We start from the raw sequence: 142,858 nt of genomic DNA on the forward strand, positions 1-142,858 counted from the left end.
CCCCCCCACCCCCCCCCCCCCCCACCCCCCCCCCCCCCCACCCCCCCCCCCCCCCACCCCCCCCCCCCCCCACCCCCCCCCCCCCCCACCCCCCCCCCCCCCCACCCCCCCCCCCCCCCACCCCCCCCCCCCCCCACCCCCCCCCCCCCCCACCCCCCCCCCCCCCCACCCCCCCCCCCCCCCACCCCCCCCCCCCCCCACCCCCCCCCCCCCCCACCCCCCCCCCCCCCCACCCCCCCCCCCCCCCACCCCCCCCCCCCCCCACCCCCCCCCCCCCCCACCCCCCCCCCCCCCCACCCCCCCCCCCCCCCACCCCCCCCCCCCCCCACCCCCCCCCCCCCCCACCCCCCCCCCCCCCCACCCCCCCCCCCCCCCACCCCCCCCCCCCCCCACCCCCCCCCCCCCCCACCCCCCCCCCCCCCCACCCCCCCCCCCCCCCACCCCCCCCCCCCCCCACCCCCCCCCCCCCCCACCCCCCCCCCCCCCCACCCCCCCCCCCCCCCACCCCCCCCCCCCCCCACCCCCCCCCCCCCCCACCCCCCCCCCCCCCCACCCCCCCCCCCCCCCACCCCCCCCCCCCCCCACCCCCCCCCCCCCCCACCCCCCCCCCCCCCCACCCCCCCCCCCCCCCACCCCCCCCCCCCCCCACCCCCCCCCCCCCCCACCCCCCCCCCCCCCCACCCCCCCCCCCCCCCACCCCCCCCCCCCCCCACCCCCCCCCCCCCCCACCCCCCCCCCCCCCCACCCCCCCCCCCCCCCACCCCCCCCCCCCCCCACCCCCCCCCCCCCCCACCCCCCCCCCCCCCCACCCCCCCCCCCCCCCACCCCCCCCCCCCCCCACCCCCCCCCCCCCCCACCCCCCCCCCCCCCCACCCCCCCCCCCCCCCACCCCCCCCCCCCCCCACCCCCCCCCCCCCCCACCCCCCCCCCCCCCCACCCCCCCCCCCCCCCACCCCCCCCCCCCCCCACCCCCCCCCCCCCCCACCCCCCCCCCCCCCCACCCCCCCCCCCCCCCACCCCCCCCCCCCCCCACCCCCCCCCCCCCCCACCCCCCCCCCCCCCCACCCCCCCCCCCCCCCACCCCCCCCCCCCCCCACCCCCCCCCCCCCCCACCCCCCCCCCCCCCCACCCCCCCCCCCCCCCACCCCCCCCCCCCCCCACCCCCCCCCCCCCCCACCCCCCCCCCCCCCCACCCCCCCCCCCCCCCACCCCCCCCCCCCCCCACCCCCCCCCCCCCCCACCCCCCCCCCCCCCCACCCCCCCCCCCCCCCACCCCCCCCCCCCCCCACCCCCCCCCCCCCCCACCCCCCCCCCCCCCCACCCCCCCCCCCCCCCACCCCCCCCCCCCCCCACCCCCCCCCCCCCCCACCCCCCCCCCCCCCCACCCCCCCCCCCCCCCACCCCCCCCCCCCCCCACCCCCCCCCCCCCCCACCCCCCCCCCCCCCCACCCCCCCCCCCCCCCACCCCCCCCCCCCCCCACCCCCCCCCCCCCCCACCCCCCCCCCCCCCCACCCCCCCCCCCCCCCACCCCCCCCCCCCCCCACCCATCTCCAGATGTTCAGGAACTACAATTCCCATCAGCCCCTACCAGCATGGCCAATTGGCCATGCTGACAGAGGCTGATGGGAATTGTAGTTCCTGAACATCTGGAGAGCCGCAGGTTCCCTACCCCTGCCCTAAACCAAACTGCACCAAACTTTGGGGGTCCCATCAGGACAGTTTCCAGATGATACCCTGACATTTTGGTGCTGATACATCCAAAAATGCGCCCCCTTCAGGAACATCCCAGAAATTTGCCCAAGAATCTTTGTTCTGCATTGAGTTTTCTGTATTACTGTCAATGGGGGTTGCAGGCTGGGGGGGCACATTTCAGAAGGCACAGTCTCAAAACTTTCATGGTCTCATCAGGAGACTTCCCTGATGATACCCCCCAGGTTTGGTGCAGTTTGGTTCAGGGGGGCCAAAGTTATGGACCCTCAAAACTGTAGCCCCCATCTCCTATTATCTCCCATTGGAAACAATGGGGGATGGGGCACCCACTTTGGGAGTCCATAACTTTGTACTCCTTGAACCAAACCTCACCAAACCTGGAGAGTAGCATAAGGACAGTCTCCTGATGATATGCTGCAATTTTGGTGCTGATATGTCTAAACATGCACGCCCTGCAGGCACCAATGTCCTGGTGCAAAAAAAAGTTCAGTCGTGGTGGAGTGGCCGCCCATGGGGGGGGGGGCATCCAACTCAGGTTTTGCCCAGGGCTACAGTTTGCCCAGGGCTGCCTCGTTACGCCCCTGCTGGGAATCAAACCCGGTTCCTCCAGATTAGATACACGAGCTCTTAACCTCCTATGCCACTGCCAGAATGGTATAGCAGTTAAGAGCAGTGGACTCCAGTCTGGAGAACCAGGTTCAATTCTCTGCTCCTCCACATAAAACTTGCTGGGCGACCTCGTGCCAGTCCTCTCCAAACCCTCTCAGCCCCACCTGCCTCACAAGGTGTCTGTTGTGGGGACAGGAACACTTTGAGACTCCTTAAAGAAAAGCAGGGTTTGAAAACAAACTCTTCTCCATTTTCTTTCAGTCTTCATCTGCAGGGCTGGGATCCTGTCCTCCCTTCCTACTAGCAGGATGGCAGAGTTTGCTTTTTTACTGATTCCTTCTGTGTTTTGATGTGTGTGCTATTCCAAAGACCCCAGAAGGGAAGTGCTATTTTTTCTGTTCACGCGGTCTGTGATCCGAGACCATCTCTGCTTGGGAGCATTTTCTACCAGTCCACTCATACGTCATGAACTACAGGTTTCTTAATCCAGGGAGGCTAATTGTAATGAATCCTGAGATTCTTCCCATGGTGAGAGAAACACAGCTGGTCCTAGTTTTTGTTCCAATGCAAACCATACGGACAGAAATCGCAGCATTGTTTAATTTGTAATAATGCATGATAATTTTAAACAGTTCATTTTTACACTCTTTCATAGCTAGCATTAATGTCAGACCTGTGGAAGATTACAGTATCCTTCCTGTTCTAAATCAATGATTTAAATAGATACAAAATATCTATTTTGGGTGGGTGGGTGGCATTTCTAATGACCTCCCAGTAATCTTGGGTATTTCCAGGTATTATCCAATCCAGAATTGGCAACCCTACTTATAATCCTTACTAAGGGAGGTAAATTTTCCACCTTATCAATTCCCAGGATGCCATTCCTAGGAGGAAGGGGAGGGAATGGACAGCTCTGCTTTTGCTTTGCAGGCGTTAATCAGATCCGTGCCCTTGAGTCTGTGTGCTGAGAACGGGCTGGACTTTTCTGTATCTGCTGGTTCACATGGGGGGTGGGGATTGCATGAACATGTTATCAACAGTTTTGGCACCAAAGGGCCAGAACTGTCTTTTCTATTGCTCTGCTCTGCTGTCCTGAATAAAGTTCTTGAAATGATCAAGTGCGTTGTTCTGTGAACTGAGAGTCTGACACTCGCCAACAAACACACACAAGAAAATTACGCAAGAACCGAATAATATCATTGAGAAGTCAGTTGCACATCAAAAAGCTGGAAGCCTGTTAATTAAAACATTTGATGAGTACTAGCAGGACTATGTTTTGGATTATCTTCAGATAAATAAATGTCATTCCTTTCTTCAAACATCAAGAGTGCTTGTTTCTTTCTTGCATTAAGTTCCCAATCAAAATGAACCTCTGAAGATACACCCAACACATTCCTTACCCATTTATTTGTACTATACGTTGTTCCTGAACTGGCCCACCGTCTGCTGCATCAACACAATATCATCCCTCCCCTATCCCTTAAGTTCCTGAAGGCTGAGACCTCTGACCTTGTGCAGAGTTAGGAGGCTCATGCCTGCTAAAGTGAACCCTGTCACAAGTGATGTGTGGCACCTTTATGACAAATGAGTTCTTATTCTAGCATAATTGTGTCATGACAGTTAGATCATGGTGATCATATCCTATCCAGCAGAGGTATGAGTCAGCATGAAAGGAATGATCTGACAGCTAGAGAACCGGTTCTAACCAGTTTCAAGTGACCTTTACAATGATTGGTTGAGCCATGTATATAAGCAACTGTATTGTACTGTGTCTGTGATCCTTAGGGAAACAAGTGCATGGCGAAGCATTTTGTTGGACTGTTTAATATTCCTGCTTATTCTATGTTGTATATAGTTTCTTGTACATAGAGCAACTCAATGGTAAACGCCTTCTTTTGAATGAAACAGCTGTGTGGTGTTTTTCTTCATGAAGGTGGGAGTGTGCTGTACAAGACCACTTGTTCTACTCTGAGTAGCACCGCTCAATTCTGCTATCAAATTGTTCATGGACAACATGCCACTTTTTCCTATCCAATTTTTATAGTTACAAGTCAGGACATGTGAGCCTCACAGGGAGGGGACGGACACTCATCCTTGCCCCCTCCGTAGAGCCCAGTGTGGCTGCAGGCCTCCTAAGCCACTGCAACTGAGCCTGCAGGGGCTCCCAGACTCCGCCACCACCGGCTCCCAGAAGGAACATAAGTCCATTGTCTGCATGTGTTTTACACTTTTTAACACTTCCCCAAATGTTTGGGGGGTTTTGCAGATTTTTCTGGAAACCTGGGGAGTCTCCCAAATTTACAGAGCTACCTGTTCATAGTCAGGTGGGCTTTCACCAGGTGTGGGTAAATGGAGGATCCAGTCTCTTACACACTGTGTCCAGTGGAGACTTCTCTCTGTGATACACCGCTGGTACCGCTGTCCTGGTAACATAAAGTGATTTCGAGGGTGTTCCCAAGTGATTTCAGCTTGTGGCAGCAAAACAAAAGGAAAGGTATGAGAGACCGGAGATTCTTTGAGAGCAAGTGAATTTCTTTATTCGCAAATGGTTCCTCGAAAGCAGCTCAGCAAAAGGCGCTGCGGAGCTCAGTGCAAATTATTTTATACACTCTATTAAGGGGAGGGGGCAAGGGCAGGAGAGGAGAGGAGGCAGGTAAGGGGGCAGGTCCCTTACCTTATAACAATAACAAACATCAACCCATTAAAAGAAAGATAAAGTTTCACATTCATGAATGGAGCTCTGTAGTCTTGCGATTCGACGTCTCCTCGTGGGGTCGCATAGGCGAGGAGCAGAGAGCGTCCCATTCATAAAACTAGGCGATTGATAACACACCCAAGAGTCCTGTAATCAGTGGGGGTTGCACGTCGTCCTGCCCGGAGACTCCCGCCTCTCATTCTTAAAACAAAGGAAGTTCAAATAGTCCAATGGTGGGGCAGGGATGTTCTCCAATGGCTGGAACTCCTGGACTTGCTGTCATCAGGTTTTAGTTTGCAAATCCAAGGGCTTTTGTCCTCTGCTGATGGGATCTTCTGGGTGTTGGCTTTTGCCACATTCCAGGACTACCTTCCTTGAGTCCTAATGGGAGTTTTGTACGATGGTTTTATTTATGATTTTATGTTGTACACCACCCAGAGCCCTTCGGGGATGGGGCGGTATATTAAATTAAATAAATAGTAATAATAATAATAACTACTATTGGCTACTATAAAATACATTTTTCCTACCTGCAACAACAATTCTTAAAAATGATTACAGACATTATTAAAGTCAACCCAATATTAATGTCACATAAAAGAATCTACCAAGTAATAAAAGTATCTATGTATGTCGAAACAAAAATAAAGAAAAGGATTGTTTGAGCAACGTTTATGTCCAATGAGGGGTTATTTGTCACTAACACACATACCCTTTTATTTTTCTGGCTCCATGGAGGGTGTAGTATGGTGCAAAGAGGTTCATTTATCTAACTTTATCAGAAAACATAATTTTCCAATTTTCCCAGTGGTAACACCGCTGAAGATGCCAGCCACAGATGCAAGTAAAACGTTAGGAACAAGATCTACCAGACCAGGGCCACACAGCCCAGAAAACCCACCACAACCAGTTGAATCCGGCCGTGAAAGCCTTCGACAATACATTGGATCCTCAGGAGTTCATATGATTTCTGTATTAGAATGAAACGAAACCATCAAGATGTTACAACGGAGTAACGAATTCAAAATAAATAAGCTCAAAGAAGCTCAAGCCAATACAGAATAAAATCAGAGAGATCTTTATTCGGCCAACTGCAGGCAAGACAATATCAGGGGAGCCACACCTAAAATGGTGGTGCGTTCTCACTTTTATAGTATTAATGACAAGCTATATCAAAATGGCAGCAAAGAATACACCCCAAAATGCCCACATCATCAATCAATCACAAAAAGGTGGAGATTTTCCCTGTTCCCACAGCCCTTTGGGGTTGTCCAAGATCCTCATTGGAAGATGTCAGTATTTCACTCTCTTTGACGCTATGTGAATCAAAACCCTTGTTTCTCTTTTGTATCATAGAGCATACTTAGCCGTTGCTTCTAGTCCCTTAGACAAACAGCCTGAGCTTTCGAGCTGTTGTAGGCCTTCTTATTGTTCTCCTCAGGAAAGAGAGCAACTTTTTTTGAGTGTATCTCTTTGGTGTACAACAGGATCTTAAAAACAGTTTAGCTTTGCACCATTTTGTATAATTTTTTTTGAACAATTGGACATTTTAGGGAGTTATTCAGGGCCAAGCTTTCAGCAATAGAAAAAAGAAGAATAGGTTTTAAGGCCCGCAATGATTTCCTTTGGTCAGCAGCTTCTTTATGGTTGCCGCTTAATCTCCTTCCATTATATAGGAAAAAATAATGGAAGGAAGGAAGACATAATCTTTCTGGTTGAATCTGAAACCCTCTTTCTCTTTCTCTGACTTTCTACCACTTGCTCTGACTTTCTACTTCTTTTTCTTCTGCACCTACAATGAAAGAAAGCTGTGGTGGTGAACCTTTGGCACTCCAGATGTTATGGACTACAATTCCCATCAGCCTCTGCCAATTGGCCATGCTGGCATGGGGCTGATGGGAATTGTAGTCCATAACATCTGGAGTGCCAAAGGTTCACCACCACTGATAAAGAGCAAGCATGTCTTAGTCTACAGCAGAGGTGTCCACCTCTAGTGGTTCAGATGTTCATGAACTACAATTCCCATCAGCCAATTGGCCATGCCAGCAGGGGCTGACGGGAATTGAAGCCCACGTGCATCTGAAGCGCCAGAGTTGGACACCCCTGGTCTACAGGCAGCATGGAAACAATCACGGCTCCCACATTTCCTGGCGCCAAAACCTGCTTGCAAAACACGGATCCTGGTGGATCCTCATGATTTTTCCTCTCGGTCACCCCCCCCTTAATGTTTCTCTTTCTCCTTCCTATATTAAGATATTTGCAGGTCAATCTCGTTGCGTTCTCCAGAGGCCGTGTTAATGGATTACAGTTTCATCATCCCCCCTGCCAGCATGATGCTGGCAGGGGATGATGGGAACCGTAGTCCATAACATCTGGAGGGCCGCGAGTTTGACACCTGTGCTATAAGACAAAGGCATCTTACTCCTTTCTCCAAACACCCCCCCATCAGCCGGCAGGGCGCATGCGCAAACGGTTGCCCGCAGTTCAATCGGACCCATTTAGGTGCGGGACAGCCGCAGTTCAATCAGCCGGCAGGACGCATGCGCAAACGGTTGCCTGCAGTTCAGTCGGACCCATTTAGGTGCGGGACAGCCGGGTCCTCCGGCGAAAAGTTTCCCCCGCGGTTTGGTGCGGAGGATGCAAAATGTCCGGGTTCAGCCCCGAGCTCATCGAGTATCTGGAGGGGAAAATCTCCTTCGAGGAGTTTGAGAGGCGCCGGGAGGAGCGGAAAAGCCGCGAGAAGAAGGTGAGGCTTCGCCGGGGCTTCGGCGTTGCCGGGCAACCCGGTCGGTGGCCGGAAAGGCCTGCTGTTTTTAAGCGCGCGCCGGTTTCGTCTTCCCGCGCTGCAGTTCTGTGGGGAGCTTCGAATCCCCCTCGCTTTTCAAAAGCTACAGGGGTGAAGGGGCCGGGTGGGGTGTATCCCAGGTCGGCCCATCTTGTCTATTGGAAGGGGCATCGTCAGGATAGTTACACTAGAGCAGTGGTGGCAAACCTTTGGCACTCCAGATGTTATGGATTACAATTCCCATAAGCCCCTGCCAGCATGGCCAATTGGCAGAGGCTGATGGGAATTGTAGTCCATAACATCTGGAGTGCCAAAGGTTCGCCACCACGGCACTAGAGTAAAGCCAGTGGATTTTTGTAGTGTCGCTAAAAAACAGTGTCTGTACACATGCTAGTGCTCTGAAATGATTTGGTTTGGGATAACGACTCTGGCATGAACAGGGACATCAGGGAGGTGCAATACCATTAACTCTACCCTCCAGAGAAGCACTACCCTCCAGGGAAACCAATCTCTGTTTTCTGGAGATGAGCTGTAATTCCCGGGGATTCCCAGGTTCCTCCCTCAGTGGCACGCCCATTAAATATAATGGAAGGAAGGAATGCCAATTGATCTGCATTGGCTCATTGTAGTGTGTTACAGCACATGAAAGTTGTCATGCAGTGCAGAATAGATTTCATAGGAAGGTCTCCAGTTCAAGATACACTGCTCTGGGACTGGCATGACAGCTTCTAGGAATAGTAGAAGTGTTCTGTGACGGGAATGATGGCCTTAGATTGGAATATGCTGTCTCCTCTAGAGGAGTTTTAGTTGTTGGATGCCGCCTGCTGTTTGAAATGTTAATTTATGATTGAGTGCTGTGTTTTAATGTATATTTTTATTAACTGTATGATGTTTGTTTATTATTTGTTTGATGTGAACCACCCTGAGCCCTCCGGGGAGTGCGGTATATAAGTTTAATAATAAATAAATAAATAAATAAAATGGAAGTTATGCTCTGAGATTGGAATGACAGAACCCAGAGAGGAATGACAGCTGCTGGGAATAGCAGAAGTTCTCTCCCACTCCCAGGAGAGTTGCTGCTGGTCATAGTGGAGTGGTTTGACTCAATATAACACAGCTTCACATGAATCGTATTTTAGTTGTCATTTTGCAGGACTTGTGCAAAAAGAATTGGTTACTTAAGAGTTCAGTTTTATGGGTAACATTTATCCAAAAAAGGGGTGAGTGAAGATCCACAGTGAACTTCCCACTTATTATATTATCTGTAGAAGAATAATTTATTGCAGTCAAAGACCAAAATTTACAACTGGATACAAAATAAAGCTTAAAAGTTAGACCTGATTATACCTATGTATAAATAGCAAATTAAAACTGATCTTTTCATTACACTTTTGCTGATTTATTTATTTATTTATTTTTTCAGGATGGAGAAAATGCGCTCACGGAGGAAAGTGTCGATGATCCAGATGGTCCGTCTACTTCTGGGCAAGGGTCGAATGTTGCAACTGAGGGTCACAGTGAAGTCGAAGGTATGTGTTACCAACTATTTAACTGAAGAAACATAAATGCGCCAGGGTCACTCATGAAAAAATAAATTATGTATCATTGTTTGCCTTGTTTCAAGAATGTCTGCGGAATGTGCACTGTAGAAATGGAAATCATTTGTGGGATTTTCATCCCCCGCCCCAGAAGTAATCCAGATGCAATAGGAGAAGATGGTATCCACTTAATACATTTGGTTTTAGGTATCCTCATTCTGACCTGGATAGGCCAGGCTGGCCTGATCTCATCTGATCTCAGCAGCTAAGCAGGGTTGGCTCTGGTTAGAAGTGCTTGGAGGGGAGACCCCCAAGGAAGTCCAGGGTTGTTATGCAAAGGAAGGTAGTGGCAAACCACCTCTGGTCATCTCTTGCCTTGAAAACTCTATGGGGTCGCAACAAACTGGCTGTGGCTTTCTGCCAACCCCAGCCGCCTCCCTGCTGTCTTTACCATCAACCACCTGTAGTCCCTTTAGCATAGCAGCCTGAGAAGTGAGGCGCATTATAGGTGCTGTCTTCAGTTTGTCCTTCAGCTCCTGGAGGGTGCATCAATACTAGCCAATGTCTATTGTGCTGCTGTCAGTTGTGCTACTGTGGACCAAGTGCAGGATTGCTCTCTGTGAACTTTCATAACATTTATTTTAATGTTAGGAAGGAAATGGTTAGGTTTTGTTATCTTCCTCCTGGAAGGGCTCACATCTTCCCTGGAGGCACTCTACCGGCCTGGTCCTCCTTCCACTTTGCTTCTCCAAGGTTTTGGACCACCTGGCACTCCCAAAACATTCACCGTTTTCAGGGCTAAATTGGGGTGGGGAATTTCTGGCAGACCAATTTTGGGAATTATCTTCAGCTCAGAGGAAAGGCTGCATTGACTGCGTCACTGCAGCTGAAAATAATCCATGGGATCAGACTGGGGGCTGAACTGCAAGAGATTCTTTTCTGCAGAATTATAAACAAAATATAGACAGTTGCTGTTCCATGGTTTCAGAATTCCCAAATTTCGTTATTGGTCACAAACTTTACTGAAACTGACACTGTTGTAAATCTGTATCGTTCTTTTTTCAGAGGAGACATCAGATGGGGTCAGTAAATCGGTTCATCGAGTTTTTGCTTCCATGATGGGGGAAAATGAAGAGGAGGAAGAGGAAGAAGAGGAGGAGGATGAAGAAACTTCTGAACCACCTACAGCAGGAGACGTTTTTGCCCTGGAGATGGTGCTTAATAGAGAAACTAAGAAAATGATGAAGGCAAGTATTCCAAACCGTAAAAGCTCCCAAGGGCATTTGCTGAGTCTACTGAAAAACAGTGGACATGTTTAATGCTTGGAGCTTCGTGGAAAAGGTCCTCTGGTCCCGCAACAGGTATCTTTGTGATGAGCTGGGCCTCTTCTCATATATCTGACTCAAATACTACAACTGGATTATGAATCAGACTTTTAATTTAAGCCTTTGTGCATTGGCTAGATAGTGGCTAGATAGTGGCAATAGTTTCATGGGGAACGTAGATTACTCTCTGTTCCTACATACATCTGGAGCTGGATGGTGGCTAGAATAACAAGTGTTAATTTCCATCTGGACACGCTCTATATTTCCTCCTCTTCCTTCTTCACTCTAAAATGTTGCTAGAATGTTACTGTGATTATAAATCTCTGCCAAGGAGTCTAGTTAAGGAAAAAGTTGCTTTTCTGAGGATGAAATGATGTAATTTATCAGTTCCACGAATATCTTTGGTTCAAGCATCATTCTTATTAATAAAAGACTAGTTTATATTTTATTGGAAGTGAATAATATAACCTGGAGCGTAAAGCAACAATAACTTTATAACAGTCAAGTTCATCAAGTGATGCCTCTTCTGAAAGGCGATAATCTATATATATAAAAAGCTAACAGTGTTTTTGTGGATGACAGTATACCTCAGTAACTGCTGGGCCAATTCCTTTGAAAATTCCCAGCCACTATAGTCAGCCAGGCGAGAGTGTTTTTAGATGTTCACATACCTGAAATTTCACACCTGGCCCAGGTAAAACGCCTTTTTCCTGGCGCTCTATGGTGAAGGACATGCAGCTGCCTGTGTGTAACTGTCACCCTTAGAATGTTCGTGCTGCTTAGAATGTTCGCTCAGATGGCCAGATATGAGCAGTGAAAACAGTACATAGGCAGTAACTCGAGTGGAAGTGGAACACATACACACACATACACACGAGGGAGAGGGGAGGGAGGGAGGGAGAGGGAGGGGTGGCATGCAAGGGAAGAGAGGGAGGGAGAGGAAAGGGACGGAGGGGGAGGCATACAAGGGAAGAGAAGTGAGAGAGGGGAGTCAGTGAGGGGTGGCATGGAAGGGAGGGGAGGCAGGGGCCCCAGCACCTTTCCATCCCCCACCCCTCAAGGAATGCGGGCACACACATCAATGACATTGCACAGTATCAGTCTGCGTGTTTGCATGAGCACGTACTGTTGGCCTCTGTAATTGATTTGCTGCTACTGTTCCTTTCCCATTTCACCACAATAAGCCACAGCAACGCGTGGCCGGGCCCCGCTAGTTGTAATATAAATTAAAACAAGCCCCTTCTCCCTCCCAAAAAAAGAGATAACTTTTTTCAGCACTAGTGTTGATTTTTTATGGTTTATGCACATGTCCAGTTCAGTTGGCCACAGCCAGTTTTTCCATTCAGTCTTGCACTGTTTCCTGCTTTATTACAGCCTCCATGCCCTGTGGCTTGTGTTCACGCTGGTCCCGTGATCCCCCATCTAGCCGATTTTGGATGATTCAAGGGGGCTTCTCCTGATTTTCTCACCAGTGGAAAAATTGGTTGGATGCAAACCCTGCTCGTGTTAATGGCCTTCGCTTGCTGGGGCTTATTCCAAGACATTTTCTTAGGATTGTCGCTTGAAAGAAAACAAGCAGCTCTTCTGCTAAAGAGTTCTTTTAATCGAGCCACCGCCCTAAAATAGTTCTTTTTCCTAGGAAAAAAGGCCCCGCAGCAAACTGCCCCGAGCTTTGAGGGGCCTCATGGGAGAAGCCAACATTAGGTTTGCTCGAGGAGAACACGGAGAGGCCATTCTGATGTGCATGGAGATCATCAGGCAAGGTTTGTTTTTGAATTGCCACTGGCCGGAAGAGGGACACATGAAATGTGTATGTGTTGTATGTGTAAGGTTGCTGCTTAACCTTAGAGGATTTCCTCTGCCAAGGCTGGCGCGCAGCCCAGATTTGGGGGGTGTTTTCGGTATCTGTAGGTTCCAGCTTCTGTATCTTCTGTTTCTCCTGCATGTCTGTGTGAAACTGTTTCGATGTGGTTTTCGGCTGGGAACTACAGGTGTGTTTATCTAACTTTGATGGGAACTGGGAGGGGAGCCCGTAAAAGCGGCTGCTCGAGTGCTGGGAGGCCAGTTCCCGCATTGCTTGTGATTGACTTAGAATGCCAGATCAATAAAGAACTCAAATGTTACTTTTGGCCTGGACTTTGCAAGTTCCTTACAGTATGCAAGTGTTTTGTTCTCAAAAGTGAACTATATTTAAACATATTTCTCTCCTTTTCCTTCTTTGTATGTGAAGCGACCGTTAAGTCTTTGACCTTGGAAAGCTGATAGCATTTATTTACTTGATTCTATTGACTGAAAATTTATGGAGCCTCTTGGTTGTGTGTAGAGTGCAACTGGAGATGCTTTGGGCCTTCTGTGTGTTTGTGCCTGTATACACAAGTGACAGGATATGGGCTAGGAAGCCCAGATGTGTATGTCCAAATGCCCTCACAGTTCAATGAATTCTGCTTAAGCGGATGGCTGATCTTCTTAATGATCTCTTTGTTAGCTTTGGCTGGAATCATGAGTCGCTTTGGACATCTATTTGTGGCAGGATAAATGTGGCTGAAACGTTTTAATAAACAAATAGTGCTTTATTATACAGGTCCTACAAGTCATACGTTGCTGGATATAAAAGCACTGGTGGTGGACTGTTCATTTATTTTTATTTGTTTGCTTCATTTTTTTCCCCAGCCATGGACTGAAACAAAAACATGGATGATTAAAGTGGATTCAATGCAAGTGCTTTTTGTTTTGCTTTATTTTGATCAGCTCCTCTTGCGTACGAGCCATTCTCAACGCTCGCCATGATTTACGAAGATCAAGGAGACATGGAGAAATCTTTGCAGTTTGAACTGATCGCTGCTCACTTAAACCCCAGCGACACAGAGGAGTGGGTGCGGCTAGCGGAAATGTCACTGGAACAGGACAATATTAAGCAGGCCATTTTCTGCTACGCAAAAGGTAAGCAGGCGGATTCAACATTTGCTCGTCTGAAGGCTAACAAAGAGTCCGTAATGGGCATGATGTAAAGCCACTGGCAGCAGCGTTCAAGCAACTGAGCAAATTTGCTCTTATTTCAACCTTTCTTTTTGTAAGCAGCAGCTTTCCTGTGAAATTCTGAGGGCAAAAGAGAAGCAATATCAGAGTCAAGCAATGCTCTGTACGGTTCGGGGGGAGGGGGCGGGGGGGGCAGGAGTGACACGAATTCATTCATACATAAGAGTGAATTTCCCTGCTGGAATTAATTTCCTCTTTTCTCCATGGAGGTCGGTCCAATGCTGACTAGTGTGAAAAATTAGTCAGCCCTAATTGTCTGTCCCTGATACTTAGCATTCTAAGGTATACTGCAGCTGAACATGGAAGGTCTGTACAATATGCATGCTCAGGTGTCTGATTTCCTTCCTTTTGCCGTTGGTAAGAATTCAGGTGAGTGTGAAAAATGAGAAAGAAAATCCATGTAATCCCTTTATACTGGGACTGATCCAAATGATTGAAAACTTCGGGGTTTGTGAGAACTTTTCCTCAGGCAAATGTTGGGAACTTGGCTGGTGTTTGTATGAGTACAAAGTCCGTAATAACATTCTGTCTGTTTTGCTCAGCCCTGAAATACGACCCTACCAACGTGCGCTACCTGTGGGAGAGGTCAAGCCTGTATGAGCAGCTGGGGGAACATAAGCTGGCCATGGATGGCTACAGGCGCATTTTGAATCTTCTGACCCCTTTTGATGGTGACCGCTTTATGCATTTGGCAAGGGATATGGCAAAGTAAGCGTTTAGGGAAACATTGAGTGGGCGTCTCTCTCGTTTCAGACTGGGTTTGTTTTTCTTTGCCTTGCAGGCAACATTGTATTGGGTGCTAAGAGTGGGATGTGGGGGCAGAGCTGTGGCTCAGTGGTCGAGGATCTGCTTTGTGGTGTAGTGGAGAGCCAACGTGGTGTCGTGGTTAAGAGTAGGCGCACTCTAATCTGGAGAACCGGGTTTGATTCCCCTCTCCTCCACATGAGTGGCAGACTCTTACCTGGTGAATCAGATTTGTTTTCCCACTCCAGCTGGGTGACTTTGGGCCAGTCACAGTTACGTCCAAACTCTCTCAGTCCCACCTACCTCTCAAGGGGTCTGTTGTGGGGAAAGGAAGGGAAAGGAGTTTTTAAACCTCTCTTGAGACTCCTTACGCCAGTGGTGGCGAACCTATGATGTAAAAAACCTCCCACTGAGACCCTGGAAAGCTGCTGCCAGTCTGAGTAGGCAATACTGACCTTAAGGGACCAGTGGTGGGAAGGGGCTATGGCTCAGTGTCGGAGCCTGTGCTTTGCATGCAGAAGTCCCGGGTTCAGTCTTCAGCATCTCCAGGCAGTTGGTGAAACCCCAGGAGCGGCTGCCAGTTTGAGCAGACAATACTGGTCCTGATGAGTCTGTGTACGGTAGCTTCATTCGTGAGATGACATTTTGTCAGTTCAAAGCAGCAGGATGAAGATTGCCCGCAGGAAGCAGCAGTGGTGTAGGAGGTTAAGAGCTCGTGTATCTAATCTGGAGGAACCGGGTTTGATTCCCCGCTCTGCCGCCTGAGCTGTGGAGGCTTATCTGGGGAATTCAGATTAGCCTGTGCACTCCCACACATGCCAGCTGGGTGACCTTGGGCTAGTCACAGCTTCTCAGAGCTCTCTCAGCCCCACCCACCTCACAGGGTGTTCGTTGAGGGGGGGAAGGGCAAGGAGATTGTGAGCCCCTTTGAGTCTCCTGCAGGAGAGAAAGGGGGGATATAAATCCAAACTCCTCCTCTTCTTCTTCTTTCTTCTTCTTTCTTCTTCTTCACTACAGTGAGGTAAAAGGTTTTCTCTTGGTGTTATGGTGACATTCTGACAGCCACTGGAGCAAAGAGTGTGGTGTAAGTGTTTGAGATTGAGGTGGTAATCACAGAGACGGGGCAGCAGTGAGGACAAACGTTTCCACCTTGGAGGCCATCTTGAGATGGGGGGGGGGGGCGGCCACAGAATTAGCATATTAGCAAAATTAATATTTACAGATACTTTGCATGAAACCACGATGAGTAGGTTTGGGGAGTTCTCTTTTGCAGCAGCAGCAGTCTAAATGACACAGGTTGATCAACCACAAATACCTTCTTAACGTGAGACCTCTGTAGGTCTTCATGGATTTAATTTAACTTCTAACCATGGACTGACATCAATGTTCGCTGCTGGTTTCTCTAGGAGTTACTATGAGGCCAATGATATCGCAGCTGCAATTGAGATCATGGAGGAAGCTTTCAGCAAACACCAAAACCTTGTGTCTGTGGAGGATGTTAATATAGCTGCCGAACTGTATATTTCTAACAAGCAGTATGACAAAGCATTGGCGGTAAGCACACGATGTACTACACAGCTTAGCCATTCTAGACCCATTGGGAGGATGGTCGGGGATGAATTTAGTTTTTATTTTGCACTCTGTCTTACGATACTCCAGAATGGTGTACTAATCATATATCTAGTAGCCAGGTGTGATCTAATCTGCGGATGCTTAAATCCACAGATTGGGACCAGACTGACAAAACAAATAGCTCTGCAAACTTGGAGGACCCCCACCCTCAAAGTTTGCAGAGAAATCTGAAATCCTTAAAAGATTACATTGGGTGGTTGTGGGGAGGGGTGATGGCTAGGAACTACAGCAGGCATTGGTGGGAGGAGAGAAGGATAAGAGGCGGAAGGGATCTTCCACAAATATCACGGTCTCCACTTGCATATTATACTAGCAGTATATAAATACAATAAAACCTGTTTAATACTGAAACCTCACTTCCCTTACTGGCTCGGCTGCTAACTGTTTAAGACAGTAAAAAGGCTTTGCCGAGCTTCCAGAAGATCACTTAAGCTTTGGTGATTTTTCAGGATAAAGGGAGTTCCACAGTTGTGTAGTTGTCTGTCTTTCTGCCTTTGGTGTCAAATCTTTTTATGCGAATGGTATTTTTAATAGGGTATTCTTACTGTGCTATCCTAATGAGAGCTACGCCTTTGTAAAGCCATTGACTTCAGTAGGCTTAGATAAGACTGCTTAGCATGCCCCTGTTAATCACTTTAGGAGACATTCTTGTCATTTGGATGTGGGTGGTCTTCTAAGAGTCGAATCAGACACTGAAGGGATCTACGGTATCATTCTCTTACCTCAGAATATATCTGGGTGGAGGACTGGGTCTGTTCAGTGCTGCCAAGTCAGTGCCAACTCGTCGTGACTCTAGGAACTGACAATCCCTAAAACATCCAGTTGTTAACAGCTTTTCTCAGGTTTTGCAAACAAAGGGCCGTAGCTTCCTTTGTTGAGTCAGTGCATCTCATGAGTCAGTCCATCTTGTGTTTGTTCTTCTTTTCCTGCCGCCTTCCACTTTTCCTAGTGTTATTGTCTTTTCCAGTGAGTCTTGTCTTATCATCATGTCTCAAAGTATGATAGCCTTAGTTTAGTCATTTTAGCTTCTAGGGACAGCTGAGGTTTGATCTTGAACCCACTTATTTGTCTTTTGGGGGATCCATGGTATCCATAATGCTCTCCTCCATCACCACATTTCAAAGGAATCTACGTTCTTCCTATCAGCTTTCTTCATGGATCAACTTTCAATGAATACTGTGGCATGAATTATCTTGATCTCAGTTGCCAGTAACACATCCTTACACTTAAGGGAAAGGGATTGCCTAACCAAAAGGGTTTCCAGATCTTGAGATCCTTTCAAACAGTAATCTCCCATATGCTTTTTGAGGTGATACAGTCCTATGAGAGGACTGTACTATGTACTTCTTGAATTTTTGAATTAGCTCCAAGGTTTTTGTTCTCTTTTGCCCTCTCACGTCAGCCTCATGCAACTGTCTTGTGTCTTTTTTTAGGTTATTACAGACTTCTCAGGGATTGTGCTTGAGAAGAAAGAGGAAGAAAGTGAGTCACCTGTAGAGAATAAAGGTACTGTATTAAACTGTGTCTGTAAACGTAATCTCTGAATTGCTCTGATGTTTAAAGAGATGTGATTAAATTTTCCTTGCTATTTATTGTATTTGTTCCCATTTAAAACTGGAAGAGAAGTGGCAACTCTTTTATGCGTTGCTATATGACTTCTATAGCAGTTAAATAGCTTTAAATGCGCTATGCTGTTTGTGGCCACTAAAATAATAGATAGTGATCCCACCCCCAGACATTACAAAATTTTGCTTCTGAGGATAAGCAGACACATCCAGTAATAGCGGAGGGCAAAGTGGAGCTTTACAGTGTGTGTTTGCGTGCGTGTGCGTGTGTGTTCTGGCATCTTTGGATGTGTGGTTACTGAACAGACTTGGCAGTGCATAACTCCAGTATTGGTCCAGCAGTTACTTAACAGATCCTTCTTTCTTTAGGGGAGCAGGCCAGTTATTTCAGCTCGGTTATTTTTCAATCTGTTTTTAACAAGCATGTTAGCAGAATGAACATTCATAAATGCATCGTGAGGTTTTATGGCGTTTGTGCTCCTTGTGCCCTAGTCTTCTGTTAAGATTGTGTTTCTGTTTCATTTGCTTATTGATAAAGACTCCTCTGTGGTGCTAGAAGAAAGCAGCTAAAACAGAGCAATTGCTTAAGCCACTCTGGGTTTATGTAAGCATTCAGAGTCTCTTTCTGTCTGTCTGTCTCTCTCCTTTTGTCTTTCTCTTTGTTCCCAAATGCAAGATCCAGAGGAAATGGAGCAGGGGCAAGGATCAGCAACCGACCCCCAAGACTCTGCACGTAAAACCAATTCTGCTTGTGAGTGAGTCACTCTACTCAAAACTGGGTTAAATCAGCAGTTTGAAAGAGTGGGATTATTAATTCCTGGGTATAAAGATAGTAATGGCCCCTGCTATGGAAAGGTGGTGTGAACTGGACAGCAAGTCCACATTCTCCCTGTGGTCCAATTAATGGGCAGATCTTTATGGACCAGTTTAAAAACAGCTTTTGTTCATTCAAATCTGGGATTATTTTAGTTGGAATGGGAACTGGTCCATCTTGTAATTTAGCCAGTCCAGTCCAGTCCAGAACCTTTAATAGGCATATCATCAAGAAAATGTCAAACATTTCCAGATACATTAAAAAATCACTCATTGTTACATTGTTACCTAGACACCGCCCAGAGCCCCTAGAGGATGGGGCGGTATAAAAGTTTAATAAATAAATAAAATAAATAAAAAATAAATTGTAAAACACACCTTAAAAATATGGCAACTGCTTCTGAAATTTCTACATTGGAACTATTCAGGAGCTTAAACATTTTTCTTTTATCGGAGAATAGTGTGAATCCTGTTGGTAACAGTGCCCACAAATCAGTTCTAAAGTTGTTAAACTTTGAACAATACAGCAAAATATGAGAAATTGAGTCCAATGTATAGGGACAGTACTGGCAGCGACGTTCGTTGTATGGAATATTGAGAAAGCGCCCTTGGAGGTAAACAGAGGGGAAAGAGTTGCATCTTGCTCTGGTTATGGCCCATCTACTCTTGTAATCAACTGGTTGTTCCAAATATACAGCCCAGCTTGTTTTCTGGGGAATGATCCCAAGGTATAGCGGGGAGTAAGAGCTTTGCGCTGTGCTCAAAAGAGATCGATATTCCAGATCATATAGTCTGGTCTTTAGACGGCAATAGATCTCTGTGGCGGTAAGCATATTTTGTAGTTTAGCATTAGGAAGCAGCATGGTATAGTCACGTGGTTAAGAGCATCAGATGAAGGGCTGAGAGAGACTGCTTGAAATCCCTGCTCTGCTGTTGACGCTTACTGGGTAACCTTGGGCTGCTCACATGCTCTCAACTTAACCTCACCCACAAGGTGGCTATTGGAGGATAAAATAGAGGAGAGAAGAATTATTTTGTAAAGCTGCTTTGGGTCCCCAGTTGGGAAGAGAAGTGGGATATAAATCTATCAGGTGGTTCAGTTTTCCTCTGGGTAAGTTTTTAGCTTTCTTCTTAGTGTTTCAGTTCACATTGAACATGACAGAGGCAAATATATCAAGCAATCCGTCAGTGGGGGATTCCACACAGCATAAATACAATGTCTTTAGAATGGTATAAAAAGATCCGTTTTGGGATTTTGTGTTTCCATTGTGCAGGAGAACCCAAGCATTGCAAGCCAAAACAGATCAATAGTCCTAAAAACGTTATATTTGTGCTGTGCGAAATCCACCAGTGTTCATAGGGGAAAAATTTTGCAATGCATTTGTTTGAAAAAGGTTGCTTGGGGGAAGAGTTGAAGGCAGGCAGAGGCATTTCTGCCCATGTGCTTCTTGTAGTGGACTTTGAAGTACAGTTGAGAAACAACACAGGGGATGTGCAAGATAAGACTTTTACTCCAGTAGTATACATGATAACAAGAAAAAAAATCAGAGAAGACAAAGATGAAAGTCAGCTGCAAAGAGAGAGACCAGAATGTTGGTCTCGATTCAGTGTTGTGGCTCGATTCAAATCCAGGAGCACTTTAGAGACCAATAAGATTTTCAAGATCTGCACTGGTGAGAGTCAAAGGCTCTTTCCGCACATGCAGAATAATGCACTTTCAAAGTGCTTTCAGTGCTCTTTGAAGCTGTGCGGAATGGCAAAATCCACTTGCAAACAGTTGTGAAAGTGGTTTGAAAACGCATTATTTTGCGAGTGCGGAAGGGGCCAAAGATACCTGATGAAGAGAGCTTGGATTCTCAGAAGCTCTTATCCCAGATACACTGCTGATCTCTCAAAGTGCTTCTGGATTCGAATGTGGCACTTCTGCGGCAGACCCACACAGCTCCCCTCGGAAACCAGATTGACCTAGTTGCTGACATGACGTCTTGGTTTTCTTCCAGCTTCAGAAAAGGTTACCTGTTCTATTCCGGAGGGAGTTCCCATTGATATTACAGTGAAGCTGATGGTTTGCTTGGTGCATTTGAACATCTTGGAGCCTCTCAACGTAAGTACAGAACCAGACCACGGAATGCGTGGACAGCTTTCCTGGGTTGGCCTCTGGGATCCAAAGAGGGCTTTTGAAACTCCCCTCCATTTCAACTCTTTGTCATGCAAGGCAAGGAAGCTGCTGGTTGAAAGAAAAACGAGTCCAACTCCATTCACCTTTTTTCAGATCCTGGCCCTGACTAATAACAATATTCTCCCATTAGACCAGGAGTGTAAAATATGCAACCCAGGGGCTGGCTCCAGCTCTGTGAGGGGGTTTATCAGGCCTGTGAGCCAGCTGAGGCAGCCCCCCCCCCCTCGTTCCTGATCTGGGCGAGCCCAGGAATGGGGGATGGGGGGGGGGATTCCTCAGCCGGCTCACCGGCCTGATAAGCCCCCTCAAGCTGAGGTAGCCACCCCCAGTGCCAATCTAATGTTATATCCGGCCCTTGTAACAAATGAGTTTGATGCCCTTGTTTTAGACCTTAAATATTAGGACCCCCTGATTTGTCATAGAGTGGCTAAGAGAAACAGTAAATGGCTAGTGGGTAGGTCTTCACTACTGCACTATGCTCCCATCTTGTTCTCAAAGCTAACCCGCGGAAATAGCTGTCAAGGGAGCGTTGTGTGGTTTCCAGGCTGTATGGCTGTGTTGTAGTAGCATTTTCTCCTGACGTTTCGCCTGCATCTGTGGCTGGCATCTTCAGAGGATCGGATGGTAGTGAAGCAAATGGAGTGTATATACCTGTGGAATGTCCAGGGCGGGAGAAAGAACCATTTGCCAGTTAACAAATGTAAAGGGTGCAGTTAGCAAGCTTGATTTGCATGTGTTGGGTGTGATCCACCCATTTAGCATGTGAGTAACCATGAAGATAGCATAATCAATTAGTGAGGGCATCTGCATTGTGGTAGCCTGGCCTTTTGATCCCTTTGATTGATTGCTGCCTAGAGTGGTGTTCTGGGTGGTGTTCACTAGCTCTTTGACTGCTTTCTGCCTGGAGACATCCTGTGTCTGGGTGGTGTTCATTAGTCACTGTCTTGATTCTGGTGTTTTTCAGTACTGGTAGCCAAATTTTGTTCATTTTCATGGTTTCTTCCTTTCTGTTGAAATTGTCCATGTGTTTGTGGATTTCAATGGCTTCTCTTTGTAGTCTGACTTAGTGGTTGTCAGAGTGGTCCAGAATTTCTGTGTTTTCCAATAACATTCTGTATCCAGCTTGGTTTATCACGTGTTCTCCTATTGCTGTTTCTCCCCGGCTGAATTACTCTGCAGTGCCTTTCATGTTCTTTGATTCGTGTCTGGATGCTGCGTTTGGTGGTCTCTACGTAGACTTGTCCACAGCTGCATGGTACGCGGTAGACACCTGCAGAAATTAGAGGATCCCTCTTCTCCTTTGCTGAAAGTAGAATTTGTTGAATTTTCTTAGTGGGTCTGCAGATTGTTTTAAGGTTATGTTTCTTCATCAGTTTCCCTATATGATCAATGATTCCCTTGATGTATGGTAAGAACACTTTCCCTCTGGGTGGCTGTTTATCTTCTTTCCTGTGGTTTGTTCTTGGTCTTTCAGCTCTTCTGATGTCTGTAGTAGAGTAACCATTAGCCTGTGGAGCCCAGTTTAGGTGATTAGGTGAAGGCCCTATGGGCCCAAATGCATATGGTCTTGGTGGTTTTTATAGTGCAACCAAATGAGCAGTATAGTGGTTGAGTGGTGGACTCTAATCTGGAGAACTGGGTTTGATTCCCCACTCCTCCACATGAAGCCTGCTGTGTGACGTTGGGCCAGTGCTAGTTCTCTCTGACCGCTGTCAACCCCACCTACCGCACAAAGTGTCTGTTGTGGGGAGATGAAGGGAAAGGAGTTTGTAAGCCCCTTTGAGGATCCTCTGAAGATGACAGCCACAGATGAAGGCAAAACGTCAGGAGAGAATGCTACTAGAACACGGTCATACAGCCCGGAAACCACACAGCACCCAAAGCTATTCGGCCAGCCAGCAAGCAGCACAAAACATGGCAACATTTAAGACTAATCCAATTTGGCCATCTAAGGAGCGTTAGAAGCTCAGTTAAATGGTTCTTTCTATTATGAACTAGGTAAGAGTTAAACATTGTTATGTTTCTACGGCCAGCTTCTACTGACCACTCTTGTGGAACAAAACCCTGAGGACATGGGAGACTTGTACCTTGATGTGGCAGAAGCGTTCCTTGATGTTGGGGAATACAATTCCGCCCTCCCGCTCTTGAGTTCCCTGGTGTGCTCGGAAAGATACAACCTAGCGGTTGTCTGGCTCCGCCATGCAGGTAAATGCCGTGATTCAAACTAGTGCATTCTGCTGAATCCTTCTGAGATGATGTTTTAATGATGCAGTCTATTAAAATGTGGAAGATTGGGGATCCTGCTATGTCAATGTTTTTCGGGTGGGGACACAGAAAGCTTGATGGTTTGTAAATCGTGATAGGTAATATATTTCAGAGTGTCTGTTGTAGCTGGTTTTGCATCTCATAAAAACTAGAGACAGAATACTTCAGGGGGGTCACTGACATATTATCCTGAAATGGAAGGACGACTTGCTAGATGGCACCCTTGCCTGGTACTGGTCCTTGTAGTCCTGTTCAGGACTGTTGTGGAGCTTTTAGTAAGGATACAGCAGCATTGAGTGCATCAGGGACATGACAGCTGTGCAGGGGCGTAATGAGGCAAACTGGAGCCCTGGGCAAAACCTGCGTTGGATGCGCCCCCCCCCCACCATGGGCGGCCACTCCACCACGACCAAATTTATTTTTGCACCAGGACATTGTTGCCTGCAGGGGGTGCATTTTTAGACATATCAGCACCAAAATGTCAGCGTATTATCAGGAGACTGTCTTTATGCTACTACCCAAGTTTGGTGAGGGTTGGTTCAAGGAGTCCAAAGTTATGGACTCCCAAAGGGGGTGTCCCATCCCCCATTGTTTCCAATGGGAGTTAATAGGAGATGGGGGCTACAGTTTTGAGGGTCCATAACTTTGGCCCAACTGAACCAAACTGCACCAAACTTGGGGGGTAGCATAAGGACAGTCTCCTGATGATAAGTGGAAAATTTGGTGCCACTAGCCTAAAAACTGCGCCCCCTGCAGGCCACAAATGGAAAACCACTAAAAATACCCAAAAACGAACCCTGCATGTTGATGCCCCCCACAAGGTGATGCCCTGGGCAGCTGCCCACCTTGCCCAATGGGCATTACGCCCCTGCAGCTGTGATAAGAGCCACTGCGAGTAGCAGAGTGCTGGACTAGATGGACTCTGGTCTGATCCAGCAGGCTAGTTCTTATGTTCTTATGTTCTTATGATGTGAGGGCTCGTTAGCCCTACATCCACGGGTCACATTTGAGGAGGCTGCCTCTGTGGGATGTGTGCATCCTAGATGTGAGTCCCCAAACTTGCTAGATGGCACCCTTGCCTGGTACTGGTCCTTGTAGTCCTGTTCAGGACTGTTGTGGAGCTTTTAGTAAGGATACAGCAGCATTGAGTGCAATGTTCTTCCTTCCCGGACCTCCCAGTTCAAGGCTCGCAATTGACGGCACAGCACAAAGCCATTTTATGAATGCAAGGAGCTTCATTTTGGATTTGAGAGAGCCAGCGTGGTCTAGTGGTTAAGAACAGGTGGGTTGAATCTGGAGAACCGGGTTTGATTCCCCATTCCTCCACTGAAGTGGCAGAGGCTTACCTGGCGAACCGTATTTGTTTCCGCACTCCTACATTCCTGTGATCTTGGGCTAGTCACAGATCTTCAGAGCTCTCTCAGCCCCACCTGCCTCACAAGGTGTCTGTTGTGGGGAGAGGAAAGGAAAGGAGCTTGTAAGCCACCTTGGGTCTCCTTACAGAAGCGAAAGGTGGGGTATAAATCCAAACTCTTCTTCTTCCTCTATAGTAAAGGTCAGTCTGACTATAATATATCATTAAAAGGAAGAACATTGCTTCATTAGAAATGTGGTTTTGGAGCAGAGTTTTGTGGATACCACAGACTGTCCCAATGACGAAGGAGTGGGTTCTAGGTCAAATCGAGCTTGAATTCTCCCTGGAAGCTAGAAAGGCTAAACCAGTGGTGGCGAACCTTTGGCACTCCAGATGTTATGGACCACAATTCCCATCAGCCCCTTCCAGCATGGCCGATTGGCTAAGAAGACATGGCCGATTGGCATAAGAAGACATGGCCGATTGGCCATGCTGGCAGGGGCTGATGGGAATTGTGGTCCATAACATCTGGAGTGCCAAAGGTTCGCCACCACGGGGCTAAACTGAGGTTGTTGCACTTTGGTGTCATCATAAGAAGACAAGTCACTGGCAAAGCAGTAATTCTAGGAAGGGTTGAGGGCAGCGGGAGAAGAGGACCAGCCAACATGAGTTGCAGCTCCTCAGTCAAGGAAGTCGTGGCCTTCTGTTTGCGAGACCTGAACAAGGTTGTCAACGACGGGTCACTTCAGGGGTCATGAATTCATAGGTATTCTGCAAATCAGAAGCAACTGGACTGCACAGAACACACAAAAAATGGGAAAAGTTGGGTAGAGCCAGGGAGGAGCTGGACCCACTTTGCCCGCCTTTCTCCACAGAGTGCTTAAAGGCGTTGGGCTACATCGATCACGCGGCAGAGAGCTATGCCAAAGTGGTGGACCTGGCCCCTCTGCACCTGGATGCCCGGATCTCACTTTCTACCCTTCAGCAGCAGTTGGGCCGGCCTGAGAAAGCCCTGGAGGCTCTTGAGCCCATGTACGACCCAGACACGCTGGCGCAGGATGCAAACGCCGCACAGCAGGTGAGCCACGACTCTTTGCGGCGTGCGATTCTGTTCGTTGATGATTGCCATACCGTTGACTGAGCCCCGTGAGTCTCACAGCACACTTCTTCCTTTCTATCTGGCTCTTCGGAGCAAGGATGCACACAACGGTTGGTGTCAGGTGGCTCCCTTGTCTTGGCGAGCCATTTGGGTGCAGTGGTTCCATCTAGGGCAGTGGTGGCAAACCTATGGCACGGGTGCCAGAAGTGGCACTTAGAGCCCTCTCTGTGGGCACACATAGAGCCCCCCACACACAACTAGGCTGGCGTGGGCCGCTGGGCTCGATTATTAGCATTAAACCTAAGACCTAGTTTTGGGGAAGCAGTGTAGGTAACCCTGTTAAGTGCTGTTAAACCCCACTGATTTTCATGTGAAGAACTAAAGCACAATCCTTTACCTGGGAGGAGGCTCAGTTGCTGGCAATGGGGCTTGCTTCTGAGTAAACCCTCCTAGGGTCGTGATTCACCCGTTGGAAGAGTTGCACGGTTGCTTCAAAGCAAAGCCACCGACTACCACCAAGCTTACTCCTGAGTAACACACACCTCGGAGCCAAACGTTTTTTTAAACTAAAACCTCAGTATTCAGGTTCAATTGCCGTGTTGGCACTTTGCGATAAATAAGTGGGTTTTGGGTTACAATTTGGGAACTCGGTCTCGAAAAGGTTCGCCATCACTGATCTAGGAGTTGAGTGTTTGTTTCTCAGCTGCCGCAAGGGGCTTTCTTTTGGGGAGTGTTCAGTGGCTCCGAGAGAATCCCCTTTTACTCGGGGACTATGAACACGGTGTGGAGATGGATATAGCTACCACGCCGGATGATGGGGTGCCATTCTCGACACATTCTCTCTCCATGAAGATAGTTTCAGAGAGTAGCGGTGTCAGTCTGCAGTAGGACAGATTCAAGTCCTGGAGCACTTTAGAGACAAGCAAGATTTTTAGGGTATTAACTTTTGGGGGTTACACCCTGAAAATCGCGTTGGTCTGTAAAACTCTCCTTGACTCAAGTCGAAATGTTTCCCCTCCCCGATTCCCTCATCATAGTGGACCTCTTTCTGGCATTTGTTTTTTTTTACATAAGCCTTTATTGGCATAGTCAGAAAAAAGTTACATGAATCGGGAACAATTGCATGGATACATGATAGATAAAAGGCCCCACGGGGAGCACAACAAATATGTTCCACTGGGAACTCTCAACTATCTCCACAATGAAATTGGCGACCTCTTCACAAAGACCGGGGTCCGAGTTGTTTAACATTAGAGATAACCTAGTCAGATCAGGCAGCCCAGATTGAAAGAAAAAATGTAGGTTGGTATATTTAGATCTGATGTTATCAAATCTGGTGCAGCACAAGAGTCGGTGAGTCAGGGTTTCAACCACATTAAGTTTGCAAAACTTTCATAACCTTGCGGATTTATCTAAATTGCTGAACCTACCCTTTAATAGGGCAGAGAGCACAACGTTAAAACGCGCAATGGTGAGGGCTCTCCTTGCGCGTGGATTCGTTAAGGTATGGAGGTAATAGGCTATATGTCTCTGCTCAAATGGAATTAGGAGTTGTGTTGGAGAGCAGGTTCGTTTGGCTGCTAGATGCAAATTTGCAAATTCTAGATCTAAAAGCCGATCTCTGAGCCTATTGTACGCTTCTGAGTAGGACATTAGGTAGAGTGATTCAATAGGCAGGCCGATGGAAATAATCTTTCTCTCGATGAGAGAAAACCAGGGGTTAGCCTGCATGTCCTGTAGTGTCAATGAGACAAGGGAGCGTTCGGATGGCAGGTAGTGAAGGCGGAGCCAAAATCTAAAGGTTCTAAGCCAAGCTTTATGTTCTTTTCTGGCATTTTTAAAGCCAATGGCCTCTTTAATGTTTGTGAAGTGCGTATGAGAGCCTTCATGGTGTAGTGGTTAAAGCTTCGGACTAGGGCTGGGCAACCCAGGTTCGAATCTTCACTCTGCCATGGAAGCCTGCGGGACGAGCTTGGGCCCAGCTGGATGGGAGACCACCAAGGAAAGCACAGCATTGCTACATGGAGGAAGGCAACGGCAAACCACCCCTTAATGTCCCTGGCCTTGGAAACCCCACAAACGTTGCCATTGATGACTAAAAACAACAACCATAGCAGCAGTGGCCGTGTCTGTCGGAGCCAACTTGGCAGCAACCCAGTTGGGGTTTCAAGGCTAGAGTTGAGCAAAGATGGTTTGCCATCGCCTGCCTCTGCTCAGCTATCTTGGACTTCCTTGGTGGTCTCCCATCCAAGCACTAGTCAGGGCTGACCCTGCTTAATTTCTGAGATCTGACGAGATCAGACTAGCCTGGCCCATCCAGGTCAGGCCGATGATGTTGTAAGTCCACCCAGATTGTGGATCTTACGTGTGTTCTCTCCCTCTGCCTGTCAGGAGTTGAAGTTGCTGCTCCACCGATCCACGCTGTTGCACTCTCAGGGCAACGTGTTTGGCTACGTAGATTCTCTGCTCACGATGCTGGCGATGCTGCTCAAGGTAGGGCACATCCTTGCTTTTCCTTCCTGTCGTGCTGCCTGCCTGCTTGGCACCCAGCTGCACGATTGCGCCTGCATGATCATCGGACAGTGATCAGAAGGGGCTCCCGCTTGATGAACAGAAAAGGGCAGGGTTCGCTCCAGTGTCCACGCTGCCTGCTTACAGCTGCTAGCCTATTTTGACAGTGTTGAGCTGCTGATGCTTTAGTGTGTGGGAACCAGTATGGTGTAGTGGTTAAGATTGGTGGACTTTAATATGGAGAACTGGGTTTGATTCCCTACTCCTCCACACGAGCGGCGGACTCTAACCTCTAGTGCCGTGGTGGCGAACCTTTGGCACTCCAGATGTTATGGACTACAATTCCCATCAGCCCCTTCCAGCATGGCCAATTGGCCATGCTGGCAGGGGCTGATGGGAATTGTAGTCCATAACATCTGGAGTGCCAAAGGTTCGCCACCACTGCTCTAGTGATTCAGGTTTCTCTCCCCACTACTTCACATGAAGCCATTTGGGTGACCTTCGGCCAGTCACAGTTCTCTGAGAACTCTCTGAGCCCCGCTTACCTCACAAAGGTGTCTGTTGTGAGGAGAAGGGAAAAGACTTTGTAAGCCACTTTGTGTAAGGCTGAACACACTCAGACAAAGCTAGCTTTAGAAAAGGAACTTTATTGAATTATGTGGCCCTAACTACAGAGTGCTGGAACTGAGGATTCGTGTCCTCAGTTCCAGTATTTATTTTATTTCTGAACTCAGCAACAACCAATCATCTTTCTCCACTCCCCCCCCCCCTCGGCCAGCCTCTGGCCTCTCATTGGCCGTGAAGCTCCGGTGGGATGTAGCTTCTCAGTTTGCTTTCCCGCTCAGTTTGCTTTCCTGGTGGGAGCCTGTGCAGGCTGGGAGTTGCAGTCCTGACACTTTGAGCCTCCTTAAAGGTTGAGAAAAGCAGGGTATAAATGCATTTTTTTTCTTTTTCTGAGTCCTGCTGGGTGATATTGGTCCAGTCACAGTTCTCTCAGAACTCTCTCAGCCTCACCTATCTCACAAGGTGTCTGTTGTGGAGAGGGGAAGAAAAGGAGTTTGTAAGCCGCTTTGAGACTCCTTAAAGGCAAACAAAAGCCTGGTATAAATCCAAACTCTTCTTCTTAAGGCAGTGGTGGCGAACCTTTGGCACTCCAGATGTTTTGGACTACAATTCCCATCTGCCCCAATTGGCCATGCTGGACGGGGCTGATGAGAATTGTAGGCCATAATATCTGGAGTGCCAAAGGTTCACCACCACGGTCTTAAGGCAATGGAAGCCAATTCTGGCAGCGTTGCTTGGTATTTCTCTATTAAATGAAAGAACGGTCTTCAGCAGCCAAAACAATAAAAACTGCTCTGCTCTGTCACCCATGTTTGACTTTGGGACATTTCATCAAATTGAAAAGGCCAGCTTTCCACGGAATTGGCTACAGCATGGTATCCCTAGCCTCAAATGAGTTTCAGCACCTGTGGCTGTCTTGACTGCTTTGCAGGTAGCGATGAACCGAGCTCAGGTGTGTTTAATATCCAGTTCCAAGTCTGGAGAAAGGCACCTCTATCTTATTAAAGTATCGAGGGATAAAATCTCAGACAGCAATGACCAAGAAACGACCAACTGTGACGCTAAAGGTGAGTTGGGTGTCAGTATGTGCACTCGCCGGTTTGTGTCGGAGAAGCACTGGGTTTTGCCTTTCCTGAGAAAGCAGCCCCCCTCTTGTATGTGAGGCAGGACAGCCTCTGTCTTTACTTTATGGGTCTGTGTTAAGAAACCCTGCATTGTGTTCTAGCGATATTTATGGTGCTGACCAGCGTGCTGCCAAAGGACGACTGGTGGAACCTCCTTTTGAAGGCCATCTACGCACTCTGCGACCTCTCTCGCTACAAGGAGGCAGAACTCCTTGTAGACTCTTCTCTGGAATACTATTCCTTCTATGACGACCGGCAGAAGCGCAAAGAACTGGAGTACTTTGGCCTTTCGGCTGCGATTCTGGACAAGAATTTTAGAAAAGCGTACAATTATATCAGGTGAGTCCTCTGGCGCGGATCAGCTGAGCTGAGACTAAACTAAGCAAATCTCTTTTAGAACGGGGGTCCCCAACATGGTGCCCCCCAGCCACTTTTTCTGGAGCCCGCTAAGGGTATTTGGCAGTGGGTGGGGCTTTTGCCAGAAATATTGGCTACTGAATATTGGTTTGGCTATGCGGATTTTTAAAAATTCTGCTTTTGCAGTGGCTGCCACAACACCTCTGTGTACCTGAAGAAAAACTGTGGGAGCCAAACTGCAAGTGGCCCTGCCTCCCAGGGCAGCTGTTTTGCGGTTGCATCACCCTCGTTGTGTCTGCATTCCCCAGGTCCCTGCAAGCTCAAAAAATGGTGGGAAAGACTCTTGCTGTCCATCTCATTTAGCTTGCATTCTGATCCTGAGAATATTTCGTTCGGCATCACTGGAGTTGTCTCTTTTTCTGTTTGTGATGAATTGATGGGCTGTAGTTCTAAGACAGTGATGGCGAACCTTTTTGAGACCGAGTGCCCAAACTGCAACCCAAAATCCACTTATTTATCGCAAAGTGCCAACACGGCATTTTAACCTGAACACTGAGGTTTTACTTTAGAAAAAATGGTTGGCTCCGAGGCGTGCGTTACTCAGGAGTAAGCTTGGTGGTAGTTGGTGGCTTTGCTTTGAAGCAACTGTGCAACTCTTCCAACGGGTGAATCACGACCCTAGGAGGGTTTACTCAGAAGCAAGCCACATTGCCAGCAACCAAGCTTACTCCCAGGTAAAGGATCACACTTTAGTTTTTTGCATGAAAATCAGTAGGGTTTAACAGTGCTTAACAGGGTTACCTACGCTGCTTCCCCAAAACTAGGTCTTAGGTTTAATGCTAATAATCGATCCCAGCGGCCCAGGCCAGCCTAGATGGGTGTGTGTCGGGGGGGGGGGAGATTCCTCCCCCCCCACGATGAACTCTGTGTGTGCCCACAGAGATGGCTCTGAGTGCCACCTCTGGCACCCGTGCCATAGGTTCGCCATCACTGTTCTAAGAAGTAACTTGCAGTTAATTTACAGTAGGGAGGGCTCCGGGAACGAGGGAGTTCCTTCTGATGTCTCTGTGTTCACAGCCGTTGCTGCTAGTAGCCCCTTTTGACCATTTTGTGGCCTGCATTTTTCTTGTGCCAAAAGCATCCAGGATGTGAGACAGCACGCAACCGGGCTGCACGGGCTGAGGTGGCTGTGTTTTGATGGCATGTACATACGTTTCTCAGAAAGCGTTGGATTATGGGGGTGTGATGACTTAAAGGGTTAAGCGTGTGTGCCATAACAAGCTTCAACACAAGCACTTCTCCTTTTACTGCTGAGCTGCTGCCTCTGCCTTTATCTTCTTCGTGCAGCTGGTTCATCCTGTAGCTCATCTTGAGGGCTCTCCCAGCTGCGTGTATCTGGAAGGGCTTGGAGCTGGCTCTGTTGCTTGCATCTCAACGTTAACCGTGGCAAAATTCAAACTGCTGCTCTGCACTCAGGTGTGTGATAGTGTAGTTGCTGCATTTCTTCCCTATTTTCAAAGATCAAGAACCGTGTGACTTGAGCAGTTGGCTTATCTGCTGAATGAGCCGCACACATTCCAGTCCACGTCTGAGGCAGGTCCTTCTCTTTGAGGAGTGTGGAATGATACATTGGTTTGTTATCTGGAAAAAAACAAAAACAAATGCCTGCTTCTTCCTCTCAGGATCATGGTTATGGAACATGTCAACAAACCTCAGCTCTGGAATATCTTCAACCAGATCACTATGCACTCGCAAGATGTCCGGCACCATCGCTTCTGCCTGCGACTAATGCTGAAAAACCCTGACAACCACGCGCTGTGTGTCTTAAACGGCCACAACGCTTTTGTGTCTGGCAGTTTCAAGCATGCTCTTGGTAAGCTCATGGCTAGAATTCACAAAAACTTGGGCGTGCAACCTGGGGACGTGTTTGATTTTGTTTTTCCCCAGGGTCAACTCTGGCAGGTATTTGGATGAGAGACCCCCAAGGAATATGAGGCTCATGATGGGGGGCAGATGATTACAAACCAACTCTGTTAGTCTCTTGCCTTCAAAACCCCACCGGGAGGCACCATGAATTAGATGTGACTTGATGTCAAAAAATTAAAATATTGTGTGATTTCCCCTTCCCTCATGTTGTTCTGTGTAAGTAGATTGGCGGTCCCCAGCTTTTTCGATCTTGTGGGCACCTTTGGAAATGGGCTGAGGTGGCTGTGTTTTGATGGCATGTACATACGTGGTGGGCACATGTGTGGTGGGCACAGCCATGTACATGCGTGGTTGGCACAGGTGGCTGTGTTTTGATGGCATGTACATGCGTGGTGGGCACAGCTTGAAAATGACTGCCATAAGGGGTAGTCTCAACTGCCTAATGTCAGGAAATGAGGTCACACATAACTCTAGCATTTACTCCTCATCATTTCTGGCAAAAGCTCTATTTAACAGAATGCCTTCTGCATATCGTTTGGAAATATTTTCTTGCATGTAGCTTATCTTCAGTCATACAGTGAAGAAGAGTTTGGATTATTCACTGCCTTTTTCTCCTGTAAGGAGGTTCAAAGCAGCTTAAAAACCCCTTTTCCATCCTCTCCCCACAACAGACACCCTGTGAGGTAGGTGGGGCTGAGAGAGTTCTGAGAGAACTATGACGGACTCAGGGTTGCCCAACAGGAATGTAGGAGAACCCGGTTCTCCAGATTAGAGTCCACCTACTCTTAATGCTGGCTCTGAAGATCCTGGCACTGTGGCGGTGGCTACTATGGAAGCAGGTTTTTTTTTAAAAAAAATCTGCCTTACCAATGAGCTCTCCAGTGGCCAATCAGAAGCCTTTCTGGCCAAAAAGTCCCACCTGGTCCCACCCACTTTCTAAAAATATTTAATGGGCTCCAGCAAGGGTGTTGGCAGGTGCCACGAGACACACGAACACTCTGCTGGGGACCTCTGACGTAGATGATAGCTGGGTTGTCGGAAATTCTTCTGAAAATCATACGTGTGCTGATGTGAGTGGGGAAACCTAGCATCTGAGATGCAAGAAGCCGTTTAAAAACAGGCGATGAACACACCTGGTAGGAAGACAGAAAGTGGCATCAGTGAGCCAGTCAGGTTAGTGGGCAGCAGTAATGGGGACAATAGCTGGACAGTTGTGCGGGGTCCCAATCCTTGAGTGAGTGCTGGGCTGCGCATGCTGGCTCTCTCACTGCGTCAGGTCCTCAGTGGCGGAAACTACAGCAAGAAAGACACAGCTTGTGGATAAACGGGATGATGGTGATGTTATCCTTCACGGCACAGGTGTCAAACTCGCGGCCCTCCAGATGTTATGGAGGCCCAGCATGGTTCTGGCAGGGGATGATAGGAACTGTAGTCCATAACATCTGGAGGGCCGCAAGTTTGACACCTATGCTTCACAGTGTTCCAGTGTTCACCTTTTAGCAATTTGGAGCAGTGTTGCTTAACTTGTTTCTTCTCGTTATTGATGGGAAATGTTATTGGTTTGTTGGTTTAATTTATTTATTTATTTATTTATCAGTCTTATAAACCGCCCAACCCCCGAAGGGCTCTGCATCCTCTTCCCACAGGGAATTTAATGCCCTGCATCCTCTTCCCACAGGGAATTTGAGGGACTCACAAAGATTTAAAATACTATAAATGTCAAAAAACATTTGAACGGAAAATCCCGGCCTGACGTCACTGTCTGTTTCCACCTAGGACAATACGTACAAGCTTTCCGTACGAATCCCGAGGAGCCGCTCTACTGCCTCTGCATTGGGCTGACTTTCATCCACATGGCATCTCAGAAGTATGTGCTCAAGAGGCATGCGCTCATCGTTCAGGTCAGTTGGTGCACATGCATGGAACAAGCTCTGGGGGTGTTGGAAGTATGAGGGATCAGGCATCAAGAATTAGTTTAGTTCTAAATCATTAAAGTTGATGAAGAAGAGAAGAAGAGGAGTTTGGATGTATATCCCCCCTTTCTCTCCTGCAGGAGACTCAAAGGGGCTGACAATCTCCTTGCCCTTCCCCCCTCACAACAAACACCCTGTGAGGTGGGCGGGGCTGAGAGAGCTCAGAAGAACTGTGACTAGCCCAAGGTCACCCAGCTGGCGTGTGTGAATTCCCCAGAGAAGCCTCCACAGCTCAGGCGGCAGAGCTGGGAATCAAACCCGGTTCCTCCAGATTAGATACACGAGCTCTTAACCTCCTACGCCACTGCTGCTGCTGAGGTTGCAACTCTAATGCAAATTTTAAAAGAATCGAAAATATGTGGATGAGAACATTAGTCCACTTAATAAAGAACTAGCCAGTGACATTTCATATTTACTCAGATCGCTGTCATTTTATGAATTAAAGTTAAAAGCAGAAACCAAGGGGATCTTTTCTCCTCTGCCAATAGACTTTGGCTGCCCAGAGGTCTGTCTGTCTAACCCAGTAATTGCATCAGAAATGCTATTGCTAAATTCAGACTTCTGTTTTTTTATGAAGTTCATTTATCTTATGAGTTTCCTGGTCTTAACTAAATGTCAAAGCAGATTTTTTTTCCCTTTTGTGAAATTATATGAAATGTGAATGTTTTGTCTATTTACTTCATTGCCACATGTGTCTCGCCACCTGTGGATGAAAAAAAATTCCATTCAATGGGACCCTCTGGGGCAAGGGCTTCTACCTCTACTATACTGGGGACTGTCCCCTGCCAAATGTGTGTGTTTGGGGGAGGTGGGGGGGGCGTGTTCTGTGCCATCAAGTCCCTTCTGGTTAAAGGCAGTGCTATGAATTAATGACCTCCCACATATCTAGTCATCCCTGCTCAGGTCCAATCGTGAATTATGACGCAGATGTCACAGAAAAACTTTGGTGGCTTCTTGGCTTTTGAGAGATGCCAGAGCAGGAGGAGGTAATGGGGGGGGGGGGGCAGGATGAGATCGGGGCACAGAGGAGGAAGAAAAGAGCAGGTGAGCAGGGCTGGGAGAAGAAAGAAAAGAGCCAGTGGTGGGGAGAGTTAGTGAAGACCGGAAGACGACAGGATTCTAAAGCAGGGAAATTAGAAAGGCAGGTGATGGCTCGTGGTGGGGAAAAGAGAGAAGTAAGGTGGGAGCCGGAGCCAGAATTGGGGTGGGGCCGGGGTTGTAGGAGTTTGCCTTTCTTGTGAAGATTTGCCAGTCCCCCTCCGTTGATTGGGTTTGATTTGTGCTGTGTAATCTGCTTTAAATCTCAGTGAGAAAGGGGGGCTGTGAATAATGTAACCAAATAGATATATTGAAACTCTGTTAAGGACGAAGGCTACAGTCCTATCTGCATTTCCTCAGGCATTTGCTCCACTGTGTCAGGCTCTCGAACGTGGAAATAACAGAGACCGTAGGAAAGTCCTAAAGCAGTTTATTTCTACAACGCGTAGAAAGCTGAAATCTAAGCTCTCCCGCTTAGATCCAGAGATTATATCCTTTAATCCCCCCCCCCCATTTGATCCACGCCAAATGTGCTTCACAAAGTGTATAACATTTGCACTACAGAGCTTCAAGGGACCTGGGAACGTTCGCCCCTTCTCGCAGGAGGGCTGGTGCCAGGGAATCTTCAGGAAGGGGAGAGGGAAACCGGAAAGCATTTACAGGAAACATTTGCAATCCCCACACAGCAAGACATCTAAGCACTGACAGGCATGGACCTGACACACTGAACTCTCCGATCCTTGCTGTTGTTTAAAAGAGCAGCAGAGTACTGTCAGAAGTTAGGTGCTTTTACATTTTGGGGTATCTGATTTAGCCCTTGAAGGTTAAGATTTTAAAAGATAGGGAAAGGAGGAGAGGCAGAAACACACCTGCCTTGGCTGAGGGAAAAGAGCAGGTGATTAATCTAGTGTATTGGGGAGGGGACTTTCCCTGCAGACCCCAGGATAAATTGTAGAAACTAGAAAACTCAAAATTTGAGGAGAACGTTGAGAGGGTCACCCAGGGGAAAACAGCCCACCCTTTTTAAGGATTTCCCTTGCTTGGGGAAAGACTAGAAGAGCAGCCAAAATGGGGTGGGCTATAACACAATGTGTCGATTTCACCCTGTACGTGAAGCAAAAATGGGTCCAGCGGGGATTATGCTGTGATTTATTTCAGGAAAAAAAACATTATAGGGGACAAAAGATTATAGGGGACAAAAAAACACAGAGCAGGTAACTTCATTAAGGTGGAGGGATACCAGGACAATGGAAAGCAACGTTTTACTCATTTCCCCCCCTTCTCTGAATCATTTAATGGCAGTTCCCCCAGTTTCAAAGGGGGTGGGATGAGCTTTCCTTAGCTATAGTCAGCTTATTAACTTATAGCAGTGGCGTAGTTGTTACGAGCAGGTGTACTCTAATTTGGAGGATCCGGGTTTGATTCCCTGCTCTGCTGCTTGAGCTGTAGAGGCTTATCTGGGGAATTCAGATTAGCCTGTGCGCTCCAACACATGCCAGCTGGGTAACCTTGGGCTGGTCACAGTTCTTCTGAGCTCTCTCAGCCCCACCTACCTCACAGGGTGTGTGTTGTGAGGGGGGAAGGGAAAGGAAGTTGTAAGGCCCTTTGAGTCTCCTGCAGGAGAGAAAGGGGGAATAAATCCAACTCTTCTTTTATAACACACACACACACACACCCCAAATTAAAAAAACCCTCAGAAAGAGAGACACATCAGGTATCTTTTCTATCTTCTGTGCACTCTTGGGCTCCATCCTAAACTAAATAGTGCATTGAAATGATTGCATTGGTCAGTAGACTATTTCATACACCCTTCTGACCGGCTGATGCTGCATTGTTCCAAACTGGTGTAAGAAATTTCCTTGTTGATTAAGTGGGCAGAAGGGGCAGTTACTATAGAGGATCCTTTCTGTCTTTTAAATGGCTCTCGTAATCCCCAGGTTGGTCTCTGCGCTGTTCTTTTTCCATGCAGGGCTTCTCCTTCCTCCACCGCTACCTCCATCTCCGTGGTTCTTGCCAAGAATCTTTGTACAATTTAGGCCGTGCTCTTCACCAGCTGGGTTTGGTACATCTGGCCATTCACTACTACCAAAAGGCCCTGGAGATCCCCCCACTGATCTTGGAGGTATTTGGCACCAGTAGTTTGCATCTGTGAGCAATAATCAGTAGACCAAAAAATTAAAATCAGTATTGGTTTGTTTTATTGTTTGAAAATCCTTACAACGTTAAAGAAACTGCAGCATATGTTATAGTTACAGTGGAATCTCAGTTTTCATCAGTAGAAGAAGAAGAAGAAGAGTTTGGATTTATATCCCCCCTTTCTCTCCTGCAGGAGACTCAAAGGGGCTGACAATCTCCTTGCCCTTCCCCCCTCACAACAAACACCCTGTGAGGTAGGTGGGGCTGAGAGAGCTCCGAGAAGCTGTGACTAGCCCAAGGTCACCCAGCTGGCGTGTGTGGGAGTGCACAGGCTAATCTGAATTCCCCAGAGAAGCCTCCACAGCTCAGGCGGCAGAGCTGGGAATCAAACCCGGTTCCTCCAGATTAGATACACGAGCTCTTAACCTCCTACACCACTGCTGCAGGAACCGACAAAAACCGAGGCACCATAGGGCCACCTACCTTGCAGTCCTGGGTCGCCCTCTAGTGACGCGATTTTGATGGACAGCAGGCAATGGAAATCAACAAAAACCAAGGTGATCAACGAAATCCGAGTCAACTTTTTCTCCCAGGCAATCGACAAAAACCGAAACAAAAAGCGTGGGCGATGAAAACTGAGGTTCCACTGTACTAGGTCTGGAAGGGTATATATAGTATATATGTTGGGGGACAGCTCATCCCCCCGCCCCGCCCCCTCCAAACCAGTGTTATTAACACCACAGGGCTGGATACTTTGGACAGTATATTTACCCAAACATCACTTCCTGTGTAGGCTGCTCTAAATGCATCTCACGATCTGACCCTCAAGGCCGTTTCCGCATGGCCACGATGGGGGTTGGGTCGGCGTACATGACGCCGACCCAACCCCCCTGGGACCGTTCACACAAATGGTCCCAGTTGCAGTGGGGAAGACGGCACTGCGGAGCACCGTCGTCCGATCGACCTACCTTCTCTGCGACTGTCTGGTTGGAGAGCAGGTAGGGCGATTGGGCAAAGGGGGGAGGGATGGCGCCTTCCAGCCGCTGCCGTTCGCACGGCAGCGGCTGGAAGCCGCCGTTTCCCCAAAACCTCGCTGGGGAAGCGAGGTGGGAAAACGGCGGCTTCGCGCCGCTCGGGAGGAGTGAGGGCGGCGCGGCTGTGCAGTAGCTGTGCCCCCCATGCGAACAGCTCCCTGGGGACGGCGTTTTTGCCGTCCCCAGGGTGCTGTTTATGGCCCGTGCGGAAATTGTGTGTATTTTATGCTAAGAAAAAAATCATGGGATTGCTGAACATATAAAAACTACCATCAAAATAATCTGCCATCTGACCTGGATAGCCCAGGCTAGCCTGATCTTGCCAGATCTCAGAAGCTAAGCAGGGTCGAACTTGGCAAGTATTTGGATGGGAGACCTCCTGGGAATTCCAGGATCCAGGCAATGGCAAACCATCTCCCAGCGTCTCTTGCAAGTCACTGTGACTCGATGACAAAAAAATGAACGTGTGGGGGGAGTTCTTTCTTTCAAAGCCAGCCTGTTGCTTTCCATTCTTTCAAAGCCAGGCTGTTCTTTGGGGTCTTAAGGAAAGGGTTCCTGAGGCCTTACTGGGCCTCACCCACTCCTCTATGTCTGTATTCAGGAACCATGCAATGCAGCTGAACAAATTTGCTGCAACTTTTCCTATCTGTCATAATTATTTTTCAAAGCCCCCCTGTGCAGACAGTGCCTCAAGAGAAGTTTGGGAGAGGGGGGAAGTAGTCCTTGAAAGCCATTGGAGAAAGTATCATTGATGTGTCAGACTTCAAGTATAAAATGATTGCTTTGCTCGTCCATATGCATTTGGTGTGTCTGGGGGTACAAAAGACAAACTGGAATACCTCTTATTTTTTCTTGCTCAGAGACTGATGAGCTTTTTTCTCTCCTACCAGGGAATAGAGGCCGACCAGACGGACTTGCGAAGGGATATCGCCTTCAACTTATCACTCATCTATCAGACCAGTGGAAATCTTAGAATGGCTCGGAAGCTGCTGTACACACATGGGGCTGTGTGACAGAATTGCGGGCAGTGAAAACTAATGCATGAGGAATAAGGCCTCTTGCTTTAAGTGGAACAGGCACACATATCTGCGGAGTCGAGAAGAAGAGTCCAGATTTGTGGAATTTCAGCCCTCAGTGTTGTAATATATATTTGGATTGTCAGGTATTGATACTTTTCCTCACTTGGCTGAGTGGCGACTTCAAGCAACCTGGCTTTACTTTTATCCCCACTGGGAAGGACGCAATGCGACTCTAAGAAGGCATTTGAAATGTGCAATATTTGCTGTTTTACAAAAAAAAATGGCATAAACAGCATAAAAAACGGCATAAACGTCATTCTTGTTAATAGGATTCAGACTTTTTTCTAGCAAATTTTTCCAAGGGTCCAATTCTAACCAGCTTGTGAGCATCAGATTGTTTCGGGGCTGAACATACTGGAGAAGAGCCGATTATCCTCTGACTTATCCCTCCATGGGTCTCTCACAGAGACGTTGTTTCTAGTGACTAGTATTGGAGTAGATGCAGCTAGTTTCAGCCTCGCCGAAAAGCAGCCATCTAGTGGAGTAGGTCCAGGGTAAACTGAACAAAGCAGTTGGGGGTGGGTGTCTGTTGTTCTTGTTTCATGAACATAAATGCCATCTTTTGGATTACTGGATTGAGCCATGGTGTGCCTTGTCTTAATTTCACCTGCCTTTATTGACAGTGTCAGCATTTTCTCTTTTTATCTGGAAGTTTACAGTCAGCATTTTCTCTTTTTATCTGGAAGTTTACAGTCAGCATTTTCTCTTTTTATCTGGAAGTTTACAGTCAGCATTTTCTCTTTTTATCTGGAAGTTTACAGTCAGAAAGGTGTCCCAACTGAATCCACCCCATTCTCCATTAAATTTCACGAACACGCCTGCAATCAAAATACTGCTCGGCTGGCTCGTGCTTTTGTTCGCCTGTCCATGGAAAGAAGAAGAAGACGACTTGTTCCCTCACGGCCCTTGATTGCCTGCAGACCCCATTCTTCACAAGCGCTAGTTTTTTCCCACCATTGGGAATGCCAGATTGTTCAAAATGTCATGGGCTGTGAGGAGGTTTATCAGGGACAGTTAAACAGGCACGAAGGTGGTAGACTAGGGATGGCCATGCTGGCAGGGGCTGATGGCAGTTGTAGTCCATGAACATCTGGAGCACCATAGGTTGGCCACCCCTGTGGTAGACACTCAAGATAAGGGATTGCAAAACAGTGCACGGAAGGTTCAAGAAAAAACATTTTTGTTGTATGCACTGATAATGTTTGAAATAGTTAAACTGTTAAACTGGCAAGCAGGCACCAAAGTAGTAGACTAGGGGTGGCCAACCGATGGTGGCCATGCTGGCAGGGGATGATGGGAATTGTAGTCCATGAACATCTGGCGCACCATAGGTTGGCCACCCCTGTGGTAGACACAGGGGTTGCAAAAATGGAAGGTTCAAGAAAAAACATCTTTGTTTCTTGTATGCACTGGTAAGGCTTGAAATAGTGCAGACAGGTGAGGAAGAAAAATCTCGGGGTTGTTGGGAACAGTTTGTTGAAAAGACACAGCAGTGATTTAAAGAGATTTAAGATTTTAAGAGTTTTATGGGGGAGATTCTCAAGAAAGGGACTGAGAATAAACCTGCCAGGACAGTCGTGTTTTTCTGCAAGTCCCTGGTGCGGCCTTATTTGGAAACTTGTGTACATTACCTTTTGTCATACCCCGCTCCCCCAGCCAATCTTTATTGTTCTGCATCATAAAGCCCCCAGGCCTACTCGGGATGCTGCCGTTTCAGCATCTATGCCAGGGGTCTGCAACCTGCGGTTCTCCAGATGTTCATGGACTACAAATCCCATCAGCCCCTGCCAGCATGGCCATGCTGGCAAGGGCTGATGGGATTTGTATGAGCCGCATGGGATTTGTATGCCCTTTCCTGCATTTGAACCATAATATTGTGAGGTGAAGTTACATTCTTCGAATAGATTGCTGTTTACAGGACAGATTTTAGAATGAGCTAACCTGTGCAGTTTATAGACCCATGCTGCCTACGTTTCTCTGTGCGGCAACAGGTTGGTGGCGTTGTGGTAGTCTGTCAGGATGTCAACTGTTGATCAAAGTGCCTCCCCCAGCAGTCTGCACTGCCTTAACTGGACAGAGCTGAGCATCTCCCTGGGAGCAGCAGTGGTGTAGGAGGTTAAGAGCTCGTGTATCTAATCTGGAGGAACCAGGTTTGATTCCCCGCTCTGCCGCCTGAGCTGTGGAGGCTTATCTGGGGAATTCAGATTAGCCTGTACTCTCCCACACATGCCAGCTGGGTGACCTTGGGCTAGTCACAGCTTCTCGGAGCTCTCTCAGCCCCACCTACCTCACAGGGTGTTTGTTGCGAGGGGGGAAGGGCAAGGAGATTGTCAGCCCCTTTGAGTCTCCTGCAGGAGAGAAAGGGGGGGATATAAATCCAAACTCTTCTTCTTCTTCTTACGGGGCACTGGTGGTGTTGAAATGGAAACGAGAAGGGCTAGAGCTCCGCTGGCGGAAAAGCCAGAAGGGCCTAAGAAGAGCCCTGCTCAGCCAGACCAAGGCTCATCACGTCTTGCAGTCTGCCCACACAGTGGCCCACCAGGGGCTTCTACCAAGATGACTGCAGCAGGTTTATCCCTGCTCAACTGCCAAGCTCCGACGAGATTCGGTTAGTCAGGGCTATTTAATCACTTAGCTTAATAATATGGCTTAATTAGGTAAACACACACACACAATGATAGAGCGAGTCTTAAGAAGTGACCGGCCCCTGACGCTGGATGCCACAGAAGCCAGGTTGATAAGAGTTTACATCGGTGTTTGCTAAGAACATCTTTCCCCACTTTCCCCTTCCTCAGGCGACTTGTCAATCGTCCTGAAATTTTTTGTATAATCAAAATGAACTGCGGCGGGGGGGGGGGGGGGGCTGTTGCAACTAAAGGAGATCAAGGGAAATTGGCTTTCCCCCCTCTCTTCTGCAGTCACAAGTCTTGAAACAGTCTGCCACTTGAGCTGTGGAGGGTAATCTGGGGAGCTACATTAGCCTGTGCACTCCCGCACATGCCAGCTGGGTGACCTTGGGCTACTCACAGTTCTTCCAAGCTCTCTCAGCCCCACCCACCTCACAGGTTGTTTGTTGGGGGGGGGGGGGGAAGGAGATTGCAAGCTCTTTGAGAAATACAAACTCTTCTTCTTCTACTGGCCAATGGAGGAAAATGATTATGAGAATTCATAAATTGGACACAGTCATTAATATAAAAATTAAAGAGACAAGGGGGCTAATAAGCAGAGTCTGTAAGGAAACCTCCACTCCCTGCTCTTTATTCTAGTTGTAAGATCTGTATGGAGTTCTCTCAAGGGTCTGAACAACCTTCTGTCAATGTTTGTATTGTCCAATTTTGCCCAAAGTTTTAATCTGGCCATTGAATCAAAGGCAGTGGAGAGGTCAACAAAAGAGTAATGCTCTCCTGGTGTGTAATGTGTGAAGTATCTGATTTGCTGTAGATCGTGGATTGGGAAGGTTGGAAGTGTGGACACTAGATACTATTTTAGGTCTAAACTCCATACTGGGATGAAGGACAACCCGATCAGCATGAAATGTAATGAAAAGGAACCTGAAGGAAGTGCGCTCAGTTCTGCTGACCTTGCTGATGTCACAGAAACCAAAAAGGCTGCCTTATATGACAAAAATAACAAATTACACAGAACTAATGGGCCAAAGGCTTTATTCTTAAGTTGTATTAACAGGCTCCATTGGGGAACTAGTTATTTCAGTGGTGGAAATAAATTAAGTCCTTCCAGGAACTTTTTTTGTGTTTGGTAAAAGAGTTAATTGACAAGTGAAAATCTGAGATAACTGCTACGTGCAGCTGAACTGAGCTAGTGGATAAACCCGGATCCTTCAGGTGCAGAAGAAGATACTTAAATCTGTCAGGAAGCAGGTGCACCTCAGGTGGGATCCGATGTACTGATGTCCACTTTATTCAGATACTAGGGACAACCATGGAAGACACATCATCATTGTTGTAAAAATATTTTAATCAGTTGTAAACTACAAAATTAATCAAATATACACATACACGTCTGTTGTGGAGATACTCAGATATATCAAATGTACATGCTTGTAATGCAGTGGTCTAGAATGACGGATGTAAAAAAGACAAAACACAACTTCACCCATGATTTGCACTCCGACCCTCACGCTGGATCGGTCAAACAGTGTCGCCTGCTAATGCTGGAACCTTCTGCTTGCACAAGAGAATGAGTCCATCAAAATGTACTTCTGGCTCCCTTGGGCCAATTGGGATTTTTTAACAAAGGCTGAAGCATGTATTTTCTAGCTTTGCGAACTGGCGAACTGTCACACCAATTTAAATTAAATAGAGAATGAAAGATGATTAAATCAAGTGTTTATGGAAAGGTGATGCATGATATCCTGGGTCAGTATCTGGCTGTGATTCATGCCTCTTCTGCCCAGTTTGTTGCCTTACCTGATAATGAACAAGCATTGCTCTATACATGAACTCCGGGGGAATGTAACAGTGCATGTTGAAGAGCCTAACTTCAGTAGGGAACCTAACTTCTAAATTTGCCATCGTTGTGCCGAAGGAAGCATTTTTGACAGGTGCTGGACCCCACTCCCCTTTCTCTCCTTACTCGGAATTATCCCCAGAGTAGCCTTGGTCTGATATCAAATACGAGAACTTGCATGGAAAAGAGCTAGCGTTCGAAATAGGGACATCTGAGAAACCGCCACTGGGACTTTGCACTCCCTGCCCTGTCGACATGATGGTTTTAGGCTGTAGTGAGGGGGACTCTGAGGGCTGCACTCACCCTGTGTGACAAAGAAAGCCCTTCTAAGATCATTACATTCACGTCCAGTGCGGTGGAGGACTGGGCTGGGAAGAAAGGTAGGTGGAATCTCCACACAGGGACTTTATACTCTGCAGAAGTTTTTTAATGCATTCTGATGTTGAACCGATTTTTAATGGATGCAGCCTGAAGCCCGAGGCCCAGTTTTCCCCTTAAGAAAGACCAAGCTGAGCTCGCACGGGGCCATCTCGGCTGATGACAGGTCGTAAACAGCCATGCTGTTGCCACCTTCTCCCAGGGACATCACCACCCCCACCACTGGGACGCAGAAGCACCCTTGGCTTGAGAAGGCGCATTCCCAGGCCGGACACTGTCACCTCTGGCTAACCGGGAACCTCCCCGGTCCAAGGCCCTTGGTTGATTCAGCTCAGATACTTCCGAGCAATGAACTTCAGGTGCTGCTTGGTCTCCCAGCGCTTCAGGCAGGCCTGGCTGGGGAGCTTCATGGGACTCTCCTGTTGAGAGAGGAGGATTCATCAGAAGCATGCCCTCTCAGAGAAGTGGCATCCTCACAGGAATGCATACAAACAGCCTGTGCTTATATGACCATCTGGTAGCCTGAATAACTCAGATCTGTGGTGGCGAACCTTTGGCACTCCAGATGTTATGGACTACAATTCCCATCAACCCTGCCAGCATGGCCAATTCCCATCAGCTCCTGCCAGTGTAACCCCCATGCTCAGAATGGGTTGACCCAGTAAGGGATGGAGACTCAAAGCAGCAAGAGGCTGCAGCAGACCTCATGTAGTTGGAGGAGACGAGGCTACCAGACTCGGGACTTTGGATGTATAAGCCCTTAACACCTTGCTAAGGTAACTGCAATATTGTTGGGAACTACTGGGAAGGTAGTTGTTTATTTTTGCTATGTTGTAAATGTTGGAGTTTATTGTTTCAGGGTTTCTTTTGTGGTTGTAATGGGTGAGAGTTCTCCTGGAAACCTTCATCATGTTGAATCCTGTTCATCAAGCCCTTGGAGTCTTCAGGAGCCAACCCACTTGCAAAGAAGAATTGGACTTGGCAGTATCAGTAGACTGTAACTATAAGGACTTGAAAATGCAAACCTGAACAGGACCTTGAAATGTGATGTTAAATGTTGATGTTAGATGTTATGTGTTAAGAAAGTAAACCATTTTGTTTTTAAAAATTGTTGTTGCAAACTCATTCCAGGTTCTGCCCCACAGAACCCACAGTTAGAGGTTACACCAGCTGATGGGAATTGTAGTCCATAACATCTGGAGTGCCAAAGGTTCGCCACCACTGACTCAGATTATCAGGGCCAGTACCGGGGTGGGAAACCACCAAGCCAAGTCCTAGGGTTGCTATGCAGAGGCAGGTAGTGGCAAACCACCACCACTGACCCGGATGGCCTAGGCTAGCCTGTTCTCACCAGGTCTCCCAAGCTAAGCAGGGTCAATCAAGCAGGGTCAATCAAGCCCTGATTAGTAGCACTCGGGTGGGAGACAACAAAGGAAGTCCAGGATTGCTGCGCAGAGGAAGACAAGGCCAAACCTTATGAAAGGTCGCCGTGAGTCAGTTGCAACCTGACAAGCCCTGCATTATAACCATCCAGCCACAGCTATAACAAGCGCACACAGGCCGGGTGACTGGAAGTCTAGATGTCTTATTCAGATGGAAATGTTTAGACTCTAGCAGAGGCTGCAAGTTTCCAATAACCTTTTTTTTCTTTCAAAATATCTCTGCTCAAGAGGAAAGTGCTCTTTTGGGCAGGGAAGGGATTACGAGAACGTCAGTTGACAGAAATCCCTTCAAATTGCCATGCAAGCGATTCAAACAGTTACAATCTGTGTTGTGAAATCTGTGCCACTCATCCACAAAAAAGTGAAGTCTCCCATATTGAGGTGTAGCAAGGGACTGGTTGACAAAAAGTAGCAAGAAAAATTCTCAGCCTGCCATAACAACAGAAGTTGGCCCTTTTTTAGTTCGTCACAGGCATAAAGTTACCCTTCACAGCCGGCATTAAATCTGAATGTATGGCCAGTGTGCCTCATTCACTCCTGAAAGGACTTAGCGCTCACTGCACCGGCACATGCTGTTCTCAGGCGATTCTATCCCCTTACTGACCTCTTCTTCATAACCTTGTTCCCCAGGAATCCTCTGCTGCCGGTTTTTTGCAAGCTCCCGCTGCAGACTGTCAAACTTTGACTTGAACCAATGATGAGCTTCCTCCAGATTAGCTGTTATCTGTGGGGGCAGTGGGGGAGTAAAGAGAGAAAAAAAGGACACATAAGGACCGGCATTCCATTTCCAGGCTCTGACATTCCTCTGAAAGCCAATCTTTCGGATCCACAAAAGGTTTTTAAACCCATTAAAACAGTGCTCTCCTAAGCCAAGTTACAGCCTTGTCAGTTCACAGAAGTCAACGAGCTCAGAAAACCCTTGCCTGAAAGCCCAGCTCCTCCCGCCCCCTCCATGAAGATCTTCCCTTCTTATTTCAAAGGGATGCTAAAAGAATAGGCCTTTAGTTCCAACAAGCATCTTTTGGTCAGCAGTCAGGGGAACAGAATTCAAACAAATTTTGGCCATCAAAATGAATGGATTCTTGTGTTAGCAACATACTACCATGCCCCAGTTATAATCATTTTTTGGTCTCAGACTCAACAACCACTGCATTTTCTTAAGATGAAGGACACCTCTTGTAATACTGTGAGACTGACAGCTGCTTTGCACGGCTTGCCTATATACATCCATGCCCTACGAGGAGAGACTTAGGCAGATTCCGCATGGGCCAAAAGGTGTGAAAATGGTGTAAAATGGTTTTAAACAGCGTAAAAGGGTTTACACCGTTTTCGCGCCACAGTTTTGTGCCCAGGTGGAATCTGCCTTAGGGAGCTGGGGATGTTTAGTCTGGAGAAGTGAAGGTTAAGGAGGGACATGATAGCTATGTTTAAATATTTGAAGGGATGCCATGTCGAAGAGGGAGCAAGCTTGTTTTCTGCTGCCTCAGAGACTAGGACACGGAGTAATGGATTCAAGGTGCAGGAAAAGAGATTCCACCTAAACATTAGGAAGAAGTTTCCGACCATCAGGGCTGTTCGACAGTGGAATTCACTGCCTTGGAGACTGGTGGAGTCTCCTTTGGAGGTTTTTAAACAGAGGCTGGATGATCATATGTCAGGAGTGCTTTGATTGTGTGTTCCTGCATGGCAGGGGGTTGGACTTGATGGCCCTGGTGGTCTCTTCCAACTCTATGATTCTATTGATTAGTTGCAAAGGAAAGCAGTCTGGGAGGGTCCCTCAGAGCTGAAAAGCCAGGCCCAAGCTGCCTTCCCCCACTCCCTACTCCAGCAGGCACCCAACTGCGCAAGCTACAACATGGAACAGGGACATACACAGCACGATCCGTCCTGACGAAAATCAGGTGGTATCGTCCAGGGCATCTAACCCACAGGTGAATTAGCTAACATCTCTTGCTAATGTGAAACTCTATTGAGTTTCTGGATGAGTCACAGATACTTTCCAGTCTCAAGAATGCAAACTTCACTACATGAGCAAACACTTGCAAAGTTCATGCAGTCGATGTACAAAAGCCCAGAACAACCTTGATACGGTTGTTCCCAGAGTGTTCCAGTTGTACCGGTAGCGTCGGAGGCATGGCTCTCTCAGCGTGGTGAGTTGTGCCTTGGGCAGGCAAAATCCCAGGAGTGCTGCCCTTTTGGGCAATTCTTGAATTGCGTGGAAGTCAATCCCGTTTACATCAGTGATTGTCAAACATTTTGAAGCTGGATTCAGCTCTAAACTTACTGTATTCAAATCCAGTTGTTTTACTGTATTACTGTATTCAAATCCAGTTGTTTCTCAGACACGATTTTCAGTGTATGAAAAACAGATATTTCATCAGTATTTGGGGGGACACTCTCCCTTCCCCCTGCAATGCAAAGGAACTCTAAGCTAGACCCCTCCCCTCCCCACCATGAAATGCAGGAAAATTCACACCCATTAACACTGAACACGTTTATTTTTCATGTGAAATATACAGCGTTCTTTAGCAACAGGCTGAATTCCATGGTCATTTTGCCCTTTAAGCTGCAGCGAGCCTACAGGTGCCGTCCCCATTTTCAGAAAGCTCTCCTCCCAGACCACCGGGTTCTTCTTCCCTCCAGGGCTCACAGACTAGGAACAAGAGAGTCATGACGCACAACCTCAGAGCCATCAATGGCTATCAAAAACCACTTCCACAACTCAAGTTATGCTTCCCGAAGCCAGGTAATAAGCACCTCTGTACTCTTGCCGTTTTCCCCTCGGCTCGCACACTGACCTGTTCTGACTCGATGCTGGCTTCTTTCAGTTTCTTTTCAGTATCCCGTTTGCATTTCTTCAAGCATGTGACAGTCTCTTCCAGAGTCTTAAGTATGCAAAAAAAATACATTGAAAAATAAAATTACTCATCCTTCTGTGAACAATTCCTAAGTCGACCAAGAAACTGTCAAAAGAGTAGAAACCATCTGATGTGTATTGGCTAGAGAGAGAATCATTACAAGATATCATTGCTATTTAACCCAACTTTTCCCCTGTAACATCTGACGTCTGATTTCATCCATCTAATTTCTTCCACATTTGCTCAAAATGTCCCAATATTCAGCCATTTTTGGGGAAAGTAAGACAATGTCAGGTAGATGTGTTTGCTGTATTTTAAAACCTGCTGAAAGCCCTGTTAGCAGCTTCCCTTCAAGTCTAGCACAACCTTAGAGGCCAACAAGTTATTCAGGGTATAACCTTTCAAGAGTCAGCGCCTGGTCAGATACTGAGCTTTGATTCTTGACAGCTCATATGCCCCAAAACCCGTATCGGTCTCTCAGGTGAATCGAGCTCTTCTACTGAAGATTAACACAGCTGCTGCCTGAAACAATCTTCCCTGAATCAGCATCTGGAAATGGCTTGGAGTTGCAGCTAGGGTGTGGACTACAGAAGAGAGGCACATGCTCTTCCTACCGTTAAAGACTGGCCTACCAAAAACTAGTATATGGCAAAAATGTTAATGGGCTGGTGTAATGTGTTGACCTAAGTGCCTTCAAGCTGCTGTGCCGGAAATTGGCTGTTAGCAATTTTGTATGTATTCAGTGCAGCTGCAGGTTTATGTTATGCTCCCCCCCCCCCCCCACCCCCCCCCCCCCCCCCCCACGCCCGCCCCCCCCTGCCCCCCCCCCCCGCCCCCCCGCACACCCCCCCGCACCCCCCCCCCCCCCCCCCCCCCCCCCCCCCCACCCCCCCACCCCCCCACCCCCCCCCCCCCCCACCCCCCCCCCCCCCCACCCCCCCCCCCCCCCACCCCCCCCCCCCCCCACCCCCCCCCCCCCCCACCCCCCCCCCCCCCCACCCCCCCCCCCCCCCACCCCCCCCCCCCCCCACCCCCCCCCCCCCCCACCCCCCCCCCCCCCCACCCCCCCCCCCCCCCACCCCCCCCCCCCCCCACCCCCCCCCCCCCCCACCCCCCCCCCCCCCCACCCCCCCCCCCCCCCACCCCCCCCCCCCCCCACCCCCCCCCCCCCCCACCCCCCCCCCCCCCCACCCCCCCCCCCCCCCACCCCCCCCCCCCCCCACCCCCCCCCCCCCCCACCCCCCCCCCCCCCCACCCCCCCCCCCCCCCACCCCCCCCCCCCCCCACCCCCCCCCCCCCCCACCCCCCCCCCCCCCCACCCCCCCCCCCCCCCACCCCCCCCCCCCCCCACCCCCCCCCCCCCCCACCCCCCCCCCCCCCCACCCCCCCCCCCCCCCACCCCCCCCCCCCCCCACCCCCCCCCCCCCCCACCCCCCCCCCCCCCCACCCCCCCCCCCCCCCACCCCCCCCCCCCCCCACCCCCCCCCCCCCCCACCCCCCCCCCCCCCCACCCCCCCCCCCCCCCACCCCCCCCCCCCCCCACCCCCCCCCCCCCCCACCCCCCCCCCCCCCCACCCCCCCCCCCCCCCACCCCCCCCCCCCCCCACCCCCCCCCCCCCCCACCCCCCCCCCCCCCCACCCCCCCCCCCCCCCACCCCCCCCCCCCCCCACCCCCCCCCCCCCCCACCCCCCCCCCCCCCCACCCCCCCCCCCCCCCACCCCCCCCCCCCCCCACCCCCCCCCCCCCCCACCCCCCCCCCCCCCCACCCCCCCCCCCCCCCACCCCCCCCCCCCCCCACCCCCCCCCCCCCCCACCCCCCCCCCCCCCCACCCCCCCCCCCCCCCACCCCCCCCCCCCCCCACCCCCCCCCCCCCCCACCCCCCCCCCCCCCCACCCCCCCCCCCCCCCACCCCCCCCCCCCCCCACCCCCCCCCCCCCCCACCCCCCCCCCCCCCCACCCCCCCCCCCCCCCACCCCCCCCCCCCCCCACCCCCCCCCCCCCCCACCCCCCCCCCCCCCCACCCCCCCCCCCCCCCACCCCCCCCCCCCCCCACCCCCCCCCCCCCCCACCCCCCCCCCCCCCCACCCCCCCCCCCCCCCACCCCCCCCCCCCCCCACCCCCCCCCCCCCCCACCCCCCCCCCCCCCCACCCCCCCCCCCCCCCACCCCCCCCCCCCCCCACCCCCCCCCCCCCCCACCCCCCCCCCCCCCCACCCCCCCCCCCCCCCACCCCCCCCCCCCCCCACCCCCCCCCCCCCCCACCCCCCCCCCCCCCCACCCCCCCCCCCCCCCACCCCCCCCCCCCCCCACCCCCCCCCCCCCCCACCCCCCCCCCCCCCCACCCCCCCCCCCCCCCACCCCCCCCCCCCCCCACCCCCCCCCCCCCCCACCCCCCCCCCCCCCCACCCCCCCCCCCCCCCACCCCCCCCCCCCCCCACCCCCCCCCCCCCCCACCCCCCCCCCCCCCCACCCCCCCCCCCCCCCACCCCCCCCCCCCCCCACCCCCCCCCCCCCCCACCCCCCCCCCCCCCCACCCCCCCCCCCCCCCACCCCCCCCCCCCCCCACCCCCCCCCCCCCCCACCCCCCCCCCCCCCCACCCCCCCCCCCCCCCACCCCCCCCCCCCCCCACCCCCCCCCCCCCCCACCCCCCCCCCCCCCCACCCCCCCCCCCCCCCACCCCCCCCCCCCCCCACCCCCCCCCCCCCCCACCCCCCCCCCCCCCCACCCCCCCCCCCCCCCACCCCCCCCCCCCCCCACCCCCCCCCCCCCCCACCCCCCCCCCCCCCCACCCCCCCCCCCCCCCACCCCCCCCCCCCCCCACCCCCCCCCCCCCCCACCCCCCCCCCCCCCCACCCCCCCCCCCCCCCACCCCCCCCCCCCCCCACCCCCCCCCCCCCCCACCCCCCCCCCCCCCCACCCCCCCCCCCCCCCACCCCCCCCCCCCCCCACCCCCCCCCCCCCCCACCCCCCCCCCCCCCCACCCCCCCCCCCCCCCACCCCCCCCCCCCCCCACCCCCCCCCCCCCCCACCCCCCCCCCCCCCCACCCCCCCCCCCCCCCACCCCCCCCCCCCCCCACCCCCCCCCCCCCCCACCCCCCCCCCCCCCCACCCCCCCCCCCCCCCACCCCCCCCCCCCCCCACCCCCCCCCCCCCCCACCCCCCCCCCCCCCCACCCCCCCCCCCCCCCACCCCCCCCCCCCCCCACCCCCCCCCCCCCCCACCCCCCCCCCCCCCCACCCCCCCCCCCCCCCACCCCCCCCCCCCCCCACCCCCCCCCCCCCCCACCCCCCCCCCCCCCCACCCCCCCCCCCCCCCACCCCCCCCCCCCCCCACCCCCCCCCCCCCCCACCCCCCCCCCCCCCCACCCCCCCCCCCCCCCACCCCCCCCCCCCCCCACCCCCCCCCCCCCCCACCCCCCCCCCCCCCCACCCCCCCCCCCCCCCACCCCCCCCCCCCCCCACCCCCCCCCCCCCCCACCCCCCCCCCCCCCCACCCCCCCCCCCCCCCACCCCCCCCCCCCCCCACCCCCCCCCCCCCCCACCCCCCCCCCCCCCCACCCCCCCCCCCCCCCACCCCCCCCCCCCCCCACCCCCCCCCCCCCCCACCCCCCCCCCCCCCCACCCCCCCCCCCCCCCACCCCCCCCCCCCCCCACCCCCCCCCCCCCCCACCCCCCCCCCCCCCCACCCCCCCCCCCCCCCACCCCCCCCCCCCCCCACCCCCCCCCCCCCCCACCCCCCCCCCCCCCCACCCCCCCCCCCCCCCACCCCCCCCCCCCCCCACCCCCCCCCCCCCCCACCCCCCCCCCCCCCCACCCCCCCCCCCCCCCACCCCCCCCCCCCCCCACCCCCCCCCCCCCCCACCCCCCCCCCCCCCCACCCCCCCCCCCCCCCACCCCCCCCCCCCCCCACCCCCCCCCCCCCCCACCCCCCCCCCCCCCCACCCCCCCCCCCCCCCACCCCCCCCCCCCCCCACCCCCCCCCCCCCCCACCCCCCCCCCCCCCCACCCCCCCCCCCCCCCACCCCCCCCCCCCCCCACCCCCCCCCCCCCCCACCCCCCCCCCCCCCCACCCCCCCCCCCCCCCACCCCCCCCCCCCCCCACCCCCCCCCCCCCCCACCCCCCCCCCCCCCCACCCCCCCCCCCCCCCACCCCCCCCCCCCCCCACCCCCCCCCCCCCCCACCCCCCCCCCCCCCCACCCCCCCCCCCCCCCACCCCCCCCCCCCCCCACCCCCCCCCCCCCCCACCCCCCCCCCCCCCCACCCCCCCCCCCCCCCACCCCCCCCCCCCCCCACCCCCCCCCCCCCCCACCCCCCCCCCCCCCCACCCCCCCCCCCCCCCACCCCCCCCCCCCCCCACCCCCCCCCCCCCCCACCCCCCCCCCCCCCCACCCCCCCCCCCCCCCACCCCCCCCCCCCCCCACCCCCCCCCCCCCCCACCCCCCCCCCCCCCCACCCCCCCCCCCCCCCACCCCCCCCCCCCCCCACCCCCCCCCCCCCCCACCCCCCCCCCCCCCCACCCCCCCCCCCCCCCACCCCCCCCCCCCCCCACCCCCCCCCCCCCCCACCCCCCCCCCCCCCCACCCCCCCCCCCCCCCACCCCCCCCCCCCCCCACCCCCCCCCCCCCCCACCCCCCCCCCCCCCCACCCCCCCCCCCCCCCACCCCCCCCCCCCCCCACCCCCCCCCCCCCCCACCCCCCCCCCCCCCCACCCCCCCCCCCCCCCACCCCCCCCCCCCCCCACCCCCCCCCCCCCCCACCCCCCCCCCCCCCCACCCCCCCCCCCCCCCACCCCCCCCCCCCCCCACCCCCCCCCCCCCCCACCCCCCCCCCCCCCCACCCCCCCCCCCCCCCACCCCCCCCCCCCCCCACCCCCCCCCCCCCCCACCCCCCCCCCCCCCCACCCCCCCCCCCCCCCACCCCCCCCCCCCCCCACCCCCCCCCCCCCCCACCCCCCCCCCCCCCCACCCCCCCCCCCCCCCACCCCCCCCCCCCCCCACCCCCCCCCCCCCCCACCCCCCCCCCCCCCCACCCCCCCCCCCCCCCACCCCCCCCCCCCCCCACCCCCCCCCCCCCCCACCCCCCCCCCCCCCCACCCCCCCCCCCCCCCACCCCCCCCCCCCCCCACCCCCCCCCCCCCCCACCCCCCCCCCCCCCCACCCCCCCCCCCCCCCACCCCCCCCCCCCCCCACCCCCCCCCCCCCCCACCCCCCCCCCCCCCCACCCCCCCCCCCCCCCACCCCCCCCCCCCCCCACCCCCCCCCCCCCCCACCCCCCCCCCCCCCCACCCCCCCCCCCCCCCACCCCCCCCCCCCCCCACCCCCCCCCCCCCCCACCCCCCCCCCCCCCCACCCCCCCCCCCCCCCACCCCCCCCCCCCCCCACCCCCCCCCCCCCCCACCCCCCCCCCCCCCCACCCCCCCCCCCCCCCACCCCCCCCCCCCCCCACCCCCCCCCCCCCCCACCCCCCCCCCCCCCCACCCCCCCCCCCCCCCACCCCCCCCCCCCCCCACCCCCCCCCCCCCCCACCCCCCCCCCCCCCCACCCCCCCCCCCCCCCACCCCCCCCCCCCCCCACCCCCCCCCCCCCCCACCCCCCCCCCCCCCCACCCCCCCCCCCCCCCACCCCCCCCCCCCCCCACCCCCCCCCCCCCCCACCCCCCCCCCCCCCCACCCCCCCCCCCCCCCACCCCCCCCCCCCCCCACCCCCCCCCCCCCCCACCCCCCCCCCCCCCCACCCCCCCCCCCCCCCACCCCCCCCCCCCCCCACCCCCCCCCCCCCCCACCCCCCCCCCCCCCCACCCCCCCCCCCCCCCACCCCCCCCCCCCCCCACCCCCCCCCCCCCCCACCCCCCCCCCCCCCCACCCCCCCCCCCCCCCACCCCCCCCCCCCCCCACCCCCCCCCCCCCCCACCCCCCCCCCCCCCCACCCCCCCCCCCCCCCACCCCCCCCCCCCCCCACCCCCCCCCCCCCCCACCCCCCCCCCCCCCCACCCCCCCCCCCCCCCACCCCCCCCCCCCCCCACCCCCCCCCCCCCCCACCCCCCCCCCCCCCCACCCCCCCCCCCCCCCACCCCCCCCCCCCCCCACCCCCCCCCCCCCCCACCCCCCCCCCCCCCCACCCCCCCCCCCCCCCACCCCCCCCCCCCCCCACCCCCCCCCCCCCCCACCCCCCCCCCCCCCCACCCCCCCCCCCCCCCACCCCCCCCCCCCCCCACCCCCCCCCCCCCCCACCCCCCCCCCCCCCCACCCCCCCCCCCCCCCACCCCCCCCCCCCCCCACCCCCCCCCCCCCCCACCCCCCCCCCCCCCCACCCCCCCCCCCCCCCACCCCCCCCCCCCCCCACCCCCCCCCCCCCCCACCCCCCCCCCCCCCCACCCCCCCCCCCCCCCACCCCCCCCCCCCCCCACCCCCCCCCCCCCCCACCCCCCCCCCCCCCCACCCCCCCCCCCCCCCACCCCCCCCCCCCCCCACCCCCCCCCCCCCCCACCCCCCCCCCCCCCCACCCCCCCCCCCCCCCACCCCCCCCCCCCCCCACCCCCCCCCCCCCCCACCCCCCCCCCCCCCCACCCCCCCCCCCCCCCACCCCCCCCCCCCCCCACCCCCCCCCCCCCCCACCCCCCCCCCCCCCCACCCCCCCCCCCCCCCACCCCCCCCCCCCCCCACCCCCCCCCCCCCCCACCCCCCCCCCCCCCCACCCCCCCCCCCCCCCACCCCCCCCCCCCCCCACCCCCCCCCCCCCCCACCCCCCCCCCCCCCCACCCCCCCCCCCCCCCACCCCCCCCCCCCCCCACCCCCCCCCCCCCCCACCCCCCCCCCCCCCCACCCCCCCCCCCCCCCACCCCCCCCCCCCCCCACCCCCCCCCCCCCCCACCCCCCCCCCCCCCCACCCCCCCCCCCCCCCACCCCCCCCCCCCCCCACCCCCCCCCCCCCCCACCCCCCCCCCCCCCCACCCCCCCCCCCCCCCACCCCCCCCCCCCCCCACCCCCCCCCCCCCCCACCCCCCCCCCCCCCCACCCCCCCCCCCCCCCACCCCCCCCCCCCCCCACCCCCCCCCCCCCCCACCCCCCCCCCCCCCCACCCCCCCCCCCCCCCACCCCCCCCCCCCCCCACCCCCCCCCCCCCCCACCCCCCCCCCCCCCCACCCCCCCCCCCCCCCACCCCCCCCCCCCCCCACCCCCCCCCCCCCCCACCCCCCCCCCCCCCCACCCCCCCCCCCCCCCACCCCCCCCCCCCCCCACCCCCCCCCCCCCCCACCCCCCCCCCCCCCCACCCCCCCCCCCCCCCACCCCCCCCCCCCCCCACCCCCCCCCCCCCCCACCCCCCCCCCCCCCCACCCCCCCCCCCCCCCACCCCCCCCCCCCCCCACCCCCCCCCCCCCCCACCCCCCCCCCCCCCCACCCCCCCCCCCCCCCACCCCCCCCCCCCCCCACCCCCCCCCCCCCCCACCCCCCCCCCCCCCCACCCCCCCCCCCCCCCACCCCCCCCCCCCCCCACCCCCCCCCCCCCCCACCCCCCCCCCCCCCCACCCCCCCCCCCCCCCACCCCCCCCCCCCCCCACCCCCCCCCCCCCCCACCCCCCCCCCCCCCCACCCCCCCCCCCCCCCACCCCCCCCCCCCCCCACCCCCCCCCCCCCCCACCCCCCCCCCCCCCCACCCCCCCCCCCCCCCACCCCCCCCCCCCCCCACCCCCCCCCCCCCCCACCCCCCCCCCCCCCCACCCCCCCCCCCCCCCACCCCCCCCCCCCCCCACCCCCCCCCCCCCCCACCCCCCCCCCCCCCCACCCCCCCCCCCCCCCACCCCCCCCCCCCCCCACCCCCCCCCCCCCCCACCCCCCCCCCCCCCCACCCCCCCCCCCCCCCACCCCCCCCCCCCCCCACCCCCCCCCCCCCCCACCCCCCCCCCCCCCCACCCCCCCCCCCCCCCACCCCCCCCCCCCCCCACCCCCCCCCCCCCCCACCCCCCCCCCCCCCCACCCCCCCCCCCCCCCACCCCCCCCCCCCCCCACCCCCCCCCCCCCCCACCCCCCCCCCCCCCCACCCCCCCCCCCCCCCACCCCCCCCCCCCCCCACCCCCCCCCCCCCCCACCCCCCCCCCCCCCCACCCCCCCCCCCCCCCACCCCCCCCCCCCCCCACCCCCCCCCCCCCCCACCCCCCCCCCCCCCCACCCCCCCCCCCCCCCACCCCCCCCCCCCCCCACCCCCCCCCCCCCCCACCCCCCCCCCCCCCCACCCCCCCCCCCCCCCACCCCCCCCCCCCCCCACCCCCCCCCCCCCCCACCCCCCCCCCCCCCCACCCCCCCCCCCCCCCACCCCCCCCCCCCCCCACCCCCCCCCCCCCCCACCCCCCCCCCCCCCCACCCCCCCCCCCCCCCACCCCCCCCCCCCCCCACCCCCCCCCCCCCCCACCCCCCCCCCCCCCCACCCCCCCCCCCCCCCACCCCCCCCCCCCCCCACCCCCCCCCCCCCCCACCCCCCCCCCCCCCCACCCCCCCCCCCCCCCACCCCCCCCCCCCCCCACCCCCCCCCCCCCCCACCCCCCCCCCCCCCCACCCCCCCCCCCCCCCACCCCCCCCCCCCCCCACCCCCCCCCCCCCCCACCCCCCCCCCCCCCCACCCCCCCCCCCCCCCACCCCCCCCCCCCCCCACCCCCCCCCCCCCCCACCCCCCCCCCCCCCCACCCCCCCCCCCCCCCACCCCCCCCCCCCCCCACCCCCCCCCCCCCCCACCCCCCCCCCCCCCCACCCCCCCCCCCCCCCACCCCCCCCCCCCCCCACCCCCCCCCCCCCCCACCCCCCCCCCCCCCCACCCCCCCCCCCCCCCACCCCCCCCCCCCCCCACCCCCCCCCCCCCCCACCCCCCCCCCCCCCCACCCCCCCCCCCCCCCACCCCCCCCCCCCCCCACCCCCCCCCCCCCCCACCCCCCCCCCCCCCCACCCCCCCCCCCCCCCACCCCCCCCCCCCCCCACCCCCCCCCCCCCCCACCCCCCCCCCCCCCCACCCCCCCCCCCCCCCACCCCCCCCCCCCCCCACCCCCCCCCCCCCCCACCCCCCCCCCCCCCCACCCCCCCCCCCCCCCACCCCCCCCCCCCCCCACCCCCCCCCCCCCCCACCCCCCCCCCCCCCCACCCCCCCCCCCCCCCACCCCCCCCCCCCCCCACCCCCCCCCCCCCCCACCCCCCCCCCCCCCCACCCCCCCCCCCCCCCACCCCCCCCCCCCCCCACCCCCCCCCCCCCCCACCCCCCCCCCCCCCCACCCCCCCCCCCCCCCACCCCCCCCCCCCCCCACCCCCCCCCCCCCCCACCCCCCCCCCCCCCCACCCCCCCCCCCCCCCACCCCCCCCCCCCCCCACCCCCCCCCCCCCCCACCCCCCCCCCCCCCCACCCCCCCCCCCCCCCACCCCCCCCCCCCCCCACCCCCCCCCCCCCCCACCCCCCCCCCCCCCCACCCCCCCCCCCCCCCACCCCCCCCCCCCCCCACCCCCCCCCCCCCCCACCCCCCCCCCCCCCCACCCCCCCCCCCCCCCACCCCCCCCCCCCCCCACCCCCCCCCCCCCCCACCCCCCCCCCCCCCCACCCCCCCCCCCCCCCACCCCCCCCCCCCCCCACCCCCCCCCCCCCCCACCCCCCCCCCCCCCCACCCCCCCCCCCCCCCACCCCCCCCCCCCCCCACCCCCCCCCCCCCCCACCCCCCCCCCCCCCCACCCCCCCCCCCCCCCACCCCCCCCCCCCCCCACCCCCCCCCCCCCCCACCCCCCCCCCCCCCCACCCCCCCCCCCCCCCACCCCCCCCCCCCCCCACCCCCCCCCCCCCCCACCCCCCCCCCCCCCCACCCCCCCCCCCCCCCACCCCCCCCCCCCCCCACCCCCCCCCCCCCCCACCCCCCCCCCCCCCCACCCCCCCCCCCCCCCACCCCCCCCCCCCCCCACCCCCCCCCCCCCCCACCCCCCCCCCCCCCCACCCCCCCCCCCCCCCACCCCCCCCCCCCCCCACCCCCCCCCCCCCCCACCCCCCCCCCCCCCCACCCCCCCCCCCCCCCACCCCCCCCCCCCCCCACCCCCCCCCCCCCCCACCCCCCCCCCCCCCCACCCCCCCCCCCCCCCACCCCCCCCCCCCCCCACCCCCCCCCCCCCCCACCCCCCCCCCCCCCCACCCCCCCCCCCCCCCACCCCCCCCCCCCCCCACCCCCCCCCCCCCCCACCCCCCCCCCCCCCCACCCCCCCCCCCCCCCACCCCCCCCCCCCCCCACCCCCCCCCCCCCCCACCCCCCCCCCCCCCCACCCCCCCCCCCCCCCACCCCCCCCCCCCCCCACCCCCCCCCCCCCCCACCCCCCCCCCCCCCCACCCCCCCCCCCCCCCACCCCCCCCCCCCCCCACCCCCCCCCCCCCCCACCCCCCCCCCCCCCCACCCCCCCCCCCCCCCACCCCCCCCCCCCCCCACCCCCCCCCCCCCCCACCCCCCCCCCCCCCCACCCCCCCCCCCCCCCACCCCCCCCCCCCCCCACCCCCCCCCCCCCCCACCCCCCCCCCCCCCCACCCCCCCCCCCCCCCACCCCCCCCCCCCCCCACCCCCCCCCCCCCCCACCCCCCCCCCCCCCCACCCCCCCCCCCCCCCACCCCCCCCCCCCCCCACCCCCCCCCCCCCCCACCCCCCCCCCCCCCCACCCCCCCCCCCCCCCACCCCCCCCCCCCCCCACCCCCCCCCCCCCCCACCCCCCCCCCCCCCCACCCCCCCCCCCCCCCACCCCCCCCCCCCCCCACCCCCCCCCCCCCCCAATGGCTGCCGGCTTCTGCGGGGCTTTCAAAAGCGCCTCCCCCCTGCCTAGCTGGGGAGCGAGGCGTCTTTGAAAGCCCCGCAGAAGCTGGTTGCCTTGGCTGCCGGCTTCTGCGGGGCTTTCAAAAGTGCCTCCCCCCTGCCTTGCTGGGGAGCGAGGTGCCTTTGAAAGCCCCGCAGAAGCCGGTTGCCTTGGCTGCCAGCTTCTGTGGGGCTTTCAAAAGCGCCTCCCCCCCTGCCTTGCTGGGGAGCGAGGCGCCTTTGAAAGCCCCGCAGAAGCCGGTTGCCTTGGTGCCGGCTTCTGCGGGGCTTTCAAAAGCACCTCACCCCCCTGCCTTTCGGCCCGGCCCTCCACAATATTTTCTGTTTCTTATGCGGCCCCATGGAAAAAATAATTGCCCACCCCTGTCCTAAAGGTTGCCAACGACACCTGTTCAGTCCTTTCCTGAAAGAGCTGAAGCTCCTCAGGACTCTGCAACAAGTCTCTGCAGAGGGTCAAAACACAAGCCCAAGTTCAAAACTTTTAGAGGCAAAATCTAAAATGCATGTGTCAATTAAGGCAGATGCAGGAAAAGTTCTAAAAATGGCAAAAAGGGAACAGAAACAAAACAATACAAATATTTCTGTGCAAGCAAGGTTCCATGCAAAGAGTTTTCAGACCTGGGCCTATTTCAAAGCCAGCGTGGATAATGCTTCAGTATCTGGGAAACCCAGATTCATAAGAACATAAGAACAAGCCAGCTGGATCAGATCAGAGTCCATCTAGTCCAGCTCTCTGCTACTCGCAGTGGCCCACCAGGTGCCTTTGGGAGCTCACATGCAGGATGTGAAAGCAATGGCCTTCTGCGGCTGCTGCTCCCGAGCACCTGGTCTGTTAAGGCATTTGCAATCTCAGATTAAAGAGGATCAAGATTGGTAGCCATAAACCGACTTCTCCTCCATAAATCTGTCCAAGCCCCTTTTAAAGCTATCCAGGTGAGTGGCCATCACCACCTCCTGTGGCAGCATATCCCAAACACCAATCACACGTTGCGTGAAGAAGTGTTTCCTTTTATTAGTCCTAATTCTTCCCCCCAGCATTTTCAATAAATGCCCCCTGGTTCTAGTATTGTGAGAAAGAGAGAAAAATTTCTGTCAACATTTTCTACCCCATGCATAATTTTATAGACTTCAATCATATCCCCCTCAGACGTCTCTTCTCCAAAGAGTCCCAAACACTGCAGCCTCTCCTCATAAGGAAGGTGCTCCAGTCCCTCAATCATCCTCGTTGCCCTTCTCTGCACTTTTTCTATCTCTTCTATATCCTTTTTGAGATGTGGCGACCAGAACTGAACACAGGACTCCAAGTGTGGTCGCACCACGGCTTTATATAAGGGCAAACCCTGTTTGTGCCCTGGGAGCTTGCTGCCTGATCCTGAGACAGTCACATACTCTCAGTCTAACCTACCTCTCAGGGTTGCTGTAAAAATAAAACAGAAAAGAGGACAATGATATAAGCTGCTTTGTGTTCCCGTTGGGAAGAAAGGTAAGGTATAAATGAATTAAACATATAAATAGAAGGCTTCATGGCTTCTACGGAGAGTGTTGGCTGAGGCCAACCTATGGTGCTCGAGATGTTCATGGACTAAAATTCCCATTAGCCCCTGCCAGCATGACTAACTGGTCATGCTGGCAGGGGCTGGTGGGAATTGTAGTCCATGAACATCTCGAGCACCATAGGTTGGCCACCCCTGACTCAGACAGCATCAACAACCCAACTCACAAGTCTGCTTCATTTCCCCCTCCTATTTTTGCTTCTGCTCTTACTAACCAAAGAGTCAACTATATGTGTTTCACCAGAACAGAAACCCTGTATTTTGAATGGCTGGCACGCTGGTCTTTTTTAGCCAATGAGAGAACATGTTAACCCAGCCATTCAGAGAGGGAACGTTAAGCAGGAGCAGCAGTGGCGTAGGAGGTTAAGAGCTCGTGTATCTAATCTGGAGGAACCGGGTTTGATTCCCTGCTCTGCCACCTGAGCTGTGGAGGCTTATCTGGGGAATTCAGATTAGCCTGTGCACTGCCACACACGCCAGCTGGGTCACCTTGGGCTAGTCACAGCTTCTCGGAGCTCTCTCAGCCCCACCTACCTCACAGGGTGTTTGTTGTGAGGGGGGAAGGGCAAGGAGATCGTAAGCCCCTTTGAGTCTCCTGCAGGAGAGAAAGGGGGGATATAAATCCAAACTCCTCCTCCTCCTCCTCTTCTTCTTCTTCTTAGCAGCCATTAATGAGAAGGTGGCTACCCAAGCATCTGAATGACATCGCTGTCCTTTTGATGGGTCATTCGCATCTATCAAGGAGGGACCAAGCCGACAGTGGAAAGCAGCAGAAAATAAAGCAATGTTTTCTGGAGCTAACCTGCATGGTTTCCTGACACAGGCTGTGATGGAGGCGCCCTCCCCTTCCCCCCTCCCTTTCATTCCACCCCTCCCTCCCTCCCATCCCCACCCCCATACCCCTTCCCTTCCATGCCACCTCTCCCTCCCCCCCTCTTTGGCACTGACCCCCTTCCCCTCCCCTCCCTTGCATGCCACCCCTCCCTCCCTCTCCTTCCCTTGCATGCCACTCCTCCCTCCCCTCCCCCTTCCTCCACTAGGGTGGGTGGGCCATGTCTAGATGCCGGCCCCTCCCTCGCCTCCCTTGTGGGAGGGGAGTTGTGGGCCACAACTCGATGATGGGGGCCCTTCCCTTCCCCTCTGTAGGGACTACCTAAATTGCCCCCTCCTGATTTTTAGATGTTCCTGGGGAGGGGCGCTGTCTCGCCAGCGGCACAAGAGAGAGAGGAGAAAGAGAGCCCCTCGGCGGAGAGGGCAGCGGGGTTCTGACCTGCACTCCACGAGTTGCTGGTACTCGGCTTCTTTGCTCTCCAGCTCTTCTCGCAGGCGCTCTAGCTTGCTCTGCAGGAGGCTGTTGCTCTCCAGCGTCTGCTCCAGATTTTGGGCCAGCTTCTTCTTGTCCCCTTTGGTGACTTCCAGGATTTTACGAAGCGGGTCCGTCTTTGGGCAGGGAGGAAAGAATGAGGCAGGGACGGTTTCAATAAAAAGGTTGAGCAGGGGGCCTTATTTAAACCTTTTGCTTCTTTGCTTCACATCAGGAGGAGAGAAAACAACCCACCCTAAATAGGAAATGGTCTTATGGGTGTACTTGCTAGTCACAAGCTTGGGATCTGTTCAATATACAATGAATGCAAAGTACTACTCCTCAGCTAAGGAGGAGACAACATTGGGTGTTGTGAGTTTTCCAGGCTGTGGCCATGGTCTGGTTGTTTTTGCTCCAAACGTTTCGCCTGCAAAAACTACCAGACCACAGCCACACAGCCTGGAAAACCCACAACAGCCAGTTAATTTTGGCCACGAAAGCCTTTGACCAATACTCAGGAGACAAAACTCCTGCAGCGCTCATTTGCACTGAATGGCTGGCAAGCTGTATAAGGCTGGACACACTCAGACAAAGTCGACTTTGGAACAAAGGAACGAACTTTATTGATTTGAGTTGCCCTATGCTACAGGGTGCTGGAACTGAGGGTTCTTGCCCTCAGTTCCAGTATATATAGGGGTTGTTGGGGGCGGTCCCTCCCAGTGGCGGGAACAGGAATAACTGGGGAAACAGAAACTTACTGGGAAATGGAAACTTACTGGCAGGGCCGCGACCCTGACAAGCTGGCCTTTTTCAGCCATGAGAAGAAGAAGAAGAAGAAGAGGAGGAGGAGGAGGAGGAGGAGGAGGAGGAGGAGGAGAAGGAGAAGGAGAAGAGGAGGAGGAGGAGGAGGAGGAGAAGGAGGAGGAGTTTGGATTTATATCCCCCCTTTCTCTCCTGTAGGAGACTCAAAGGGGCTGACAATCTCCTTGCCCTTCCCCCCTCACAACAAACACCCTGTGAGGTGGGTGGAGCTGAGAGAGCTCCGAGAAGCTGTGACTAGCCCAAGGTCACCCAGCTGGCGTGTGTGGCAGTGCACAGGCTAATCTGAATTCCCCAGATAAGCCTCCACAGCTCAGGTGGCAGAGCAGGGAATCAAACCTGGTTCCTCCAGATTAGATACATGAGCTCTTAACCTCCTACGCCACTGCTGCTCTTGTTAACTCAGCCATTGAGAGAGGGAAAGTTAAGCTGCATTACACATTTTCCCCTTGGCCTGCTCTTCAACACAACACAGTGCAGGAAGAGTGCAAACTGTTATAGTTTCACTTCAGTGAGGTACCCAAAGCAGACATGGGCTTTACTCTGGATGGTTCTACATTTCAAATGGAGTGCTTCTACGTGCAAAAGGCATTCCCATAAGACTTCATAAAGAAGAAATAGTTGTGGAACAAGATAGGCATCAATAAGGCGCCCGCCATCATACCTCACATCACACAACACCACCCCTCGACTACCAGTTCCCAAGGGGGAATGGTCCCCCTCCAGCCCCATGCTCCAGAGATGATACAACCTCCCATAAGGTCAAAACAACCAACATTCCACACTACTGACAGAACAACAACATGAGCTGATAAGGCCTGATGAGAAAGTGGAAAAACATTAGCCCAGCAGGGAAGGGGAATGAGAAGAACAAGGTTTCCCCATTCAAGAGACACGGCAGGATCGAACAGGAAGTGATCATGACAATAAGATATGAACGCTAAACAGTGTGTGGGGGGGGGGGGTTGAAAGGGGAGAAAATCAGAACTGGCAGATTTATTTTTAGGCATGCACATCTAGGCTTCAGGAAGACCCACATACTAACAGTTATTTATGAAAACCACTTATGTAATCATACTACTTGAAAGAAAACCTAACACGGCTGCAAAAAAGAGAAAAAACTGGTCATATAATTCACTAACGAAAGCGACAACAAAGCATATTTGCAACGGCTCCGAAAAGATTTTGAAGTCTCTCGTCTTGGCTGCTTTGCGGCCCAGGCTAGCCCAGTCTTGTCAGACCTGGGAAGCTAAACTATCGACCCTGTTCAGTAGTTGGATGGGAGACCACACAGAGCAAATGGCAAAACACTCGTCTTTGGTCCCAAAAATGCTGCAGGGTCACCATAAGTCCATTATGGCTTGATAGTACTTAATGAGGCCCTGGCCAGCACAGCCCAGGCTAGGTCGAGCGCTTCAGATCTCAGAAGCTAAGTAGGGTCAGCCCTGGTTAGCAGTTACATAGGAGACCATCCAGGAAATCCAGGGTGTCTGCACAGAGGCAGACAACGACCAACCAACTCTGCTCATCTGTTGCCTCTAAAACTCTATGATAGGAGTGGTCAACCTATGGTGCTCCAGATGTTCATTGTCAACAATTGGCCATGCTGGCATGGGCTGATGGGAATTGTAGTCCATGAACATCTAGAGCAGTGATAGCAAACCTTTTCGAGACCGAGTGCCCAAATTGCAACCCAAAACCCACTTATTTATCGCAAAGTGCCAACATGGCAATTTAACCTGAATACTGAAGTTTTAGTTTAGAAAAAATAGCTGGCTCCGAGGCGTGCGTTACTTGGGAGTAAGCTTGGTGGTAGTCGGTGGCTTTGCTTTGAAGCAACCGTGCAACTCTTCCAACGGGTGAATCATGACCCTAGGAAGGTTTACTCAGAAGCAAGCCCCATTGCCAGCAACAGAGCTTACTCCCAGGTAAAGGATCATGCTTTAGTTCTTCACATGAAAATCAGTGGGGTTTAACAGCGCTTGATAGGGTTACCTACACTGCTTCCCCAAAACTAGGTCTTAGGTTTAATGCTAATAATCAAGCCCAGTGGCCCAGGCCAGCCTAGATGTGTGTGTATGGGGGGCACTCTGTTTGCATGTGCCCACAGAGAGGGCTCTGAGTGCCACCTCTGGCACCTGTGCCATAGGTTCGCCACCACTGATCTAGAGCATCTATAGGTTGGCCCTAAGTCAGCTGCCACTTTATGTCCCTTTCCACTCTTGACAGACTAGTATATCAAACTAACCATGGGAAAGCAGGTGTCTTTTGTTTTTTTCTTTACCTTAATACCATGCTGAGATTCCAAGGCTAGCTGGCTATGGCACTGCTCCAATTCTGCCTCTAAGTTCTGAATTCTTTGCTGGCTGTGGGTCCTGCATGTGGAAGCCAAGAGAGAATGAGGGCAAGGAACACAAGCATCAAAAGTGCTACTCACTCACAGCTACATTTAGCCCACTTGATTCTCAAGACTTGCATTGTGTTGTAACTGGGATGTACCCAAACAAGCCATAAAGCTGGGGCACCATAAACACATTCTCATATATTGGTTTTATCCCCAGAGTAATGACAACCTGGTTTTGTTTTTGCACTGTATGCCAGGGGTAGCCAACCTATGGTGCTCCAGCTTTTCATGGACTACAATTCCCATCAGCCCTGCCACCATAGTCAATTGGCAGGGGCCGATGGGAACTGTAGTCCATCAACAGCTGGAGCACCATAGGTTGGCCACCCCCACTCTTTGCCAAATCAGCTACTCTCCCCACCCCAACAGCTGATACAAATTGAATGGTAGCTAAGTGGTCCATTCTCTTTTGCTGAGGTTTTTCAGAAATTGTATCAGATGTCCTTCTACTAATCCCCCCGCCAATCAATTATTATCTTCTTTTACTCTTCATCAACACTCCCACACAAACACACACACCATGAGCTGCTAAAGATATCTTCCAGCATACATGGCCCATTTAGCTTCACAATTGTACTGGATACATAAAACACCAAGCATGGAGCAGAGAGGTGCAAAGCCAGTTACCTATCCTTCTTCAGGCCAGCAAGCTCAGAATCCTTGCGCCCCAGCTCCGTGTGCGCCTTTTCCAGAGCCTTCTCCATCTTCCTGTGAGAAGCCAGCACATTCTCGAGAATAGTGGTCACTTTGAGATTGTCCCCCTTGGCTTCTTCCAGCTTGCGTCGCAGCATGGTCACCTGAGATTTAAAGAAAGCAAAGCAAAGATCTGGAAATGTCAGCACATGGCCAGTCTCCATTTGTCAGAGACACGTGTCATATCTGTGGGCAGAGCACATCTCCAGCATGAAAGAAGGTCCAAATTCAGTTTCCCAGACCTGCCCCAACACGGCACCAACAACCAATCAGGAGAGACCTGCCAAGTCGATCGCGTGGTAGTGGGGATTATTACATTTCTTGAATCCGAGATAGGCATAGATGTCTTCACTGGAAATATGCTGCAATGGGGAGGCTGAAACCTTGATGAAAAGGTGCAGTTTATTTTCAGTGGCGTAGTGGCTAAGAGCAGGTGCACTCTGATCTGGAGGAACCAGGTTTGATTCCCAGCTCTGCTGCTTGAGATGTGGAGGCTTATCAGTGGAATTCAGATTGGCCTGTACACTCCCACACACACCAGCTGGGTGACCTTGGGCTAGTCACAGCTTCTCGGAGCTCTCTCAGCCCCACCCACCTCTCAGGGTGTTTGTTGTGAGGGGGGAAGGGCAAGGAGATTGTAAGCCCCTTTGAGTCTCCTACAGGAGAGAAAGGGGGATATAAATCCAAACTATTATTATTATTATCATCATCATCATCATCATCATCTAGATTGAATTTCCCAGTGGGGATTTGGTCACAAACTAGGGACTTTCCAGCTCCCACTCTATTGGGGGGGGAGTGTTAGATGAGCGGCGGCTAGGGAGGAAAGAGCTGCACTGCCTCCAAAGAGGCTTCCAGAGGTGCAGCAAGCAAGAAAAGAGTGAAATATCCCTGGCCACTCAGCAACTCCCTCCTCAAACTCAATTGGCTATGACATCTTTTTTGCTACACCTGGCGCCAGCATATGTGCCACTTACTAAGAAAGTATAAACTGCATTACAGCTTAACAGTAGAAAAACTCTGTATCATAGGCAATACCCAAAGAAATAACAAAATAAAGAACTACGGCCCACAAAATAGTTGCAAAAATATTTTCAATGGCCAAAAAACTGTACTGACGCCACTCATATACTTCGTTTAAAGACCCAGAATTCGAGATATTCCCACATGCTGAAATAAACTTGGCAAAAAAGTGCCGAACAATCTAAGTGAGAAAAAGAACAAAATGACCCTCTGCTGTCAAAAAAGACCCAGAGACAGAGAGCAAGAAGTACAAACACAAAATTTAACATTAGACTAAGCTTTACATTTTATCTGTGATACGTGCCACTTATGCCATGTGGAGTGTCAACGCCGCCAGAGACATGTCGGTTCCATAGCCTTTCCCTGCTCTGTGGACTGTCCTGTTAACCACGTAGTTGGCCTTCTGTTTGTTTTTTAGTTCAAAACAAAGGAAAGACACCCCTCCACACACACCAACTGGGTACTTTCACTTCTCATTTTGGCCAATATATTCATTTATTCCCTGTATTTATAACCTGCTTCTCTCCCCAATGGAGACCCAAAACGATTTACCTCATTCTCCTTTCCTCCATTTCCCCTCCTTTTTAGGGGATTAGTTAGTAGGTCGCCATCTGCTGTACTTCAGTACTGTTACGCTGCTTTTAATGGGGATTTTAATGTGTATAGAGCCATTTCTTTAATGATTTCTTTAATTAATTTGAGATTTATTGATTTTATTGTGCTCTATATGTTTCGTTGTTCCCCGCCCTGAGCCCTCCGGGTGAGGGCGGTATATAAATATAATAAATAAATAAATAGATAGATAGATAGATAGATAGATAGATAGATAGATAGATAGATAGATAGATAGATAGATAGATAGATAGATAGATAGATAGATAGATAGATAGATAGATAGATAGATAGATAGATAGATAGATAGATAGATAGATAGATAGATAGATAGATAGATAGATAGATAGATAGATAGATAGATAGATAGATAATCTTGACGACTACCCTGTGAGGTAGGCTAGGCTGAGAGAGTGTGCCTGGCCCAAGGCCACCCAAGCCAGCTTCCACGGCACACGATCATAATTTGACATTCCAACTGCGCCACTCTGCATCCCAATTCTTAATTTTCAATACATATAAAAATTGTGTAAATTGCCAAAGATGCCATCAAGTTTGCCAGTTCTGCCATCTCTGTTTCACCTCTCCACCTCTCCTGCACTGAAAGCATAACTGAGACACCCGACAGAGGGATTGACAGAGCACCCTCGCTGTTTATGAACTCCCACTGGACACAGATCTGGGTGTCAGGACTAGAGGCGCAGATCAGCCTCCACGGCAGGAGACCTGCGTCACGCCCAGGCAACGTTTCTCACCTTCCGCTTCCCTCGCTCTTCATTCGAGCTCATCAGCTCCCTGATCTCCTGGTTCTCTCTTAATGCCTCGTCGCAGGATTTGGCTGTCAAAAGAAATTCCTCCTCTCGGCTGTCAAGGGCAGACTGGGTCTGTTGCAAAGAGAAAGAGATTCTTTTTTTTAATGAATGTGAAAAACTGATTCATACTATGGAAGGGGAAAATTTTATCATCCGGACCACGCAGAAACCATGAGAACCTCAGAACTTAAACCGACTGTTCAGGTAACTACTATATACTCACGCTTACAGTACTAGCCCAGGGATCACCAGTGTCGGCCTGTGCATGCCACGGTGCCCACCAACACGTTTCCTGGCCCCCACCAGCTGTTTTTAGAAAGCAACAGGATCTCCTGCTCTGGACGGCTCTGATTGGTCACTAGAGATCTGACAGCGCAGATTAAAATAACATTATTTCAGCAGCAGCTGCCTCTCCAGTATTGGTTTTATTATCTCTGCCCCTCCTATTGTCCAGTATATTTTTAAAAATTACTCCTCTTAATTAAAAATTATTCCTTTTAATTTTAAGAACATAAGAACAAGCCAGCTGGATCAGACCAGAGTCCATCTAGTCCAGCTCTCTGCTACTCGCAGTGGCCCACCAGGTGCCTTTGGGAGCTCACATGCAGGATGTGAAAGCAATGGCCTTCTGCGGCTGTTGCTCCTGAGCACCTGGTCTGTTAAGGCATTTGCAATCTCAGATCAAAGAGGATCAAGATTGGGAGCCATAAATCGACTTCTCCTCCATAAATCTGTCCAAGCCCCTTTTAAAGCTATCCAGGTTAGTGGCCATCACCACCTCCTGTGGCAGCACATTCCAAACACCAATCACACGTTGCGTGAAGAAGTGTTTCCTTTTATTAGTCCTAATTCTTCCCCCCAGCATTTTCAATGGATGCCCCCTGGTTCTAGTATTGTGAGAAAGAGAGAAAAATTTCTCTCTGTCAACATTTTCTACCCCATGCATAATTTTATAGACTTCAATCATGATTCTTCTTTTGGGGGGGAGGTTGATTCTGCCTCCCATGGCGGCCATTTTGTGGCCTGTCACCTGCAGTCATTTTGTGGTTGTACACACCACACTATGTCAGAATTCCAAAGGCTCAAAAAGGCGGGGAACCGCTCCACTAGCCTATGAAAACCATTCACTAGTCTACCTTCACAAGGAAACCTGCGTGTCCTAGAACATTCTGAGGAAAGTCTGACAAATTACGCCCTTAGAAGCAATAATTTAGCCCAAAAAGGAAGGCCGTGCTCAAGGCTGCTGTCGATAACATTGTTTTTCTAATACTCTTTGTCTTACGACAACTACAGGAATCGTTCACAAAAAAGAGAGTTAAAAAGGAAATTTCAGTGGAGGAATTCTCTGCGCTATCAATAATAAACCATGTGAAAAAAACCACCAAATTGCCACATCGCATTTCTACCTAGAGTCAGCATAGTGTAGTGGTTAAGAGTGTTGGTCTCTAATCTGGAGAACCAGGTTTGATTCCTGACTCCTCCAACTGAGCGGCAGACTCTTATCTGGTGAACTGGATTTGTTTCTCCACTCCTACATTCCCGTTGGGTGACCTTTGGCTAGTCGTGGTTCTTCAGAACTCGCTCAGCCCCACCTGCGTCACCAGGTGTCTGTTGCTGGGAGAGGAAGAGAAAGTAGTTTGTAAACCGCCTTGAGTCTCCTTACAGGAGAGAAAGACGGGGTATAAATCCAAACTCTTCTTCTTCACCTCGGTTTGAAAACCTACACTGGGACAGCTGTGGAAATAAGGAATGGACCAAGGAAAAGGGGAGTGCCCACCACGTGGTGCCGTGTCTTTAAACAGAAAGGTTGAGTATGCCGTTCTCATAGCACACAGGGTGTCAAGGAGAAGCGGGCTCATTCTGGCCCTCTTTGCTCCACGGCAGTTGTCTAAACGCAGGTTTAAAAAAAACGGAGAAACATTCGCTCATGTGAACCTCCAACTACAGCATGAAGTTACCCAATTTAGCCAGAGTTGAACTAATTCCCTCCCCTGCCCATGCTCTAAAGCACAGGTATCAAACTCGCGGCCCTCCAGATGTTATAGACTACAGCTCCCATCATCCCCTGCCAGCATTGATTAACAATGATGAGAATATTGAAACGTCATGAATTGACAGGATTTGGCTTTGCAACATTTATGGTGCATCAGCTGTTTTTACTCTATGAGAACTGTGACATTTGTATAATCAGCGCGACTCCTCTGATTCTCAAACAGACCCTCTGTGGGTTTGGAATAAAAATTATTTAATTATTTCTTGTCGGCTCAAGCTTATTAGCTAACTCGTATTAAACACGTTACCCCGTTAGTAACAACATCCTATGCCTGTGAAAATAGCAACTTGAATGTGTTTTCTTGCACAAAAAAAGAAGTGTGGTAATGCCCCCAACCTTCTCCAAGAGATACTCCTTGATCTGAGATTGCAAATGCCTTAACAGACCAGGTGCTCGGGAGCAACAGCTGCAGAAGGCCATTGCGTTCACATCCTGCCTGTGAGCTCCCAAAGGCACCTGGTGGGCCACTGCGAGTAGCAGAGAGCTGGACTAGATGGACTCTGGTCTGACCCAGCTGGCTTGTTCTTATGTTCTTATGTTCTCTTTTCCCCTTCTCATTCCCAATGGCTTAAAACATTGCAAGCTTTATGCGTTTCCATCGCTCTCTTTGCCGATCTGCTCGGCGGCAACCTACGGTTCTGCACTCACAGTTTGGAGATCTGTCCCCTCGCTATCTATATCCCACTCAGACATCGACAGTTTGAGGTCAGGGATCTCTCCTTTGCTCTCCAGTTTCTCCTTCATGATGGCCCTGCTATTCTTGAAGTGGGTCCCGGGACAGGTGTTGGGGGTATCGCCGCGCTCAGAGCCCGACTCCCTGGTGGGCAAGTCGATCATGAAACGAACTCTGCGCTTGTGAGAGGACGCAGCCGACGTTTGAGCCTCGAGGTCCGCGCCCTCCTCGATGTCACAGGCGAGGCATGATCTAAAAGGGTCGCTAGATTTCTGTTTCCAGAACCTGGTGGAAGGCTTCCTTTTCCTGAGCGACATCTTTAGCGCAGAAGAAACGAATGGTCTGGGGAAAGCACGTTGGGAGGGTTGAAGCAGAAACAAATGGCTGAAGCATCGATTAACTGAAGAACTGTCAAGGGCTCCATTTGCAAAGAGTGCCTCGTATCTCTGCTTCTACACGGGGCTTTGGAAGATCGTGATATCACTGAAGGGGGCCCGTGGCAGCCATTTTAGATCTGGTTTTTACTCCCCTCCTTAGGTGGCTGTTCAAAAGTTCAATCCTCAACAGCCGTTCTTATCCAAAGGCATTTATTCTCTCTGACATCATAAAAACACTGAGATCACCATGTGCTGTTTATGATGTCATGAGGGTCCTCCCCTTAGATTACAGAGTCATCTGAATGAAGGCAGTGGAATGGCTCTCCAGCATCGTTTCTGAAATCCAAATGTTTTGAGATGATCCGGCAGACAAGGAGCTTGGAACTCCATTCCTGACTGCCTTGTTTAGCCTTCGCCCCAGCTCAGGGGCCCAAAGCTCACTGCTACGCACGTTTGGTTCAGATTTCTCAATAGCTCATTCATATGAAGAATACAGATAATAACACTGATTGGATTGCCAACGTCCAGGTGTAGGCGCAGAAGTAGTAGAAAGTCAGAGCAGGTAGTAGAAAGTCAGAGCAAGTGGAAGAAAGTCAGAGAGACAGATAAAAGGGTTTTGGATTTAACAAAAAGACTATTTCCTCTTTCCCTCCATTATTTTTCCTATAATGGAGAGATGGCAACCATAATACAGCTGACTTGACCAAAGAAATCATGCAGGCCTATTCTTTTCTATTGCTAGCTTAGCATAACAACTCCAAAAATGCCCCTTTGTTCATAATTATGCAAAATGTGCAAACTAAACTGTTTTGGAGATCCTGCTGTACCCAAAAGATACCTTAAAAAGTTGCTCTCTTTTCTGAGACAATAGAAAGGCCTATGGGAAAGCTTAGGCTCTTTGTCTGAGAAATAGGACAACTAGAAACATTAATGATAAGAGAAAACAAGGGTTATATATATATATATATATAACCATATTATAGCCATATAACAGCCAACATTGTTCAACCAAGTATCCCATACATGAGAACCATCGCAGGTAATCATTTCAAAGTTTCTATAAGGAACCTAGCTACAAAAGTTAAAATCTTGGAGGCGGAATTGTTTAGTAGAAACGTAATCTTCCCCACAGTAGAGTATTCATTAAAGATTACAGGACAAAGAGCAAAAAGTCTGGTCCTAGATCCCTCGTATTTGGGGCAGTCGAGCAATATATGTTCCATGGTTTGAATCGCTGTGGTACAATGGGGACATTTCCGCTCTTGCAGGTCAATTTTTCGAAACCTTCCTTGTAGCATAGAGCAAGGGAAGGAGTTACATCGAGCCCTAGTGATTATCCATCTATGCTTGGGCTCCTGAAGTAAACTCAAATAATCTGCCATGTGATTGATTTTAAATTTGATATTAAAGAAGAGGGGGGAGCAATTGCTTCTCGCCTGAAAACAAGGGTTCTTGGTTCACATAACGTCAAAAAGTGCAATGCTGACATCTTCCAATGGGGATTCTGGACAACCCCTAAGGGCGGTGGGAATAGGGAAAATCTCCACCTTTTGTATGATTGATTGATGATGTTGGCATTTTGGGGTGTATTGTTTGCTGCCATTTTAATGTAGCTTGTCATTAATACTATAAAAGTGAGAACACACCGCCATTTTAGGGGTGACTCCCCTGACTTCTTGTCTTTGCCCGCAGTTGGCTGAATAAAAATCTCTGATTTTATTCTGCATCGGCTTGAGCTTCTTTGAGCTTCTTTATTTTAATTCGTTACTCCGTGGTAACACAGGTGTGTCATACAAATCACCCCATTGCACCAGCTTAGCTCTGGGTCTGAGCAGACCAATATTACTGCTAAAGATGCCAAACAAATCGCGCTGTAATAATAAATGTCCGTTTCATTCACAGATCAGATTCTCCAATCAAGCCTACACAAGGCAAAAATGAATTTGTTTAAAATAACACGTTTACAATCTCTTATCTCACAAATTATATACAGGTATCATAAAGACCCTTGAAAACATGCATGTAAAGTCAAATTTAAACCACCAGTTCTAGGTTTAATTTCATATCCACTTTTTCTAAGCCCATACAAATCCATGTCTTAAGTAATATTTTCCATGTTCATGTTTCAATATACGCCAAGGTTTGCATCTGGCTTTCTGGGATTGCAGTGTGGCCTTTCCTGTCCGAAGATCCACATCTGTCCTCAAAGGTTTTCAAGGGTCTATATGTTACCTTTACATAATTTGTGAAATAAAATATTGTAAATGTGTTGCTGTTAGGGCCCTGCGTGACCTTGGGGAGTTCTGCAGGGCCTGTAAAACCGAGCTGTTCCACCGGGCTTTTGGGAAGGCTGGCCGCTGAGTCCGCCCCTCTCTGTTGCCCTATGTGTCACCGGCTTATCTGAAAATCTGCCAGTCCGCTCCCGGGGTTTAGTACCGGACGTCATCCATCTAATTAATTAATTATGGAAAGGTTATTGCTGCTACTGTTTTTATTGTATTTATTGTTTTAATTGGGATTATTCGATTGTTTTAGTTGCAATGTATTGTGTTTGGTTGCCTGTAAACCACCCTGAGCCCTTTGGGGGTAGAGCAGTCTAATAAATCGAATTAATAACAATAACAACAGCAACAACAACAACAACAACAACAACAACAACAATCCCTTCATGGGCACCCCCTTGTCATGGGGAAGGGGGCTCACGTGCTTCGATGACGTTGAGAGCTATGCTGGAGGTAGTATATTCTACCAGAAGGGGCTCCCATGCCAGACAGGTCTCAATTGAGAAACCAGACTAAGAGTGTCCACCAACCCCAAACAATATGGTGATACAAACGGAAAATTATTCCATACCGCATCGGTCGTCGCACGAGTTAACAAGGGCCGTATCGCATGCTGGGGTCCCTGGGCATGCGTCAACAAGTGGGCTACAAGTGGACCAACCGTCCAAAAGAAAGAAGTATAGTGCGTAAGAAAATCGTGCCATCATGGCTTGTTATTACAACTCAGAGCCAGAAAAAAGAGGATACTTGAAACGGATGTACGAACTGTGAAAACAACACTACCCAGATTCGAATATCACTGAACAAAGACTGGAAGATCAAAGGCGATTCATCAAACGGAATAAAGTCTTTACAGAGATAGAACTGGAAGAAGTCCAGAAAAATTGTGAAAAGAAAGCAACTGTAACATCAGACAAAAAAACAGTACATAATCCAGAAACAACAGGAGAGATAATAATAGAACTGCAAGATGAAAACGCCAACACAGGGGAGAAAATAATAGTACAACCTTCAGAGAAAGTCCCCATGACAGAAAAAATTGATAGACTGACAGAAAGACAAAAAGAACTAAAGGAACAGATCATCCACTATGGACAATCAAATGAGGAAAGACAATGGCTGTCAGCATTGAAAATGGTGCCTAAAAAAGACCTGGCAACCATAACAAGGGATGTAAACATGGCACTGATTACAAATTGAAACAACATCCATCAAAGAAACTAATCAGCTCATGTACAATACAGCAGTAGTGGTCACAAGAGAACTGGGCATTGAAATACCTAAACCCAAGATAAATCAACCATCAAAACCAAAGTGGAAAATTAGACTGGAACAGAAGATTAAAAAACTAAAATCAGATGCCAGTAACCTGATTAAAATGAGAAAAAACAAAGGTTAAAGAATGGCAAGATCATGAAAGAATTAATTAGAAGGTACTGGCTAGACCCTAGAACAATTGAAGAAGCATTGGAGATCACCAAACAACAAACAGCCACAGCAAGAAAAATTGAAAGATATGAAGTAAGAAACATCCAGTACAGACAAAATCAGCAATTTCGTTCAGACCAAAGGCATTTCTACCAAAGCCTCAACACAAAAATCAATGTTGAAAGCAAAAAACCAGAAAAAAATGCAACACTTCGATTCTGGAAAGATCTCTGGGAAAACGAGAAAGATTACAACAGGAAGGCGCAGTGGATAAAAGATTTTGAGAAAGATGTTGGCCAAAAACAAATGCAAGAACTGGAAAGAACAACTGATATGATAACAAATCGAAGCAAGAAAGTGAAAAACTGGACGGCACCAGGACATGATCAATTGCATGGCTTCTGGCTCAAATACCTAACCAGTTTGCATCCGACAATGGCCAAGCAGTTCAATGATCTATGCAAAATGGTGAAATCGATCAATGGCTAACAACTGGGAAGACATTCTTGATTCAGAAAGATCCAGCCAAAGGAACAACACCTGGAAACTACAGGCCAATAACATAATGATGCTCAAACTGCTCACCGGCATAATAGCAGATAACATCATGGACTACTTGGAAGCAAATAGCATCCTGCCAGCGGAGCAAAAAGGGAACAAAAGAAGGAGCAGGGGTACAAAAGATCAACTCCTGATAGACACAATGATAATGGAAAACTGCAAGAATCGAAGAACAAATTTGCATATGGCCTGGATTGATTACAAGAAGGCATTTGACTCACTGCCCCATAGTTGGATCATGAAATGCTTGGAAACAATTGGCGTCAGCAAAAACATTCGAGTATTCACTGAAAAAGTGATGAGACAGTGGAAAACTGAACTGACAGTTGGAAATGAAAACTTCGGAACAGTCAACATTAAGCGAGGAATTTTCCAAGGTGATTCACTATCACCTTTACTGTTTATCATTGCCATGATCCCACTAACAGTAATTTTAAAGAAAACAAAGTTGGGCTATCAAATGGCCAAAGACTCAGAAAAAATCTCACATTTGCTGTACATGGATGATTTGAAGTTGTATGGGAAATCAGACACAGAAATCCAGTCACTAGTAAACACAGTCCGAATATTCAGCACAGACATTTCGATGGAGTTTGGCCTGGAAAAGTGCGCTACTGTGGCAATAAAGAGGGACAAGATCACTGAGAGTGATGGGATTGAAATGCCTGATGGCCAACTCATCAAGTGCAACCAAGAGGCCGCTTATAAATACCTGGACATTTTGCATCAAGCACGGGCAAGTGAAGACTGTTGTCAGCAGAGAGTACACCCAGAGGGTCAGGAAAAATTTGAAATCTAAATTAAACGGCGGGAATACCATCAAGGCCATCAACACCTGGGCCATACCCATGATCAGGTACACTGCGGGAATAATCAACTGGACACAGGCTGAGTTGGATGCATTGGATAGAAAAACTCGGAAGTTTAGGACAATGCACCATGCCACCTTTACACCCCCACGCAGTGATACTACTGATAGATTATACACTTCCTGGAGGTCTGGTGGCAGAGGCTTACTGCAAAAGGTACAATAGCAAACAGTGGAAGAGGAGAAACATGCACTGGCCAATTATGTGAAGGAACGTCAAGAACAGGCATTGAATTTGAAGTGAAGAACAGACATTTGCTGAAGACCCAGAAAACCAGAAACAAGAATACAGGAAAAAAATGTAGTGAGTTAGAAATGATAGGGACTGAAAGCTTTGGCACAACAAAGCGCACTGCATGGGCAATTTCTGGAGAAAATCAAGGACAAGGTGGACAACGAAAAGAAGACCTGAAACTTTGGTTAACAGCACTTTGGCGTTACTCTGAAAAGGGAAACTGAATCTCTGATTTTGAAGTTGCTCAAAGAGCAAAGCCGATTGGGGAACAAATTCGATCCAAGGCCAAAATTGAAAAAAATCCATCCAGACAATGCAAAAGTGCAGATTGTGCAAAAGCCCTGACGATGAGAACTGTAGATTATGTCCTCAGCTGCTGCACGAGATTATGCCCAGACTAATGAGTACAAACAGAGACACAACTCAGTGGCCAAGATGATCCATTAGGAATTTATGCAAGAATTGTACAACATAAGAACAGCTAAGGACACTGGTGCAGGAACATTGTCAGAGAAAGTAATGGAAAATGAGAAAGGTCAAGAGATCCTGGCCGGGACTTTCGAGATCAAGCGGACAAAGTGTTGAAGAACCACAATACACCAAAGACATCACACCGTGATCGAGGACAAGAAAATGAGCATCATCGACGCATAGCATGATCCCTGAAATTTGACAGCAGGGTCATTGAAAAAGAACACGAGAAGGTCACTAGATACCACGATTTGAAAATCGAGCCTCAGCGTCTATGGCACAAACCAGCTGAGATCGTCCCAGTGGTAATCGGCACGCTGGGTGTCATCCCAAAAACACTAAGGCAGCACTTGAAACATCTTCAAATTGACAACATTAACATTGGTCAAATTCAGAAGGCAGCCCTGCTGGGATCTGCACGAATACTACGCCAATACATTACAACTTCCTAGGTCTCTGGGTGAGGCTTGAATTGTAATGAAGGCCAACAACCAGCTAAAGATCTGGCAGCTGTGAAATCTACAATAATAATAATAATAATAATAATAATAATAATAATAATAATAATAATAATAATAATAATAATAATAATAAAACAAATTCATTTTTGCATTGTATAGACTTGATTGGAGAATCTGACATGTGAATGAAACAGAAATTTATTATTACAGCATGGCTCCCTCCCCCGTGGCTCCCGCACACACTTACCTTAGTTCAGCAAAAGTGGCCTGTTCACTTGAGGCTGAAAATGGCCTGGTGGGAACTACACTTCCCAGGAGATCCTGCAAGCCCCAAGGTCTCCTGGGAAGAGTAGTTCTCACCAGGCCATTTTCAGCCTCAAGTGAGCAGGCCGCTTTTTCCAGTCTGCACTTTCAGGCTTAACTAAGGTAAGTGTGTGTGGGGTGGGGGTGGGGGGTGGGGTGGGGTGGGGGTTGGAAAATGCAGAGTGCACACCAGGCGCAGTATGGCCCAGCTACACCTCAGGCCGGCTACCTGAAACTGACTTCTGTCGGGATCGAACTCAGGTTGCGAGCAGAGCTTGGACCATAGCAATGCAGCTTACCACTCTGCGTTGCGGGGCTTCTGATCACCAGTTAATTAACTGAAAAGATTTCTGTCCTGCTCCTGTTGTTCTTCAAAGTGGCTTCTAGTAATCAGTGAAAGCGTTCTGGACTCAGGAAGAATGGTCAGTCAAGAGACTGTTTATCATCTATTTGTTTATTGTCTTATGCTATTTGTATCTCAGTGTTCTTTAATTTTCCAATCCAGTGTTATTTGACGACATATCTATACTGGTTTTTATTATATTCATTGTGTGGTGTAGTGGTTACAGGCTGTAGCGTTTGGGAAGCCTTGGTTCAAATCCTCACTCTCCCATGCAAGCTCAAAAGGTGGCCTTGGGCCGGTAATGGTCCCTCAGCTTAACCCAGCTCGCAGGGTTACGTCTGGGAGAATAAAATGTAGAGTGAATTACTATGTTATAGACCGCTGTTGGATATCCCCGAGCCATGTTTAAAGGTAAAGGTGGTCCCCTGTGCAAGGACTGGGTCATTACTGACCCATGGGATGGCGTCACATCAAAACATTTACTAGGCCAGTGGTGGCGAACCTTTGGCACTCCAGATGTTATGGACTACAATTCCCATCAGCCTCTGCCAGCATGGCCAATTGGCCATGCTGGCGAAGGGTGATCCATAACAACAGTGGAGGAGTGGGATCCTACCACCAATTATAAAATTCTCCAGCCAATAGAAGAACTTCCGGTGTTTACAGGGTGGTTGGCCCTTGCCTTCTGCAGGCATTTGCACTTGACCCTTCACGAGCTGGATTCTCATTTTACCAACCTTGGAAGGAAGGAAGGCTGAGTCAACCTTGAGCTAGTGACCTGAAACTGACTTCCATTGGGATTGAACTCAGGTCATGAGCAGAGCTTGGACTGTAGTGCTGCAGTTTCCCACCCAATGTGGACAGGAGCATCTTCCAAATGCTATCAGGCAGCCAGCCCTGTACCATTCTCTGCTCTGTCACCATCTCTCTGCCACAGACCCACCAATGCTCCTTTTCCACACCCAGTTAGGCACTCGCACCTGTGAAAAGTCACGCAAGGTTAACACAAAGGTAACGTGGGACATTTTTGTACCTGTTTAAGGTGCGCTTGCATCTTCTGTGTGTTCATTTTGAGGGAGCCAAGTTCTGCATTTGCCTGGAATTCCCAACAACAGAAATTTAGTCAGGTCCAAGAGTTTTGGAGTCTCAAGGAGAGGGAAAGTTATGAAAAATGGAACTGTGTCTTCGACGTGTAATTCCCTCCCAGAACTTTTTTGTGTTACATGTGTCCATTAATGGCAGCGATGATGGTGGTAAAGTAATGTCACATTGCAGCTCGTTATGGTGATCCCGTAAGGTTTCTGGGCAAAAGATGAACAGAGGTGGTCCATTATTGCCACGTTGAAACTGGGATTCTGGACATTTTTAAGGTGGAATTTTGAATTTCCAACCAACAAGGGTTTGCAAAACAGCTGGAACAAGAAGGAGACAAATGTAACAAAGGCTTTGGCCAAAATGTCTAGCATTTGGGCTTTTCCAGCTGTAACTTCCTCTATAACTTGCCCTGAGTCCATCCAACAAAAGTCAAACTCCTGCAGCTCTTCACAAGAAACTATAGTTTGCCGACTCTTCTGCGGTACCTGATTATATCTGCTCTCCAAGGCTGCGTTCAGCTCATGAAGCCGATTGTTCTCGGAACGGGCATCCGCAAGGGGCTGCAGTTCTTCTTCCAGCTGTCGCATTCTGATCTAGAGTGTAATAAAAATGTGCATTTCATGCTTTTAGTGCAGCTGTGATTGAGGTGGAATTCATTAAACAGAGAGAAAAATACAGAGGTTAACTTCTAGTGGGTCATCCATGCTTATCTAGAGATATTCATTAACTCCCTCTTTCCAGAGGCAGAAAGAAAGCCACGCAATTTGCCTGAAAGTCAAGAGGCTGGCCCAATGGCCTCTTCCTGGTATTCTGAAGGAGAGCTCCCCATTGCCCTTCCTAACCCAAAGAACAGCCAAATGGGACTGAAGAACACACCAGAGCGGCGAAGGAAAAGGGTGGGTGAGAGCTTCCAGTCATATTTCACCTGGTTCAGTTACCTGAAGTTTTCCATTGTCGCACACCAGTTTATTTTTCTCATCTGTCAGGTTCACTAGGATCCGCTCCACTTGCTGCTGGGCTTGCTAGGGGAAAAGAGTAAAAACTAGTCTCCCTCAAGACAACAAGACCTGAAGGACAGTGATCTTTCTTTGCACAGGCCTAACGTTCTTCGAGGGGTTTTGTTTGTTTTGCTGTGTTCAAATCCAGCAGAAACCTTCATGAAGTACAACCACCTTGGTCTGGCACAGAATGCCACTGGACCAGTGGTGGCGAACCTTTGGCACTCCAGATGTTATGGACTACAATTCCCATCAACCCCTGCCAACATGGCCAATTGGCCATACTGGCAGGGGTTGATGGTAATTGTAGTCCATAACATCTGGAGTGCCAAAGGTTCGCCACCACTGCACTGGACGGTTGAGTCTTAGCATGCCTCATCTTTTGTAATGATTGTTTAAGGGCCGCAACCCACCCTCATTCAATTTACTGTTCAGGATTCAGTACCAGACAGGATGAGGGCAGTACCAGACAGGATGAGGGCAAACTGAGAGGAGGAAACCTTGTACACCAATGATACCAAACGTGTAGTTGGGAGATCCACCCAAGAAATTAGGGTTGCCAACCTCCAGGTGAGACCTGAAGATGCCCTGAAATTATAGAAAGGTAAGGAGAAGAGGAAGAGTTTGGCTTTATGTCCTGCCTTTCTCTCCTGTAAGGAGTTTCAAAGCAGCTTACAAACACCTTCCCTTCCTCTTCCCACAACGGAACACTTTGTGAAGTAGATGGGACTGAGAGAGTCCTGAGAGAGCTGTGACTGGCCCAAGGTCACCCAGCAGGAACGTAGTAGTACAGAAACAAATCCAGTTCACTAGGTAAGTGTCCGCCACAGGTGGAGGAGTGAGGAATCAAACCCAGTTCTCAAGATTAGAGTCCACCTGCTCTTAACCACTACACCACACTGCCTCTCCTGGCAAAACTGGCTGCTTAGGAGGCATTACGCCCCTGCGGAGTTCACTTCCCTCCTCATGCTCTACCCTTCCCAGGTTCAGTCCCCCAAATCTCCAGGAATTTCCTAAGCTGGAGATGGCAACCCCCCTGGAGACACAAGGGGCCACTTCATATCAAAATTGCCCAATAGCCAATTACACCTCCTTCAGCATGGCTCTAATCTAAAGTGCTTTGTCCTTCTCAGCTCCTCTCTCCCGCTGTCCCCGTGCTAGCACACAGCAGCCCTTGGGGAGCCGGTCCCTTTCCTCCTCCCTAGCCTAAAGGCAACACAACGGCTTATGGCATTGATGGCGAACCTTTTCGAGACTGAGTGCCCAAACTGCAACCCAAAACCCACTGATTTATCGCAAAGTGTCAACATGGTAATTTAACCTGAATAAAAACGGTTGGCTCCAAGGCGTGCATTACTCCGGAGTAAGCTTGGTGGTCGTTGGTGGCTTTGCTTTGAAGCAATTGTACAACTCTTCCAACGGGTGAATCATGACCCTAGGAGGGTTTACTCAGAAGCAAGCCCCTTTGCCAGCAACCGAGCTTACTCCCAGGTAAAGGATCGCGCTTTAGTTCTCTGCATGAAAATCAGTGGGGTTTAACAGCGCTTAACAGGGTTACCTACACTGCTTCCCCAAAACTAGGTCTTAGGTTTAATGCTAATAATCGAGCCCAGCGGTCCAGGCCAGCCTAGATGTGTGTGGGAGGGTGGGGGCGACTCTGCGCGTGCCCACACAGAGGGCTCTGAGTGCCACCTCTGGCACCCGTGCCATAGGTTCGCCACCACTGGCTTATGGGGAGAAGAGGATCTGCACTGGGAAGGGTGGGGGAGGGAAATAGTAAAAGAAAACCATTCTCTTATCTCCCCCCACTGGTAGCGTCCTTATAACAATGAAGTTGCACCTTTGGCTTTAACCCGTTCAGTAGAAAAGATATTGAAATTTCCCATATGAAACATTTAGCACTTTGCTCTTTGATACCTTATTACTTATTATTCCTTCTTGTTTACACATGTCCTTTTTTGGGGTGGGGGGAATCTTATCGTAACAGAGAAAGGAATCAGAGTGTCCTCTGATGGAGAGGTGCTCACCAGCTGGTGTTCCAGGGATGCTTCCCGCTCTGTTAACTTCTTGTTTTCTTCTTCTAGTGCAGTCAGCCTGTCTCTCAAAGGGCTGATTTCCAGCTTTGAAATTAAAAAAAAAAAGGGAGACAGGGAAGACAAATTTGATTGTTCTGTTTGGCATTAAATCAGTTATTCCCAGCTGGATAATAATATGGCTGCTCTTTAAGACTGCTTGACCCAAGGTGCTTGGAGTTCAACACCTTTCCACTGGAGCAGGGGACACCCCCACCCCCACCCCCTTCTGCGCCTGCAGAAGGCATAAGAGGAATATACTCTGAAAAAGCAAAGGTTTTCTTTTTGCCCCCCCCCCCATTACTTTCAAGCACCAAAATTTTAAGGTTTCATCTGGAAACAGTCCTTAGGGTACCCCCAAAGTTTGGTGCAGTTTGGTTTAGGGGGTCCAAAGTTATGGACCCTCAAAGGGGGTGCCCCATCCCCCATTCTTTGCTAAGGAGATGGGGACTACCCTTTGAGGGTCCATAACTTTGGATCCCCTGAACCAAACTGCACCAAACCTTGGGGGTGCCATCATCTCCAGATGATACCCTGAAATTTTGGTGCCGATACATCAAAAAATGCACCCCCTGCAGGAACATCCAAGAAATTTGCCCAAGAATCTTTGTTCTGCATTGAGTTTTCTGCATTGCTGTCTATGGGGGTTGCAGGCTGGGGGGGGGGCGCATTTCTAAAGGCACAGTCTCAAAACTTTCAGGGTCTCATCAGGAGACTGCCCTAATGATACCCCCCAAGTTTGGTGCAGTTTGGTTCAGGGGGGCAAAAGTTATGGACCCTCAAAACTGTAGCCCCATCTCCTATTAGCTCCCATTGGAAACAATGGGGGATAGGGGCACCCCCTTTGGGAGTCCATAACTTTGGACTCCCTGAACCAAACCCCACCAAACTTGGGGGGTAGCATAAGGACAGTCTCCTGATGATTCGCTGACATTTTGGTGCCGCTAGCCTAAAAACTGCACCCCCTGCAGGCCACAAATGGAAAATCACTAAAATACCCAAAAACGAACCCAGCATTTTGATGCCCCCCGCAAGGTGATGCCCTGGGCAGCTGCCCACCTTGCCCAATGGGCATTACGCCAGTGGGGCCACAACAGAGAAGGCACACATATAGGTGGTTCTTGATTTTGCCAAGCTTTGGTAACATAACAGGTTTGTACTTTAGAGCACTGACGAGGAAGAAAGGCTTGCCCTTTGTGCAAAAACAAAAACAAAGAAGGCAGGATGGATTATTTTATCATATAGGTGCGAGATAGTCACATGTTTGGACTGCCACCCCAGCAGGTATAGACTCAACCTCTTCTGGAACCTGGAAAGCCTCTGAGGAAATGTGTAAGAAACTCAAGGGATCCAGAGTGAAGGAAGCCTCCACAGCAACCCAATTCAATGCCCGCTCTAATGCTAACAGAGGAGAACTGGCCGAACTGTGGGGTTGGTGAGCAGTGGCTGTACCTTATTTCCACTCAGTTCTGCTTCCAATTTGTTGTTCTCCTGCATCAGGTCATGGACTGTTCTCTGCATCTGCCAGTAAGAATCAATAAATAGTTTTATTAACAGAACTTTGGAACCAATGTATAAAATAATGATCAGAGCAGCACACGCAGTGTTGGCGCTGGGCTGGAAAGATAACAAGAAATGGACAGTCTCAAAATGGTTGGAATATATATGGGAACAAATACAGTTAGAGATTTTTGAGAGACTGGCAACAAATACACTATGGTAAGAGAAACTAGAAGATATTATGAAGCTATGGACATTGTACGAAAAATGGATGGAAGAAGCCGGATTTAACGAAGAACTATGGGACAAGAGAATAAGAAGAATGAACCTTCTGCTGCTTGCTTGAAATAATCAATGGAAAAGAGGGGGGAGGGGGCAGAAAAAGGAAAAATGTATAGTTGGAACAAACATATCGAATGTAACAAATATAATAATATTCTATACAATTAAAAAATAAAAAAAATAGTTTTATTGTCAGCCTGGTCAAAGAAGCATCTGAGCAGAGCTGCATTCTCTCCCTAGGCACACGAAGGAAATGTTGCCAAAATACTGATCAGGAGATTCTAGCTCAGTGTCGTGATCAGGCCATTTCTGGTTTGCTCCTGCCATGTCTCTCAGCCTGGGATCCTTTCTCTCCTCATTCTCCGGCCCTCTTCGTTACTGTGGTTGTACTTTCTCACTCTTTGTAATTTTGCTTTATCAGCTCATTAGACACCTGCTGCTGCTGTTCTGTCAGCTGTGTGGAATGTAGGTTGTTTTGACCCCAGGGGAGGCCGCATTGTCTCTGGGATGGGGGACTGGGGGGGAATCTCTTCCCCTTAGTAACTGGTTGTCAGGGCTGGTGTTGTGTGACATGTGACCCTTTTTAAAAACTGTTTATATAAAACAAAGCTTGAATTGGTTCAGTTCATCAGGCACTGTGGTAAAAGTGTTGGACAAGGATCTGGAAAATGCATGTTCAGACCCCGACTCTGCCATGGAAACTTGCTGGGTGGGCTAGTCCCGTGGTGGCGAACCTTTGACACTCCAGATGTTATGGACTACAATTCCAATCAGCCCCTTCCAGCATGGCCAATTGGCCATGTTGGCAGGGGCTGATGGGAATTGTAGTCCATAACATCTGGAGTGCCAAAGGTTCGCCACCACTGGACTAGTCATACACTCTCAGCCTAGCTTACCTTACAGGATTGTTATGAGGATGAAATGGAAGAATGGAGAACAATGTAAGCCACTTTGGGTTCCCATTGGGGAAAAAGGCAGGATATAATTAAAGTTTATAAATATACTCAAGGAAGGGAACGTGAATTTCATAGAATCAGAGTTGGATGAGACCACCAAGGTCTCATCCAATCCAATGGAACACACAGTCAAAGCACTCCTGACAGATGGCAATCCAGCCTCTGTTTAAAAACCTCCAAAGAAGGAGACTTAGCCACACTCCGAGGCAGCGGATTCCACTTCAAACAGTCCTTACCAACAGGGAGTTCTTCCTAATCTTTATGTGGAATCTCTTTTCTTGTAGTTCGAATCCATGACTCCATGTCCTAGTCTCTGCAGCAGCAGAAAACAAGCTTGCTCCTTCTTCAATGTGACATCCCCTCAGATATTTAAACATGGCTATCATGTCACCCCTACACCTTCTCTTCTCCAGGCTAAACATACCCAGCTCCCTATAGTACATGGGATCCAGATCTTTGCCCTCCTCTGGACCTGTTCCACCTTGTCAATATCTATCCTGAACTGTGGTGCCCAGAACTGGGCACAGTATTCCAGGTGAGGTCTAAATAACGCAGAATAGAATTTTTCTACAAAAATCAACTTTTTAAAATTATCTAATGGCAAGGGACACATGCCCTCTAATTTTTTTTTAATTAGCAGAGTAAATATGATTAATTAATTTTGCGTTTACCAGAACTCAGATTTTCTAATAAAAACAGCAGAGGGGCATCTTGGGAACACGTCTACTATCTAACAATATTTGGAACAACCTGTTTTCCTTTCTTGCTACAATAATACCTCTCCATTCTGCATTGGTCAGACCTCACCTGGAATGCTGTGTCTAGTTTTGGGCATTGCAATCCAAAAAGGATATTGACAAGCTGGAACAGATCCAGAGGAGGACAGTCAAAATGGTAAAAGGTCTGGATTCCCCATGCCCTATGAGGAGAGACTTAGGGAACTGGGTATGTTTTGTCTGGAGAAGAGAAAGTGAAGGGGGGACATGATAGCCATGTTTAAATATTTGAAGAGATGCCATGTTGGTGAGGAAGCAAGCTTGTTTTCTGCTTCTTGGACAAGGAGTCATGGGCTGAAGGTGCAGGAAGAGATTCCACCTAAACATTAGGAAGAACTTCCTGACCGTCAGGGCTGTTTGACAGTGGAATGCACTCCCTTGGAGTGTGGTGGAGCCTCCTTCTCTGGAGGTTTTGAAGCACAGGTTGGATGGCCATCTGTCAGGAGTGCTTTGATTATGTGTTCCTGCATTGCAGGGGGTTGGACTTGATGGCAAGGACGTAGGTAAGTTGGGGTTCCCAGGTTCAACCCCCGCCCCCCATTACATGTCTGAAGCTTACATGTCCCCTGGCCACACCTCCCAAGCTCCACCCCCCGGTCTGAGTGCTTATAAAAGCAGCTCTCTGAGGCCGGGAACCGCAGTCTCTTCTCCCCGGATGGGAGGGAAGAAGGGACTGCTGGCTGGGCTCCCAGCCGGTTGGGGGGGAGGTGGGCCCAGGGCCCGGGAGACTGATGTCCCTGGCCTCGGAGCACTGAGGCAGGGGGCGGGACTTGGGCAGGTGTGGCCACGCCCCCATGGGTGGGTGGGGGCATGGCCACGCCCACAAACCCACCCCATAAAAAAATCTATAGCTACATTACTGCTTGATGGCCCTTGGGGTCTCTTCCAACTCTATGATTCTATTGGCCATGCTGGTAGGGGCTGATGGGAATTGTAGTTCCTGAACATCTGGAGAGCCGCAGGTTCCCTACCCCTGTTCTATACACACACACACACACACACACACACACACACACACACACACACACACACACACACACACACTGCTGTGGATGGGGATGCACTTCTTCCCATGAGCAAAAGCAGGTGGCTACTTTCAGGGTTCTGCTAGATCCAGGCCTCCTGTTGGATTAACAGCTGGCAGTGGTAGTCAGGGTCACCTTTCGCCAACTTCAGTTGGTAAGTCAGCTGCAGCCCTTCGCGGGCAAGAAAGATCTTGCCACTGTGACATATGCCCTGATAACATTAGGATTAGATTGCTGCAATGGGGCTGCCCTTGAAGACTGTCCACAAGGTACAGCAGGCAGAATGCTGCAGCCACATCGTTGACAGCCGTGACTCTCAGGGACCAGATCATTCCAGTCTTGTTGCATCCAGTGCTCCCCCCCCCCCCCACATGTGCCTCTGGACCAAACTCAAGGGGGTGGTATTGACCTTTAAAGCCCTATTCAGCTTGAGACCAGAGCGTCTGAAAGACTGCATTCTCCCACAGGAACTGACCTGTCAAGTCACCTTCAAAGGCTGTTTCAGAAGCCCCAACATTTGAGGCTAGACGGGGGCAATCCGAGAAAGGGCCTTCTCTGTCAGGGTGGAAACTCCCTCTATCACAGTGGTGGCGAGCAGCAGTGGCGTAGGAAGTTAAGAGCTCGTGTATCTAATCTGGAGGAACCGGGTTTGATTCCCAGCTCTGCCGCCTGAGCTGTGGAGGCTTATCTGGGGAATTCAGATTAGCCTGTACACTCCCACACATGCCAGCTGGGTGACCTTGGGCTAGTCACAGCTTCTCGGAGCTCTCTCGGCCCCACCCACCCCACAGGGTGTTTGTTGTGAGGGAGGAAGGGCAAGGAGATTGTCAGCCCCTTTGAGTCTCCTACAGGAGAGAAAGGGGGGATATAAATCCAAACTCTTCTTCTTCTTCTTCTTAATTACAAAATTTTGTGCATGCTCACCCCCTTGTAGGAAAACAGGATTTGCACCTGAGACAAGTGACAGTAGAAGAGGTGTCAATTGCACCTGTTCTTTCTGCTATTTCCAGTGACATGCTTTCCATATACAACCACCCCGCATGCATTGCTACAACCATTCTGATTTACCAACAACCCCGAATGCGTTGCTACAACCATTCTGATTCACCAAATAAAGCAAGAACCACCCCTTTCCGGGTTCTTGCACAGCTAGTAAAAAACAACGGGCAATTCAGTAATCAATATAAATATCAAGTCAGGCATAAAACATTAACATCTTTAAAATAAAGACGTGGTAACGATGCACCGAACCTCTTCCTGAAGCCTCTCCTTCTCCTTCTGCAGAGAGTCGCTCCGCTGGAGAGCTGCCTCTAGTTCACTCTGTAACCTGGCAACCGTGGCCTCCAAGAGTTCCTTTTGGGTGGTCGCGGCCTCTGCAACTTCACTGGCTTTCTGCTTGCAGTCAGCATGCTCAGCCAGCAGGGCGTCTCTACAGTAATAAGGCAAGAAGCAGAAACCGGTGGCTGTCTTCTAGCTGGAGCCTGCAGTTTTCATAGCAGTCAGAAGGTCTCGGCACCCTGACCTGGGTGGTCCCGGCCAGCTTGATCTCATCAGATCTTGGAAACTAAGCAAGAATGCCTAAGGGGCCCCCCTGCCCCCTGCCCCCAACTTCATGCCAGGCCTGTACTCAGGAAACAGCACTTGAATATGGACAAAAGAACACCTGGGTGAATTCAGTTCTCTTTTGTCTATATTTGTTAATATTTCCTCTGACTCATCCTCTCCTTGGGACCATCTATGTCAGTGGTGGCGAACCTATGGCATGGGTGCCAGAGGTGGCACTCAGAGCCCTCTCTGTGGGCACGCACAAACAGAGTGGCCCCCCCACACATCTAGGCTGGCCTGGGCCGCTGGGCTCGATTATTAGCATTAAACCTAAGACCTAGTTTTGGGGAAGCAGTGTAGGCAACCCTGTTAAGCACTGTTAAACCCCACTGATTTTCATGCGAAGAACTAAAGCGTGATCCTTTACCTGGGAGTAAGCTCGGTTGCTGGCAATGGGGCTTGCTTCTGAGTAAACCCTCCTAGGGTCGTGAGTCACCCATTGGAAGAGTTGCACGGTTGCTTCAAAGCAAATCCACCGACTACCACCAAGCTTGCTCCTGAGTAACGCACGCCTCCGAGCCAACCGTTTTTTCTAAACTAAAACTTCAGTATTCAGGTTAAATGGCCGTGTTGGCATTTCATGATAAATAGGTGGGTTTTGGGTTGCAATTTGGGCCCTCGGTCTCGAAAAGGTTCATTATAACTGATCTATGTTGTAACACCCATGAAGGGTCATTACCTGTATTGTCCAACAGCAGCATAATCATCAAGACAATGGGTCAGCCATCAGGTCAACGGTCTGACACTCAAGGCCATCACCTCACCTTGGAACAGCAGGAAAAACCCTTTGTTCGAGGATTTCCCTGCCACAAGATATGTTTTTTTCCCAATAAAAGCCCACCTCAGACCCCAATCAGGTATTCTATATTATCATACACCACCATGGTGCTTTACAATATTGTTCCATCAGTGCTGATCATCCAGAGCCTAGTGCTGGTCATTAGGTCTCTGCCTCCTGGAAATCCACTACAAGACTGGTAATATCATCTTTGACGCCCCATCCCTTCTCTCTTTATATATACACACCCAAAACCTTGCGTCCCACCATTTTGGGCAACAATGGCCAGAGTAGCTACACAGAGGTAGGCAAACCCTCTCTGGTCATTTCTGATATGACCTGGATGGCCCAGGCCGGCCTGCCCTTATCACATCTCAGAAGTTAAGCAGGGTCAGCCCTGGTTAGTGTTGAGATGGAGGACACCAAGGAAGTCCAGGGTTGCTATGCAGAGGCAGGGATTGGCAAGCCTTCCTTTGGGGTGCTGTGTGGTTTCCGGGCTGTATGGCCGTGTTCTGGCAGCATTCTCTCCTGACATTTCGCCTGCATCTGTGGCTGGCATCCTCAGAGGTTCTGATAGTAGGAATGGAAAGCAAGTGGAGTATATATACTGTGAGGTCAAAAGGTGAGGCCCTCTGAATAGAGTAGCCTGGTATGTGAGTCACAAAGAAGTCTGTAGCCTGGGAGTAACAATGAAGATAGCAAGGTCAATAGGTGAATGGATCTGAATAGAAGTATCCTGGTCTTTGTTTCCTTTGATTGATATTGTCTATAGTTGTCCTGTGTTTGTGTGGAGCTGATTTGTCACTGTCTTGTCAGCTCCCAGGCTACAGACTTCTTTGTGACTCACATACCAGGCTACTCTATTCAGAGGGCCTCACCTTTTGACCTCACAGTATATATACTCCACTTGCTTTCCTTTCCAACTATCAGATCCTCTGAAGATGTCAGCCACAGATGCAGGCGAAACGTCAGGAGAGAATGCTGCTAGAACACGGCCATACAGCCCGGAAACCACACAGCACCCAAGTCCAGGGTGGCTATGCAGAGGCAGGGATTGGCAAGCCTTCCTTTGTTTGTCTGCCCTGTCCCAGATGGCCCAGGCTAGCTCAACACTGTCAGATCTTTGATGCTAAGCTGGGTCAGCCCTGGTTAGTACTTGGATGGGAGACCAAGGAAGTCCAGGGCTGCTACAGAGAGGAAGGCAAAAGCAAACCACTTCTGGTTATCTCTGACCTGATTTGGATGGTCCAGGCCAGCCCAATCTCATCACATCTCGGAAGCTAAGCAGGGCCGGCCCTGCTTAGCACTAGGACTGGAGCCCACCAAGGAAGTCCAGGGTTGCTATGCAGAGGAAGGCAATGGCAAACCAGCTCTGTTCATCTCTTGCCTTCAAAACCCCAAAAGGTCGCCAGAAATCGCCTGCCACTTCATGCCACTTCATGGTGATAGCAGAGCCAGAAGGGATCTTATTCCCCTTCTGGTCTTGAGTTTAATAAAAACGGAATATTGTTTTTATTTTTGTATGAGATAGGTAAAAAACAACCCTGCATTAGCTAGAAAGTAGGAATTATAGTTATCTTTTGTATTCGCGTCTGCATGGAACCTCCTTGGCTCAAGGCAGGAGTCCACCCCTGCTCCCCCTGGACATGTCCCTTTCACTTGTAAAGCTCCTTGATGGACGCGGACAAAAGGGGATCCCGGAAGAAGCGCCTCACCCTGCCTAATCTCGCCAGCAGGCAGATAAGGGGGCCATCGTCATCAAGTTTCGTTTCCTGGCCCCAAACACCCAAGGGACTCTTTGTGTTTTTCCCGCCAGTACACACGTCATCGCCTCACCGTACTCCAGCCGTGAAATCCAAGGAGGGGCGGCCCATCGAACTCTGATTGGTTCCCATGTATTGCAGATGCATGATTGGTTACTGTATAGTTTGTTAATGAATGGTGGTGGGCTGTCTTGTGTTCTCCCGGACTCCCGACGGGAGGAAGTGTATTTAAGACATTGTAAAGCTGGTAGGCAGCGCAGTTGCCATGGAGCGGAGGTGCTGACACTTAGGTCAGCATCTCAATAAAACCTTCTTTATTCACTATACTCGCCATGTCGGGTCCCGTTCACGTTCCCCTGTGCTGCCGAGAGCTGGGTGTTCTGGAGTTAACAAAAGTTACCAGGCAGCGCGGTAACAATGGCATTTTCTACCACCAGAGTCTCCCATGCCAAACGGCAGGTCCTTTCCATAAAGCCCTCTTTACTATTAAAGACCGAAGCATATCTATGAAGCCACACAAAAAAAGGAAGGAGTAGGACAGCAAGAAAAGTCATGCTGCCACACTGTGAAGGAGGGTTACCACCGTCCATGCTCCTTTACTCACCTCCCTCTCTGAAGATCAGCCTTTTCTTTCTGCAAGATCTGTAGCTCTCCCATGACGCTGGCCCGGGCGCTATCCAGAAGCAAGTCTTGTTCTTGCAGCTTCCGATTAATGTTGTCCTGTTCTTCCTGACAGGAAGAATTGCAGAAAGTGTACCGGAAGGATTCGATTCCGAGCAACCACCATGTCTCTCTGACAGTCAGCTGTTAGCGAAACTGATAAGCATCTTTTTTTTTGGTTATTGTTTAAGGAAGGAGGCAGTCAGAGGCACCGGCAGAGGGACACCATGGAAACCTCTCCCCATCACTAGGAAACGAGTCCCGCATTGCCCAGGGCTAGGGAAGGCAAACCTCCTGAGCCCTGGGGGCACTCAGAGGCAGGGCTGGGAATTCAACTGGTCTCTAAGTGTCACAGAGGAGGAACTGCATAAAAGTAGAGTCAAAGGATTTCATACCTTAAGAGCAGCCTGGTGATCTGAGATGAGCTTAGCATTCTCCAGGCTAACCCTTCGAAGGGCCTCACTCAATTCAGTACATTGTTGGCTTAACTTCTCATTCAGCACCTGTGATGAAAAAGAATACAAGGGCTTTTCTACAACAGCAGAAAGGGCTCTCTGTACGGTTGCTTGTCCCAGGTTTCTTCTTTAAAAAACAAGCACAGTTATACCTCTATGTATAAAAGAGACAGCACTGAGAATGAATGGGTAATATCTGCCTTGACACACACAAAGTGGTCTTATACTGAATCAGGCCCTGGATCAACGTTCCTCTAAGCCAGGGGTAGGCAACCTTTAACACCCAAAGAGCCATTTGGACCCGTTTTCCATGGAAAAGAAAACACTTGGAGCCGCAAATACTTTTTGACTGTCTCGGGCTGTGCCTCTCTAGGAACAGGGGCTCTTTCCCATTAACCCTTAGGGAGACTCTCCGAAGGAGGCTGAGAGGACCCTAGCCACACGGAGCCGCAGTGCAAGGACGAAAGAGCCGCATGTGGCTCCGGAGCCTCAGGTTGCAGACCCCTGCTCTAAGCAATCCGGCCATGCCAGCACCTGGTACCACGCAGGTCGGGCAGCCGCCCAGCAGAAGGCGCTCTCGCTGTGGTTCAGTTCCTCGCAGCCAGAGTGAGCTTTTGCACAGCCCTACAGAAGTCTCAGAGGGACCATTGCCATCCATCGTAGTCGTTCCTGTCTCGTCAGAGTGGCTCCAGCTCTCCAGGGTCTCGGCAGGAAGCCTTTCACATCACTTACTGCCAGGTTCATCGTACAGAGATGCTGGGGGTCAAAGCTGGGACCTCCTGTGTGCCAAGGAGATGCTCTGCCACTGAGCCACAGCCCCTCCTCACCGGGTGGGTGGAGGATGAGTCAGGCTTCTGGTGCAGATGAAGCTGCAGTTTTGTGGGCTACCTTGCTTGGGGCCTACAGCCTGGCTTCTGGTCCTACAAACTCTGTTCTCGTCTTTCCCCTGGCGACAAATCCCAAACTGCTTAAAAAACAGAATTACCTAACCTAAATATATCCCATCCTTTGCCAAGACAAGTCTCTCTTCCACCCCGCATAATTTTGGGTGAAGACCACAAGATAATCATTTTCGTGACCTGCACTTTCTCTGCCATCTCTTGCAAAGCGGTTATTTCTGATCGCAGCTTTAGGTTCTCCTCACGTTCTTTGCTGAAAGACAGTCGGGCAGCCTAGGGGAAAGGGGGGGGGGAAGTCAATTAACAGATGAGACAGTCCCTGCAGTCAACCAAGGAACACCAACTAATCCCATTCTCCCATCCTATTATAGAAAAGGCTAGCTGTGGTGGTGATGACTCACTTCCAGCCAATCACCACGCACAACTCGCTTCCAGCCAATGGCCGCGCACACAGGGCTTGAGGGTCGGACTTTCACAGAACAGGTAAAAAACAACACAAACCAAGGAGGAACATGTGGTGGTTAGTCACTGTCTCTTGCGCTTGCCCTTTCCCCCCACTGCTGGATAAGTACAGGCAGTCACTGTACTGCCTGCAGCTGCCTGAGGAGGGGCGGGCACTGACCGCTCCCCATGGGAGGGTCACAACTGCTGGTGGCCACAACTGTGCCATTAACTGTTGCATAGCACTACAGGCATCCAGGAACAGGAGAGAACTGGTGACACTGGGCGGAGGGGGGGAGCAAAGGCAGGACAGGTTTCCCTGCACGCAGGGCGCCATTAACCCTCGCATGTACATGCAGGCGTCCGGGAAGAGGAGGACAAGGAGGAAGCTGGTGACACGGGGCCAAGAGGGGAGGAAACGCAGAAGGGTAGGGTGTTCTAAGTGGGTGCGTTAACCCATCTAGAGCCCGATGTATTTGTTTGTTCAGTGGACTTTACTGCTAGTGTTATATAATACATAATTAATCACAACCAATTGACCAGGGTTGGGGTAAACAAAAAAGATTGGGGGTGGGGGGGGAATCAACCTACAACTTATTAAAAAAACTGAAAAAGCCAAAAATTTGAGGAAAAGGATGTGTGTCTGTGTGTGTGAATAGGAATCCCTTGTCAGATTATGTCAGCCAGTATTCCTTTAAACATTTAATTTCAAATCAACCTACAACTACATTAAAAAAAAACTGAAAAAGCCAAAAATTTCAGGAAAAGGATGTGTGTCTGTGTGTACGAATAGGATTCCCTTGTCAGATTATGTCAGCCAGTATTCCTTTAAACATTTAATTTCAAAACAATCATTGCAAGGTAAGTAGTTCAACTAGATGCATCAGTAAATGGCACAAAGTTAATAGCAGAAAGTTGGCAGCAAATGATTAAAAAGTCTTAGTAACACTTGTTTGCCTGTTGCCATCAGAGTTTACTTGATTAATAATAAAATGAAGTATTACACAAATACTTCAAAATTACACATACACACACACACACACACCCTAATAAGATGCAGTTTCATAAAACCAGAAAGAGCCATCTGAAAGCTAGGGCAAATAGAAAAACAGATTATATGAAGCAAGTCAAACAAGACAAGATGCCAAAGAGGCATTCCTTTTTTCCCCCTGGAATTTCTGATCTTTTCATTCTGTGCGTGTTACGTAAATGCCAAATTGCATAATACACTTATGGAATCTATACAGTATCAACTCCATAAGCCCATTATACAATTTGGAATTTACACAATACCCACAGAATTAAAACATCATGTGGTTGACCGTATTTTTGACACACCCGTGAATCGGATTAACAATTTGTACACTGGAGTATTGAGAAAGAGAGCAGGTCAAAACATATATCTCTTTTATTTTGTGTTGCTTTATGTTTATTGAAGGATATTCATTTTGTTCCTAGCTTACCAGTATTTAAATAGTAGACTTATTTTTCCTACATATTTCCCCCCTCAACATATTTCCCCCCTCAACATATTTCCCCCCTCAACACTCTTCCTCCAGCTGTTCGGGCCCTGCGGGATCTTGGTGATTTCCGCAGGGCCTGCAAGACGGAGTTGTTCCGCCGGGCTTTTGGAGTGTCCAGCCGCTGAAAGTGCCCCCCCTCTTCCATTTTTATGGAATTAGGGTCCATTACCATCTGTTGGACCCACCCTTTCTTTTCTCCTCTCGGGAGGGTTTAAGAGGGATATTGCGGGCATTGTTATGTTATGTATTAATTGCTGCATTTTATTTTATTTAGAGATTAACTTATATATGATTTTATGTTTATCTGTATTTGAATGTCATGTTGTTCACCGCCCAGAGCCCTTCGGGGGTTGGGCGGTATATAAGTTGAAAAAATAAATAAATAAAATAAAATAGAGTTAGTGCTGCTTCAGAACTATCCGTCTGCGCATTCCTCAGTTACACACTCTGAAATGCAGGTATGGGGGAAAGTGAGGTCAGCCACTTTCAAAAGCGAGGACATTCAAACTTCTCTCCCGTTCAAGATTCCCCTTTTGAACTTACTTGTTCTTCTTCACTGAGCTTGGAAATGGCCCTCTCGTGGGATTCTGGAACAAAAGTAGCCATCATTCAAAATATTTTTTATGCCAACTATCCGATATAGAACTCCCTAAAACATCACACTACATGGATGCAAACCTTTAAAAACCAGGGTGAGTGATGAAGACCCATTTTCTTCCAGCCACTCTAGGCACTTCACATGTGCATGGACTCTGGAGTACATGCCACTAGGTTCCGAGTGGGTTTTTTCTGAGCAACAACTACAGGTCTATATTTTAGGAGTGCATTTCAGTCCTGCATGAAGCCATATAAACATTCATGCCCTAACCTTGAGAATGATCCACAAGATCATTTACAATCAAATCCGCATTCCATGGAACACATTTGGAAGATGGTCCTTTCAAATTATTGGACCAGGGGTGCCTCATGCAGTGGACATGGACACTACTGTGCCCTTCAGAAAGTGGGCGGGATGACTGAAAGGCAGGCCTTCTTATTGGTTAACCTCACTCACATGAAGTGGTTTTCCATAAAGTAGTTTTCCATTTGGATTCTCCATTGCCAGTGTGTGGTTCCACTCCTCCTTGAGGCCTGAGCAAATGGTTCCATGAACGTCTTTTGCAAAGCAGAGAGGAAGCTTTGATAGAGACCAGGAAACCGGGCTGGTCATTGAGGCAACATTAAATGGCCAGGAGCATAAGCCCACCCCTGCATTCGGCTAGGCTTGCTGTCCTTCCAGTGGATGGACTATGCTTCCAACCAAAGGTCAGATAACATGGATCAGTGGGAGGATTCTGAATGTGTTCAATGTGGTGGACATGCAGTTCTTCTCAAAATGAAGGAGGGAGGTGTTGTGCTTGGTTCTGCCTCCTGGGGCAGCCATTCTGAGTTTGGCTCCACCTCCTAATGCAGCCATTTAGGGGGGCCAAAGCTTTGAGGGTCCATAACTTTGGCCCCCCTGAACCAAACTACACCAAACCTGGGGAGTATCATTAGGGCAGTCTACAGATGATACCCTGAACTTTTGGTGCTGATATGTCCAAAAATACGCCCCCTGCAGGAACATCCCAGAAATTTGCCCAAGAATCTTTGTTCTGCATTGAGTTTTCTGCATTGCTGTCAACGGGGGTTGCAGGCTGTGGGGGAGGGGGGCAAATTTCTGAAGGCACAGTCTCAAAACTTTCAGGGTCTCATCAGGAGACTGCCCTAATGATACTCCCCAGGCTTGGTGCAGTTTGGTTCAGGGGGGTCAAAGTTATGGACCCTCAAAGGGGGTGCCCCCATCCCCCATTCTTTCCAATGGGAGCTAAGGAGATGGGGGCTACCCTTTTGAGGGTCCATAACTTTGTCCCCACTGAACCAAACTGCACCAAACTTGATGATACGCTGAAATTTTAGTGGTGATATGTCTAAAAATGCACCCACTGCAGCCACCAATGACCTGGTGCAAAAAAAATGTTGGGTCGTGGTGGGGTCGCCACCCATGGGGGGGGCATCCAACTCAGGTTTTGCTCAGGGCTCCAGTTTGCCTCGTTACACCCCTGTTTCAGGGTCTTCCCTACACCATTCCAACGTTGGCTGCAGCAGCCCTTGACTCTTTCCTGCTGTTTTGGGCTTTCTCACTCCACTGTGGCTCAGTCTCTGTCCCCCACCTCTGGCCTTTGAAGGCCCCAGTGATCAGGACACCTTGGGACACCACTTCTGGCCCAGATGTGTTTACTTCCCCGTGGGCTACCAGGAACACCCCATTGCTGTCCAAGCCCTCAATGCTTTCACCCATACCTAGATCAGCTCTGAGCTGTGTGCATTCCTGCTCCAGCTGGATGGCCCTCTCTTCTTCCTTCTGCAGCCTCTCCTGGGCTGTTTGAATGTCTTGACGCAGGCTATTGCAGTCCTGCTGTAGAATGTGAACCTGAAATGACATCCAGAAGCGAGGCAGGTGGTTAGCATTGTCTCCTTTGGCACAGCAGCATTTTGGCTATCAAGTGCGGTGGCCTTCAGTTCATGGGTTGGGACACTCAAGTGAGCTGCACAAACCCCACCTGCTGGGGTCGAAAGCCCCGACAGAGATACTATTTTTGCTGCCTAGTCCACGTGGTTAGAAAGCATGGCTACGCATGCCTGCCTCTCTCCATATGGAAATCAGGAGGGAAGCAAGGTGAGGTCACGCAGTGGTGGAGAGGATCCCCCCCCGGCTCTAACCCTCGACCTGTTCTTCACTATGCTGCTCCTCCTGATGTTCGGCTTGGGTTTATTGTCCACAACTCTCTTGGTCTGCTGCTCACTGTCTTGACCTAGACACTGCTAAGATGACAACTCTGGCTCCCTCTCTTATTTATTTATTTACCGTATATACTCATGTATAAGTTGAATTTTTCAGCACATTTTTAATGCTGAAAAAGCTCCCCTCGACTTATATGCGGGTCATTAAAATTTTGTGTGTGTTTTTACTTTGCCGGCCAGCAGGGGGCGCAGTTTTTATGCAAGCGGCACCAAAATTTCAGGGTACCCTCGGAAGACACTCCTGATGGTACCAGCCAAGTTTGGTAAAGTTTGGTTCAGGGGGTCCAAAGTTATGGACCCCCAAAGGAGGTGCCCCCATTCCCCATTGTTTTCAATGGGAGCTATTAGTAGACGGGGCTACCCTTTTGAGGGTCCATAACTTTGGACCCTCTGAACCAAACTTCACCAAACCTATCTGGTCTCATCAGGAGAGTCTCTTTATGATAACAGCCAGGTTTGGTGAAGTTTGGGTCAGGGGATCCAAAGTTATTGACCCCCAAAAAGGATGCCCCATCCCCCATTGTTTACAATGGAAGCTAATAGTAGATTTTCCATTTCTGATAATATCCCTCTTAAAATCTAAGTTGGGTTACATTTGGACATACAGATGATGATGAGGAATCCAGTTTTGAAGGATTTTAACTCTTGTGTTTTAGCTTGGTTGCTGATTGAGCTAAGGTTTTTGTACTTTTAAAGTTATTGTTGATACCATATTGTTCTTGTTGACCCTCTTTTCCACTTACAGAGCCAGTTTACTGTTTTTCTTTGAAATAAATATTCAAAAACATTTAACCTACTGATGCCTCAATTGATGTAATTTTATTGGTATCTATTTTTATTTTTGAAATTTACCAGCAGCTGCTGCATTTCCCACCCTCAACTTATATGCGAGTCAATAAGTTTTCCCAGCTTTTTGTGGTAAAATTAGGTGCCTCGACTTATATGCGGGTCGACTTATACACGAGTATATACGGATATTTATTTTCGATTTAATATACCGCCCCATCCCCAGAGGGCTCCTTCTGACACAACTGTGATGTCACATGCTTGCCACTGAATGGATTCCATGTTGTCAGCCATGGGTTAAAGCCCCTGTCTGGAAAGGCCGAAAAGGACTCCTGTTGGCCACGTTGCCACCAGAAATAGCAGTTTTCCTACTCAACCACTCAAATCTCATCTTTTAGCAGCCATCAGGCCCTGACCTGGATGGCCCCAGAAAGCCTGATCTCGTCTGATCTCAGACACTGAGCAGGGTGAATATTTGGAAGGGGGGCCACCAGGAAAGTCCGGGGTCGCCACACAGAGGCAGGCAGTGGCAAACCACCTCTGGATGTGTGTGTGGTTTGTCAAGTCACAGCAGACTTAGGGCAACTCTGTAGGGTTTTCAAGGCAAGAGACCTCCAGAGGTAGTTATCCCGTTGCCTGGGCTGAGAGAGTTTGGCGAGAACAGTGACTGGCCCAAGGTCACCCAGCAGGCTTCACACGGAGGAGTGGTGAATCAAACCTGGTTTTCCACTCTTATCCACTAAATCATGCTGGCTCCCACTCAGGTTCTAGTGACTTTAGAAAAAGTTCACCTTTTCTGTTTGATGTTTCACACATGCTATATCTTTTGATTCGTAGCAGCGTAGTATGTGATAACATTTAATTTAACTGCTAAGCTTCGGCAACGGCTGAAGTTGGTAGCAGCGTCTCACAGACTGCACTGTTGCACTGAAGCCTACAGGATGGATGGATGTTGCCAAAATGTGCCAACCTGCTTCCGTTCATTCTCCACTGTCTGCTCCATATCCTGGACCCGATACAACAGGACTGCTTGGGATTCTTCCAAAGACTTCCTCAGGCTGGACTCCTTACAGAGTTGCTCTTTTAGCTGCAAGAATTTTTTTTTAAAAAAATGAACTTGAGTTGAGGTGTCAGAGTGTTGGGGATGCATCTTGGATTTGGGGCCACTCTGCTGTTTGCTCTCTGCTATTTTTGCTCTTTCTCCTGACCTGCTGGAGACGGAGATAACAGCCAGCAACTCTGGCTCTCCCCCTCCTGCCAGGTGGCTTGCTGTCTCCCGCCTGACCTTGGGGAAAGGCATCGGCTTTCACACACTTTCCCCGCTTTCTGCTGCGTGGGAAAGGGGCAGGTTGAGGGTTGGCTTCAATGGAATGATATATGGGGGGGGGGGGGGGGGAATGGGGATTGATTCAGAGTTGGCTTTTGCAAATCCAGGCTTCAGGCGTCCAGATCAAGAAACACTTCTGACTGATGAAATCAAGTGGTCATTGCTTGGAATCCTTGACCTGACATTGAGAAAGCAACACTGGATATACTTTGGACTCTTACTGTAAAAATTAAGCCTTGCTGGCTAACATATAGCTAAGATATGGCGACAGACACCCACCCCCCCAATGAAATTTCACTAAAATTTTAAAGCTACCGGTGATTTTCTGTTGGCACAGTGAGGCAACACTCTTGTTCCTCAGCATCTCTGTGGAGAAATCTGTGGAGAAATCAAGCTTGTTCTTTGCTGCTCCAGAGACTAGGGCAGTGGTGGCGAACCTTTGGCACTCCAGATGTTATGGACTACAATTCCCATCAGCCCCTGCAGCATGGCCAATTGGCCATGCTGGAAGGGGCTGATGGGAATTGTAGTCCATAACATCTGGAGTGCCAAAGGTTCGCCACCACGGGACTAGGGCGTCGATTCAAAGTGCAGGAAAAGAGATTCCATCTAAGTATTAGGAAGAATTTTCTCACGGTCAGGGCTGTTCAGCGTTGGAATACGCTGCCTCAGAGGTTGGTGGGGTGTCCTTCTTTGCAGGGCTGTTTAACAGCAGCTGGCTGGCCATCTGTCAGGACAGTTTTGATTGTGTATTCCTGCATGGCAGGGGCCTGGACTGAATGGCCCTTGTGGTCCCTTCCAACTCTATGATTTTATGATATAAAGTCAGCATGAAAAACCAACTCAGTCTGAGACTGAAAGTGTTAATAAGGAAGAAGAAGAAGGAGGAGGAGGAGGAGGAGGAGGAGGAGGAGGAGTTTGGATTTATATCCCCCCTTTCTCTCCTGCAGGAGACTCAAAGGGGCTTACAATCTCCTTGCCCTTCCCCCCTCACAACAAACACCCTCTGAGGTAGGTGGGGCTGAGAGAGCTCCGAGAAGCTGTGACTAGCCCAAGGTCACCCAGCTGGTGTGTGTGGGAGTGCACAGGCTAATCTGAATTCCCCAGATAAGCCTCCACAGCTCAGGCGGCAGAGCAGGAAATCAAACCCGGTTCCTCCAGATTAGTTACACGAGCTCTTAACCTCCTACGCCACTGCTGCTAGGTCAGGGGTTCCAAAGAGGGCAACATGATGCCCGCTGACACCCTTCCTGATCCCTGCCAAGTATTTCTGGAAAGTGGGCGGGGCTTTTGCCCAGCAAGGCTTCTGACTGGCTGTACAGATTTTTAAAGACATTGCTTTGGTAGCAGCTGCCAGCACAGCACAAGCACCTTTGCTGCATGACTCAAGATACCCTGTGGCAGCCATTTTGTGGCTACAGCTGCATGCTGCGCCGGAATTCCAGAGGTGTCTGCAGGCTCAAAAAGGTTGGGGACCCCATACTAGGCAATCCTAGCCTGCTCCTGCCTCAGTGGGCTAAGTGACCTGCTCTTCAGAAACAGCAGCCTAAAGGCCACCCCGTCAGTTCACATGGAGTTGCCTTATTTTGCCCATTAGTACGTGGCACATGCCAGGTCAGTGCACAGATGACAGCCAGTGTGGGGTAGGACCTGGGAGATACCTTGTTCAAATTCGCACTCTGGCATGGAAGCCTGCTGGGTGAACTTGGGCTAGTCGCATACGCTCGGCTTAGCCTACCTCACAAGGCTGTGGTGAGGATAAAATGGAGGAGACCAATGGGGTCCCCATTGGGGAGAAAGATGGGGTCTAGAGCAGTGGTGGCGAACCTTTGGCACTCCAGATGTTATGGACTACAATTCCCATCAGCCCCTGCCAGCATGGCCAATTGACCATGCTGGCAGGGGCTGATGGGAATTGTAGTCCATAACATCTGGAGTGCCTAAGGTTCGCCACCACGGGTCTAGAGGAATGAAATAAATCAGTGATGGGCTACATTACTTTAAGAAGAACAAGTATTTGGATTTATACCCCACCTTTCTCTCCTGTAAGAAGTCTCAAGGTGGCTTACAAACTCCTTTTCCTTTTCTCTATAGCATCAAATTCCACATTTTATACAGTTGCAGAAGTAATCTAATCATTCACAGCCACATCTTGTTGTGTGTGTTTTGCTGGGATTTTCTGTTGGGTTTTTGGTTTTTTTTGCAGAATCTGCTTTAGTTTCCAATTATTTTAACACAAGGTGGAACCAGGATTACAGAAAGTGGGATGGGACTAATACAAAAACAGAGGAATGGGTGTGAACAAACACAAACAGCGTTGTGTGGATCAAATGCTGTACAAAACAACAAATGCCTTCACTCAACCCACTAACCCACTAACTACTGGAAGGACAACCCAGTTGAACACACATTTGGCAGGAGCCAATAACAACTGGCAGTCACATTTTCACCTCAGATGTGAATGGCAGAAAAATGCCCTCCCACGCCAATGAACATTCATCTTCTCATCCTTCTGGGCCACAGGTTCCTAACCTTTTTGAACCTGAGGTCACCACTGGAATTCTGACACAGGGTCTATGGAAGTGATGGCGAACCTTTTTGAGAGAGTGCCCAAACTGCAACCCCAAAACCCACTTATTTATTGCAAAGTGCCAACACGGCTATTTAACCTGAATACAGAGGTTTTAGTTAAGAAAAAATGGTTATTTTTATTTATTTATTTATGGGATTTTTATACCGCCAAACCCCCGGAGGGCTCTGGGCGGTGCACAACACAGATTCTACATATAGTATATACAGACAAAACTCTGAGGCGTGTGTTACTCGGGAGTAAGCTTGGTGGTAGTTGTTGGCTTTGCTTTGAAGCAACCATGCAACTCTTCAAATGGGTGAATCATGACCCTAGGAGGGTTTACTCAGAAGCAAGCCCCATTGCCAGCAACCGAGATTACTCCCAGGTAAAGGATCACGCTTTAGTTCTTTGAATGAAAATCAGTGGGGTTTAACAGGGTTACCTACACTGCTTCCCCAAAACTAGATCTTAGGTTTAATGCTAATAATTGAGCCCAGCAGCTGAGGCCAGCCTAGATGTGTGTGTGTGTGTGGGGGGGTGATTTTCCACCCCCCACGTGAACTCTGTACGTGCCCACAGAGAGGGCTCTGAGTGCCACCTCTGGCACCCGTGCCATAGGTTTGCCATCACTGGTCTATGGACACAGCCACAAAATGGCTGCCAGAGGAAATGAAGCAACGCACACACACACAGAGCAAGAGCTCCTAAAAGCAGGAAAGAGGGATAATCTAAATTTTAAAAAAAGACTAGAAAAGAAGAGGATGAAGCTTATAATATAGTGGCGGCAGCTGCCTCTGGAATGTTATTCTGATTGGACAGTCAACTGGATCTCCAGTGGCCAATCAGAAGCCCTGCTGGATAGGACTCCCTTTCTAACACATTTGCAGGGCACCAGGAAAGATGTTGGCAGATGTCCCGTCGCCTGCCAGCATCATAATGGGGATCTGTCCTATGCATCCCATTAGAGGCGACTGCATCACAGCTGGATTTGGGTCTTGTACCTCCCAATGGGACTGCGGTCACCTGGCTTTCTAGCCACTCCAAAGAGAAACGGCTTCCCAGAGATCTAGCCATCTTTTAGCAACAGCAAAAAGAAAGAAACAAACAAAAAGGTCACAGGTCTCAGAATTTTAGCAAGAGGGCTCTGAGCTCACTGAAACACAGTGATCCTCTTATAAGCTGGCTTCCCTTTGGGAGCAAAGAAAGAGCATCAACCGACAGATCTTGAGAGCAGGCTGCCACAGCAACAGAAATGTCAGTACCTTGGTCGCAGTTGCGATCTCCAAGGCAGCGCTGAGCCTCTCCACTCGCTCGCAAGCTTTTTCCGCCTCTTCTTGTGAGTCGCTTAGTTGCTGGCGTAGCCTCCACCCTTCTGCCTGAAGCATCTTCAGCTCCTGCATATGCTCCTCCTGGATCGTGTTCAGGCGCTGCTCAAGATTGGCTGCCAGATAGTGAGGATAAAATGGAGGCGAACTCTAGAACCAACCTTACCAAACCCACAAGAGCCAAAGCCTGCTTGTTTGCCCCAACAACACTCCAAGGCCTACTTTGGCTACATTCCCAAAAGCTTTACTTTCGCACATGAATAACTAGCACACATTGACCAATTATGAACAAGGTCTCTGCTGTGTGGTGGAGGTGAATGTCCATTGCGTCAACATTTCTTCCTCTAGCCCCGCTTTCACTTTCTACTCTCTCTGCAGCCTGCAAATCCACTTATAGCACGATTAAAATTTTGCTTTGCTGCCAGAGTGGGACAGATTTGCCAGTGGGCACAGCTTTGCACTGGGCCTCTTCCCTCTGCCTGCAGCCAGCCCCCTTCCTCTCCAGAACGGATCTAGCCTCTGTGATCCATGCAACGGTCATCTCCAGACTAGACTATTGTAACTTGCTCTACGCGGGCCTTCCCTTGCGTTTGATCCGGCGATTAAAACTGGTTCACCATGCAGCAGCACGTCTGCTTACAGGCAGCGCCTTTCGGGAACACATCCAGTCTGTGCTGCGGCAGCTGCACTGGCTTCCAGTAGAGTTCCGAATCATCTTCAAGGTGTTGGTGTTGACCTTTAAGGCCATTCGCGGCCTGGGGCCATCGTATCTTCGAGACCGCATCACCCCATACGTCCCTACGCGGCTTCTCCGATCGGCGGAGGCCAATTTACTGGTGGTCCCTGGCCCTTCGGCGATGCGGCTGGCCTCCACACGGGCCAGGACCTTTACGGCCTTGGCCCCGGCCTGGTGGAACGCTCTTCCCCCAGCTGTCCGGGCCCTGCGGGACCTTGGAGAGTTCCGCAGGGCCTGTAAGACGGAGCTGTTTCGCCGGGCCTTTGGAGGAACCAGCCGCTAATGGTGCCCCTTCCTTGGCCCTTAACATCTGGGCCGCTAATCACCTAATGAGACTCGCCATGCCTCCCTTTACCGTGGGGAGGGAGGGATTTTATATTATTGGAACGCTGGACGCTGCCTTATATCTTGAATTTAAATTTAAATTTAAACCTTGAGTTATATATTTGGTAAACGCATTGGGAAATTTTTTCACTGCTTTTAAATGTTTATTTAATTATATTGTATTTTAAATGTTGTACACCGCCCAGAGCCCTTCGGGGATGGGGCGGTATAAAAATCTAATAAAATAATAAAAATAATAATAATTGCCAGCGCCAACTTTCCTTCATTTTGTGTGGTACCTGTGTGCTGCGGATTCAGTTCTTTCTCGGTTTGTAGCCGGAACATGTTCAGCTTCAGGGTATGCATGACGCTTTCTAGGCGGCACATCCGACTCACCAGCTTTTCACAGTGTTTCCACAACACGCTGTCCTCTCCACCAAATGCCCCTCGAGCGCAAAGTGGGCTAATGGCGTGGTGGTCATCAGAGTGCTCCAAAGGTTGGGAAGGAACGAGCTCCACTCTGGCCAAAACGAAGCACAGCAAAAGCCCATATTAAATGAAACAAAATCACGTATGCTTACAATGGTAAGTGCACAGCCACGTAGATACAATCGAAAGCCCGGCTGGGAGAAAAGTAAAACCTGCTTCTCATTCCCAATGGATGGGCCACCTGGATGGGCCACGCTAGCCCGATCGTATAAGATCTCAGAAGCTAAGCAGAGTATCAAGACCCTGTTAGCATTTCCGCTCTTCCCTGGTTCTTGCCGAGAGACTTCAGAGTGGGCCGGGAGCAGGTGGCCACATGAGAACCCCTGACTTGTTTACTTTGGCTTTAGACATGTAGTAACTTCCTTATCCTTTGGGCCGGCCAGCACCTAGTCTTATCTTTGGTTTGGCTTTGGTGATTCCACACTGCTTGGAAAGCTGTTAGTGATTTAATTCTGTTGGGATCCCGAGGGTTGGGGGTGGGAGAGATGTTTGGGAAAGAGATATTAACCACAAAATGCTGTAGGGCAGGGGTCCACAACCTTTGGCTCTCCAGATGTTCATTGGCCATGCTGGCAGGGGTTGATGGGAATTGTAGTCCACAAACATTTGGAGAGCCACAGGTTGCAGACCCCTGCTGTAGGGGAACTCAGTTCCAGCTACAGCTTTCCTTCCAAAAGGAAGCTAAAAAGTCTGATTGCATGTTGTTCGTATATCCTGTCAATTAACCAGCTTCTGAGCCCCAGTCTGGCTATTGCAGGGATTGACAGATCTTGACGCAGAGTCAGTCCTTGGGTGGGAGAGCACCAAGGATGTCCAGGCATGCAATGGCACAACACCTCCATTCATCTCTTGCCCTGAAAACTTTCCACTTCATCCTCACACACCTCACTCTGCCCTCCCTCACATCCAACCACCACTTACCCACTTCCTCACCCATATTCACCACAGCTCTCTTTTGCTAAAAGTGAGCTGAAGTTTGCCTTTTTCTTCTAAGAAAATCCGCGCGGTGGGGGCAAACCAACACTACTGGCTCCGCTTCTTTTCCACATGGCCCTTTAAGAACCCAGGGAGCTGGCCTCGATCTGAGCGCCTCACCATCCTGCCTCTGCTGCCTGACTGGGCTAGCTTCCTTGCCCCAGTTCTGCCTTACCCAAGCCAGGACTGTGCGTGTCAACCAGCATCATGGACAGCGGGATTCGCACTCTGGACAGTTCCGTTGTGGAATGGAAAGGGTTACCTTATACTAATAAAGACAAGACACCACCATATAATAATGTGAATTGAAAAGGGAAAGAGGGATTCCATTTGACCACCCCAAAAGGCTATGCTGGGGATCATTGGACCTGCATGGACATCTGTGTGGGTTGCAGACTGTGATGAGAAGGACAATCGCCACAGCAACGCGTGGCTGGGCCCCGCTAGTATTTTTATACTTTTATAATTAACGACCCTGTATGCATTTTCTTGACTTTTTGGTCAAGTTAATCCAAATGTTACAAGCCTATAGGGTTTCAGAATTCACAGCCCTTTCAACGCACACACACAGCATAATGTCAGAACTTGGAAAGTAAAGTGTACCATTTGCTGCACTCATGAGTCCTTGCAGAGTCCTTGCAGAGATGTGAAATCAAGATAATTACATGCAGGTGCAGAAGGAATGCACGTTGCCTGGCAACAAGCCGTGAAAGTATAAAGTCATGAAGGTCTTGTTAGTGCGCGTGGTGGTATAGCATTGCTGTGTGAAGAGTTCTGTAGTTGGTCTGAGAGAAGGCAACTGCTCGTCCAGTGTGCGTTTGTTTTCTGAAGCAACAAGATTAAAAAAAGCCTTCCGGCTGGAAAGAAAACAACTGTCTCTTCCTTGTGTTGTCTTGCCTGACTTGGGTTGGTGAGCTGTGGGAATGCGCTGACACATAATGCAAGCAATAAGCAAATTTCTAGGACTTATGCTGCAATCCTAGGCTGAGTTATCGCAGTCAAAAGCCACTGAAATCAATGGCTTCAGACTGGAGAACTGAGTGGGCTTACACTGTTACAAACTCTGATCTTGGCAGGGAATGGGAGCGGGGTGGGGAAACACGAAAGCAAGAAAACATGGAATTCAGGTATCCATTTTGGCTCTACCTGTAACTATTCACTCCCAGAGCCTCCAAATCCTTCAGCAATGAGCTTGTCTGCTCTTCCACAACTCTCATCCTCTGGTTCAGGACCTCAAAGGTTTCAGGAGCCGTCGCATTGACGTTCACAGGGGTAATGATTGGCCTGGCCATCTCGGAGTTCAGCAGCCAGCAAGTTAACTGCAAAAAAGCGGCACAAGGGTTTCAAAAACCTACCACAGCAGCCAGGGTAGAGATGGTGAAAGAAGAAAAGACATGTCCATCAAAATTTGGCCCCTGCAAATCACTCATCACAGAAGCCAGAGGCAGAATTACATTACAAACCGGTTATTCGTTTAACAGGCTTGGCTGTCCTCCTTCTCCAAGAATCCTGGAGGTGCTGAGAAATCTCTAGTAACAATTCCTAACCCTGCTCCCCAGTCCCAGATCTTCTGCGGTGTCAGGAATGAGTGCTAAACCAGTTTTATAGAGCAGGCCTGCTCAAGAAGATGATGAAAAGGCAACCCTTCCATTCTTCAGGAAACAGAGGTCAATGGAACAGTTTTATTTATCTATTTAAAACATTTATCAGCTGCCTTTCTCCCTCGCGGAACCCATGGCTAGTTTCCATATAAATAAAACAATTATTTTAAAAATACAATTTAAAAAAAAAATCAAGTTAAACTTCCACTGTGCTCTGTGAGCTACAGTGAAGACAACATGATATGGAAGGAGATCATGCTAGATTTTATTTCTTTCTTTATTGAGTGCATTTTTATCCCATTCTTCATCCAGGGAGGTCAGGACACCAGATATCTTTTACAACAACAACAAACATTTTTGTATAAAACATACACAACCCAGTCTTTTAGTTCCAAAACCATCTAGCATTTGGGAGATCCCAGACCCCAGTGTTCATTATTACATTGTCAGTCTTGGGTAGTACAAAGAAGGTGCAGAAATACCATAATCTCTTTGCACCTCGCAGCTAATAAACCTTCTTAGCTGTTTTGCAGAAAGTACAGTGAAAGGCAATTAAAGTCCTATGTACCCACACTGAGGCTGGCTTTAAAGTAAACCTACATCAGAGCTGGTCACAAAATTACTACTTTTTTAACCACAGAACATGTAAGCAGAAAAAAGTTACACCGTGAAAACACCGAAGCCTGATCAAGGAAACTGACGGGGCGCACAGACAAGAACTCTTTCCTTGTTCAGCGTTCAACGAGTTTCCCGGCAGATATTGAGAAACCTCTGCCAGCCAGAAAACAATCTGTAAAACCCGCCAGTTCTCCAGAACTCTTCATCTTCTATAGTTTTTTTTACATTATTTTTTTAAAAAATGTTAAGAAGAGTTTTGGAGATCTTGCAAGTCTGCAGGCTGGAAGAAGTCTGAAACCTCTTATTCAAAGAGTTACTTGGGTGCTGTGTGGTTTCCGGGCTGTATGGCCGTGTTCCAGCAGCATTCTCTCCTGACGTTTTGCCTGCATCTGTGGCTGGCATCTTCAGAGGATCTGATGTTGGGAAAGCAAGTGGAGTATATATACCTGTTGGAGTGTCCAGGGTGGGTGAAGAAACATTGTCTGTGAGTAACAAAGAAGACAACCAGGTCAATAGTTGACGGCATCTGAATAGAAGTATGAGTAACAATGAAGTCTATAGCATGGGAGTAACAATGGAGATGCAGATTCACAGATGCAGGCGAAACGTCAGGAGAGAATGCTGCTAGAACACGGCCATACAGCCCGGAAACCACACAGCACCCAAGTGATTCCGGCTGTGAAAGCCTTCGACAATACAAAGAGTTACTGCTGGTCAGAAGAGAAGATGCAGGCTTTGAAACTCTCCAGAATTCTTCCTTGGACCAGCCGCCTTCAAAAACAAAGAAAGAAAAAGTAACAAGAATAAAGAAGTGGTTTAGAGAATTAAAAAGCTGGCACATCACTCGTTTACTGCCATGGCTATTTTAATGTATTGCCAGGTATTTCTCTCCCCGTTCTTCAATTTTTAAAAAACATCCAGATTGAAGAAGCCTTCTGGAGAATTTGAAAGCGACACAGATCAGTTGCCCCGGAGAAAATGGCTGCTTTGGAGGACAAGCTGTATGCATTACACTCCACTTACCAAACCCCAACCAGACTTCACACACACCCTGCCCAAATCTCCACGAATCTCCCAATCCAGAGTTGGCAACCCTACCTGTATTACACCCCTGTGTCCTTTGGGCCAGAGTTAATGAAAGGTATTTGGTGGCTTTTAATCTGAGACTTTGCTTTGGACCAGTGTGGCTATCTTGCACCTCAGCTGATCACAAAAGTTCACGCTGAGCTAGACAGACCCTGGTAGGGTTGACTGGTCCCACATGACCCAAGGTAGGACCACGTTGGGGGTGGAGGGTGAAGGGCAACAGATATATTTAGAATATATAATCCTGCCAACCAGAGAAACGAGCAGAAATGTGGATTGCATGGCACGTTAAATAAGAATAGTTATCTCTGAAAAGACCAGCCGTTTTACCTCAGAATAATAAACACGAAGATAATTTTAACTGAGAGAGAAAAATAAGAGAACTTTAACTGAGAGAGAAAAATAAACAGTATATACATATCAACAAAGTATCCCATATACTTCGTTACATTCACAGCTCATCGTCTGTTACAATTTGGTTGTAATAGTAAGCTTATACAGTATCTTAGTCAAAGCATTTTTTTACATAGCATTGGTTAGCAGTACACAGAGAAACCTCTTTTCTCTCAGTCAGTTAAGGAACAACAGGACTACCAACGGTTTTCAACTGTCACTTTTAGAATGTTAGTGCAGCTTCCCAGAATTCCATGCTGCTCTTGCTGCATGCAAACAAGGCTGGGAATTCCAACAGGGGGAGGCATAGGCTTACCAACTCCAGGCTGGGGAGCTCCTGGAGATGTGGGGCAGGAGCCTGGGGAGTGGAGGGATCTCAATGCCATAGAGTTCATCTTCCAAAGCAGCCATTTTCTCCAGGGGTGACTAATCTCTGTAATCTGGAGATGAGCTGTAATTCCAGGGGATCGCCAGGTCCCGCCTGGAGGCTGGCATCCCTAGGGGGTAGAGTTGGCAGATCCAGGCTGTGATTCCGCAGAACCCCACTTGGAGAAGCCGGCATCCCCCCCCCCATGACAGCCGCAGTGGGGCAGCCTTTAGAGCCACAGGTGTCAAACTCGTGGCCCTCCAGATGTTATGGACTACAGTTCCCATCATCCCCTGCCAGCATCATGCTGGCAGGGGATTATGGGAACTGTAGTCCATAACATCTGGAGGGCCACGAGTTTGACACCTGTGCTTTAGACGGTCAGCCGAGATCAAAACCCACTCTGCCACTAACGCCGGGGCCGGTCACGTGCTCTCAGCCCGACCTACCTCACAGGGTTGTTGTGGGGACGGAGTGGAGAAGGCTGACATGGCACACCCCGCGAGCTCGTCGGAAAAAGGGGATGCCAGGCGGGCAGGGACGGCCCTGCGAGCCCCTTTCCGCCCCACGCAGATCCAGCCCCCCGCCAGGGGCTGCCCCACTTACCCGCGAGGGCTCCGTGTCGGCCCCGTTTCCACGGAGCTCCTGCCCCACTTCAAACTGACCCGCTTCCCGCCCAGGCGCCGTTCCGCGCAGGCGCGCGCCCCTCCTCGTGATGCATCCTGGGACTCGTAGTCCTTTCCCGTCTTCCAGGGGAGTCGCGCCGAGGCACGCATGCGCAACCAGCACGGGTAGAAAATGAGGGCTAGGAGCTTTGGCTGGGGAGAGGGCACGAGTGAGTGTAGAAAACTGGTCCGACCGAGAGGGATGGGGGTTTTGTATTGTTTTTTTTACTCTTTGGAAGAACTCTGGAGTCAGAAAGCCAAAGAAGCCATAACAAGGCAACTGTTTTTCTTGCAGTGATTTGTTTTAGCTTTGGGGTGGACTCCATGGAAGCAAGATAGCAATATTACATGATGCAGAGCCTATTAAACAGTAATAGAAATAAAAAGAAAAGGGAAAAAGGAGAGAAATATGAAAAGAGAGAAAGGAAAGGAAAGATAGAGGAAAAGAGAAAGGACAGAAATGAAAGAAGAGAAGGAGAAAAGGAAAAGAAAGAAAGAGAAAAGGATGAAAAGAGTGGTATAAAAAGAGAAAGGACATGAAAAGAGAGAAAGGAGAGAAAGATGAAATAAGAGAAGGAAAAGAAGGAAAGAGAAAAAGATGAAAAGAGTAGTATAAAAAGAGAAGGAAAAGAAGGAAAGAGAAAAAGATGAAAAGAGTAGTATAAAAAGAGAAAGGACATGAAAAGAGAGAAAGGAGAGAAAGATGAAATAAGGGAAGGAGAGAAGGAAAAGAGGAAGATGGAAAGAGAAAAAGATGAAAAGAGAGAAGGATGAAAAGAGACAAAGAAGAAAAGATAGAGGAAAAGCGAAAGCATTCCCATTCCGATCCCAGCCGGATCTAGACCTGCGTCCCTTCTTCAAGAGGGTGGCACTCTGCTTTAATTCCTATCAAGCCATGGGAAGAGATTCCTTTAGATCTCAAACTCACTCAAAGGCTATTCAGAAGATTCAGGGCTGAGAGGTTGGGACAAAGAGATGCTTGGTTTTTTGGCCCTTGGAAGAGAAGCTCTTCCAGATGTTCCAGACCTGCCACGTCCTGTCTTGAATGACTCTCTATGGCCTTTTTGGCACACACCATTTATGAAGTTTCCAGCCCAGAAACAAGACATTTCCAGTGTGGAGTTTCACACTGTTTCCCCCGCTTTTGGTTTTGAAAATGTTCCCAAACAGCTTTTTCTCAATTGTTTCTGAAAACACTTTTACAGCGGTGATTTTTAAAAAACGCCTCCAAGCTGGCTTCCCTTGCAGTGCGGTCTTACGAAACATTTTATGTTTCCCGTCAAAAGGGCTGGCAGTTTTCAATACCCCTGTGCCATCAGCCAACTTTCCCCGTGGTGTCAGGGCCACATTTATTTTTTGTGCCCCTCACGTCATTCCTTTATCCCTTGCCTCTTCATTTTCATCATTTCATGCTTTTGGGGGTGGGGGTGGGTTGCTCTTTTGGATGGATCAACACAAGATCATTTAAATGGATCTACAAAGCATCAAAGCAACAAATAATCAAAGCATTGGTTGTTGTGAGTTTTCTGGGCTGTGTGGCCGTGGTCTGGTTGATTTGGTTCCTAATGTTTCGCCTGCATCTGTGGCTGGCATCTTCAGAGACTTCTCTCTGTGATACACCTCTGAAAAAGCCAGACTCAGATGTGGGCGAAACGTTAGAAACAAGATCTACCAGACCATGGCCACACAGCCCAGAAAACCCACAACAACCAGTTGAATCCGGCCGTGAAAGCCTTCAACAATACAAATCAAAGCATTGTTTCAGTGAATATGTTAAAAAACCTTCACAGCGGCAATGAAACATTGGGTAAAGGTGTGGGGGGGGGGTCGAAAACATTCTCAAAACATTCTAGTGACTTGTGCGGAAAAGGTCTATAAAACAGTAGTGGGGATTGACTGTTTTAATTTAAATGTTGTATATGATTGTTTTAAATGTTTGTATATGATTGTTGGACACCGCCCTGAGCCCTCCAGGGGAGGGCAGTATACAAATTCAAATAAATAAATAAATAGTTTCTTACACATTTATTGGTTGGAAGCTTTTAACTGAAGGAAGAATTAGGTTTAGTGCAATTTTACTTATTTCCTCTAGATGGCAGGAGAGAGCAACCAGGATCCCTAAGGGAGCTTCACTTACTCTACGGCTCATTCCGCACATGCAGAATAATGCACTTTCAAACTGCTTTCAGTGCTCTTTGAAGCTGCGCGGAATGGCAAAATCCACTTGCAAACAGTTGTGAAAGTGGTTTGAAAACGCATTATTTTGCGTGTGCGGAAGGGGCCTACAAGGCAGAATCTCTTGCTTTTACCTTACGCATGAGTAGGTATGGGTTGGGAAATTCATGGACATTTGGAGGTTGAGCTTGGAGAGAACAGGATTTGGTGAGGGAATGGACCTCAACAGGAATACGATGCCATGAAGTCCACCTCGAAGGGTGGATTCCTTCAATAGACCTGATTTCTGTAGTCAGGGAGATCAGTTGTAATTCCATTAGATCTCCAGGCCCCATCTGGAGGTTGGCAACTCTACTGATAAGCTGTAACCACTACACCACATCAACCCTTATGTAGCCCTTATATATTGGTAAATGAAGCAAAAATTCCCAGTGACCAGTACTCTCCCTCCCTAGGGAGCCAACTAGGGTTGTCAACTCTGGGGTGAAAAATTCCTGGAGATGCGGGGGTGGAGTTTATGGGAGGGTGGGATATGAGCAGGGCATAATGAGTATTCAGCTGGCATAATGCCAGAGTCCACCCGGCAGAGTGGCCATTTTCTCCAAGGGAACTGATCTCTGTAGTATGGAGAGCTCTTATGATTCCAGGAAATCTCCAGGCCCTAGGACCCAGAAACTCTCCCAGCAAGAAGAAGAAGAAGAAGAAGAAGAAGAAGAAGAAGAAGAAGAAGAAGAAGAAGAAGAAGAAGAAGAAGAAGAAGAAGAAGAAGAAGAAGAAGAAGAAGAAAGAGACCTCCTACCTCCTATGCCACTGCTGCACAGTAGTGAAACATACTGCAACAAAACTTTCCATGTTGGGCAATGTTGGGAGGAGTTAGGGAGTAGCCAATGGTGCCAATGTTATATGATTTCCCTCTTGTCTTTGCCCCTTTTGGATATAATGAAAGCCCCTTTTGTATTGAATTTATGATTTGCCTGCTGCTTGAGATTATATTCTAGTTGGTTTCTCCAGTTAGTTTAAAGCTCTGCTATTGTTAAGTTAGGAGATTCTTGCCTATAAGTATATGTGTTTATTCCTTAAGGTTTCCCTAATGTTTAAGTGTAAGAAAAGTTATTTTGATACTTGTGCTATTAGTAAAAGCAGTAGCCTATAGAGGTTGATATTAAGGGACAAGGAAGTCATCCCTGGAATGCAGCTTAGACCTGGTGGGCCACTGCGAGTAGCAGAGAGCTGGACTAGATGGACTTTGGTCTGATCCAGCTGGCTTGTTCTTATGTTCTTCTTATGTTCTTAACACCCAGCCAACTCCTTAGCGAGGACATGAAAATCAGTGGGGTTTAACAGCACTTAACATGGTTACCTACACTGCTTCCCCAAAACTAGGTCTTAGGTTTAATGCTAATAATTGAGCCCAGAGGCCCAGGCCAGCCAGGATATGTGGGATGGGGGGGACTCTGTTTATGTGTGCCCACAGAGAGGGCTCTGAGTGCCACCTCTGGCACCCGTGCCATAGGTTCGCCACCACTGATATATAGTTCATGGTCCAGTCTAGCCTGATTTTGCCTCAGAAGGTAAGCAGGGTCAGCCCCAGCTAGAATTTGAATGGGAGACCTCCAAGGAATTCCAGGCCCAAAGCAGGCAATGGTTTTGAAAACACTATGAAGTAGCCATAAGTCAGCTGTGACTTGTTGGTTAGAAGAAGAAAAAGAAAAGCTGAATGCCAACACAGTATCACGTGTGAAGAATATCAGTGGTTTCATCTGAGTGGGAGGGTTTTTTGTGCGACCAGACGGCCAACTTGGTACACCGGCCACCTACACAGCACTGAGAGAATGTGCCAATCTCTATGCAATGTGGGGAGCACATCAAATTCCCACATTTGTTCCTACTCCGAGGTACTTCCCACATCCCAACTGGCAACCATGCTGTGCAGGAAAGTGTAGTAAAGACGCAGCTTAAATAAATAGCAACATTCATAGTTGGGTAAAAAGTGACTTCTATATAGGTCAACAAATGTTTCAAAAGTGCTTTCATCATTTTCATTCAGCAACAGTCTTTGGCAAAGCAGCCTCGTTTTGAAAAGGCGTGCTATTAATTTTGCAACAAACGCTGTCAGATCAACCCGGCTTCCTTGTTTAGCTCTCCCTTACAAGAGCCGGTCGATATCAACTTTCCCCCCCTTGTTCTTCTGAGAAACTGCCTAGATGAAAGCAAGACATTCCACCGTAAGATAGCAGGTTAAAGTTTTGGAATATTTTTGTTTGTTTGTTTCATTTAAAGTGCGGCTTCTCCATTCACCACGCTGGAGAATCTGATCAAAGCATTCAGTTGCTAAGGAAAGCAATGTGTCTATTTTATGTAACAGACTTTATTGATTGGGAAAGCTTCCCCCCCCCCCTTATTCCCATCGGCCTTGATTTGTTGGTAAAAACAATAGGACCTCCTGAATTTAGACTTGTCCTGCAAGAGAGAGAGAGGCAGAAAGAGAAAGATTTGTCAGAGGTCAGGTTGTGAATGGGCATTACTCGGAATAGCCCTTTTCATGGCAAAGAATCTATTTCCGGGTATGACAAGCGCAGTTCCGAACTACTGCAACACTGGATAATAGTGTGGGGGATGTATTTGTCCCTTGCTTGCTACAAGTACCTTTTGGGGCCATTTTAGTCCAGAACACAGAACAGACGGTATCTGTCTACAAGCTGGTTTTCTTCCCCTCTGATATGGACACATAGTTTATGATGTTTTAAGCCATTGTATTTAATCATACAAGTTATATTAGAGTCATTCACTGGGTACCAAGCACTTCAAAAACTTACTTTCGTCGGAAGAATCGAAACTCATAGAGCAGCCTGACACTGAGCTTTGATTTGGGAAAACAGGGCCCCACCAAGGAGATAAGGAATTAGCAGAAGCTCACAAATACAGATAAGGGCGAAGTAAAACTGGGTTGATATAGCAACCAAGATCTCTGAACGGGGCAAGATGACATAAAGAATACACGCCCAATTGTGGAAAGCAAGGTGGGCTTTGGAGAGGAGTGGAGATTCAAATGGCAATGTGTACATATTCCAAATCTAGCCAATGGTCAGAAGACAAGGAGGGATGTTTGTAAGAGGGTATAAATTATGTTACACAAGCAACAGCCCCTTGAACCTCCTCCCTGTTGCTAACAGAGGAGAGCTCCCTCTTCTGCGCAGAATTGAATGAAAACAAATCTCTGATCACTGAAGAAGCTTTTGGATGGTTATTTTTGTAACCGGTCAGAGCTTTTGCTCTGTGGACAGGGCCTTTGCCCCTGTGCCTATCACCTCCTTCAGGGAAACAGAAATAATCCTGACAGATTCCTGTAATCAAGTTTGTTTCACAGTTGAAAATGATAGCCAGCCAAGCTCTGCTTTTGAGCTCAAGGGAATCTGGAATCTCAGACACGTTTGCAAAGAGATTTGAGGAACTTTCTGCTTTGCTGTCTGAGGGTGGGCCTATTCTGCACGAAACCCTTTCCCAATAATACGCACCACTCCATTTGCTGGGGTAATAAATTGGCCATAGCCATTTTATTGAGCAGAAGCGTGAGGCCAAGCATGGGTCTGGATCTGGTCATGCGGGTAACATGCTGAAGCTCTGCAGGGTGGGCGCCCACGTACCCGAGCTTCGCTCTTCTGTGGGGCTCTGCCGGGCGGCCGCTCCTGGCAAGAGGTGTTCCCCCTTTGGCCCTGTTTGGCAGGGCGGACGCCTCTTGCCATTGTCACCGTTCCCAAGGGGAAGGCGTAGCTCCCTAGCCCCCTTCCCCTTGCCCTTCCAGATCAATACCCATGCGCCAAACCGCCAGTGAATCAGGCTATGACAAAAGAAGCATGCATTGACACATAAGAAAAATTAAGGAGGGTGGGCAGGCAAATCGTCAGCTGGCGAGCACATGGCCGAGACAAAGGAGGGTGAGCTCTTTTAAAACCTTGCTTCGCCCCTCCTTTCCTCCGGTGATGCTAGTGTAACCTCAGCTTGTGGGTTCTGTGGGGCAGAACCTGGAATGAGTTTGCAACAAAAATTTTTAAAAACAAAATGGTTTACTTTCTTAATACATAACATATAACATCAACATTTAACATCACACTTCAAGGTCCTGTTCAGGTTGCATTTTCAAGTCCTTATATTTACAGTCTACTGATACTGCCAAGTCCAATTCTTCTTTGCAAGTGGGTTGGCTCCTGAAGACTCCAAGGGCTTGATGAACAGGATTCAACATGATGAAGGTTTCCAGGAGAACTCTCACCCATTACAACCACAAAAAAGAAGCCCTGAAACAACAAACTCCAACATTTACAACATAGCAAAAACAAACAACTACCTTCCCAGTAGTTCCCAACAACATTGCAGTTACCTTAACAAGGTGTTAAGGGCTTATAGAAATCAAGGTCCGAGTCTGGTAGTCTTGTCTCCTCCAACTACATGAGGTCTGCAGCCTCCTCCTGTTTTGGGTCTCCATCCCTTACTGGGTCAACCCATTCTGAGCATGGGGGTTACACTAGCCCTCCCCTTCCCTTTCCGCCCTCGTTTGGGCGGCATCTGCTGGTTCCACCTTCTCCCAACCATGGCCCGGGTTAATTCCCAGCCATCTTTATGTTGGCATATACCCCGTGGTGGGATCCAGCTTATTCGCACCTTTTCGGTAGAACTGGTAGCTAAATTTTTGTCTAGTTCAGAGAACTGGTGTAATCCCCCCACCGAGTCATTTCGGAACCGGTTGTTAAATTATTTGAATCCTACCACTGCAGATACCAGTGATGGCGAACCTTTTAGAGACTGAGTGCCAGGGGCAGAGTGAGGGGAAACTACACCTGGGGCACGTGTGCGCCGTGTGCCCCTTCCATGCCCTGCTCTGCCCTGGAATGACCCCGGAATGTCCCGAAACACCTTGCCCCGCCCTCGGAACACCTTTGCCACACACCCGCAGGGGCACGTGCCCAGTACATTGGGAACCCTTTGCCCCCTTGGTGCTATGCCACTACTGAGTGCCCAAACTGGGGTGACAGCTCATGTGCCCGCAAAGAGGGCTCTGAGTGCCACCTTTGGCACCCGTGCCATAGGTTCGCCGCCACTGGCATATACCTTGTCTTAGACTGCAAAGAGTTCACTTGAGTTGGAAAAAGGTTCCTTGGGAATGGGTGAAGGAAACTTTTACTTGATGGGGTGGTAGAATAGATGCCATTAGGTTTCTTCAAATGTTAAAGTTTTCGGACTGAAGATGCTCTTTGTTTTTTGTAAACAGATGGTCAAAACAGGAGTTTGATGAGAAATGGGAACTGTATTTCTTATATGCAGCTGAATCAATTATGTAAGAACAATGACAATAGTAAGAATATTAATTTGTTACTGATTAAGATATAAAAACTGCTTATTGGATATTTATCGTTGCGTTGGAACTAAAGGCTAGAGGGTAATGAATTTTAACGATGTATTGTTCTCTCTAAATGATATTAGTGTTGTAACTCTAAGATTACAACTTAGAGAACTTTTTATATGTTTTATATATGATATTATATTGTTCACCGCCCTGAGCCCTTCGGGGATAGGGTGGTATATCAAATCAAAAAATAAATAAATAAATAAATAAATAAAATAAGATCCAATTTGTTAGAGCTAACATGTGTATACATATAGTTTAAGGATAAATATATTTTCTTTTTCCTCTCTCTCTATTTTCTTATCTGTTTTTAAACTATATTTGAGAAAATTAATAAAAATATTATTTTTTAAAAGATGCTCTTTATTTTTTCTTTTACACAGCCAAAGAATAAGGTAGCACTGTTCATTTCCATTTTTGAGCAGAAGGCTAGCACAGATGATACTGGAGGCTATTTTTGACTTCTCTGTTCTATTTCTCTGGCAGGTCACACCCACAAAGTATTTAGTACTTTGTATATGGAGGAATGTAAAAGGCTCACGACAGAGTAGCACACAACGAAATGGTATTTCAGTCTTGTACGCAGGGAAGTATCAAGGGACTATGAAGTGAGCGATGAAGTTCTTACCAATCATATGGAACCCCCCACCCCCCCATGTACTTGGCCGGCATGCTTGCACGTATCAAAGGAAGCTTAGCCTCAACCAGGCTGCGCCCAATATCTGTCACGATGATATAAAGACCATGGCCTCATTTTGACTGTCGTTCTGTTTTTGAATACCTGGTAATGTATATTCTCATTGTACCAACAGGGGGGGGGGACTGTTCTGTGGCAAACTCAAATTCTTTGCAATAGCTCTGGAAATTTTTTTCCTTTTATCCGGAATTCTTGAATTTAAAAGAGTAAGAAAAGCTGGTGCAAACTCAAATGCACTCTTCCCTCTCTTCCAATAGCAATTTAATTAATTAATTAATTAATTAACCAGCTAATTAATTAATTAACTAATTTATGCGGTGCAGTTTATTATCAGGTGCAGGTTTATAGTACAGCCGAAACCTGTTACAAGCAAATGGTCTCAGTAAAACCAAATTGGATGAATGAATGAATGAATGAATGAATGAATGGATGAATGAATGAATGAATGAATGAATGAATGAATGAATGAATGAATGAATGAATGAATGAATGAATGAATGAATGAATGAACACTGATTATTTAATTAATTAAACTTCGTTAATACCCCTTCTTTCTCCCCAATGGGAACCAAAAATGGTTTACATTGTTTCCATCTCCTCCCTTTTATCCTCACAACAATCCTGCAAGGTAGGTATGACGGACAGGAGTCCGTTCTACTTCAGAATGAAAAATCAGCTGCTTGGGTGAGCCCTTAGGATTATTGCTCCAGCAGCCAATCAGCTTCGAGGAGGGGAATGAGAAGTTGGAGGGAAGTACAGGAGGAGCCGAGTTCAGGTCTGCCTTAGGGAAGAGCTCAGGTGTAGCTCAGGAAAAAGAGCGGGCAGAGTGAAGGGTCGCTCTTCCTGACTGCATGGCAGAGCGGCTTAGCGCTGCCTCTTGGAGAGAACAGAGTACTGGGTTGTTAGATCTTTCTCTGGACATGAGCAAAGATTGTACCATTTCTGACTCTGGCGAAAAGGGCAGGGCGGTGTGTGAGTGGATCTAACCCAGGAGCTAGTCAGAAAAACCTGGTTTGTGCCAGAAAGCAATAAAGAAAAGTCTAACTACTCTCATAAGGCACAACGAATTTAAATATATGCGCCATAGACAGGTTTCTCCTTTATCTGCCTGGAGATCTGTGCTGCTGATCTATTCCTTGAGACTAACCTGTAAGTACACCAATTTTTCTTTGTTGTCTATATTCAAATCCTGCTTCAGTGATCTACAGAAAGTCCTTGTGCACCCTCCACCAAACCTACCTCATAGCAGTGAAACATTTGCTACCTTTAGAACACCTGGCAACTGAGAGCAGGTTTATAGTTCAAATCAAACTTAGACCCCCCCGCCCTCCTCCCAAATCTTAGGAGGTGTTTAATGCCAAGGTGGTCCAGTACCTATTGTATGGTATCCCTGTTTGGATCCAAGCTGGGCACAAGAACCTGGAGCGTATCCAATCAAACTTCCTATATAAGATATTTGGCACCCCACATTGTGTCCCTTATGGTGTGCTCTGTCTGGAATCAGGGCAACATTTATTAGAAACTAGGGCATGGGCTGTAACATTTAAGTTTTGGCTGCACTCTCTGCTTCTGCACAGATCCAAAAAGTTTATCCTTGCTAGAAATGAGGGAGCTTCAGCTTTCGAAGTGGTGGCTCCATATTGAAAAAAAAAATCTTCTCCTTGGGTTTCTCGTGGGAGTCTCTTCATATGCTTACCGCCACGGAAATTTACCATCATCTAAAGATCAGACTGTACGACCAGGAATACCAATCTCTCCTGAGTGCTGCACGAAGCTCCTGTTCCCCTCTATACTTTGGGATCACACCCCCGAAATGTAGCCCTGCTGTATATTTAGAACAGCTTGCTAATTATACATGCAGATGGGTCATGACAAGAGCAAGGTGCAACTCATTCCCCTCTGTCTATCTTCAAGGTCGTTTCCTTAACATCCCACAAAGTGAGTGTTGCTGTCGGTACTGCCCCAATGCTATGGACTCAATCCCTCATATCCTGCTTTACTGTTCAAGGTATAATTATATTAGAACCGATCTGGGAGCTTTGCTACCTCTAGCATTTATGTTTCTCTCAGACCAACTAAAAATGTCTAAGCTATTGAACAGCCCTAGTGTAGAAATTTCTGAAGCAGTTGCTACATTTTTAATCCATGTTCTACATGATATGTAACAATGATCCTGTTTTTGTACTTGGAATGTATGGTACTTCTGGTTTATGCCTAATAAAGGTTTTTGGATTGGATTGGATTGGCTGTGTGTGTCCCTTCAGAAAGGGGGAGAAAGCTTGTCACAGTAGAGGGACTGGCAGGTTCATAGGACCCAAGAAGTCCTATGACAGATTGGGGATTTGGACTGGGGTCTCCTGTATCCTAGCCTGACACTCTAACCACTATATCACGCTGCCAACTTCCAAGTGGGACCTGCGGATCTGGAACTAGAGCCACTGTGGTATAGTGGTTAAGAGTGGGTGGACTCTAACCCGGAGACCCGGGTTTAATTCCCCACTCCTCCACATGAGCAGCGAACTCTTATCTAGTGCACTGGATTTGTTTCCCCACTCTTCCACATGAAGCCTGCTGGATGACCTGAGGCCAGTTGCAGTTCTCTCAGAACTCTCTCAGCCCCACCTGTTGGAAATAAAAATCTCCAGACAAATGATTGGTGTCATGAAGTCAAACTTTTATATTTGCAAACAGAAAGTTTGGGGAAACATAAATACATACAGAAAATTATGTACATTTGCCCCCAGAATAAAACAAAGACATGTCTTGTCAAAGGGTTTCATGACCAGATTCAACTGGTTCTGGTGGGTTTTCCGGGCTGTGTGGCCGTGGTCTGGTGGATCTTGTTCTTAACGTTTTGCCTGCATCTGTGGCTGACATCTTCAGAGGTAGTGTATGGCCTGTGGCTAATAAACATTGATTGATTGATCTTCAGAGGTGTATCACAGAGAGATGTGAGGACACAGTGTGTAACAGACTTCCCTCTGTGATACACCTCTGAAGATGGCAGCCACAGATGCAAGCAAAACGTTAGGAACAAGAAAAAGAAAGAAGAAAAGATAGGAAGAGAGAAAAATAAAAAAGACTATATATATAGACACACAGGCATCTCTTTTATATATATATAAAAGAGTCAGAAAGAGAAATAACCAATAAGGAGAAAGGGTTAACGCACTAAAGGGTCATAGTATGACTTCCCCCCAACTAACTAATATACTTCTGTAATCTATTATTAAAGTATTGAAAAATAGATTGATATGGACTCTCATCATTTGAATAATATTGATATAGTTAAACTAGCAAAGAAAACATATATAAAACCCTTCAATTATTCAGAGTTAACTCATAAGTTGTATCTACATTTGATATATGAGTTCCAATTTCCCCATTTTGCTATCTACGGTTGACCAACCCAGCTACCCTCTGAAACTATCTACATCAGTGATAGCGAACCTTTTCGAGACCGAGTGCCCAAATTGCAACCCAGAACCCACTTATTTATCGCAAAGTGCCAATACGGCAATTTAACCTGAATACTGAGGTTTTAGTTTAGAAAAAATGGTTGGCTCCGAGCCATGCATTGCTCGGGAGTAAGCTTGGTGGTAGTCGGTAGCTTTGCTTTGAAGCAACCGTGCAACTGTACCAATGGGTGAATCATGACCCTAGGTCAGATTTACTCAGAAGCAAGCCCCATTGCCAGCAACCAAGTTTACTCTCAGGTAAAGGATCGCGCTTTAGTTCTTCGCATGAAAATCAGTGGGGTTTAACAGTGCTTAACAGGGTTACCTACACTGCTTCCCCAAAAGTAGGTCTTAGATTTAATGCTAATAATCGAGCCCAGCGGCCCAGGCCAGCCTAGATGTGTGTGGGGTGGGTGGGTGGGGGGTGACTCTGTTTGCGCGTGCCCACAGAGAGGGCTCTGAGTGCCACCTCTGGCACCCGTGCCATAGGTTTGCCACCACTGATCTACATATTCTTGAATTCTTCCATTGGACACAGTGGACTGAATTTTTTTTCTGTAAAGAAATATGAAATTTATGAAATTTTCAGTAACCAGACTTGGGACTTTTAAAAGACTAGAATTCAGGGGAATTGTTATGAAATGACTAGAAGGATGAAACTTTTGTGCTAATTATTGGGAATGTGTGGGAGTGAGACGGCATGCCAGAAAAACTGCTGGGCTTTTTGCTTCTTCATTATAAAGGCTAATTTCTTTAAGCTTCCCCCAAACAACAAAGGGATAAAACTGTATCCTGCCTCGCAGAAATCCAAATTAAGGTGACTTTATAGTATCTTATGACAGTTGCGCCACTAATCTAGGCCATTCATCCTCTTTGGCTCTGCGCTTTGTGCCTTGAAAGGGGATTCGTGAGATTTATGAAAACTAAGTATAATCACATCCAGTCTGGAGAGGAAGAGTTGGATTTATATCCCCCCTTTCTCTCCTATAAGGAGATTCAAAGGGGCTTGCAAACTCCTTTCCCTTCCCCCCTCACAACAAACACCCTGTGAGGTGGGTGGGGGTGAGAGAGCTCCAAAGAACAGTGACTAGCCCAAGGTCACCCAGCTGGCATGTGTTGGAGTGCACAGGCTAATCTGAATTCTCCAGTTAAGCCTCCACAGCTCCGGCGGCAGAGCTGGGAATCAAACCCGGTTCTTCCAGATTAGAGTACACCTGCTCTTAACCACTATGCCGCTGTTCCTCCTCCTCAAGGTCAACACCTCCTTGAGACCAGGGCCTGGCCTGGAGTATAACTTTCAAATACTGGGTAAAACTTTGCTTTAGACATGATGATAGGAGCTTTATCTACTCCAGGGGTCTGCAACCAACGACTCCAGAGCCGCATGCGGCTCTTTCATCCTTGTACTGCAGCTCCGCGTGGCTGAGTGAAGTGAAGCGCTAGGCCAGGGGCGGGGCTTGGGGAGGCGTGGCCATGCCCTAGGGGCGGGTGGAAGTGTGGCCTCACCCCCGAACCCCCCATAAAAAATCTATACCTACGTCCCTGGGTGAGACCTAGATATCTCCCAAGATTACAACTGAATTCCAGACAAGGACATAGGTAAGGGTTTAACACACTCCCCCAATTACATGTCCGAAACTCTGCCCTGTTTGTGTTTTTTGTGTTTTTTGCCTTTAGGGGGCACAGTTTTTAGGCTAGCAGCACCACAATTTCAGGGATTTTTCGGGAGACACTCATGATGATACCACCCAGGTTTGGTGAGGTTTGGTTCAGGGGATCCAAAGTTATGGACTCCCAAAGGGGGTGCCCCATCCCCCATTGTTTCCAATGGGAGCTAATAGCAGATGTGGGCTACATCTGCCCTTCTCAGACTTCACCACAAAATCTCCAGCAATTTCTCAGCCTGAAGCCGGCAACCTTAGCCAGGCCTGGCTTCAGTGAGTCCTTCAAAGGCCCAAATAGGCTTGGGAAGGGTTGTTCCTCCTGCCTATTACTGGCAGAACCAATCCAGGAATCTGTGGCTGCCTAGCAACAGCCACTGAATGATTCCACTGCTTAAAGCTGCAGGCACTCCTCTTTATCATTTGCGACTTTTAAAAACTCCCAATATATAAAGATTTCAGATTTTTCTGCATGCTTGGGGCTTTTTTCACGTCTGTCGATAGATCTATCTTGCCCATTCACAGCTCCATTCACAGGCTTTAAGTATCCTCAGATCTGGCTGACTTGGCTATTAGTATATATAGATTACATATAGTTAGTTCCTTTCTGTCAATAAAATGTATCAACTCTTCAAAGCTGTGTAACGGGGCAGGTGCAGGGAAAGTCAAGAATTTCATACCCAGGACTGCTACCTTCTATTTTTGAACTATTATGGAGCTTTTCACACCAGCTTGCCTCCCAGGAATGGATCATGTAACGCTTCTCTAGCAATTTTCAACCTTTAAAGTCAGAGGAATGCAACCAAATACAAAAGCTGGCAGTCCTGTAAGGTTACAGTGGGTCCCCCCCCCCTTTTCTGTACCCTGTGTAGTATCGGCTCATGGGACAGCCCCCAAACCTGGCATAAGTGCATGAGATAACACGTAATTTTCCTCAAAACACCACTCATTTTTAGACCTAGGGTGCTATAACTGTGCTAAATGTTGTAGTAGAACACTGCCAATTTAAACATCTTCCAACAAAGCGGAATGTTGTCAGATTTGGCTCCATTATGAATGGCATCCCCTGTGCTGGTTTCCCGAAGAAGAAGAAGAAGAAGAAGAAGAAGAAGAAGAAGAAGAAGAAGAAGAAGAAGAAGAAGAAGAAGAAGAAGAAGAAGAAGAAGAAGAAGAAGAAGAAGAAGAAGAAGTAAAAGGAAGAAGAAGAAGCTAGAAGACAGCTTTGTACATGAAGGAAGAGGGAGGAGGGGAGGAGGAGGAGGAGAGTGAGGAGGAGGGAGGAGGAGGAAAAGTGCTTGAGGTACTTATAGCACTTCAACCCTGTCTAATTTGGGTGCTATTCACGTTGCCTTAATGGACTCTAATGTGAAGAACCCGGTTTGATTTCTCTCTCCTCCACATGAGTGGAGGGCTCCTTTCTGGTGAACGGGATTTGTTTCCACACTCCTCCACATGATGCCTGCTTGGTGACCTTGGTCTAATCACAGTTCTCTGAGAACTCTCTCAGTCTGACAGTGTATCTGTTGTGGGGAGAGGAAGGGAAGGGGTTTGTAAACTGCTTTGAGGCTCCTCATAGGAGAGAAATGCAGGGTATCAATCCAAACTCTTCTTCTTCACATGATTCGTCACTGCCTGGGCACCCTATTTCAACTAGAGTCCAGCTGATTCAGCCTTTGAAAGGAAAATTCTTTGGATCCAATTCATAGACACCAATTAAATCTGTTTAAAAATAGACATATATAGATTTATGAGAATGCATATATGATATTTTATAGAATCTTTAACGGCCACAGGGCCATTGGTTTAATTGAAGACGGAGCTACTGAAATAAAGTGACTGGAAAAGCTTTCTTAGTTACGCCGATTCTAGCTTCTGCTCGCATGAATTTCTCTTTTTGCTTGCTGAATCTTTCTCCCAAGATTGCAACAAGGCTCCTTTAAATGGACTCCAGAAGGAGATCACGCAAGATTTCAGCCACATATCCGGTGAATAACAACATACCTTGAAGCTAATAAAAATTTTGTAAATGTCAGGACAACATATCCTATGACTATGCGATTTGGATTACAAATAGGCTTATGAAGAGCAGGACTAACATCGCTGGGCTGTTTTGAGTGTGCACTAAACGAGAGTGAATCAGTTTGAGCACGCTGCGAGGAAATAACCACAGGACGCTCCTTCCATGGGGAAGTCTGATTTTGGGAATAGAAATACAAATAAGCATTGTTGCACTTCTGTATTTTATGTATGATTAGAAATATGGGAAGAGGGTAATACACATTGAATGCCACCTCTTAGCAGCATTACCGCAGTCTTGTATAATTTCTTTGGTCCATGACTTTGACACGCTCTTTAAGATCTGACGCCCATTCATAAATTGGCCTCATTAGCCCAAGGTCACCCAGCTGGCGTGTGTGGGAGTGTACAGGCTAATCTGAATTCCCCAGATAAGCCTCCACAGCTCAGGCGGCAGAGCTGGGAATCAAACCCGGTTCCTCCAGATTAGATACACGAGCTCTTAACCTCCTATGCCAAAATAATCCATTATAATTATGGACAAATGAAATTATCTTAAATTCTGATCCAAGGAGGGGGGTCAAGCCCACACATGCAGGGAATAGGTAAGGATACAGATTATGGCCTGGGGGTGTATAGTAAGCCACGCAGCCAGCTTTTGGAAGGGAATGATGGAGATAGGAGTCACACTTTAGTGTGCATGTATATGTGTGTCTGTGTGTTGGGGACCAGAGGTCACTCCTGAACCGTCTAGAGTTCTCTTGGTGTTACAGCTGATCTGCAGAATAGAGAGATCAGCTCCCCTGGAGGAAATTGCAGCTTCAGAGAATAGATATTTTTGCATCACTTCCCCCCCTCCCCAACAACTTCCCCCCAACTGCCATCTTCCCCAGAAACCAGGGACGGAGCGAGGGGGAACTATGCCTGGGGCACGCGTGCGCCCTGCGCCCCTGGCATGCCCCCGCCTGCCCCCGCTCCGGAACACCACAGAACGCCCCCGCACTGGCACATGCCCCGTGCATCACACACACCCCTACCTCCTTGGCGCTACGCCACTGCCCGGAACTACTCCCAATTCTCCATGAATTTTCCAACCTTGAGCTGGCAATGCTACAAATGCCAGAGCACTCATAGTTAGGGTTGCCATGTTTGGGGTGAGAAGTTCCTGGAGATGTGTGGGTGGAGGCTGGGGAATACCGGGTTTGTGGAATGGAGGGAGGCTACTGAGGCCACCCTCCAAAACAACTGAGCTGATCTCTGCTATCTGGAGATCGGATGTTATTGCAGGAGATCTCCAGACCTGACCTGGAGGTTGGCAACTTTACAGCACTCTGCCTAAAGCATTACAAGCCCTAAGTAGATAAACACAAGTGTACTGAAATCAAGTGAACTTCAGTTAGCTGGCAGGATTGTCCTGACTCCTACAGGATTTAAACTAGCCCTGACCTGTTTGATCTGAACCCATACTGTTATATATTACATTATACTATATTTCCTACCCATATATTTCTCATGGACATTTCCTATCATACATTTATCACTGGGGATCACATTTATAGTATTTTTTTAAGAGGGCTTCATAGAACTTTAAAAACGTTCCATACGTTTTTTTCCCCAAGAAATGTGGATGTTCTACATTGTCTATATATTTTCTTTTTCATAATACAATCTTCATAGTGTAGGACAGTGATGGCAAACCTTATCGAGACCGAGTGCCCAATCTGCAACCCAAAACCCACTTATTTATCGCAGTGCCAACACGGCAATTTAACCTGAATACTGAGGTTTTTGTTTAGAAAAAATGGTTGGCTCCAAGGTGCGCGTTACTCGGGAGTAAGCTTGGTGGAATTGGTGGCTTTGCTTTGAAGCAACTGTGCAACGCTTCAAACAGGTGAATCACGACCCTAGGAGGGTTTACTCAGAAGCAAGCCCCATTGCCAGCAACCGAGCTTACTCCCAGGTAAAGGATCATGCTTTAGTTATTTCCCATGAAAATCAGTGGGGTTTAACAGCACTTAACAGGGTTACCTACACTGCCTCCCCAAAACTAGGTCTTAGGTTTAATGCTAATAATCTCCCTGAAATAATTACACTATTATCACATGATGAACTCTGTGCACGCGTGCCCACAGAGAGGGCTCTGAATGCCACCTCTGGAACCCGTGCCATAGGTGTAGGAGAACAAAAAGTCAAGAGCAGATGTTAAATTATATTTTAAGAATGCATATTGATACAGTTCTGGTGTTTCCATTTGGGATAATTGGCCTTTTGTTCTCCCTCTGAAAAGGTTCACCTGTGAAGGATCCTCATCCAAATACTTGTGTTAAGCTGAAAAGCAAGAGGTGAGAGGTGTCTGAGTTAACAACGGAATGGGAGTGGGGAGGAGTCTGAAACTGCTTATTCAGGTAAGACAGTAAGTCTCCCAAATTTAAGTAATTGCAATTTTTCTTACTCTTCCTCATGAATCTCAAGAAATTATCCCATTATATCCTCACTACAACCTTATGATATTAATTTCTCTGGACAGTTGTGTCTAGTCCACATAGATATAGACCAGTGATGGCGAACCTTTTTGAGACCGAGTGCCCAAATTGCAACCCAAAACGCACTTATTTATCGCAAAGTGCCAACCCGGCAATTTAACCTGAATGCTGATGTTTTAGTTTAGAAAAAAACCAGCTGGCTCCCTCTTCCTCCGCCACACCCACTCGAGCAGGGACCAGCCTGCTGTAGCCTCCAGCAAGTCCCATGCACACCGCTCTGTGCCTCTCTAGCCTCTCTGGCTCCTGTGCCTCCCCCCCCACCCCACCGCCAGCAGCCACCAGGAGCACAGGCACCAGGCCCACCAGCCGAGCCCTCCCTGCTCACCACAGTGCACACACATCGCCCAGGCCAGCCTAGATGTGTGTGTGTGGGGTGTGTGTGATTTTCCACCCCCCACATGATGAACTCTGTGTGTGCGTGCCCACAGAGAGGGCTCCGAGTGCCACCTCTGGCACCCGTGCCATAGGTTCGCCATCACTGATATAGACAGACGGCACATACAGAGTCCATGCATACAAATTTCAGCCCATTCATTGCAATGCAACAGTAAGCTGGTAAATAAGTCTTACTGGTAAATAAGTCTGCTGGCAGAGAAGTCTCCTGCCGATGGCTGAAAATGCGAAATCATTACACGTTCTTGCAAATGTGAGAGCATCCCTCCGATCTCAATTATATTCCTAAAGGAGGAAAAAAATCACAGGACTCCCCGGAACGAAGCTGACAATTACTTTTGGACAATGTATTTCACCTTGGAACAGCAGGCTGCAGCTTGCCTTTGCAAGAACACCTGGAGAGGAGAGTTTCTGCCAATATCCTACTGAAACAGTAATCTGTGATGACCAACACAAGTGCCTGGATTACTCATGAGAAAGCAGTGCTTTTCTTGAGAAGGCCAGCCACTAGTGTAGATATCACAGACCAGTTTATCATCTAGAGCAGTGGTGGCAAACCTATGGCACGCGTGCCAGGAGTGGCACTCAGAGCCCTCTCTGTGGGCACACACACACATAGTTCGTCTTGTAGGGGAAGCGGAAAATCACACACACACACATGTCTAGGCTGGCCTTGCTTCTGAGTAAACCCTCCTAGGGTCGTGATTCACCCATTCAAAGTGTTGCACAGTTGCTTCACCAAGCTTACTCCCGAGTGACGTGTGCCTTGGAGCAAACCGTTTTTTCTAAACTGAAACCTCAGTATTCAGGTTAAATTGCCATGTTGGCACTTTGCGATAATTAAGTGGGCTTGGGGTTGCAATTTGGGCACTCGGTCTCGAAAAGGTTCACCATCACTGATCTAGAGCTGTCACCTGCTTGGGGGAAAAGTGTTTTGTCCCTTTAACAGAGGGTTAATAGGATGTTATTTACCAGGTGATATTATTTAGTTCCATCTCTGAAACACTTCTGCACTTAGAGGATATTCCCCCCGCCCAAGACCTGTTGAGGATATTCTCCCTCCCCCCCCGCCCCCCAAGGCGACTGCAGACTCCTGCCTTTGTATTTTGTTCATGAGCTTTCCTAACAATAGCGAGAAATAAGACGCTGGGCTTCCTGAGCCTTTAACCTGATGCAGAAGAACTGTTATATTCTTTTATTTGTAAGTATTCCTTTAATGAATGATTGCTTTGATGGACAAAATATGGCAGTAAACCTCATGCCACCAGCCAAGTAACAGGATAGATGGTTTTTTAAAAAAATTATCTGTTTATCTGCTACCTTGCCAATTTGACTGTTTTCACGGTGTATGTGTTAGTATATATTATTCATGTTGTATCCTCCAGTCTCTCAGAGGTTCCTGAATTCAGTTTCTGAGTTGGGTTCCTTTTTTGCGTGTTTCTTGACTCCAGCTGGTACCATGCTAAATCCCAGTGAAAACATCGAATGCAGACATGCTCTGTTTATTTATAGAAAAAGACATGTCAGCTTGGTGGGAAATGCCTATTTCTAAATGATACCTCAGCCTGCATCAGCTCTCTTGTGGAACAGATGGTAGCATCTTGTTTGAAAGTAGTTGAATCGTTGTATTTGGTTCATTGGGAAAAATCCCAGGGAAACGGCTTTAAAAGCCTTAATCCAAAAAAGCTTAACTTCAGGGCACTGACTGTTTTCATGTGGCAATGGATTCCATGAAAGGGGATTAGGAAATTACCCATCCAGGGTAGAAAGAGTAATATTTTCCAGTAATTTTCATTAGTGAAAAATATTACAACCCTGCTTCGTTTTCTCATTATTGACGATGGTGTGTTGTGCTCCTATCCCTGTATTAGACCTCCAAGCTAGATTTGGAGGTCAGGTTCTGTCCCACTTGATTTGACTGACCTGAACTTGACTAAATGTCTGGCCAAGAATCTGCCTTGTGGCACGGAATGGAAAGCTGCAGTACTGTAGTCCAAGCTCGGCTCACAACCTGAATTCAATCCCAACAGAAGTTGGTTTTAGGTAGCCGGTTCAAGGTTGACTCTGCCTTCCATCTTTCTGAGGTTTGTCAAAGGAGTACCCAACTTGCTGAGGGTGCAGACAACCGGAGAAGGCAATGGCAAACTGCCCCATGACATTGCCTATTACATGTTGCGATGTGAGGAGGAGGAGGAGGAGGAGTTTGGATTTATATCCCCCCTTTCTCTCCTGTAGGAGACTCAAAGGGGCTTACAATCTCCTTGCCCTTCCCCCCTCACAAGAAACACCCTGTGAGGTAGGTGGGGCTGAGAGAGCTCCGAGAAACTGTGACTAGCCCAAGGTCACCCAGCTGGCGTGTGTGGCAGTGTACAGGCTAATCTGAATTCCCCAGATAAGCCTCCACAATTTAAGCGGCAGAGCTGGGAATCAAACCCATGACTCGGAAATGACCCAGTGTTTGCACAGTTTACCTTTACCTTAAAGAATCCCAAACTCTCAAGTGTTTGTCAGAGAAAGCTAATAGCATTTATCTCTATCCATCCCTTTTTTAAAAATCCCCCCTTTATTCCAAGTGCTCAAGGTGGTTGTCTATTCTTAAATTGTATTCCCACAACAACCTTGTAAGTTAGAGCAATGTTAATGGAGCAAGTCTCAGAACTTAGCTCACTGTGTTTATGGAAGATTGGGAAGGGGGCTTGTTTTCTCTTAAGATGTTTTTATAATTGTAATTTACCCTTTAAAAAAGTAAATTCAGATGCCATTCTAATTTGAGAGTCATGCTGTTCCCGTCGTTTCAGTTAATGGAGTTGTTTGACTATAAGCTGCTGCTGGTCTTAAACATCCTGGCAATATCATCTGGCTGTGTCCTGAAGCACCCAACAAAATCTGAAGACATTTTAAGAATATGAAAGTGTAAGTGGAGTGCCCTGCCAGTAGATCACCTGCTGTCTAGATCAGGGGTCGGCAACTTTTAACACCCAAAGAGCCATGGGGGTGTGGCCCCCGCCCTCCCCAAGCCACGCCTTCAGCCTGCAAGCCAGCCATGCAAGCTGACGGACAGAGTAAGTTGCAGGGGCAGCTGCAGGGGCAGCTGCACTTATGGAGGATGCCCCCAGCCGGGCAGGTGACAGCAGGTGTCAGATGAGGGAAGGAGGGGAAAGGACACCGGAGAAAGAAAGGAAGGAAGGAAGGAGGGGGTGGGGAAGGAGGTGCGCTCGCTGTGTCCCAAATGCAACTTGCTGTCGTTGACGTTGCGGGCGGGATAGACAGCAGTGGCGTACCAGCGCACAGTGAAGTTGCACTCTGGGTTCTGCAGCAAGTGTGCCCTCGCTTTCCCTTCCTCCTCCCTCTCCCTTCCTTCCTTCCTCTCGCTTCAGCCTTTTCCTCCGGCGTCCTTTCCCCTCCTTCCCAGGCGCCAGACAAGGGAGTCGCAGTACAAGGACGAAAGAGCCACATGCGGCTCCGGAGCCATGGGTGGCCAACTCCTGGTCTAGATGAACTGCAAAAGGGATGCAGAGGCCAAAGTCTTTCCTTGTTTTGCCCCCTGCCCCTCAAACCTGGTATTCAGAGGTATTTTCACTGAATGTGAAGGTTCCATTTAATCATCATGGTTGACAACTATTCATGGACCTCAATGAGTTTGTCCAATATCCTTTTAAAATTCATTGTTATCAGTTGTCATTAGTGGCAGTGAGTTTCACAACTATTCATTTATAGGGAAAAATGCCAGTTTGCGCCTGCCTTCCTGCCGTCCTTCCTTCCTTTAAAAGCCAATTTTTTTGGGGGGGGGGGACCCAAATCTTTATTATTTCCTTAAGAGAAAGGTGCTTCAGTGCTTTGATCACTTGGGTTGTTCTTTTCTGTATCTTTTTCAGTGTTCTTTTGGAAATGGGATCACCAGAAGGCTGCACAGTGTTACAACTTACCTACAAGGGCAGAAAAGTATGAGCTGCCTTGTTTTCCGTTCCCACTGTTGGTTTTACCTTTTTCAAATTATGCACAGTCAATCATCATTACTTTAGGCCCCAGTTAAGGATTTTTGCCCTAATGGGCATCACTTTTGACCTGTGTACATTCAATCGCTTTGTCACATTATTGCCAGTTCAGAGAAATCCTGTTGAAGTGCTTCACCGTCTGCTTTGGTTTTTATTGTCCTCGATTCATGTCATCTGCATAGTTGGCCTCTTTAATGCTCACCAGATTCCAGATTACCTCTAAAGAAATTAAACAGCACAAGCTCTAATACTGATCCCAAGTGACCTCAATTACTCTTAAATGCGTTTGTAGCCCATCTTCTTGTGATTCTTAGTTCAGATGTAAGTTCTAAATAGAAGAACAGTTTGGCTATATAGAAGAAGAAGAGAAGAAGAGTTTGAATTTATATCCCCCCTTCCTCTCCTGTAGGAGACTCAAAGGGGCTTACAATCTCTTTGCCCTTCCCCCCTCACAACAAACACCCTGTGAGGTAGGTGGGGCTGAGAGAGCTCCGAGAAGCTGTGACTAGCCCAAGATCACCCAGCTGGCGTGTGTGGGAGTGTACAGGCTAATCTGAATCCCCCAGATAAGCCTCCACAGCTCAGGCGGCAGAGCTGGGAATCAAACCCGGTTCCTCCAGATTCGATACACGAGCTCTTAACCTCCTATGCCACTGCTGCTCCTCACTTATAACTTGCTTTTCTCAACTGTAAGGAGTCTCAAAGCAGCTTACAGACTCCTTCCCCCCCTCTTCCCACAACGGACACCTTGTGAGGTGGGTGGGGGCTGAGAGAGTTCTCAGAGAACTGTGACTAGCCCAAGGTCACCCAGCAGGCTTCATGTGTGGGACCAGGGAAACCAATTCAGTTCACCACTTTTAACCACTACACCATGCTGGTGTACATAGGACTGCAGGTAGACTCTTGGAGGCTGAATTACATTTCTTTTTCCTGTGGTTCACACTACAGAATGGGAAAGTCACCATTATATTTTTTATTAGTTAGTTGTTGATCGTGTTATTATTGCCTCTTAATATGATGCTATAGATCAGTGATAGCGAACCTTTTCGAGACCGAGTGCCCAAATTGCAACCCAAAACCCACTTATTTATCGCAAAGTGCCAACACGGCAATTTAAGCTGAATACTGAGGTTTTTGTTTAGAAAAAACAGTTAGCTCCGAGGTGTGCGTTACTCGGGAGTAAGCTTGGTGGTCGTCAGTGGCTTTGCTTTGAAGCAACCATGCAACTCTTCCAATGGGTGAATCACGAACCTAGGAGGGTGTACTCAGAAGAAGCCCCATTGCCAGCAACCGAGCTTACTCCCAGGTAAAGGATTGCACTTCAGTTCTTTGCATGAAAATTACCTACACTGCTTCCCCAAAACTAGGTCTTAGGTTTAATGCTAATAATTGAGCCCATCGGCCCGGCCCGGCCTAGATGTGTGTGTGGGGGGGGGGCAACTCTGTTTGCACGTGCCCACAGAGAGGGCTCTGAGTGCCACCTCTGGCACCCGTGCCAGAGGTTTGCCACTACTGCTATAGATGCTGCTGTTTAAAATGTTAGGTTTATTATTGGTTATAATGATATGTTTTTATAATGTTCTGCTTACCGTTGTTTATAAATAGTATACCTTGATGCTATGTTATGATGATATGTTTACTGATTCTGTTCTGATATTATGTTTTGAGGTTGTAGTATGATGTTATAATTACTGATGTTGTTATGCTGTTGTACACTGCCCTGAGCCTTTCAGGGGAGGGCGGTATTTTTTATTTATTTATTTATTTATTTATTTCTTCAATTTATATACCGCCCGATCCCCGAAGGGTATATAAATTAAACATACGATGCGATACGAGAGTAGGCCCAGGATAGCTCCAGTGGATTCCACACAGCATATTTACAATGCATTGCAATCATTACAAATGATAACGATTAACGAGTTTGTATAAATATGCTGTGCGGAAACACTTCAGTGAGCCTTACGGAACGAGTTTTTAAAGAACAGGATGCAGTGTTGTTACAAACAGTGTTTACAATTCAAGTGTTATCAGGAAAAGAATTGTATAGCGATGCTTCACAATGGCAGTTTCTGGCCTTTGGGTCATGCTGGTTTCAGCTTTTTTCCTCTGTTCCGTATAGATGCCAGCTGAGGATTCATCTCATACATCTGATGTCATAAATTCTCGTTCACTAAAGTTTAGGCCAGAACACAAACTTGTTGATCTTGTAAAGGGCTGTGGGTGTTTTGTTTGTTTTTGCAGCGTCAGAAATGAAGGATGTTTCCTTGACATCTGGATAATTAGGGTTGATTCTCCTCTCTTCCACATGAGCAGTGGATTCTTATCTGGCAAACCAGACTTGTTTCCCCACTCCTGCACTTGGGACAGTCCCAGTTCTCTCAGGACTCTCTCAGCCCCAATTACCTCACAAGGTGTCTGTTGCGGGAAGAGGAAGGGAAAAGGATTTGTAAGCAGCCTCGGCCCTCCTTACAGGAGAGAAAGGCAGGGTATAAATCCAAACTCTTCTTCTTCCACCCAGAAGTTTTTCCTCTGCTCTGGTATCCAAATTGGAGTACTTTTCTTTTTAGCATCGTGCTTCCATCTTCCTTTCAACCTCAGTATGCGCTTTCCCAAACCTGCTTTGCTACAAACTTTTTTGGGAAGAGCTTAGTCCAAGTTATGGAGCCATCTGGGTGGAAAATGGGGCCTTTTCTAAGATTCTGCCCAAATAGCAAAATGCCATTTTTTTTTCTCTGTCAGTCCCTTATGGTCACTATTTTTCCCGCCTCACCACTGGAAGGCTGCAACACTACAGAGCTATATCATTTACCAATTTTTTTTTTAAAAGAACATCCTCAGAAAGCCCTCCAGTGGTGAAGTGAGAAAAAAATACAGAAAAAATGGCCTCTGAGAAAAAATGTGCAGAAAACCCTGTGTGGAAGCTGTGTTGTAAATTAATATATATTTATTTATTGCTTCATTTCTATTCCTCCTTTCTCCTTAATGGGGACCCCAAACATCTGTATCATTTTCCTTATTTTCCTGTCACAACAACCCAGTGAGGTTGGCTAGGCTGAGAATTTACCCTGTAAGTTTCTGTGGCAGAGCAAGGATTCAAACCTGGGTCTCTTAGACCTTAGCGAGCAGTCGTAATAAAATGGAGTATCTTTGCTACGTGGACTCAGTGCAACGTTGTAGTCTCATATGAGCTGGTCTGGAAGACATCTGGAATTACATCTAGAAACAACATTAAAATATACATTTCCCTACCATACTATTTGTATATGATGTAGGGGTGGAGAATAACACCAGTCTTCATACTTCTAGTATACTATTCTAATGCACCCTACAAACCACCCTCCCTAAATATGGGATGTATTGAAAAGGGTTGCTAGTGTACTTACAGTGCATTCCGGTTTCCAGTCTAAGCCCACTCAGATTAATGAGTTTAGGCTGGAGTAACTCTCCTTAAGAGCCAGTGTCCTGTAGTGGTAAAGAGTAGGTGCACTCTAATCTGGAGAACCGGGTTTGATTCCCCACTCCTCCACCTGACTGGCAGAGACTTATCTGGGGAACCAGACGTGTTTCCGCACTCCTACATTCCGGCTGGGGGACCTTGGGCTAGTCACAGTTCTTTGGAACTCTCTCAGCCCCACCTGCCTCACAAGGTGTCTGTTGTGGGGAGAGTAAGGGAAAGGAGCTTGTTAGCCACCTTGAGTCTCCCTACAGGAGAGAAAGGTGGGATATAAATCCAAACTCTTTTTTTAATTAGGATTGTACTGCTATTGTTGATTTGTTTGGAAATAAAGCTATAAAATATTGCTTGCTAACTTGTTAAAATCTGTTAATTGCAACCAGAAAAGCACCACATAGGAGGGAACTTGGTTAATTGGGTACCTACATCACAATACCAGCAAAAGATAAGGGCCTAGAGCAGGGGTAGGGAACCTGCGGCTCTCCAGATGTTCAGGAACTACAATTCCCATCAGCCCCTACTAGCATGGCCAATTGGCCATGCTGACAGAAGCTTGATGGGGAACCTGACCATTCTAATTCCTGGAAAACACTACCAACCTAGGATTCCACTCCTGTTCAGCTCTTAAAGGTACAGTTGTCTCTTCCAGGATCCAAAGTGGATAACTACATAAATGGATCATTTCTGTGGTGTGGTGTGTTAAAAAGAGAATTCTATTCCCTGCTCAGCCAAAACGACCCTGGGATGTTTGCTGTCACCTAGCCTAACTCACTAACAAAGTTGTGGTGAAGAAAAAATGGAGAAAGGGAAGAAGAAGAAGAAGAGTTTGGATTTATATCCCCCCTTTCTCTCCTGTAGGAGACTCAAAGGGGCTTACAATCTCCTTGCCCTTCCCCCCTCACAACAAACACCCTGTGAGGTAGGTGGGGCTGAGAGAGCTCCGAGAAGCTGTGACTAGCCCAAGGTCACCCAGCTGGCGTGTGTGGGAGTGCACAGGCTAATCTGAATTCCCCAGAGAAGTGTAATGGTAATGGTAAATTTCTGCTACACTTTGAGACTTAACAATACTAATCTCTGGTGAGATTTAATAAAACTAATCTCTGGTGAGACTTAACAATGTCAAGGCAGGGGCTGATGGGAATTGTGGCCCATGAACATCTGGAGCACCATAGGTTAGCCACCCCTGACCTACCAATGACTCTTTTCCATGTTTTTGTCTGAGGACAAGAGTGGAGGATTGTCTCAGAGCTCGGTGGTGGTCTTTTGGTGAGCCAGGCAAGGATGTAGGTAAGGGGGGCTTCCCAGGTTCAATCCCCCCATTACATGTCCAAAGTCCCCCTCTGCCCCGCCCCCCCCCCCATGGCTGAACTCCCAGCCAGCAGTCCCTTCTGCCCTCCCCTTTGGGGAGAAGAGACTGCAGTCCCCGGCCTCGGAGAGCTGCTTTTATAAGCACTGAGGCCAGGGGTGAGGCTCAGGGGGTGGGGCCATGCCCCTACCAGCCATGGGGGTGTGGCTACACCTTCCCAAGCCCCACCCCCTGGCTCTCTGAGGCTGGGGATGGCAGTCTCTTGTGGCCTCCCCAGAGGGGAGGGCAGAAGGGACTGCCAGCTGGCTGCTCAGTCAGTGGGAGAGGGGAGGGAGGAGGGGAGGGAGGAGGGGTGGGCGGAACCAGGCAGGGGCAGAGCCAGAGCCTCCGTCTCCAGGTGGGGCTGGCAGAACCCTGTCTCCAGGTGAATGGAACTGGGCTACTGGTGGGGGGTGGTGGAGTGGGAGCTGAGAGGGCGGAGCCTTGGAGAGAGGGTTAGTGTAGCCCACAGGAGGTGGAGATTGGGGCATGACTCCACCCCCCACCCATCCCATAAAAAAAGTAACTGGAGCCAGGTCTATAAAATCTCAGGTGGAGGCTGGGCATAGGCTTTGACTAGTTTTGCTTCTTCAGAATGTTTGTGAGGATGTGCGGAATCCAGGTGTGAATCCCTTCTCACCTAAGAAACGGGAGGGAAGGGCAATTGCATAGCGCCCAGGGGGAGGAGGGGCGTCTTGCACCAGGTGTGCACCAGTGTGGAGGTGGGGGCGTTCTGGGGGTGTGGCAGGGGCGCAGGGCACACATGTGTCTGGGGCTCAGTTCCCCCTTGCTACGGCTCTGGGGAAGGGCAAAGGAGGGGCACTAGTTCTGAGCTTAAACTACCTCAGAGATGGCAAGATGGCGCACAGAGCCAATGGCTACTTTATGTTAGACCACCTTCTGAGATGATTTGAAAAGAAGAGTGGGCAGACTAGACCTTGGTTTGATGAGGGAAAGCACACCCCATGCTTCAGCCCTTTTGAGCTTGTGGGCATCTTTGGAGTTCTGACAGGGTCTGGATCCCGTACCCTATGACAGTGGTGGCGAACCTTTGGCACTCCAGATGTTATGGACTACAACTCCCATCAGCCCCTTCCAATTGGCCATGCTGGCAGGGGCTGATGGGAATTGTAGTCCACAACATCTGGAGTGCCAAAGGTTCGCCACTACGGCCCTATGAGGAGAGGCTCAGGGAGCTGTGTATGTTTAGTCTGGAGAAGAGAAGGTTAAGGGATGACATGATAGCCATGTTTAAATAGTTGAAGGGGTGTCATGTTGAAGAGGGAGCAAACTTGTTTTCTGCTGCTCCAGAGACTAGGACCAGGAGTAATGGGTTCAAGGTGAAGGAAAAGAGATTCCACCTAAACATTAGGAAGAACTGCCTGACAGTACAGGCTTTTGGACAGTGGAATCCGCTGCCTTGGAAGGTGGTGGAGTCTCCTTCTTTGGAGGTTTTTAAACAGAGGTTGGATGGTCAACTCAACTGTCAGCAGTGCTTTGATTGTGTCTTCCTGCATGGCCGGGGGTTGGGCTGGATGGCCCTGCTGGGCTCTTCCAACTCTATGACATAGGATGGCGGGCATAGCCACAAAATGGCTGCTGTAGGAGGTGGAGCACCTTCCTTATGAGGAGAGGCTGCAGCGTTTGGGACTCTTTAGTTTGCAGAGGAGACGTCTGAGGGGGGATATGATTGAAGTCTATAAAATTATGCATGGGGTAGAAAATGTTGACAGAGAGAAATTGTTCTCTCTTTCTCACAATACTAGAACCAGGGGGCATCCATTGAAAATGCTGGGGGGAAGAATTAGGACTAATAAAAGGAAACACTTCTTCACGCAACGTGTGATTGGTGTTTGGAATATGCTGCCACAGGAGGTGGTGATGGCCACTAACCTGGATAGCTTTAAAGGGGGCCTGGACAGATTTATGGAGGAGAAGTCGATCTATGGCTACCAATCTTGATCCTCCTTGATCTGAGGCTGCAAATGCCTGAGCAGACCAGGTGCTCAGGAGCAGCGGCAGCAGAAGTCCCTTGCTTTCACATCCTGCACGTGAGCTCCCAAAGGCACCTGGTGGGCCACTGCGAGTAGCAGAGTGCTGGACTAGATGGACTCTGGTCTGATCCAGCAGGCTAGTTCTTATGTTCTTATGGAGCCAGCCACAAGATGGCTGTCGTAGCTTACATTCAGTCACACAGTGAAGATCCTTGTGCAGTGGTGATGGCCACTGTCAAGCAAACTCCTTAAAATAGTTTTGAATCTAATAAATAATAACAATATGACCAGGCAATCAAATCTCCAATGGCCAATCAGAAGTCATACTGGGCCAAAGGCCTACCTGGCCCCACCCACTTTCTGCAAATCCTTGGTGGGCACCAAGAAATGTGTCTGCCATTGCTATGGTGCCTGTGGGCATCACACTGGAGACTCCTGCCTGACCTGTGCTCATAAATAAGAATGCAAACTCAGGAGATCAGGAATCGTTCACTGGTAAGGAATCCTGAGTATGCACATTGGGTTTGCAAACAGCCTCATGAAAAGACCACAGGAATTCTAGGATAAAAGTGGAATGTGTTAAGACTTCTCACCCCACAGCTTCCCCCTCAATTTGCCCCCTTATGAGGTAACACTTGCTGATCTCATCTCTTTGGGGGAAGGGGAAGTTGCAAATGTCAAACACTTTGGTTTTCTCCCCTTGCTTTGATTTGGGGTTCAGACGATGGCTGCAATAACATCTAGAGTTGAGTCCAGTAGGGCACTGGAGACTGACAAGATTTTTGGGGTTTTGAGAAGGGAACTCTGGCTCTTGGAGGTTCATATCCTGAAAAACCAGCTTGTTGGTCTCTGAAGTCCTAATGGCCTCGATTAAAGAGTTATCCTTCTAGCAAGAATTAAGTGGGAAAGGCTGTAATGTTTCCCACCTATTCTAATCTCTCTCCTTCACCGTCGCAAGCACCTTGACAGCTGGTAGACAGGTGCAGCTTAGGGCTGTCCACCAGGTGAATCCGTAGAAATGAGCAGTGGAGGCTTTTCACAATCCTGGAGGTAAACAAAATTACTTGGTGAACACCATCCTATTGAGCCTGGATTATAAGGCCAAGATTCCTTTTCTGCCGACTGGGTGGCTGCGGCCCCTCTCATGGGTATGCAGTCATTTGGAAATCCTAGACCTAGACCCGTGGTGGCGAACCTTTGGCACTCCAGATGTTATGGACTACAATTCCCATCAGCCCCTTCCAGCATGGCCAATTGGCCATGCTGGCGAGAGCTGATAAAGTATGATCCCTGGCAGCTCTGGAGTGCCAGAGTGCTCCTCACTGACCTAGGCTCCACCACTCCATGCTCTGTTGGTGGGCCTGCAGAAGCTCAGGACTTTGCTGGAACAAGGGACATGGTTCCAGTGTTTCTGGTGTTATTCAATAAGTGTGTGGCTGGGGTTCAGTTTGACAGTTATGTTCAGACCCCACACACACACACACACATTTAGATAGATAGTTTAATACGGCCAAAGGCCAGCAAAGACAAAACAAAACAACAGCACACATTCACAACAGCAAATTACAACAATTATTACAGCTAACCATTTACATGAATGTTTGGCTTTCAGCTCATCCCTGATTAAGTAGGCCCTTGCGTTTTTTATACGCCAATGCACAGAACTTTGCTACCTGCTGGGAGATGGTTGCATCCTTGTCTTCCAACAGCATTTTCCTGATCTCTTGGTCAGGATCCTTTGCAATTATCAAGCTGTGTTGCACAAGCAGAGGTAAAATAAAGAGCTCTCTTTCTGCCTTATGCAGCATGCAGTGTAACAAGATATGTATCATAGAATCAACGTCCCCAGAGTTACAAACACATTTCCTCAAATGCCAAGGGGTTTTCCCACATACTTTTTGTATGTGTGTGTTTGTCTGTGTGTAAGGAGAAGTTTGCCCAAGTATGCCATTGCCTGGGGGAGGGAAAGGTCTTTGGGTTGTACGCTCTTCTCCCCCCATTAAGATTATTACTGGCACCTGATCAGACAGATGATTTGCTGTGGGGGGGGGGAAGCAGGGGTGGCTTAATGTTTGCTGGGGTATATAGAAGCAGAGGGGAGTAATAAGGAAGTAGTGGTGTTGAAAGATCCCTACCTGAGGTACTAGAGAGCAACTGCCGGTCAGAGTAGACCAGTGGTGGCGAACCTATGGCTCTCCAGATGTTCATGGACTACAATTCCCATCAGCCCCTGCCAGCACGGCCAATTGTAGGCCATGCTGGCATGGGCTGATGGGAATTGTAGGCCATGCTGGCATGGGCTGATGGGAATTGTAGGCCATGCTGGCAGGGGCTGATGGGAATTGTAGTCCATGAACATCTGGAGTGCCATAGGTTCGCCAACACGAATTGTAGGCCATGCTGGCAGGGGCTGATGGGAATGGTAGGCCATGCTGGTAGGGGCTGATGGGAATTGTAGTTCATGAACATCTGGAGTGCCATAG

General features: G+C 50.2%; 2 protein-coding genes across 3 annotated transcripts; one reads left to right on the forward strand and one right to left on the reverse strand.

The window, feature by feature from the left end:
* The first annotated feature begins 7,587 nt into the window (after positions 1 to 7,587).
* GTF3C3 (general transcription factor IIIC subunit 3) lies at positions 7,588 to 44,376 on the forward strand. 2 transcript variants are annotated; one of them, XR_007243530.1, is made up of 20 exons: positions 7,588 to 7,761; positions 9,224 to 9,329; positions 10,404 to 10,585; positions 12,303 to 12,426; positions 13,412 to 13,603; positions 14,242 to 14,407; positions 15,850 to 15,997; positions 17,509 to 17,581; positions 18,317 to 18,391; positions 20,454 to 20,557; positions 22,666 to 22,837; positions 25,127 to 25,329; positions 27,742 to 27,843; positions 29,357 to 29,492; positions 29,651 to 29,888; positions 31,589 to 31,779; positions 33,609 to 33,733; positions 36,813 to 36,965; positions 38,904 to 39,428; positions 44,365 to 44,376. XR_007243530.1 is itself a non-coding variant. In XM_048484985.1 (19 exons), exons 1-19 carry the CDS (start codon positions 7,660 to 7,662, stop codon positions 39,024 to 39,026), a joined length of 2,715 nt encoding a protein of 904 aa, XP_048340942.1. In that variant the 5' UTR covers positions 7,588 to 7,659; the 3' UTR covers positions 39,027 to 40,683. The 2 variants fall into 2 exon arrangements, 1 of the variants encoding a protein (XP_048340942.1); XM_048484985.1 differs by lacking the exon at positions 44,365 to 44,376 and having other exon boundaries at positions 38,904 to 40,683.
* Positions 43,049 to 111,284, reverse strand: CCDC150 (coiled-coil domain containing 150). Its single transcript, XM_048483598.1, has 23 exons — positions 111,182 to 111,284; positions 107,657 to 107,829; positions 105,346 to 105,566; positions 103,924 to 104,102; positions 99,733 to 99,849; positions 97,476 to 97,605; positions 95,697 to 95,740; positions 93,370 to 93,462; positions 92,231 to 92,338; positions 91,780 to 91,904; positions 88,281 to 88,458; positions 83,943 to 84,011; positions 82,446 to 82,538; positions 80,359 to 80,442; positions 79,906 to 80,013; positions 79,359 to 79,421; positions 68,214 to 68,342; positions 65,758 to 65,927; positions 65,011 to 65,101; positions 61,875 to 62,044; positions 48,178 to 48,286; positions 45,984 to 46,103; positions 43,049 to 44,356 (listed from the first exon to the last, which is right to left on the reverse strand). The coding sequence occupies exons 2-23, from the start codon at positions 107,800 to 107,802 to the stop codon at positions 44,264 to 44,266; spliced, it is 2,640 nt and encodes an 879-aa protein (XP_048339555.1). The 5' UTR covers positions 107,803 to 107,829; positions 111,182 to 111,284; the 3' UTR covers positions 43,049 to 44,263.
* Positions 111,285 to 142,858: the final 31,574 nt, after the last annotated feature.

Source organism: Sphaerodactylus townsendi, linkage group LG02 (genome assembly GCF_021028975.2).
Source record: "Sphaerodactylus townsendi isolate TG3544 linkage group LG02, MPM_Stown_v2.3, whole genome shotgun sequence".
Taxonomy (NCBI): domain Eukaryota; kingdom Metazoa; phylum Chordata; class Lepidosauria; order Squamata; family Sphaerodactylidae; genus Sphaerodactylus; species Sphaerodactylus townsendi.

Bases quoted from the DNA above. Each gene is read 5' to 3' on its own strand.
- GTF3C3 (XM_048484985.1), top strand. From the start codon at position 7,660: ATGTCCGGGTTCAGCCCCGAGCTCATCGAGTATCTGGAGGGGAAAATC. The intron at 18,392-20,453 runs GTGAGTGAGTCA...GTTTTCTTCCAG, and splicing joins ACGTAAAACCAATTCTGCTT to CTTCAGAAAAGGTTACCTGT. The intron at 27,844-29,356 runs GTAGGGCACATC...ACTGCTTTGCAG, and splicing joins TGCTGGCGATGCTGCTCAAG to GTAGCGATGAACCGAGCTCA.
- CCDC150 (XM_048483598.1), bottom strand. From the start codon at position 107,802: ATGGCCAGGCCAATCATTACCCCTGTGAACGTCAATGCGACGGCTCCT. The intron at 68,343-79,358 runs GTACAAAAATGT...TCTTTGCAACAG, and splicing joins TGCAAGCGCACCTTAAACAG to ACCCAGTCTGCCCTTGACAG. The intron at 65,102-65,757 runs GTAACTGGCTTT...TTCCACATGCAG, and splicing joins GCTGGCCTGAAGAAGGATAG to GACCCACAGCCAGCAAAGAA.